The 144,179-nt window shown below is 45.9% G+C and overlaps 3 protein-coding genes, 1 long non-coding RNA gene and 3 pseudogenes across 7 annotated transcripts; 4 read left to right on the top strand and 3 right to left on the bottom strand.

Moving 5' to 3' along the window:
• The first annotated feature begins 15,170 nt into the window (after positions 1 to 15,170).
• On the top strand, positions 15,171 to 22,021 carry LOC136477352 (serine/threonine-protein kinase CTR1-like). Of its 4 annotated transcripts, none has more exons than XR_010763990.1 (17): positions 15,171 to 15,888; positions 15,990 to 16,288; positions 16,357 to 16,504; positions 16,880 to 16,983; positions 17,424 to 17,632; positions 17,713 to 17,863; positions 17,943 to 18,058; positions 18,315 to 18,355; positions 18,625 to 18,693; positions 19,017 to 19,117; positions 19,220 to 19,322; positions 19,805 to 19,903; positions 20,217 to 20,285; positions 20,379 to 20,510; positions 20,632 to 20,726; positions 20,819 to 20,978; positions 21,714 to 22,021. XR_010763990.1 is itself a non-coding variant. In XM_066475475.1 (16 exons), exons 1-16 carry the CDS (start codon positions 15,295 to 15,297, stop codon positions 20,913 to 20,915), a joined length of 2,427 nt encoding a protein of 808 aa, XP_066331572.1. In that variant the 5' UTR covers positions 15,171 to 15,294; the 3' UTR covers positions 20,916 to 22,021. The 4 variants fall into 4 exon arrangements, 1 of the variants encoding a protein (XP_066331572.1); XR_010763991.1 differs by having other exon boundaries at positions 21,062 to 22,021; XM_066475475.1 differs by having other exon boundaries at positions 20,819 to 22,021.
• A 30,532-nt stretch (positions 22,022 to 52,553) lies between these two features.
• LOC136477350 (uncharacterized) lies at positions 52,554 to 55,587 on the bottom strand (annotated as a pseudogene).
• Positions 55,469 to 56,665, top strand: LOC136477351 (uncharacterized). The gene is made up of 4 exons (XR_010763989.1): positions 55,469 to 55,607; positions 55,765 to 55,978; positions 56,067 to 56,228; positions 56,325 to 56,665. It is a non-coding gene; the product is annotated as an uncharacterized lncRNA (long non-coding RNA).
• A 9,284-nt stretch (positions 56,666 to 65,949) lies between these two features.
• LOC136477348 (heat stress transcription factor A-3-like) lies at positions 65,950 to 69,307 on the top strand. Its single transcript, XM_066475474.1, has 2 exons — positions 65,950 to 66,603; positions 67,926 to 69,307. The coding sequence occupies exons 1-2, from the start codon at positions 66,202 to 66,204 to the stop codon at positions 69,039 to 69,041; spliced, it is 1,518 nt and encodes a 505-aa protein (XP_066331571.1). The 5' UTR covers positions 65,950 to 66,201; the 3' UTR covers positions 69,042 to 69,307.
• Positions 69,308 to 88,212: 18,905 nt separating this feature from the next.
• LOC136473667 (protein ALP1-like) lies at positions 88,213 to 91,115 on the bottom strand (annotated as a pseudogene).
• A 1,415-nt stretch (positions 91,116 to 92,530) lies between these two features.
• Positions 92,531 to 93,756, top strand: LOC136473666 (uncharacterized). Its single transcript, XM_066471316.1, has 2 exons — positions 92,531 to 93,164; positions 93,262 to 93,756. Exons 1-2 carry the CDS (start codon positions 92,654 to 92,656, stop codon positions 93,453 to 93,455), a joined length of 705 nt encoding a protein of 234 aa, XP_066327413.1. The 5' UTR covers positions 92,531 to 92,653; the 3' UTR covers positions 93,456 to 93,756.
• Positions 93,757 to 93,977: 221 nt separating this feature from the next.
• Positions 93,978 to 102,602, bottom strand: LOC136473665 (DNA repair protein RAD5A-like; annotated as a pseudogene).
• Between the last annotated feature and the right edge of the window lie 41,577 nt (positions 102,603 to 144,179).

Raw genomic sequence — 144,179 nt, 5'->3', positions numbered from 1 at the left:
TTCCTGTATTGTTTCTCGTAGCCTATGGGTGGATAAAGGGTATCTGTAGAGGCGTTGGGCTAGGTGTTTTTGTTGATGCCGGTGTTGCCACGGCTAGACCCTGCCACGATGCACCCCGCCACGGCGCATGGCCACGTCTTCGTGCTACACCATTTTTTATGTTTGATACCTCGATCGGTTGTGCTTTGCACATAGAGTGTTATGGTTTTGATGGTTGGTGTCGGGGAGGTCCGTGCTCGCTGGTGTTTGGCTAGAGATGCCGCGGCCTTTATTAGTTTTGGCCAAGGACCATGAAAAATAGGAATTCGAGTAAGGGCAGGGTGCTAGATGCAAATCCATGACTTAGTTAAATAGTGTTTGAGTTAGCTTCGCAAATAGGAAAGAGAACGGGGGCTCTTTAGCAAAAGAGCCAGCTCATGCGCGGGCTCTATCGTGGGCCGCGTCCGCGCACCGTGTGCGTGGGCCGCGTCGGTGGCTCGTGTTTGCACGCGCTGCGTGAGCGTGGGCCGAGCTGCGATGGGTCGTGCCAGGCTGTTTTGCTTTTTCTTTTCTAATGAATTAGTTCATGCTTTTCTAAATTAAGTTGTGAACTGATCTTTGATAATTAGTATAAAATTATGTAAGTATCCAAAAATCGTAAAGTAAATTTTGTTAGTCTCCTAAATTCATGCTCTAGCTATTACTATATTTAACTCGTACAGTTTTGTGGTGTCCTTAAGGTTACTTTATTTATTGTAATATGCTTGTCGTTATTAGGATTATTTAGAGGAAGAATTTTCGTGATGAAATGGTAGAAGTGCTAGCTTTGAAAATTTTACAGCAGACTCATAACATTATTAGGCACTCACTGTAATTTTTGTAGCCCTAGAGTAGGTTGTTAAATAGAGTAGCTAGTACTCCTTGTTTTATCGTATATAGAGTAAATTGATATTAAGAATAAGAATGCCTTTAGTTGCTAAGTTAATGTATGAAATGTCTCATACCTATTTAGTGGAAATGATAAGTAATGTAGCATCTTAGTCGGTAGAGCTAGTTTAGTAGCTTGACAGATGTATTTTTATTTTAAGAGTTGCTGTTGTCGTATTACTAAGTGTTGCATCATCATTTCATGCATGTAGATAACGAGTTGGTAGAGTTCGTTCCTATGGGCAAATAAGAGTTCGAGGAGATCATTGAGGAGTACGAGGAGGAGATTCTCATATAGGAGGGAGCCCTGGAGCTATTCGTTGCTGACTCTGTTGACACACCGCTTGCCCAAGGCAAGCCCTAGTGCATAACCCTTATTTTGAATGATCACTTGATATATATGATGTGCATTTAAGTTACAGGCATTTTATAGAAACTACATGCATAAATATATCTACCTATGAGTCCTACTAGTATAGGTCAAGTAGCTGCTATGCTCAGGATGTCGGTAGCATGAGTAACCTGTCATTACTCACAATAGGTGATTATTCTCACTCATGATAAAATGGTGGAAAGAAAAAAGGAGACTAGGCAAGGATATGGTTTGGGTATTGGTGGGTGTAAGAGGTTGTGTCTTACGGCCAACGAGGCATAGCTTGGTTACACTTGTTCCCTGTCTGTGTCGATTAAGGACCGGCCGTTGCAATGGACACTAGGCAAGTCACAGACTTATTATCCCGAGCACATACTTGGATATAAGTGCAGGGAAGACTTGTTGCTCTCTTATCGTGGGTTCTAGCTCTTTCTGGACAAATTGCTTGGAGGCAGGGATGGTGGAGGTCTAAGCATCGCACGGAGTCCAGGACTTAGGAGCGGGGGCTTAGAGTCCAAGTTTGGACGAGGACCTAGACCCTATGATAGGAGAGTGATGGATTGGTCTAGCTTGTGCCTAGGGTACAAGCGTGGCGTGTGTTTTGGGGTACCTAGCTGGGCACATTGATTCACGAATCGCTGGGCAATTCAGTACAGCTTGTCTAAACTCTAGCACCATAGTAAGAACTAAAAGATGAAAGGAGAAGAAATGGAACTGTTGCTCAACCCTTGTTTGAAAGTAGAGCAGGTGCTTACATAGAATGGCTAGATAATGAATTAATCATGATTACTAATAATAACATAAATAAGGATTCACTATTAGTATTGCTTTCTGCAAAAAAGAAACAAACAAACCATAAAGCTTATCATATTCCTTGGAGTCAGAAAATTATTCCCACTAGTCGGATAAGTCATGCGAGTACATTGTGTACTCAGGGTTTATTTACCCCTGCTACAGGTACTGCTTGAGACGTAGCCGTTGTGTGAAGGATTCTTCTGGTGGGCACAGACGGATCCTTGCTTATTATCGATAGATATTTACTTGATGTTTATTTTCATTTCGCTATCTAATATTCCACACTCTGACTTTGGTAATGTAATAATACAATTTTTAAGAACTCTGGATGGATGAAGTTTGTAACTCATTCTCATTATTGGATCCTTGGGGGGAAATGTGGATCTTTCAGGCTCTCCCTTGGGGTGTGCCCAACGGAACCCACTCGATGTAGCATGCTCTCGGGGTGCTTAGTGTTAGTGGAAGACAAGCGCCTCTGTAAGTACGTTATTTTGGGTGGTTCTACCACAGGACTGTTCGTCGGTCACTTCTACTCAATGCTCACTTCGTCGCTAACCAGTTGGTTAGGCTGCTTGGTGCTCTATTCTTCACCAACCAACTGGTCGGATTGTCCATCGCTTCATCGTTAGCTACGCTGGGGTCTCACCAGCTACGCTGGGGACTCCTCGGTGTTCGGGTTCTTCATGCAAGAGTTACCAGCTAAGCTGAGGACTCCCTTGGTGGTTGAATCTCGCTATGTTCCATCGGTGTGCTATCAAGCTGCTCCATGTTGTTTGGATCTGGGTGCTGATCTTGGGCAGCATGTTTGAGGTCTTGATACGCGCATGTCAGATGATGTCAACAATCTCTCAAACTTCTTTTCTTTGACCCCTACTATAAGATTCATTCTTTATCTTCCAGCAAGCGTGGGGACTAAGTGGCTACACTTCACTTAGCGGTGAATGTAGTGCTTATTTCTTGATTTACCCTCCTTATTGACGGAGTCTAAGTGGCTACACTTCTCCTAAGTGGAAGAATTTTCAAATTTCATCTTGAGCCCCTTACATCCTTCTAGCAAGCCTTACTTGGCTAAGTCCGAGGTCTCCTAGCCAGTTAAACTGGTCGACATCAACTTTCATCGCCTAGGTCACCAGTTAAACTGGTCGACATCAACTTTCACCGCCCAGGTCACCAATTAAGCTGGTCGGCTTCAACTTCCACTACTCGGATCACCAGTTAAACTGGTCGACTTTACGTCAAACTGCTCGAACTTATTCAAGACAGCGTTGCTCAAAGGATACAAGGCACTCAGAGACTAGTTGTGGGGGGTATGGCCCCCGATATCTATAAGACAAGACATGGGCCGCACCATCAGAGGTGGACCAACCTATAAGATCATGGCCTATGATGCTCAGCTCTGGTCGGCGTGCACCGTAAGGCAATTAGAAGAATCTTGAAGATAGAGAAGGATCTGTTCGGATATGATAGATGTCTTATTCCTTGTAAATACTTAACATATAACCGAATCGATCTAGATCTAACCGTCTTGTAACCCTAACCCCTAGACTATAAGGCGGGCAGGGACCCCCTTGAAATCATCTCAAATTCAATACAATACAACAAAGACATAGGACGCAGGGTATTACATCGATAAGACGACCCAAACCTGTCTAAATCGCCGTCTCTACGCCTTGTGTCACTATCCGGTTCCTATCACGCGCACCTCCACCGATCAATCTACCTTCGTGGAATATCCCTCGGAGGACTACCGAGCATCTTTTATCGACAATAGGTCATTTAATGCTCCATCTTGCGCCCTGTGTCGCTTATGCTAAAATTTGGTTTATGCTGATGCTTATGCTGAAATATTGTGAGAGAAAACACTATTTCATAGCTAAAAAGTAGCTCAAGCCAACAGGGCATTGTAAAGGAGGCGTGCCACACATTTTTTATTTTTTTACAAACATTTGCTGGCTTGTGCGGTGGTGTGAGGGGGAACCGGTGAAGGGATAAGGCTGTTGTGGGCGCTGACCGAGCCTACACCTATGCTTGGGACCCGTGTCAATAGGCCAGCGACACACAATGTTACCATCTCAGAACGACACACATTAAGGGACAGAGGGAGTAAGTGTTTACATATGCCAAACAGGGATGTCTTTTTCAGTTTTTTTTTGAAGAAATAGGTTTTTCCTGAATTACATAGTACAACACAAACGTTAACAACACGCGTACTCACCCCCTATGAGCACCTTCGAAGGACTGAGCGGGTAGATCTTGAGTTGTCGATGGAGATGTCGCCTACCACTAAAAACATAGCGCCATTAAATCCTAGAAGAAATCTTAGAAAATGCGAACACCTGTGCAAGTCAAGAACTTGTACCTCGGTGGGCAGGTTCGACCATAAAGAACCTAACCAGTTGGTGTGGCTTATCAAAGTAAATTGATTAAACTCATTATAAAAAGCAAATAAAAAAGGCATACGATGCAGGCACACTGAATTACCATAAACTTCTTCGAGAAACTAGGAACTCAGACAAAGCTTCCTCGATGGTTGACAGAAATACAAATATCATTCAACAAAAAAGAATAATTAGTTAAAAATATAAGCATCTAAATTCTTTTCAAAAATATTGATAGACACAGAAATATTGTTCTACAAAAAAGAATAATTAGCTAAAAATATAGGCATCTACTAACAACGATGTGGCGCGTCCGGACGCTAGCCCCCATCCGAGCATCAACTGCTAAGCCTAGCTCGCCTTTTCTAAAAAAAACTGCCCCGCATGCAACTCTGCGCTTGCACCTTCGCCCCCGCATGCTACATGCAACTGTTGCGCCTGCACACCCGCCCTGCATGCTGGTGCACCTACGCATGCAGTTGTGCGCCTCATGCCTGCTGATGTCCGCCTCGTGCCTCCTGATGCGCATGCAGGTGGGGACCCCACGCCCGCTTTGTTTACCGCTCATGTGGCGACTGTTGCGCCTACGAGGACCGTCTCCGCATGCGCCCACTTCCTGCGCCGGCTAATGTTGCAACATGAAGCACTTCTGCAACATAGTCTAAAACATGTGAAATATTTGCAACATACGTTTACAACATATGCAACATCCAGATAAAACACTTGCATCATATGTCCGAAACATATGAAACATTTTGAATAGATGCTTGCAACATATGTATATAGCCACTGAAACATATACAACATCTAAATAAAAAGACTTGTAACATACGTTTAAAACAGACAAAACATTTGAAATATATACTTGCAACATACTGTATAGCCATTGCAATATATGCAACATCTAGATGAAACATATATAACATCCAGATGAACACACACGCAACATCCAGATGAAACATATGAAACATATGTCTAAACGCATGAAACATATGATTGCAATATGTGCTCATCTACTTGCTGCACGAGGCGCGAGGCGCGGGATGTACGTGGCGCGAGGCGGGTCCAATGCGACCATGCGAGGCACGAGGTGCAGGGCCGCACAGCGTGAAGCGGGAGGCACAAGGACGTGTGGCGTGAGGCGGATCTGGTGCGACCGTGCAAGGCGCAAGGTGCAAGGGCGTACGGCATGAGGCAGGAGCCACAGGGGAAAGGCGGGGTATCCAGGGACTATGTCCCACAGCATGGCGCGAGGTGGGTGCGTCCCGTGCTGACAGACGTCCAGATTGCATTAACGAACTAATAATAAACATATATAGTATAATGACTTTGGTGGGCAATCTAGTCAACTGAATTACGCTCTAATCATAGAGAGACGAAAACAAACAATGATCGGACTGTTGTGGTATATATTAGCACTGCCAGTTTTTTTTTTTTTTTTTTTGAGAGAGAAAGCACTGCCAGTACTTTATCTTTTTTTAATTATTTTTTGGAGTAACGGGTGCACTTTATTTTTTGACAAACCAAGTAGTAGAACTTTATTGATCAAGAACTGTTACACTATTTGATAGAAGTTCAACGATAAAGCCAGGGGATCATCGTCCCAAATATAATAATTTTTTGAAATTATAGCCCGCCTCGCCGGTTCACGAGCCACTTGGTGCACTTTGTTATACATGTTGACATCTCTTGGAGATACCTTTCGGCAAAGCCTGAAGAGGAGATACCTTTCTGCGGCAGGATCCTCTCTCTAGATCTGTTCAATGTCAACGGTGTTAAATGCTAACCACGTCTCCGCAGAGGTTTTTGACTTGCTTTATATCAACCTTTTTCATCAGTTCGTTACTTCGATATCAAGATGGTTGGAAGCTCGGAAGTACGGAGCTTCTTCACATGATAGACTAGAGCGATGCTTTTCTTCATTATTGTAGAATCTTTTTAAAAACTACGAGTAGAAAGCCAGAGAAAAATCACACAATCACTAGGGAGCGCTTACTATTGCATTTTTCTCGTAGTATAGTCATCCCACTCTACCTTCCAAATTATATATCATCATTTTGACTGTATTCTAAGTCATAGTTATATAAATTTGACTAAGTTACTAGAAAATATATTAACATCTATAAGTTTAAAGAAAATGTTCTATCAAAATATCGAAATATATCTTATGGAGAGTTTAATAAAATTAGTTTGATGTTCTGATGTTGGTGCAATTTTTTTTATAAACTTATGTCATGTTTGGATGACTAAATAAGTTTAAAAGAACTCAGTTTATCCAAATAGCCCAAGTCTAGCATATAGACATTTTGAACTATTCAATCACCCCCTTATAAAAAAAAATTCATAGTCGGTTCCCTCCAACTATTAGGGCTTATATAAAAAGGTTAGCTGATCCAAACGAGACTCTAGTCAAAGAAAAAAATATAACTTAGTACAAATGCAAATTGAGCTATTAATTTGAAACTGAGAAAAGCTCCTTCCATATTGTTTTGTAAGGCTTATTAGTATTTTTCATTTATGCTCTAACATAGGGTGTTGCAGCAGTGCCAAGGCAAGACCATTAAGAGTTGTTTATAAATAAGATAATAACCCTCATGCACAAGAAAATCGCAGCTCTCTCAGGCATCCTGGAACTGTTTGAGCACTGTTTCATCGTGGATTTAATTAATACCTTCATGCACAAGAAAATCGCAGCTCTATTGACGAGGACATTACTTCTTCATCAAAGCCAAGTAAAGGAGGAGGATCAGTATGGGCGTCTAATTCATCTTTCTTATGTTGGAGGTCCAGTCCAACTGAAGTTGGAGCTCATCTCGGATTTCAGGACCAGTCTGCCTTAAACTGATCACCCAGGACGTATTCGGACTCCGTTTTCGATGATCCACATACGGTTGGAAAGCTAATTTGATAAGGAAGCCAACCCAATTGGTCTCACGTCAAAATTCCTTCGGAATCAACAGGAATCATCAAAAAAAGTCAGTATCCAAAATCTATCAAGGTGCTGCGACACCGTCTTTTGGTCCGTTGGACCGTGTATCGTGTTTGGGCCCATTAGGGGGCGCGTCCAGGGGGTGACGCCCAAGACTCTATAAATACCAGCCGTCGCTCTCCTTAGGGTTTGGGTTTTGTTTAATTCTTGATTTCCTCGTGAAACAGACGTCGTTTTGCTGCAACTGTCGCCGCCAAGGCCGCTTGCTGTGAACCAGGGCCCCAGTTCTTGATCTTGTTCGCCTGTGACGATTAGTCCTTTCGAATAAAGACTTGAACTCCTTCTCGTTATTATAAGCCTCATATTTATTTGCAATTTTAGGTTGCGTTCATCTCGTTCTTGCTTGTGTTCTCGATTCGCTTGCAGGAAAGCCTTCTCGGCGAGGTCAATCGCGTTCGCGTGGTTGATAACCAACGGAGCAGTGGTGTAACGGTTGAGGAGGTTTGAATCAGTCTTGGTTCGAAGCCTAGATCGTAAACGTCGAGTCTCCACCAATCGACGCTATCATACCTTTTGAAAGATCGGGCCTAGTCTACATCAAATGGTATCTGAAACCTTGTTGCCCGTTAGGTATAACTTTATTTTCCTCTTTAGATTTATTATTGTTTTTGCATTACCTATAGTCCATAAAAAGCCAAAAAATATATATACATCATCACATATTCCCTGTCCTATAGCCTCATTGTGCCATGCAATTTCGTCTCTGTTTCGCGTTGTTGAGTTTGTACTCTAGGTCAAGTTCTTGTTGCTGGTTTTAGATCGTTTTTTAGTCCAGTTTGTGTTTTCCCTTTTGTTTTTTATCATAATCCGTGAGCATCTCCAAGTCTTGTTGAGTTTCTTTTGTATTCATCAAACCCTAGTCCACGCCATCTTATTTATTACACTTGTCTTCACTGTTTCCATCAAATCTTTGCTGCCGTGACCAATTTTGTGCGTATTGTTTCCGTTTTGTTCTCTAATTCGAAGTCCGTTTTTAAAATTGGTCTAGTTTTCGCATACGAACTCGGATTTCGACGTTCCATATATCAAAATTGATCAGAAAAAAAAATTCGGATCCGTCCATCACCTACTTTGTCGGGGTCAGAGATTTTTATTTTGGTCAAAAAGTGGTCATAAGATCATCTTTTCGTGGTCACAAGGTCTTTGTCGATTTCGAGCACGTCTTCTGAAATTTTCACAGGCCACGACTTTCACTTGTTTAAGCTCATATTTTTTGTGGTTACTTCTTTTGTGCTCCTAAGTGAAGAAAAAATATCAAAAAAATAAAAAGAAAAAGTCAAAGAATCCCAAAAAACAACGACAACCCAAAAATAAAGAAAAAAGAGAGGGGTAAAAGTGGAACAATATCTAGAGGAGCACGTAGAGAGCGCCATTTGAGATGTGTTTGCGTGTGCTGATTTCTACCTTGTTCCTAATCATATTCCTGCTGTTCACATCACTTGATACATCTGGTACTTAGAACGTGAGTAGGCCAGCAACTAAGACAAGTACTTGGGATACTTATTCAGCTTTGCTATTCGGTTGCGAATATTATTTTTCCTTGCTACTATATTGTGCTTGTCCAAGCTCCACTTTCTTCTAACCAAGTACAGGTTCGCCTTGCAACTGTTACACTCAAGCTACAACGGTATCACAGTCACCGACCGATTGCACCACCTGTTGCTTTGGTAAGAACACTTATAAGACCGTGGTAAGACGCTTGAGAATTGAGTGCCTTATTTTTCCTTGTCCACAACCTAAGTAGTTGGTAGGGATAATACTATTTGTGTTGTCTTTTCCTTTCTACTAACCATGTCAGGAAAAGTCGGAGGCAGCGGCCAAGGAAACGAGGACGCACCTATAGATTTCAATGACTGTGTTTCTAAGAATGAGCTTCGTGCTGTTCTTGATGACAAGTTCAATGAGATCCTTCAACAAATCACCAATTTGGCCAAGAGGATTGAAGATGTTGAACAACGACATCCTGAACCATGTCCTGAAGAAGAAGATGATGATCTCTCTAAGGAGGATGATGGCGACGCGAAGGCTGAAGCCGAAGCTCAACGACGTGCTGAGGATGCACGTAACCGTAATCGGTTGAACTTTAACCGACGCGGTATGGGAGGTAACAATCAAGGTAATAATGATCCTTTCTCTAAAACCAAGTTTAAGATACCTCATTTTTCTGGTTCTGCTGATCCTAAAGCATATTTAGATTGGGAGATGGCTGTAGATCAAAAATTTAGCTCCCATCAAGTACCTGAAGAATATAGAGTTAGACTTGCTACTAGTGAGTTTACTAGTTTTGCTCTTTTCTGGTGGAATGATATTTGCAATAATGCTAATGCTAATGCTAATGCTCAAATACCTCAAACCTGGACTGTACTTAAACGACGAATGAAATTGAGATTTGTTCCTCCATACTATCAGCGTGATCTGCGATAAAAACTACAATGTTTAAATCAAGGTAGTAAAACTGTTGAGGAATATTATCAGGAGCTTTTAATTGGTCTAGCATGTAGTAACATACAAGAGGGTGATATAGATAAGTGTTCTAGATTTTTTGGAGGTTTGCGTCGTGAAATACAGGATGTTCTTGACTATAAAGAATGGACTAGATTTTCTCAATTATATCATTATGCTATTAAAGTTGAAAGGGAAGTACAGGGACGACAACCTAGGCGATCCACGACTCCATCCATGACTCCATCCATTCCTTCACGTCCAACCGAGGTGAGTAAATTTTCTAATGTGCAGACACCACCAGCGCATGTAAAGAAGAGTTCTTCTATCACACCTCCTTCAAGTGGATCTACTACACCTTCCTCTAACAGCTCTTCTAAAGTTGTGTGCCACCGCTGCAAGGGCATGGGACATATTTCTAAAGAATGCCCCAGCAAACGCGCATATATTGCTACTGATGATGGTGGGTATACTAGTGCTAGTGATGAAGAGAATGAATTTGCACTTGCAACTGATCTTTATGCAGATAAATTTGCGGATAGTACTAAAGATCCTGATGAGGTAATTGATAGTATGGCATGCACTGCAGACTACAAATCAATCCTTGTTCAGCGTGTTTTGAGTACATAAGTTGAGCCAGTAGACAAGCTACAACGCCATAATTTATTTCAAATATTCCTCATTGTCAATAATTTTCGTGTTCGTGCTATAATTGATGGAGGGAGCAGCAATAACTTGGTAAGTTCTGAGCTTGTCAAGACTCTTGGTTTATCTACACATGCTCTTACACATTCATACCATGTTCAGTGGTTCAATAATAGTGTAAGGCAAAGGTAACACAATCTATTCGTGTGCATTTTTCTATTGGGTCATACCATGATTATGCTGATTTTGATGTCGTGCCTATGCAAGCTTGTTCACTTTTATTAGGCCGCCCTTGGAAATATGATAATAATGTTGTACATCATGGTAGACAAAATAGATATACTTTTATGTTTAAAGGAAAGACCATTGTTTTACTTCCTTTAACACCTGCTGAAATTGTGCAATATGAAAAGGAACTTGCTGAAAAGAAAAAAAAAGCCTTGATAAAGACTCTAGCAAACCATTAAATGAACCTTCAAGTAACATGAAAGAAGTTTTATTTGCTCTAAAATTTGTTCTTGCTATTCATGATGAACCATGTTATGCTCTACCTTGTACATCGCCTATATGTCCACTTGGTCCTACTCCTAGTGCTATGCCTCTTGTTGGTACTAACCTTTTGCAGGAGAAGGAGGATGAATTCCCAATAGAAAAGCCACCATGGCAGCCGCCTTTGCGAAGGATGGGGCGCCAAGATGAATGTCTTCTTTCGGAGCCATCGTTGCTGTCATCCAATAGAGGAGACAATCTACTTCAGTCGAGGACGACTTCAATTCAAGAAAGGAAGGATGATGAGGACATCACTTCTTCATCATACAAGCTAAGGAGAGGAGGAGGACCAGCATGGGCGTCCAATTCATCTTTCTCATGTTGGAGGCCCAGTCCAACTGAAGTTGGAGCCCATCTCGGGTTCCAGGACCAGTCTGCCTTAAACTGGTCACCTAGGACGCATCCGGACTCCGTTTTCGATGATCCACATATGGTTGGAAAGCTAATTTGATAAGGAAGCCAACCCAATTGGTTTCACATCAAAATCCCTTCAGAATCAATGGGAATCGTCGAAACAAGTCAGCATCTAGAATCTATCAGGGTGCTGCGACATCGTCTTTTGGTCCGTTGGACCGTGTATCGTGTTTGGGCCCATTAGGGGGCGCGTCCAGGGGGGTGATGCCCAAGACTCTATAAATACCAGCCGTCGCTCTTCTTAGGGTTTAGATTTTGTTTAGTTCTTGATTTTCTCATGAAACAGACGTCGTTTTGCTGCAACTGTCGCCACCAAGGCCGCTTGCTGTGAACCAGGGCCCTAGTTCTTGATCTTGTTCGCCTATGGCGATTAGTCCTTTCGAATAAAGACTTGAACTCCTTCTCGTCATTATAAGCCTCATATTTATTTGTAATTTTAGATTGCGTTCATCTCGTTCTTGCTTATGTTCCCGATTCGCTTGCAGGAAAGCCTTCTCGGTGAGGTCAATCGCGTTCGCGTGGTTGATAACCAACGGAGCAGTGGTGTAACAGTTGAGGGGGTCTGAATCAGTCTTGGTTCGAAGCCTAGATCGTGAACGTCGAGTCTCTACCAATCGATGCTATCATACCTTTCGGAAGATCGGGCCTAGTCTACATCATTTCTCAGGCATCCTGGAACTGTGTTGAGCACTATTTCATCGTGGAATTAATGGACACCGGCCACACCAACCTCAGCACGACATCACGCACGCAGTTGACTTTTAAAAAACAAAAAATAACCGGCCCTACCCTCCTCCCATCAAATCAAATTAATAATAAAAAAAAGAAAAAAAGTCATGTGCTTCACGGCTTCGGTAGAAGTTGCAACATGTGACTGTCTCCAACGACGAGAACCTAAACACAATACATATTCTCTTGTTTGGGTCATGCACAGAAAAAAGAGTCCGCACTCAAAATTTAGCTTCTCCAACGGACAACGTAAATCAGCCCTCCGCGAAACAGTTGTGCGGGCCTTCACGGCCCTCGAATCTCTCTCTCTCCACCTCCTCGGCTCCTCCCCCGCTTGCAAACAAAATCCCCCTAAATCCCTCCACCTCGCCCATCCCATCCCTCGATCCCATCTCCACCCGCCATGGCGACGGTCACGCAGGGGTGCTACTGCGGCTGCTGCAGGCGATGCACACGGAGGAGCGCGTGGTGGGGGAGCACCGCTCGTCGGTGCTGCAGGTGACGGCCGTGTTGCCGGCGCTGATAGCCTCCACCTCCGACTCCCCGCTCCTCACCGCGCCGCTCTCCAACGGCGTCCTCCTCAACCTCTCCGACGGCCTCCACTGCACCTACGTCCAGGTCCCGCCCGTCGACGCGTAGCTGGCCGCGGCCCGCCCGCAGCTCGTGGGCCACCTCGTCCACCTCAACCGCCTCCGCTTTGCGCGCCCCGTACCGTGCGTGGTCAGACTCCGCACCGTCTCGTCCTCCCGCCCCCTCCCCTGCGTCGGCAAGCCCGAGCCGCTCGTCGAGCGCCCCGCGGCTATGTCATTCAGCCTGCCGCGTCCGCCGCCGACGCCACGCCGCCCCTCATGTCCTCCTCCTCCAACCCCTCCGCCGCTCCCGACGCCAGCGAGACCACCGCCGTCAAGCGGACCGTCCTGGGTCCGAAGAACGCCGTCGCTGACCCCGCGCCGCAGCAGCCCGTCAAGCGTCGGTTCTCGTCCCCGGCGCCGCCGTCCAAGCAGCGAGATCCGTCGCCCGCCGCCAAGCCCGCGGTCTCGAGCGCTTTCCTCTTCCTTCCCCTCCCGCGAAACAGTTGTGCGGGCGCGGCAGAGATATGGGTTGAGGAGAGAGAATGACGCTTATTTGCGTTCCCTCTCCACGCCGACGCAAATAGGGTCTCTACTTTGCGTACTCCGTTGGACCGTGCTTTTTCCACCCAAACCGACGTGAACGACGCATATTTAGGTTTGGGTGTCGTAATAGCTAATATGTTAGAGACACTCTGAGATCAACCAAATTCTTGAAGGAGCTTTTCTGATACCCTACACTCCAAACTCTGAAGAAATATTTTCTGAATACTTTTATACATAGAAGGCTTTGAATTCAGACTGTAAAATGGTCTCAGCATATTGTAAACCGGGCGCCCCCTGCGACTATAGCACACTGTGCATCCAAAATTTATAAATTCCATCCCTGTGCAAACAGTGTTCATCCGAATTTAATTTTTTTTCAATTACTGCGCAAACAATGTTTAACCAAATTTTAAATATTTTTTGTTTACTGTGCAAATACTGTCCAGCCGAGTTTTAAAACATTTTTCCCTGTTCATCGCGGGCGCGGCGGCAGCGCGCCCCGTCGTGCTAGCATATACTACTCATGCATGGATCTTGGGATGGTGAGTCTAGGCCATCACCAATCAAGCATGGGCAACGGTCAATGGAACACGGTATCTGGTGGACAATTAATCAATCATGATGTGATTTTGTATCTGGATTGAACATTTGAACTCTGCACGTATAATAAAGAATATGGAGAGATTAGCTTCTTATTTAGAGACACTGGATTTTGTCAAGTAGTAGGAAGAAAAAGGAACAAAGAAACGTTATTTGCGTGTGACGATGTGAGAAAAGAAGGAAGCATTTCTCAGTCGTGCCCTTCTTACGAAGGAAATATACACTTGGGCCTGTGCCATTGTTCGTATCATGCTTTGTTGGGCTGACATATGCCAAAGCTAACTAATGTGCTTGAGGTCATTTCGGCCTAGTCCAGGATTAGAATCTGTCCAAATAAGTTCTACCGTTGACGAAACCCAAAAACTTCTCTGAAAACCCTAATTTGATCCACGTGCAATTCCTACATAATTATTGTGAAATTCCTGCCTTCCAATGTAACACCTTTATCACCCATTTTAATTCTTTTCTTAGTCAATCAAACAATCTAAAATTCGATCAAGTAAAGTAATGTTAATATCTATGACATTAATGAATTGTTTGATAATATGAATATTAATAACTATTTTTGTTAATTTAGACAAATTTAAGAAAGCTGGTATGGTATGTTAGAACTGTAGTATTATTTGACAAGTGGCAGAGCCGCAGAGCGCGGGTTCTCATCGGAACGAGTGGCGAGAGCGATGGATGCACCTGACGGTCCTTTGATGATGGGCAACTGGGCACTCCCACTTGCCCATCCCCCTCGGTCTCGGTCTCTGTCTCGTGCCGTGTCTAGCTGCCGCAACGCGCTTGCCCCGGGACCCGAGTGCGGAGTGCCGCTTCCCTTCTCTTTCCTTTCGACGTGCTCCGAGAATCCCAAGCACGCCGCCCGCGGCCGCCGCGTGCCCTGTGCTGTGCGTCCATCCACGAGTCAGCGTCCGCGTCGGCGTGTCCCTCTCCCTCACATGCGGATGCGGTGGCGGCGGCCAAGGGCAAACTACTAGTAGGCCTTGTTTAGATTGAGAAAAATTTCAACCCGATGAATAGTAGCACTTTCGTCTTATTTGGTAAATATTGTCCAATCGTGGACCAACTAAGTTCAAAAGATTCATCTCGTGATTTCCAACTAAACTGTGCAATTAGTTTTTTTTTACCTACATTTAATGCTCCATACAAGTGGCTAAAAATTGATGTGATGAAGAGAGAGTGAAAAAACTTGGAATTTTGGGGTAATCTAAACAAGGCCGTAGAGTAGTTGCACGCAAAAAGCGCCCGCACGCCACGAGCGATCGACAGATCGGCCGATGCGGAGGAGCTAGCAGCCGCCCGCCGCGAGCTCAACCTGCACCAGCGCCGCACGCCACGGGCGGGGGACGCCAGATGATGAAGGATGCGAAGTGGCCGCACGCGGCGGCGAGCGTCGGTGGGAGGCGAGGGCCCCCCGCCTCATCATCCGCCGCGGGGCCGTCGTACACTCTCCTCGCGTCCTCCCCGCCCACCAGCGCCAGCAACGACGGCTGCTCGCCGCACTACCCTCCCGCGCTCGCGTCCGACGACGACGGGCCCTCCTCGTTCGACGCGTCCGTTGCTGCCGCGAAGCTTCCGTTCGAGCAGCAGCCGCACAGGAACAGCCCCCAACTCGGTGTCGCGGACTGGCTGCGGCTGCAGCGGCAGTCCAGCGGGAGCAGCGTCGGGGGCGACGACGGCGAGGTATCCTCCACCGTCTCCTCCACCCTCGCCAACGCCGTGGAGTACAGGGACAAGGGCGACGCGGACCGCCCGCCGAGCAGCAGCAGCAAGAGCTGGGTGCAGCAGGCGGAGGAGGCCTACCATCTCCAGCTCGCCCTCGCGCTCCGCCTCTGCTCCGAGGCCTCCTCCGCCGCGGACCCCAACTTCCTCGACTCCTCCTCCACCGCCGCCGCCGACCACCTCCAGCACATTGCATCGCCTCAATCCCTCTCCCACCGCTTCTGGGTCTGCACATTTCTCTCCCTCTCTTACAGTTACGGTTACTACCGCTGCCTGAAATGTGGCCAATGTCTGAGTTCTCCGAGTGACCACCGCGTTGTTCGCAGGTCAACGGCAGCCTGTCCTACTCCGACAAGGTCCCGGATGGCTTTTATCTCATCCAGGGGATGGATCCCTTCATATGGACGCTCTGCAACGACGTGCACGACGGCGGCCGCGTCCCCTCCATTGAGTCTCTCAAGGCTGTCAATCCCACCGATTCTGCCATCGAGGTGGTCATCGTAGATAAAGTGGCGGACTATGACCTGCGGCAGCTGATAAGCATGGCCATTGACGTTTCTCGGAACCGCGCCGACTCCAAGGAGATCGCCACTCGACTCGCTGCCGTTGTGTCCACAAAGATGGGGTGAGTTACAACTGCATTTCTCATTTGGTGTACTTGCTGTCTATCTTACGTGCACATTTCCGTCGAAGGGGATCAGTAGCAGCTACTGAGGAACACGAGTTGGGTCTCCGGTGGAGAGACTCTGTCGGGTTCCTGAAGATTAGCTCAGGGTCTGTTGTACTTCCCATCGGAAAGCTATCAATTGGCTTTTGCTGCCACCGAGCATTACTGTTCAAGGTGATCTTGCTTCTTGCTCGTACATTGTGTACTTAGCAGATGCTGACATGTCACTCCAGTCACAATATTTTATGACATAATATTGGAACGTAGTATTTGTCTTCTTTTCTATGATGTAGTTGCAAGTATCTTTGCTAAGATTCTAAGCTGGCCTTGTGTCTTATGTGGCATTCTCGTTCTCTCTGAAATTAAAGCTCATATCATGAATAATTTTCTAGTGTTAATCCAATCATATTGATCTTTTATTAGGAGAAAAGCTGCTCCACCTTGAAGTATCATATATGATTCACTATTTTATTTATCATCACCCTATTCTTGTCGATTCCATTTTCTTGCATTGATCCTGCCTGCTTTCGTTGCGAGCAAAACAAAAAGACCCTGGCGGACTCCATCAATCTGCCCTGTCGCGTTGTGAAGGGATGCAAGTACTGCAAAGCTGGTGCTGCCACTTCTTGCTTGGTGCGATTTGGTCATGACAGGTTGTATCCTTTCAAATGAGCTTTACTCTTAGTACTATTTCGAACTATAACAAAGATGAGAATAACAGAATACTTAAGTGAAAGTTATGGTACTCTTATTTAGTGCACTTGGTGAAAGTTCTCAAGTATATCTGAAAATCTTGAAAATGAAAGATCTAATTGACATGCATAATGCATTTCCCAGATAACTGATTTTGCAGTGATACATATGCATGAAGCTGGTCCTGCTGATATCACACTCTTTTCTCAACTGTTTAAAACTTTGGAGGATAAGATGAATACAAAAAATATAGCAGTCATTCTAGAAAAGAAATTTAAATGGACATTCTAATTTTAACATATTTTAACTAGATTTTATTTTGTTCATGTTGCAGCTGTCAATTTTGGCAGATGTAGACGGTGCTTAATCAGTTATTGATTTTATTTTTTTCCTGATACAGGGAATATCTAATTGATTTAATTGGGAACCCAGGATTCTTATCTGAACCTGACTCCCTCTTGAATGGACTATCATCCATCTCGGTTTCTTCACCATTGCGCCCACCAAAACATGACTCAGCTGACATTTCTGATAATTTCAAGTTGTTGGCCAAGCAATATTTCCTAGATTGTCAGTCGTTAAATCTCATGTTCAGTGATCCAGCAGCTGGTATCTCTCTGCACGCTGAACAGTATAAGATTCAGGATCTCTTGGAAATGTCATCTGATATATACATTGAATAATTTTAGGAACGGTTATCGACTTAGATGAGCCTATGGGATCCAATCTAGGTCCAAACTCATCACATGCAACAAACAGTGATTGTCAAGCTACCTTTACTCATCTTAAGGATGGTACTCAACGCGGTAGTCAAGATGGGAGTTTTATAATGCAGAGGAGGTACTCAGATAAGATTCTATCTAAAAAGTAAGGTTGATCTTTCAATATCCAAAGTTGATTTTATTAAAAACATTTCCAGTTCCCCAGAGGATACTCAATCTGGATTAAGTGATCCCTTTAGCGATATGTCCCTTGAGATAGAAGACTTGATTATCCCATGGAGTGAGCTTGTTCTGAAAGAGAAAATTGGTGCAGGTGTGTTTCCTCCTGAATTCTGTACTTACCAGTTGTATTTAGGTTTTTATTCTCCATTGTTACAGTATAACAACATGCACTTTTCTATTGCATTATGTCTACCCTTTTAGCCAAAGTTTAATTGTTTACCTGAATCGAGGTTTTCAGGTCCTGTAGACCTGCTAGGGCATGTCTTGAAAATTAGAACAATTACAAAGTCATCTTTTGAAAATTTAAATGTTTTGTCTATTTTTATACTAATGAGGAAAAGTTCCAGGTTCTTTTGGTACTGTGCACCGTGCAGATTGGAATGGTTCGGTATGTTTTTTTGTCACTTATCACAAGTATATTTTTGCAGTTCAGGATAATGGATATTCTCTATATCTCGGTAGAGACATAAACACTTTATTTTAATATGGGACATTTTAATTATGTTGGTTACAAAACAAGGTATTCAGCTGCTTATATTAGTCAGCATTTTAGAATAAACATCAGTGGCCTGAATTTACCACAATCCATCTATTGCTTACAATAGTAGTCTGACGAGGATGGAAGGGTTCAATTAACGGGGCTATTCTTTAACCCAGGATGTCGCAGTAAAGATTCTAATGGAGCAGGACTTCCACCCAGAGCGTCTCAAAGAATTTTTGAGAGAGGTATAACTACGAGATAGCATTTTGTGCACATATCAGTCACATAGTTCCTGCTGAACTTTTTCTCATGGTATCTTTGCAGCTTAAGAAACAGTGTTCTGAATATGTCCTAGTATAAATGGATTATGCAATGTAATAATGTACCCTACATATGACTAGATGCTTATTCAGATTAAATTTTGTGTCCATAGAAATCAATGTCCAGAGGATTCTTCAAATATTGAATACTTACGCTGTTGCGCCTCATTGAAGAACTATAAATATGCATTGCTGTAGCATTTTGATGTTCATTTGTCATTTACTGTGTTGAGGCTTCTCCTTTGTAGGTTGCAATTATGAGAAGTTTGCGACATCCGAACATTGTTCTTCTTATGGGCGCTGTCACTCAGCCACCTAACCTTTCAATTGTGACTGAATACCTGTCAAGGTGTGTCTTTACTTTCTGATTACTTTTTCAAATATACTATCTGTACGCCCCTAGAGCTAGTCCAAGGTTCCAGGACTCAACCTGTTTATTTCCTATGTGCAGAGGTAGCCTGTACAGACTTCTACACAGGCATGGTGCAAGGGAAAATCTGGATGAGCGGGAAAATCTGGATGAGCGGCGCCGCTTGAGTATGGCTTTCGACGTGGTAAAAAACTTGTTTAAATAACGCTTACTGAAACTGCGGAGTATAGTGGAGATGTGGGTTTCTAGTGAACGACATGTTTGCAGGCCCAACATGTTTGATTAGATTTTCATAAGCATGAAGCTATCAATTTTGGGTTTTATGTGCATCTGAAGTCCTTGAGTAATGATCAAAACGAAAGATGGTTTAGAATGCAACAAAAAAGATCATACACGAAACCTGAAATATATTAGCACTGAAGAGCATGGCTACGTACTATAAGCTGTAGGTGACCATTGAGGGTCATGGAAGGGTACACTACACTGCTACAGTACTGCTGTTGTGCAGCAGTGTGTTGCTGCCATTGCTATCGGGGCTATGGCACCACTATAGTAGGCTGTTCGGAAGGATAAATACTTTCTTCAATAAAGTTGACATTGACCTTTCAGTTGAAATTGAAGCAATCGTCGTTTAATACTCTATTGTTTGTGATCTTCTATGTACAGGCAAAAGGGATGAATTATCTTCATAAGCGTAATCCTCCAATAGTCCACCGGGATCTAAAGTCACCAAACCTGTTGGTTGACAAAAAGTACACTGTGAAAGTATGAAATTTCTGATTTTGCTTTTACTTTCATTAGGAAAAGAACTTGCCTTCAGTGACTTAATGATCGCAGTAATAAAATTTATAACTTTATGATTCATCATTTATATTTTTGTAATGTTCTTGTTACAAGCTATAGTTGTTATGTTTATTATGATTAGGTCTCATCACAAAAGAAAAAAAAAACGGATAAAGTGCAGTGTATTTTGATGACCCTTAGAATGTTCCCTTTCTAATATAATCATTTGCTACCTGTGTAACGTCATGTCTTCTCTTCTAACTACCTTAACTGAAGTACCCCTTCTATTCTGCAGGTCTGTGACTTTGGTCTCTCCAGATTGAAGGCAAACACATTTCTGTCTTCCAAGACTGCAGCAGGGACTGTAAGTTGTATTGTTTTATTGTTCTGTTTAGTATATTTTGTTTTGTTATGAAATCTATGTGGCTTAAGTGTTATTCTGTGTCATGTTATCTAGCCTGAGTGGATGGCGCCAGAAGTTCTTCGTGAGGAGCCCTCAAATGAGAAGTCTGATGTTTACAGCTTCGGTGTTATTCTATGGGAGATTATGACATTGCAGAAGCCATGGAGTAATTTAAATCCAGCTCAGGTTTGCGTCTTATGCTTTATGCATCACAGTATCACACTGACGTTTTCTAGCTTCAGATATACCTCATTGAGCAAATCCTTGAGTTCTATCTTTTTTGTTAAAAAAACAACGTTACTTGCAGGTCGTAGCAGCTGTTGGTTTCATGGGACGAAGGCTTGAGATCCCAAGCAGTGTTGATCCGAAAGTGGCGGCAGTAATTGAGTCCTGCTGGGTCAGGTATCTAATACTTAACATACCTGCTATTATGCATCTTCTCATTACTCAACTATCAAAGTTGTTTCGATGGACCATTTTATTTGTGTTCTCAGAGAACCCTGGAGACGACCCTCTTTTGTTAGTATCATGGAATCCCTGAAACCTCTCATCAAGACATTACCACCCAATCAACTCCTGGAAGAAAATTAGTTACACTTCGCAAAAACTTCGACATCCAGTAGACACGAGCTTCTGACATCTGAGTCAGCAAAGGTGATTAGCTCAGTATTTATTAAGCATAGAGGTTCCAGTTATTCTTTATATTATAGTTACATTTGAGTATCAAATTTATTCAGATTATAGATCCTACAGACTACCGCATTTGTCATATTCATCAAGAAAGCGGATTTCATGACATGATACTATATTGTAGTGTACTCCCTCCGTCCCAAAATAATGCATATCTCGCTTTTCCAGATCAAACGTTTTTTAAGTTTGACTAGCTATATAGAGTTGTATCAATATTTGTATCTTCAAATAGGCTTGCTATGAAAGGATATTCCATGATAAATGTAATGATGCTTATTACACATCGTAAACATCAGTACTTTTGTGTATATATTTGGTTAAGCTTAAAAAAGTTTGACTCTTCGAGAAATGAGATATGTACATTTATTTTGGGGCTGAGGGAGTACATAGAAAAAGGAACAAGCTCCGAATAAATTCTATCACTACAGGCTTAACATGATCTTCAGGATTGAGCGTAGCTTCATTTCCTATCCCCGTAATTTCTTATGAAATCTTTGAAATCTTCTTTTTTTGAGAACTCCTTATGGGATATTAATATGGCACAAGGGAGTTTTATTATGTATATCATGTTATTATTTGCTTCCTATGGTGGACGTTTGCTGCGACTTTGGAATAATTTATACTTATTGACGTATGTAGAGATTGGGATGTTTTCTTGTTCCATAATTTGATAAGTTCAACCTTTGCTTTGGATCGCAGATCTTCAAACACCCAAAAGAGAGGTTACCTTTGATTAGTGGCTTAGGGTATATGGATGTAGTCATGTTATGGGCTGTACGTGCAACTAGTAGTTGTACCAAAAAGGTTAAATTGGGAGAAATGTTTACTTATATACTTCAGCACACGCATATAGCATGTTTCAATGATGATTTATGAGGATCCAGTGGTGGAGCTAGGATTCTCAAGTTGGGTATTCCCAACATATAAAAGGTGTATAGGTAATAATCTCCAAGATTGATGGTCACAGTGTCCGTTGCTTTGCACACCTCTAGCTATCTTGTTGACAATTTGCTACCACGCCTGTTGAATATTCTTCTTTGTTTTTCAAACCTTTAAAATCATTAAAAAGACACCATTTCACACATTTGAAACTAAATTGCTTGTGCAATAAATTTAGAGAAAGTGAATTTGGATGAGGATAAATTGCTTGTGTAATAAATTTAGATAAAGTAAATTTGGATGAGGATTTTCCTTATTGGTGGTGCATGCAATCTGTCTGTTTTGACGTGGTGTTGCCACCTTGCCGTAGGGCATTGCCAACGTTCTCTCCAGCCACAAATGATATCCTGCCTCCACCTCCATCCTAGCTATTATGCTACTTTGCTACCTCCTTCGCTATCCTTCACCCCACCCAGCTAGGGATGTGAGTGGACTAGCCCGTGAATGCACATATAGTTTTAATTGTTGCTTATGGCAACCCATAAAATTAAGCCTATATGCGGGTTTGGGAATTGGGAATTAGCCTACTTGATGTCGTGTGTCACCATCCCTCCTAACTAGCATCCTCTGCTGCTTTGAGCCTTCGACAAGCTCACCGATAACCCCTCTACGGTCAGGCGGCCACCGGCCATATGGAAGCCCCAAGCCCTAACACTTTGCTTCGACGCTGGTTCTTTCTTTTTTTTTTTTTGAGGGAAACCGGAGCTTCATTAATCTCTGACAGGATTACAATCTCAGTTTATGATATCCATGAGACCAGGTGGGATTATAGGCCACTCCGCCACCTGAGAATCACGGGATACCAATCGAGCACAAGCATGTGCTAACATATTACAATTTCTACTAATGAATCGAAAACTAAAATCTTCAAAGCTCCGGCTAATATCCTCCATTTGTGTAAGGAGGCCTGAAATCTCGGACCGCTGGTGTGATCGGTTCTCCCATAAACCAGAGAGCACTTGGCAATCGGTCTCCAGGATCAGACGTCGCACACCCCTGTCTCGAGCTAGGATCATTCCGTCGCAGCACGCCAAGGCTTCGGCAGTCAGCGCATTCAGGCGGTATCCATACCATTTAGCTGTGCCACCACACGCGAAGAATCGCACCGGATGCCGCCGACCGATCGCCATCATAGAAGGCTGCATCAACATTGCATTTTACCCAGAACTTTGGGTTACTTGTAGATCTCCTTTCTTTCTCCGGATGAATAAGCTGCCAGAGATCGAAAGCGGTGTCGATAGCCCACTGTGCTGCTACTCTCACTGGTCGCGGCTCCTCGCCATGCCGCCTGCTGTTCCGCGCCATCCATAGCGCCCACATTCCACATAAGATCACCGCTGCATCTTTCGGTGGGACACAGCCTGGATCAACCAAATCACGAGCCCAGGTAAGCGGGTGCAGAGGCGGGATCTTGACACCAGACATGATCTTCGTCTGGTTCCAGAAAAACTTTGCCACCGTGCACTCGAGTAGGACGTGCTTCACCGACTCCTTGTCATCTCCACAGACATCACAGTTAGCAATGGGCTCTATGTGTCTGCGATTCAGGGCACCCTTGGCCGGGAGCAAGTCATTTGCCACCGGCCACCAGAAGACGCGAACTTTTGGCGGCACACATAATTTCCAAATTCGGGACCAAGTGATGTCTCCTGAAGAAGAAGCTTGAACTGCTTCCTGTTGCTGCCCCTGCTCGTCGAACAGGCAACGGTATGCCTTACCGAACAGAGTACAGGCCATGTCTTTCTAGTTCCCATCCATGCCCAAGTATCATCACCTATACCTCTCACCGGCAAGCTTCAGTATCAATATGTAGAAATTCCCTCACCTCTTGCTTGCAAGCATCATCACAATTAGCACTGAAGTAGACTGCTGATTTGTCTCTGTTTACCAGCTATATATATTCAGAATGTCTTGCAATCGTTGAGCCCCTCTCTGGGAGGCTTCCGAGAAAACAATGCAGTCGTCTGCAAACAGAAGATGTGAGACCCATGGAGCATCCCCTGGACAGGTGCGCCGGTCCAACCGCCCTCAGCAGGCATGAGAGACCTTCAGAGCACAGTAGAAAGAGATAGCATCCCCTTGTCGAATCCCTCTTGACGGCTTGAACGGAGTTGACAAATTCCCATTCACCCGTACTGAGAATGATACCGAGGTGACGCATCTCATGACAGTATGCACAAAACTCTCTGCAAAGCCCAATTTCAGCATCATTCCTTGGAGGTAATTCCACTCTACTCGATCATAGGCCTTCGCCATGTCGAGCTTGACTGCACATGCCCCCAGATTCCACTTCTTTCGCTTGAGATAGTGAGTGCATTCATAAGCTACAAGTACGTTGTCCGTGATTAGGCGGCCTGGCACAAACGCACTCTGCTCTGCAGAAATAACTTCATCTAAAAACACTCGCAGCCTGTTGGCGAGCACCTTAGAACACAGCTTATAAATCACATTGCATAGAGAGATCGGTCGAAAATTCTTGAGGTCCTGTGGATGTTTTACCTTTGGGATCAACACAAGCGTTTGTCTGGTTGATGGTCTCCGGTAGCTGACCACCATTTAGGAAATTCAGAACTGCTCTAGTCACACTCGGACCCACCGTCTCCCAGTGTGTTTGATAGAAGCCGGCTGTAAACCCGTCAAGCCCCGGGGCCTTATGAGCGCCCATCATAGATAGAGCCCGCTCCACCTCCTGTTCTGAGAACGGACTCTCCAACGATTCATTCATCGCCTCAGTCACACGCTGCGGCACATGTGCCAGTATCTCATCCGGCTCCAAGACCGGTTGGGCTGTGAACAGGTCCCCGTAGAAATCCGTAGCCATGGTCTCCAGCTCGGCCTGCCCAGTCATGGACTCATGGCCCGCTCCTTCGCTTTCGCTTGGAAAAATTTGGTGTTCATGTCACCTTCTTTCAGCCAAGTCGTGCGCGCCCGTTGCTTCTCCATTATTTCCTCCCTTGCTAGAAGTTCAGAAATACGAGTCATAATTTGTCTTTCCCGCCTAGACGGTCCAGAGTAAATGGAAAAACTCCTCTCAGTCTTCAGCTCGCGGCGTAGCTTGCTCAACTCCTGCCTGACCGAGCCAAAAACTGAGTGATCCCACTCCTGAAAAGCCGATCGCATCCTTCCCAACGAGTCTTGCAGTGCATCTAAATCCTGGACGTGGTTTGCAGCCCCCCCAGGTATCTTTAACCAGCTGTAGGTAAGAAGGTTCCCTCCTCCACATGTTCTCATATTTGAAGCTCCTCCTTCTGCCTCTACCCCGCTTGGATCGGTTGCATTCAATCACTAAGCAACAATGGTCAGACTCTGTTGTTTGCTCGTGACAAAACTTGATTTGCTTGAACAGATCCGCGAAAGTTGCATTAGCGAAAGCTCTGTCAAGTCTAACTTTGATGTTGTGGATTCATTCTTGACGGTTATCCCAGGTGTACGGCAACCCGGAGAAACCCAAGTCAAAGAAACCACACGCGGACACAGCATCACGGAAGCCATCCATCTGTCTTTCCGGCCGCTACACAACCCCCCCCCCCCCCCCCCCCCCCCCCCCCGCCCAAACTGCTCGCTAGTTTCTAGCATCTCATTGAAGTCCCCGGCACAGAGCCAAGGAGCATTGCTCTGGACACTCAGAAACTGCATGAGTTCCCAACTTCGATACTGGTTTTCTTTCCTGGCTTCACCATAAAAACCAGTAAAACGCCACTGATCCGCACCAGAGACTGGATCCACCACCATCACGTCTATATGAAGCTTGTCGTACGTCTGCAGCTTCACACAGACCTCATTGGACCATAGTAGGGCGAGACCCCCACCACAGCCATAGGTTCCAACCCCCACACCATTTGGGAAACCCAAGCTACTCCGCAGACCTTGCACATCGTTGGAGAAGCGTCGAGTCTCCGAGAGAAAAACCACCACCGGGCGATATAGCTGTACCAAGCTACGCACTTCTTGAACTGCCTCGGGCCGCCCCAAGCCCCGGCAGTTCAAACTTAGTAGTTTCATTGTGCCCGGCGGGGACTGCCGCCCGCAGTCGATAGTGCATGTGTATGAGATCTCGATCTCTTTTGCTTCTTTGGCAATGCCTCCGAAGCAGTTGCTACCACCTCTCCACCAGTTTTATCCAGTTGATTCACTCTCTCTGACACCAGCCCCGCTGGAACAAGGGTTGACGTATCGATCGATGATTGAGGTCCGGGGTCAAGGATGAGCTACCTCCAGAACCTTTTGCTTTCCTCTTCCGCAGCACAATTTGAAAGTCATCTTTCTTGCTCGGGAATAATGGACGGCTCGCGTCCGCCACCTTTCGGGTATCACTATCCAACTTAGAGCCCTGGTTCTTCAGAGGTGAAAGAACCTCCTCTTCTTCCTCTCTTCCGTCGTTGTTGGCAGTCCTTAACTCACGTTTTTTACCGCCAACTATCACATAAAATGAACCAATATGGACACCAAACTTAAAATTAGAGCTGATAACTAATCAATTCCACAAGTTTTGGTGATTGTTCATTTGCAGGAGCACATGTCGGGATTACATAGAAAAAGAGCCTAAAGTATATAAGAAATGCAACATTATAGACATCCGAAATGAGCCCAACAGGAGATAGCCCACTTACCAGTAGAATCAGGGCCCGAAGGAATGGAGAACAAGGCCAAATTCCAACCAAACCACCTTAACTTCGCAGAACACCACCATGGGCCAAGTCCAGAAGGTCATAAAAGACAACCCAACAAACATGGGCTGATTCAGAGCAGACCAGGGGGTGCAGCCGCACCCCAATCTGTCCCGTTTGGCCCCAACTTTGGTCAGTTGAAAGATACCGCCTTGCTCAACGTCAGTGTCAAGGTGCTCGCCAGGTTCAATGTACCTAAATGACGGTTTGAGGTCGGTTTTGCTCCTTCCATATGGGGATCAAGCACTTTTGCAAGGAACCCCCTCCTCTCCACCTATAAATGGACGCCTCTGCCCTCCTCATTCAACAACAACACACCAAGGGAAAGAGCACCACACTTGAGCATCACTCCAAGGCTCAGGCCATAGCTAGTAGAGTTCAGCATTTTGGGAGAGATGTGAGGGAAGAGTACGGGGAAGTGCCAGACTTGTCGGTGTCTCCCCGAGCTTGTACCTCGACGAACACTTGTGCCTCAATGGAGTATGCGCTAAGTGAGTGTTTGTGGTTCTTATGGCATTAAGTCTTCTGAATAGTTAAGATTTATTCTTACTTGTTTGTGGGTTCGTCGTCCGTTCTCGTAACGGATGCTCTACTAGAGGGCTCTGATAAAGACGGATAACCCTACGCACGCTACAGTAGTAGTCAATAGCATAGACGTGGTGTCTAGGCTGGTGGCTACCTTCGTTTGCCTCGTACCCCATGGTTGAAGGGTAGGCGGCAGGTGGTGACAGCCCAGTCCATCCCTTGTAATCTGCCACATTCGGGTACGACGTAGAGCCGTAGGCCGGTATCGCTTGGCAAACCAGGTGTACACCAGTGCCCGAAGTAAACAAGGAGGAGTAAAGTTTACCAGTCCTTAGACCCAAAAGCCATAGGAATCCTTCTCTACCCTTTCCAACTTTACCCTTGTGTTGTCCTTGGATGAATTAGCTAGAAGAAGTACCTCTGTTTTCTATGGAAAATACGATACCCTGAATACTTCCGGGTGAAAGTTACAACGATAATTCGGTGCGCTTGTGGAATCTTTCTGTTCACGTTAAGAAATACCAACAAGCTTTCGGGCGCCATTGCCAAGGAATGGTTGCTATTTTCTTCGAACCTAGTTCACCCTCGTATCTGTATCCTTTCTTTTTATAAAAACAAAAATATTTTCTTTTTACCTTTTTCACCATGAAGCAAACTCCAACTCCAAACCGTCCCACTTCAAAGGGGGAGTTCCATGAGCCACCACTTTCTCCAAAACCAAACCGTTCATCTAGCTATGAACTTCACCCTGGCTTAATAGCCATGGTTCGGGCACTACTCTTCTTAGGTTACAAAAATGAAAACCCCTGCCATCACCTGCAAGACTTTGAGGAAATGTGTTTGTGCCTGAGCATCTCGGGCATGACACAAGAAACTTTAAGGTTGAAATTGTTTCCCTTCACTCTCACGGGAAAGGCGAAGCAATGGTACACGTTTGTCGTAGAAAGTACGAATGGGGACTAGGATGAACTTAAAGACAAGTTTTGTCTTGCATTTTTCCCCATGTCCCATATCGACTCTCTACCAAGGGCGGTTGCGGAGCACTGTTCCTGCAGGTGGACAGGGTACGGTCCCTGGCATCGTGGTTTGACTTGTGCGCCTTACCTCGCTTTCTCTGTTTGTTTCCTGGTCCCTTTCCAGCGGGCGTCCCCGGTCGGTTGGTCCCAGTCGGCTCTGGTTGCGCCAGTCAGAGAAGAGCAGTGAGCAAGGTCTTTACATACCCAAGTCGAAGATGTGGGGTTGGAGTCGGAAGTAGTGCTTTGGCCAGACCTTCCGGTCGGAGAGACATCCGGAGGCGGCTGGAGACCGAAGTGAGTGCTCCGGTCAGAGAGGTGAGTCAGAGTCGGAAAGCGGGCACCGTTCCTCCTCGGCCAGGACTTCCGATTGGTGATTGGATCGCCCTTCTGGCCCGTCGTTCCGATACTTGGGCCGGCCCATGAGTTGCGCGTTGTCAGCTTGGGCCGAGCCTTTGTTTGGGAAGCCGGTCTACGAGGGACCCCGGGTTTATGAACCCGACAGGAGCCCCTGAGCCCCCGGGCGATTCAGGCAGAATCGTCTGGCGTTTTTTCCTTGACGGCGGGTGCGCGCGAGCGCACCCGCGGGTGAAGCCCCCGAGCGGTTCGGGCAGAACTGTTTGGAGGGTTTTTTTCATGTCACCAGCGGGGGAGGTTCTTGTTTCATCAACGGGTGTGCGTGAGCGCACCCACGGGTGTAGCCCCTGAGCCCTCGGGCGGTTCGGGTGGAACTGTCTAGGGGGTGTTTGTTTATCGGGCGTGTGTGCATGTTTTTCAGTTTTGAGACGGATTTGTCAACCAAGGCATTGTTGTGCAGCCGAGGCGGTTAGTTTCGTTAGTTTAGGGATTAGTTGAGACGGAGCTCGCTGATCCTAGCGTCGGTGCGCGCCGTGGGATCGAGCAAGGCAGTTAGTCAAGGGATCAGACGAGACGAAGCTCGCTAATCCTAGCGTCGGTGCGCGCCGTGGGATAAGGCGAGGCAGTTAGTCAAGGGATTGGACGAAACGGAGCTTGCTGATCCTGGCGTTGGTGCGCGCCGTGGGATTGGGTGAGTCAGAGTCGTGGATCCTGGTGGGGCGAGTTTGGGGTCACAGACCCAGGCATTTTGGTGTGCAGTCGAAGCATAGCCGGATGGGATAAGATCAGGGTCGTAGACCCAGGTAGTTTTGGAGCACAGTCAAAGCGTAGTCGGATGGGGCGAGATCGGGGTCACAGACCCAGGTAGTTTTGGAGCGTAGTCGAAGCGTAGCCGGATGGGGCGAGATCGGGGTCGTAGACCCAGGTAGTTTTGGAGCGCAGTCGAAGCATAGCCAGATGGGCGAGATCGGGGTCGCAGACCTAGGTGTTTGGAGCGCAGTCGGAAGGGGTGAGTTCGGGGTCACAGACCCGGGCTTTTTGTGTCTTGAGCCCTCGAGCCTTGTTGGGCCTTAGCAGGGGTCGGTGTGAGTTGTGTGCGTTACCCCGTCCTCGGTTCCTCACAACCGAAGGGGCTGAGTTTTGTCGCTTGTCCCGATCGCTCGGGCTCGAGTGACGCGCTCGGTGAGTTTGCTAACGGGTATGATCGAGTGGAATTCAGGCCCGTCGTTCATGACGGGGTTGGCATAGCCCTCTTGTGACATTCCATTGCTCCTTTACCTACAACCCGACAGATGCCTGGGTTGTTCTGGAGACCGACCCGGGTGGCCTAACGGCCTCCCCTTGATGGGGATTCTGTGGGCTTGGCAAGAGGTTTAGGATCAAATGAGAAGGTTGAGATGACCCTATTTGCTAGACTAGGCGAGGGCTGCATGGGGCTCATCTATGTTTTTCTCCCCTGGCTTTGTTGTTGCTCATGTCTAATGAGGCAACTGCCGCTTCGTAACGCAACACGGAGTGTTGTGATGCATTTCGCTGCATGTGCGATGCTTAGTTCTCGAGCCCCCAGGCGGTTCAGGGCCCGAATCGTCCGAAAGGCACGGGCATATGGAATGAATGCGCATATGGATGTATGAAATGATTATAAAGAAATAGAGGGGGTTGGAAGTGTTTACCTTGATGACTTGAGTGATGAGGTTTGGAGAGCTTCAGTCGGAAACGTCCGACTGGGACCCGTGCTCGTTGTTCGTGACGGAGTCGGCATGGCCTACATGGGGCGTCCCTTCGCTTCCTACCTGTCTCTTGGTGTGTTTTTCTAAGCCGTTTGATTGACTTAGGAAGCCCGATGATCTCTCCCGGTGGAGATCCCATTTTGGGTTTTTCCAAGTCCCGCCTAGGGATATGGAGAGCTGCCTACATGTGGTGATGCTTCGGTTTTCATGCCTAGTCGTGCGATAGTGGTGGGCCATACCCAGGCCATGTTTCATCTTACCAGGCGACGTTCTGTCTGACCCGGCGTCGTTCCATCGGCGAGCGTGCATCCCATCGGTCAGGATGTGTCCCATTATTTCCCATCTGCATTGAATGGGGGAAGGGGGAGAGTTTTTTGCTCTTATTTTTTGCCCCTCTTCAGCTGCCATGTTCCTTCCTTAAATAGGGGGAGGGAGAGGGCTCTCCGTCGTAGTCTTTTGCCTATTCTTCAACTATTGTCTCTCCTCCTTCTTCCTCACCGAGGGTGTCTGTATGTCGTGGTGGTTCCTAAGTGAGAGAGGGGGTGAGTGAGGGGGAGGACTTACAGATTCTTTTGTGAATCTGGAGCGCGATGTCAAGCTAGAGGCTGCCTAGGGCGGTGCTGGCCGTTTTTGCCTGAGAAGGGGTGGCTTCCGCCGAAGGGGGAGGCGTGCTGGATTCATCTACGAGGCCTTCTTTAGGATGGAGCCGTGTGTGGACTTTCTTTGGTGGATCTTCACCGGGCAAGCCTTGTCGGAGGGGGAGTCGCTCAGGATCGTGCCGATGGAGGGTTTCGCGCCTACAGCTGCTCGGGTTGGCCAGTTAATAAAGTTTGATGAGATCTCTTCCAGCCATGGTGGCCATACCCTGGTGGCCGCATCCCTGCCCAGGAGCTGTCTCAACTACATGAGAAGGTTAGGAGCCCCATGCTCTTCTGCTGAGCATCTATGGGTGTGATGCCCTTGAGGTACCCATTCCGCTCGCCGAAGTCGAGGGAACGGAATAGGGCAGGTCCCTTGAGGTACCCATTGCGCTCACCGAAGTCGAGGAAGCAAAACCGGGCAGGTCCATTGAGGTACCTGTTGCGCTCATCGAAGTCGAAGGAGCAGAACCGAGCAGGCCCCCAGCGGTGGTGGTCATGTCCGGTGGTGTTCAGGCGATGTCGTCAAGCGACCGTAATAGTATTTGGAGTAGAAAATGTTATAGTTGAGTTCGTGGGTGAGTCCCTGTGTAAATAGTTTTTTGTATTAATGAATACATCAGTACCATTTTTTGATAGGATCACTATCTGTTCCTTGTTTTTATCCTAGCATATCTTGTGTTTTTTGTCCTTCCTTTTTTGTACCTGCCCGTTAGTTCCGTAGGCTACAACTTTTTTAAGAGCCTGGGCATGGCCCGCGGGGCTCGGCTGCTCGTAACCATAGGTCGTGGTAGAGTGTGTTTGGTTAGGAGTAAGAACAAAAGTTACTTAGGGTAATCAAAGGAAAAGGAATGTGCTCCCGTTCGGGGATGAAGTTGTTTACGATGTGACAGTAAAAAGGAGAGTAAAAATGAGAGGTAGTATTCAGTATTGTACCCTTATGGAGCCCCCGAGCGACCCGGGCTGAAAGTGTTCGGGCTGGGGTGCTTTACAGGGGCAAGTGTTGACTAAAAAGTGGTTAGACCAAATTTAGGGGAAAACGACGTAGTTGTTCAATGTTTCAAGTGTTGGTGAGAACATTGCCATTGTTGTCCTCCAGTCGGTAGGTGCCCAGTCGGATTACTTCAGTCACCATATAGGGCCCTTCCCATGGTGGAGAGAGCTTGTGTTTTTCCTTCGTTGATTGGGTCCTCTAGAGTACGAGATCGCCGACTTCGAGTATCCTCCCTCTGATCTTCCTTTCATGGTACCTGTGGAGGGTTTGTTGGTAGTGAGCGGAGTGGATGACGGTCGTCTTGCAGGTGTCTTCAAGCAGGTCGACTTTGTCTTGTTGAGCCTCCACAGCTCGGTCATGGTCGAAAGCCTTCACTCTTGGGGCGCCGTGGTCAAGGTCGAAGGGCAGCACTGCCTCAGCTCCATAGGCCATGAAGAAGGGTGTGAACCCTATGTATTGGTTTAGGGTCGTTCTTAGGCTCTAGAGGATCATTGGGACCTCTGCAACCCATCGCCCACCGTACTTGTTGAGTCGGTTGAAGATGTGTGACTTAAGTCCTTGGAGGACCATGCCATTGGCACGTTCGACCTGACCGTTAGTTCGTGGATGTCCGACCAAGGCCCAGTCGATCCTAATGCCATATCCATCACTGAAGTCTAGGAACTTCTTTCCGATAAAGTTAGTCCCGTGGTCAGTGATGATACAGTTGGGAACACCGAGCCGGTAGATGATGTCGAGGAAGAATTTGACTACCTCCTCCGATCAGATGTTGGTAATGGGCTTGGCCTCTATCCACTTGGTGAACTTGTCGACTGCTACGAGTTGGTGAGTGAAGCCGCCTAGGCCCTTTTTGAGGGCCCCCACCATGTCGAGGCCCCAGACCACAAATGGCCAGGTGATGGGGATGGTTTGGAGCTCCTGTGCCGGCAAATGGGTTTGCCAAGCGTAGAACTGGCATCCTTCACACCTGCGGACGACCTCCTCTGCATCTCATAGTGTGGTGGCCTAATAAAAACCTTGGCGAAAGGCTTTTCCGACCAGCGACCTTGGGGCCGCATGATGTTCGCAAATCCTAGCATCGACCTCGAGGAGGAGCTGCTTTCCCTGGTTGGTGGGGACGCACTTCATGAGTACTCCTGATGGACTCCATTTGTAGAGCTCGTCACCGAGCGCGACGAAGGTCTTGGTGCATCGACCGATCCGTCAGGCTTTAGTCCTTTCAAGAGGGAGAACCTCCTCGAGGAGGTAGGCGAGTAGCGGCGCTCACCAGTCAGTTTGATCAAGTGCTAATACAGCTATGCTTGTGGGTGATGTTGTCATGGAGGTACTGGGATCGGAGCCCTCGAGCGTCGGCTTGGCATTAGAGTCGAAGCCCCCGGGTGCTGGCTTGGCATCAGGGTCAGAGCCCCCAAGCGTTGGCTAGGCATCGGGGTGTGTTTGGATTAGACCTTCCAGGATGCAGGCAGACGGCTCGTGGACGTCGTTGATGAAGACCCCGCTTGGGGATGGATCCCTCCTGGTAGCCAATTTTGCAAGAAAATCAATGGCATCATTGTCCCTTCAAGGGACGTGATGTAGCTCGATCCCTTAGAATTTGTCCTCAAGCTTGCGTACCTCTTGGCAGTATGCTACCATGAGGGGGCTTTTGCAAGAGGACTCCTTCATGACCTGATCAATGACTAGCTCCAAGTCACCATGAACGTAGAGTCACGTAGCACCAAGCTCTATGGTGATGCATAGTCCGTTGATGAGGGCCTCATACTCCATGGCGTTGTTTGAGGCTAAAAAGTGGAGGTGGATGGCGTAGTGGAGCCTACTCTCGTTCGGGTAGATCAGAACCACTCCAACCCCCGAGCTAGGCACTATTACGGACCCATCGAAGTACATTGTCCAGTACTCATGGGTGACGTCCAAGGTCGGTAGCTGTACCTCTATCCATTTGACGATGAAATCCGTGGGAGCCTGAGATTTAATGGCGGTACGGGGGATGTACCTCATGTCATGGCCCATGAGTTCGAGTGCCCACTTAGAGATCCATCTCACGGCATCTTGGTTGCGGATGATGTCCCCGAGTGGGTATAAAGTGACGACCGCGACTTTGTGGTCGGTGAAGTAGTCCAGGAGCTTCCGGGTCACCATCAGCACGGCGTATAGGAGTTTCTGCACCTAGGGGTACCGGACCTTGGGGTCGGTGAGTACTTCGCCGATGAAGTATACAGGCCACTAGACCTTAAGTTGGTGTCTCGGCTCCTCCCTTTCGACGACCAGCGCGACGCTTACCACATGGTTGCTGGCCGCGATGTAGAGGAGAAGGGTTTCTCCTCGTTCGGGAGCGACGAGGATCGGGGTTGACGTCAGGGACGCATTGAGGCTCTCCAGGGCCTGCTAGGCTTCCTTAGTCCAGAGGAAAGAGTTCGTCTTTTTGAGGAGCTTGTAGAGTGGCATCCCCTATTCGTCGAGCCGAGAGATGAATCGACTCAGGGCAGCCAGACAACCGGTGAGCCTTTGCACACCCTTGAAGTTACGTATGGGACCCATGTTGGAGATGGTCGTGATTTTTTTGGGGTTGGTCTCGATGCCATGCTCGGACACAATGTATCCTAGCAGCTTCCCATTTGGAACCCCAAAACACATTTTTCAAGATTCAGCCTGATGTTGAACCTTCAGAGGTTTGTGAATGTTGTGGCCAAGTTTATGATCAGGTCATAGGCTTGAGTAGTTTTGACCACTATGTCATCAACATAGACGGCGATTGTTGGTTTTGGCCACTCGGTTTGGTCAGGCTAATCGAGCGGGTCGATTTGGTCGGCGAAGCATTGCTGCATGCACCTTTGGTAGGTGGCACCAGCGTTCTTCAAGCCGAATGGCATGGTTACATAGCAGTATGAACCATACGGGGTGATGAACGAGGTTGCGAGCTGATTAGATTCTTTCATCGTGATCTAGTGATAGCCTGAGTAGGCATCCAGAAAGGAGAGGATCTCGCAACCCGAGGTGGAGTTGACTATCTAGTCTATGCGCGGCAAAGGAAAGTGATCCTTTGAACATTCTCCACTTCCTGGTCTTCTTTTTAACAAGAACGGAATTGGCAAGCTAGTCGAAGTGGAATACCTCTCTGATGAATCTAGCTACCAGGAGTTTGGCGATCTCTTTGCCTATGGCCCTGCGCCTCTCATCATCGAAGCAACACAGGCACTGCTTGGTGGGCTTCGAGCTTGGGATGAGGCACAGTGCGTGCTCGACAACCCCCCATGGTATGTCCAGCATGTCAGAAGGCTGTCATGCGAAGATGTCACAGCTGTCACGCAGGAAGTCGATGAGCTCACATTCCTATTTGGCCAGGATCTGGATCTCGATCCAAACAGTCTTGGTTGGGTCGATGGGGTCGATTCCCACTGCCTTGGTTTCCTCGTGCAGTTGGAAGGCCATCGAGAAGGTTGGTTTGTTGCAGTCTGGGACTACCGAGATCGATGATTCCCCAAGCCACGGGAGCTCGGACAAGTTGATGACCATAGTGGAGAGCTCATAGTGCTCGTGGTCGCACATGAAGGCGTGCGAGAAGGCACTGCTCACGGTGATGACAGCGTTCGGTCTTGGCATCTTTAGCTTGAGGTAGGTGTAGTTGGGGATTGCCATGAATTTGGTGTAGCATGGCTGTCCTAAGATGGCGTGGTGGGATCCTAGAAAGTCCACCACTTCGAAGGTGAGAACCTCTGAGCGGAAGTTGGCTCAGCTGTCGAACGTGACGGGCAGGTCGATCTGCCCGAGCGGGTATGTCTGTGCTCCCAGGATCACTCCGTGGAAGGGAGAGCCTGCCAGTTGGAGCTCTGATTGGGGGATGTGCATGGCGTCGAGGGTGTCGACATAGAGGATGTTGAGGCTGCTGCCTCCATCCATCAGCACCTTGGTGAGGCACTTCTTGCGGACGATGGGGTCGACGATGAGCGGGTAGCGTCCTGGTCTCATGACGTGGGAGGGATGGTCCCTCTAATCAAAGGTGATTAGAGATTCCGACCAACTGAGGATGGAGGGGATGGCTGTCTCGGTGGTGCATGCCTCCCTATAGCATACCTTGTGCTGGCACTTGGACCAGATGGCGTCAGATCTACCAAAGATCATGATGCATTCATCGGCGTTGGGGAAACCATCTCTGTCCTTGCCCGTCGTGCCTCCTTTCTTGGTTGCTGCCTCTTTGTCGTCCCCTTCTTTCAGCCCGCTGGCATGTCGTACGAAACATTTGAGGAGCTCGCAGTGCTTGTAGGGGTGTTTGACGGGGTAGGCATGGTTGGTGCATGGGCTATCCATGAGTTTGTTGAAGTGGTCAGGCAGGCCCTGTTGGGGCTGCTTGCCCATGCAGTCAGTTGTGGCAACCAATGCGGTGTTGTCCGATCGGTGCCGGTCCTTTTTGTTCTTCTTTCCCCTCTGTGTGGAGGGGCCCTCGCCTTGGTCCGTGCGCTTGGCCTTGCCTTTGTCCTGGCCTCCGTTGAAGACCGCTCCAACCACTTCCTTGCCGGAGGCATGGTTAGTGCCAACGTCGAGCAGGTCGCGGGTGGTACAAGGCTTCAAGCATCCAAGCTTGTGGATTAGGGACTCGTAGGTCGTCCCAGAGAGGAACGCGCTAATGATGTCCACATCGATGACATTAGGGAGAGAGTTGCATCATTGAGAGAACCTATGGATGTAGTCCTACAGGGACTCACTGGGCTCTTGCTGGTAGCTCTTAAGGTCCCAGGAGTTCCTAGGGTGGACATACGTCCCCTGGAAATTCCCGACAAAGACCCTCTTGAGGTCTGCCCAGTCGTGGATGCTGTCGTGTGGGAGGAATTCAAGCCATGCTCAAACATGTTCCCCCACATAGATGGGGAGATACTGAATGATGAAATAGTCATCATCCACCCCTCCAGATTGGTAGGTGAGCCAGAAATCTTTGAGCCAAATACCGAGGTTTGTCTCCTTGGTGTACTTGGCGATGTTGGTGGGCGTTCGGAAGCACTGTGGGAACAGCGCTCTCTGGATATGCCAGTCAAACGCCTGCGGCCCTAGACCCTTAGGGCTAGGACTCTAGTTGTTCGGTCGATGATCGTACCTGGGGTGCGTTTCACCGCTCCCCTCGATGGTTGGGCCAAGATCCGTGTCACCTGCTCTTGCCGTCGCTCGGTGGACATCATCATCGTGCCAGGCCCGATGCCGGTTACTGACGATGCTGTGAGCATCCTGGTGTGGACCGGGCCGCTCGTGTACCAGCAGTCGGTGTGGGGCAGGCACCAGGTCGGACCGTGGCGTAGCTGCCCCCCCCCTGAGCTGCACTCGGTGGATGTAGCGGGGAGCGAATGGAGCGATTCGTCTAGCGCGTCCCCGTTCCCCCGGTGGGGAGAGAGAGGGCGCGTGTCGGAATCACGATGCGGAGCTTTCCATCTGTTGAACAACAGCGGGTTCTACTAGAACCCAGAGGTTCTAGTAGACTACCCGCTCCTAGGGGTCGACGGGCTTGGGAACACCGCATAGAAGCATTGCTGCAGCAGCGATGTTCTGGCCAGCCCGAGCGAACTATGGGAGATTATTTCCCTCGTTCATGATGTCGTGTTGGACCTGGCGGGCGCGACCCCGGGCGCCACCCGCTGGGTCATGCACATGGGGCGTAGCGTGCTGTACCGAGCGCACCGACGCAGGTGTCGGCTAGTTCTACCGCCGTTGTCGTAATTCCTCGGCGTGCGCTTGCGCAGACGCGAGGGCCCCCGTGCACGGGTTCGGAGGGGGTGTGAGTCTACATAATTTCCACAACCACCAATGGCTGTCCCAGAGCGTCCACCATAGCGCACTTCTGGGATGGACGGTGGCGAGGTGTCATGTTGCCGATGCTGGAGCTGTCGCTCTCACCCTCGTCATCCAAGAGTTCGTGGAAGGTGGCGGAGGCATAGCTCGCCATTCCCATGAATTCAGATGTGAGGGGGATGGCTCCGGCATCCTTCGGAGCCCCCGAGCATACGCGTTCGCAGGGGATGCAAGGCAATAGGAGAACCGATAGTACAATGTTCGTGGCATGGGCAACACGGTCCCTTCGGATGATCGGTGGGAGATAGTAAATAAAGAGTAAATAACAATATGCATATTACTTATAGTGGGGTTTGAGCAGAGATTTTGCTCGGAATGAAGCGTGAATGCCGCGTTGTTGAAGTCATGCGTCCCGAAGTTGATGGAGGGTGCCCCTCTGATGGGTGCCAGAACGTGAGCCTCCTCACGGAGGTGTAGTACACCGAACCGGTCGGCGATGAAGTCCAGGCTTCCGAAGAGGAAGGCCTGGGATGGCTCAAAGACGAGTGGAACCCACATCCCAATAGGTGAGTGTGCGGGAAACTCTAGTGAGCCGAAGTGAATCGTATCGCCCGAGCCCACCACGACAAGGGTGGCGGAAAAGTGGGCCATCCGATGACCAAAAAAGTGTTGAACGTACAGCATCTTCCCCACGGACGGCGCCAATTGTCGGTGTAGAAAGTGACCAATACGTAAATATTTATAGTTTTGCCGTATGTTGTGATCGGAGGTGGCCTAGCACTCAATGACAGAGGGTTTATACTGGTTTAGGCAACATGCCCTGTGTCTAGTTTGAGTTGATCGATGACTTTATTCTTGAGCCTAGGTGCTTGAAGTTTGCAGTGGGGTTACAAACGAGAAGGAGAAAGATGTGGGGCACAAGAGGTCCGGTCAGTTCCGGTCGGAAGGGCCAAGAGTGACAGGAGCTTGGCTATGAGCTAAGTGCTCAAGCGTGTGCTTGAGGTCCGAACCTGGCGGTCCTGTGGTTGTGAACTAGTGAACTTGATCAATTTAGTGAAAATGGAATGACTTGTTTAAGCTTGAATCAACTGGGGTTAACCGACTCTATTGGGAGAGAGCGCATCCCCTTTTATAGATGAAGGGGATAGCCTTACAAGTGAGAGGGAGAGAGTTCATATGTTTCTACGTCCAGTTTGAGTCAGTCGGCGCTCGCCATACTGTTGATTCTTGGAGGTATGCAAGGGGTTTTACCATGTTCCCGGTATGGTAAAAGCCAGCGCCCACAACACTGTCAATGCCCAGAGGCATGTGGGGGGCCTTACCGTATGGGAGTTTTAATGGCGCCCACAATACTATATGGAAAATGTCGGCGCCTACAACACTATTTATGTCAGGGCGGTTATGAAGCACTGTTCCTATAGGCAGTGTTTTCCTAAACGCTAAACGGTAAACAGTCGGTCACATACCGTTTAGCCATTATTCGGGCAAAACATCCCATTAAACAGGCTAAATGGCCAATTAAATGGGGGTAAACGAGTGATTAAACGAAAATGGCGCACCACTATGTAGCGTTTACACGGTGTGTAAACGAGCTAAACGACCATTTAGGTGAACAGTGCCTATAGGTGGACAGGGTACGGTCCCTGGCATCGTGGTTTGACTTGTGTGCCTTACCTCACTTTCTCCGTTTGTTTCCTGGTCCTTTCCGAGCGGGCGTCCCCAGTCGGTTGGTCCCAGTCGGCTCTGGTTGTGCCGGTCAGAGAAGAGTAGTGAGCAGGGTCTTTGCATACCCCAGTCGAAGACATGGGGTTAGAGTCAGAAGTAGTGCTTTGGCCAGGCCTTTCGGTCAGAGAGACATCCAGAGGCGGTTGGAGACCGAAGTGAGCGCTCTGGCCAAAGAGGTGGGTCAAAGTCAAAAAGCAGGCACCGTTCCTCCTCGGCCAGGCCTTCCGGTTGGTGATTGGATCACCCTTCTGGCCCGTCGTTCCGATACTTGGGCTAGCCCATGAGTTGCGCATTGTCAGCTTGGGCCGAGCCTTTGTTTGGGAAGCCGGTCTGCGAGGGACCCCGGGTTTATGAACCCAACACAATGTACTCGCAAGACTTATCCGACTAGTGGGAATAGTTTCCTGACTCCAAGGGGTATGATAGGCAATCTGGGTTTGCTATTTTCTTTTTGTTTGCGAAAAGCATTACTAGAAGTACATCCTTAAGATCAAGTTTAATTAGCAGTCATGATTACTTCATTAGCTAACCATTCTAGGTAAGGACATGTTCTACTTTCAAGCAATGGTTGAGCAATCAGAACCAATTTACCATCTTTCATATTCTAGTTCTTACTACGGTGCTAGACCATAGCCAAGTCATACCATCTCATGGAAATGGCGAATCGTGAACCAATGTATCCTAGCTTGGGCTCCAACCCATTCCACTCCCTATTTATACCCCAGGCACAAACAAGACCAACCCATTCCACTCCTGTCATGGGGTCTAGGTCTCCGTCCAAACTTGGACTCCAAGCCCCCACACTTGAGACCTAGTCTCGATATGGTGCTTAGACCTCCACCTTTCCCCGCCTCCAATCAGTCGGTCCAAAAAGAGCCAGAACCCACGACAAGAGCGTAATGAGCCTGTCCACTCCCATAAGCAAGTATGTGCTTAGGATAATAAGTCTATGACCAGACTACCATCCATAGCAATGGACGGTCCTCAATCAACACGGACAGGGAAAACAGTGTAACCAAGCTAAACTCCATGGCCGTAGGACACAACTCATCACACCCACCATAACCCATACCATATCCCTATCCGGTCTCCATTTTCCTTTCATCATTTTTATCATGAGAGTAATTATAATAATCACCTATTATGAGTAACGGCAGGTTACTCACGTTATCGAAAACCTAAGCATAGTAGCTACTCGAACCTGTACTAGTAGGACTCATAGGACAATTATATCTATGCAGGTGGTTTTCATAAGATTCTTGTAACATAAATACACATAACATATATATATACAGTGATTATAAAAAAATAAGGGGTTATGCACCGGAGCTTGCCTTGGGCCAGCGCGGTGTCAACTGAATCAGTCGATGGCGGCTCTAGGACCTCCTCCTGTATGAGAATCTCCTCCTCATACTCCTCGATGATATCCTCGAACTCATGCTCGCCAGTGGTCATGATCTCCGCCGACTCGTTCTCTATATGCATGCGATGACGATGATGCAACTATTTAGTATTTAGGCAACAATAATTCTTAAAATAAGAACACATATGCCATACTAACATGCTAGCTCTAATGACTAAGATATTAAGCTAACCATCAGGTCTATCAAATCAAGTGTCAAGCTCATCCTAACAACTGCTTAATTTCATAAGTCAATATTATTCTCTTATTCATATTAAGGTTTAATGGATATTTAACTACCCTAATAAATTGTCTATCTTAGGGCTACAAAAATTACAGTAAGCACATAATAATACAATGAAGCTACTATGAAAATGTCAGGATTAAAGCTATCACCAATTTACCACAAAAATTCCTATAATAATTACCCTAATAATATTAAACACTTTCAAATGATTTAATAGCCCTTAGTACCAACACAGATATGTATGACTAACTATACCAACGGATAGACAATAATTTTAGGAGCCTAACAAAATTAGTTTCACAATTTTTGGACACCTATACGATTTTATATTAATTATACAAATCTAGCTCAGAAATTGAAATAGAAAGCTATTACTAATTCCTTAAGAAAAAGAAAAATGAATTCGACCGTGTGGCCTACAAATGCGTGGCCCGCGTGGACGTGGCCCACGCGCGAGGTGGCCCATGACGGGGGAGCCCACGCATGATGGCGCTTTTGCAGAAACGTCCCGCGTTATTCGATATTAACGCGACCGCTTTGCACACTATTCCTATAGACAACGCTTATGCAAGGAAGCCCTCGCATTAACCTGTCTTCGCAACGGAATGGTCCCCAACGTCCCTGCGCTCGCTGACGCAACATTGACTAGAACTGAGCAGCTATACCTCCCAATTAGGGACCCCAATGGTGTATCTAAAGGGACGTGCTCACCTACGGGCAACCGCACAACGATGGATAGCGATTAGGAGACCAGAGACGAACTACAGTGGCTCCTCCATGTCGGCGGACAAACCATGGTGATGATGGTGGTGTTCTAGTGAACTAGGACAGCTACCAGCTTAACCAGCTAGCGTGCGAGCAATAGGGGCTCATCGTGGACCTGGCTGAAGTGATGGTTGTAGTAGAGGATGGCAGAGGAGGGCTGGCCATGTGCGATCGAGCAGCACGGCGGCGCACCATGGCAGACGCGACCATGTCAGTAGCGTTGGGGTAGTGGTAGAGGTATGGCTAAGAAGCACAGGGGGACGTAGAGGTGGAAGCAAAGCTAGTGGTGCACTTGGATTGGGTTGGGGTGGACAGATGGAGGACTGCCCACAACAATGGCTGAGCTCGGCCTTATCGGCATGGCGTTGGGGAAAAACTCCAAATTAGAGCTTGGTCATGCTCCCTTGAAGGCTAGGTGGGGTCGGGTGGCTAAGGGGGTTAATGGAGGAGCTAGGGTGCGACGAATCAGGCGATGGTGACCTTTCCCTGATGGGTTTAATGAACGACATCGCATTGGGTAAAAACGACAAGGAGGGAAGGGAGGTCAGCCTGCACTCGGCGCGACGTAGTTCAAGATGAAGGCTGCTAGGGGTATGGCTGTCGTAGCGGCTTGGGCACACATAGGAACACCATGGCTACGAGCATGGCCACGAGGCTGGGCAGCGAGTGTTCCATGTGCGCGCGTGACCTTGGCAACACCAACAGATAGGACTAGGCAGCGACGCAGAGCTACAGGGGCGCGGACGCAATGGCGAGGCAACAATGGTGGCAGCCAGGACAAGCCCACGCGTGTGCAGGCAAGGAGGACAACAGCACGAGGCGAGAAGGGCGGCAGCGGTGGCAGCAACGCAACTGTGAGGTGGGGCAGCCGTGTGACGGCCAGCAGCTGCATGGCAATGATAGCGGCCTGCTAGGGCTGGCCACGGCCAACCCACGGCCAGACAGGCCGACTAGGCTTAGCACCACATCACGCGGGACGCGGCCAGCCACGCGACGCTGAGCAGCCACGCAAGGTGACCGTGCGCATAGGCTAGGCATACGACGTGCATTAATTTTAAAGCACGTCTAAAAACTAACCTAACACAGTTGAAGCTAAACTACCTCAACCATGCTAAAGAGGGTAAATCAGTCTGCCATAAGGAGCAAAAACACAGCATTGACCTTTAGCTAGATTTTCCAAATTTAATTCACTAACATTGCATTGTCACACTATTTTCAGACTTAAGAATTTGCTAAGTCTTGGGTTGAATTTGATTTCAAGTTCCATTTCTAATCTATTTGAAATACTAGCTAGCAATATTATTTTTCTAAGACAAGAGTTGCATTGTCCTCTACAAAATTTATGCTTCAAACTTCATTTAGGGTCACATACATGTTCTATAATATTTTTGCTCAATAAAAATTAGTTTCCAACCCTACTTGATATACATGAGCTATTGAATCAACTTTTATTTAACATTTTTATTAGTCATTTTAGGTTAAAAATTGATCTACACATTTTATCACATGCTTTATCACCTAAACATGATGATCATGACATGGTTTAGTGGTTGTTTAGGGTGTAAGACCGAGGGTGTTACACTCACTCGAACCCAAGCCATGTCCCTCTGGCCATCCAAACATTGTTCTCAATGATGGTCAAGATTCAACGTTGATCATACACGATATGTTTTTCGAGAACGATAACTTATGTGCCATGGACATGTTGCTTAGTACCTGGTGCTTCCGCGAAGACCATAGCCTCCTCCTTATCCTTGTTCACAAACTTTTTAGGAGGATGGTTGTGGATGCCTACATTTATCACAAATATTGTAAATCCCGTTGTAGCACTATAGTACTAACCTTGCAGCTTGAACGAAGATGCTAAATGTTTGGTGGTGGAGGTGGGAACTACACCACCATTGATAGCTACAAGATAAAGTTCCCACGATCGAGCTTGAGACCATAAATCAAGCACTACCAGAAGATACCCCGGATTATCATAATAAAAAACCATTCTTGTCCACAAAGCAAGAACATGTTTTCAAGTTAGTATGCACCTTCGGGTATTCTTGGTTGCTAACCCTTTCAAGTTGAGACTAAGAAGAACACGGTGCATATGATGCTAAAGAACATGGGAGTTGTATCAACCATACATGTCGATGTCCTTTGGTGATGGAACACACTTAAAGGGATTCTTTGGTGATGAAACACACTTAAAGGGAGACCTCCGACATTGCACACTTGACTTTTACACAAAAGTCCAAGTGTGGGGGAGGGTGGTGAAAATCTCATTACAAAGTTCCATCCACACCAAAGGCCATCCTAGGTTAAAAAGAAAAAAATGATGACAGCTCTACCTTGCTATATAAAAAATAATCATTATAAAAAAATGATGATGAAAAAAGAGAGAAAAATATATGAAAAAGAAAAGAGAGAGAAAATATATAGAAAAAAAGAGAAGAAAAAAAGGGAAGGAGCCACAAGACGGGTGCTCCTCTTCTAGACCTTTGTTGCGACCACCAAGGCCTATGGCCTATACACACTATTTGTGTGTGTGGCCATGCCTTGCTGCTCGCCTCAGTTGGACCATATGCGACCATGCCACCGCTGTAGCTGTCCCAAAGCTTCATCCTTGTAGGTTGCTAGAAAATACACTCAAATATATAAAGGTAAATAAGAATTCACCAAACTCTTTTACTCATACTTGTCTCCATGAGATCATACAAATGCATGCCTCTCTTGTTTATGTCATATGCTCCAGTTTGGATGCATCTAGTTAGTACATCCATAGGTCTTTTAAAATTAAGCATGGTGCTTAGGTTAAAAAGACCTTCTTTAATCAAAATTTGGCATGGTGTTGAAATTTGATTAATGAACTTTGAGAATTTATTTTCATAAATGATGGAAGTAATCTAATTATGGAGATAAGTCAAGGCTAGAATTACACTACATCTTTACCTTAGCCTTGCTTGAGTAATAAAAATAATAATAATAAATAATTATTATTATTATTATTACACTACATGTAATTATGGAGATAAGTCAAGCCTGGTGAACAAACAAATAATAAAAATAATAATATAAAAATAAACACAATAAATAAATAGATAATAATAATATAAATAATTAAATAATAATAACAACAATAATGATAATAATAAGATTTAGGCTCCCTGGTGTTCAAACCGGTAGAGCCCTTGTTGTTCCAGTTTTGCTTTTTTGTTGAATAAAAGCAGGTACAAGAATAAGTGTAGGGGAGATCTCTCAAGCATAACAACCACATACTCGAGATCTCCCCCCCCCAACATGTTGCACAAACATCAATAATCCAACATGTAGAAGGACAGGACAAAAAGTTTCAGAGAGGATTGGCTAGACCTCTGGTTTAGCCAAACCACTTTTGACTCCTTTAGCTCCTTCCTCTTCAATGATGGTTTATGCAAACTCGACCCTCATCTCTCAAGAGTTTTGAAGTTTTAAATTGAACAAATTTAAAAATATAAGACAATAACGCTTCATCTCCATGCTATCCTTGAATTAAGTTTGCATACTTTTTATTCCTTGCTAATATTCCTATAACTTGTGAACAACTATCATAGGACCCCATGTTATCTAAGTAATTGGAATATGTGAATAGTAGTATGAAAATGAACCTTGCTCTCTCATGTGAAGAACTTGGGATTTATTTTACAAAAGCAAAATTTAAATAGCAAGCTCCTCAATGATGTTTAAATTCCTACCAAAGCCATATCTAGTGTTTAGAACTTAAAACCTCCAAAAATTTATGCTACTTATTCTTGCATTGAGTTTTGTCAAGTCTTGTTGACCCTTGTTGAGAAAATTATCATGCCCCCAAGATCAAGATCATGTACACCCACATACATAAGCTATTCCTACACTGGGAATACGCTAAAACATGCATCCATTCACCCAAAACTCTGCTCTTACACTAGGAGTAGACAAAAATATTTATTAGGAAAATACTCCATGTTTTACAAGATAGTGATCTCTCTCAATATGTGGTTTAAGAGACATGGGCTATGTAAAAGTATAAAAAAGAAGAAGAAAAAGGGACACATGAAGGTCCCAAGGTATTGAAAAAAAAGATGAGCACATGAAGGCTCATAAAAATGAAATGATAGCCATGTCTCAAAATAAAAAGCTAGAGAAAGATCACTCATACAAAAGGAGTATTGTATAGATTTAGAAATTTTTATCCACACACTTACACTTCTTGATTTAAGGGTATGACATCTTTCTCCTTGGATCCGAGCTTTGACTTAACAAAATATGCAGGGTAAGTATGCCTTCATATCTTTCCCTACCCAAAGATCCATATAAGCTTTCTAGAAGTAGGAAAGAAAGAAGGCAACACTATGATATGCCTTGGTGAGGAATCAAACACAACATTGAGCAATCCGAGAGAATCATTTGAGGAGCTAAGCTATGTTTACATTTTTTTAAATCAAATGAAAAACCCAAGTTCCTGAACTGATTGATGCAATGGGATTTGAATCCATGCTATTCCATTATTCAATTACTCAAGATAATGTGGTAGACACTTCAAAGTTCACACAAATGCAGGTGAAGCTTGAAAAAATTTGCATGCAAATGTCATATCAAGGAGATGACCCATCTTAGTCCTAAACTTTACTCGAGGACGAGCAAAGGGCTAAGTGTGGGGGAGTTGTTGGCGGTCCTTAACTCACATTTTTTACCGCCAACTAGCACATAAAATGAACCAATATGGACACCAAACTTAGAATTAGGGCTGATAACTAATCAATTCCACAAGTTTTGGTGATTGTTCATTGGCAGGACATGTCGGGATTACATAGAAAAAGAGCCTAAAGTATATAAGAAATGCAATATTATAGTCATCCGACATGAGCCCAAGGGGAGGTATCCCACTTACCAGCAAAATCAGGGCCCGAAGGAATGGAGAACAAGGCCAAATTCCAACCAAACCACCTTATCTTCGCAGAACACCACCATGGGCCAAGTCTAGAAGGTCATAAGAGATAGCCCAACAAAGATGGGCTGATTTCGAGTAGACTAGGGTGCGGCCGCACCCCCAATCTGGCCCGTTTGGCCCTAGCTTTGGTCGGTTCAAAGATATCGCATTGCTCAACATCGGTGTCAAGGTGCTCGCCAGGTTCAATGTACCTAAATGATGGTTTGAGGTTAGTTTTGGTCCTTCCATATGGGGATCAAGCACTTTTCCAAGGAACCCCCTCCTCTCTACCTATAAAAGGACGCCTCTCCCCTCCTCATTCAACAACAACACACCAAGGGAAAGAGCACCACACTTGAGCATCACTCTAAGGCTTAGGCCATAGCTAGTAGAGTTGAGCATTTTGGGAGAGATGTGAGGGAAGAGTACGGGGAAGTGCTAGACTTGTCGGTGTCTCCCCGAGCTTATACCTCGATGAACACTTGTGCCTCAATGGAGTATCCGCTAAGTGAGTGTTCGTGCTTCTTATGGCATTAAGTCTTCTAAATAGTTAAGCTTTATTCTTACTTGTTTGTGGGTTTATCGTTCGTTCTCGTAACGGATGCTCTAGTAGAGGGCCCTGATAAAGACAAATAATCCTACGCACGCTAGAGTAGTAGTCAATAGGATAGATGTGGTGTCTAGGCTGGAGGCTACCTTCGTTTGCCTCGTGCCCCACGGTTGAGGGGTAGGCGATAGGTGGTGACAACCATGTTCGTCCCTTGTAATCCCCCATGTTCGGGTACGACGTAGAGCCGTAGGCCGGTATCGCTTGGTAGACTAGGTGTACGCCGGTGCCCGAAGTAAGCAAGTAGGAGTAAAGTTTACCTGTACTTAGACCCAAAAGCTATAGGAATCCTTCACTACCCTTTCCAACTTTACCCTTATGTTGTCCTTGGATGAATTAGCTAGAAGAAGTATCTCCGTTCCCTGTGAAAAATATGATACCCTGAATACTTTCAGGTGAAAGCTACAACGGTAATTCCGTGCGCTTGCAGAATCTTTCTGTTCACGTTAAGAAATACCAACAGTCATCATGGACATGATTCTTCGAGCACAGGTCATCAGATCTTGACACTGAACCCTTTGACTTCTTCAAACCAGTTGAGGAGCCAATACCATAAGATTCCGCAGCAGCTTCATGGAAGCTTTGCGTGTTCTTCTTCCTTACCTCCTATGCCCTAAGCCTAATGTCATAGGGTAGTTTACCCAAAGCATTACGGACCACTGGCTTGTCACATTCTAGCTCCGAGTGGCCCATGATGCCACAAGATAAGCAATGGAACGACAATTTTTCATACAACAAATCAAACCATTCAGGGTCTGCATCTTTTTTGTCTTCAAAAGCACACCTCTTCTCAGAGGTTTTGCCACCTCAATCGCCACTCGGGCGCATAGGTAGGGGCCGCTAGCTTTGCCATCTTTATCCACATCCATCTTCTTCACCACGCCAACTAGGCCCATGGCACATTCGCCACGATGCCGGTTCATCCAACCTAGTGGAAGGTTCAAGATTCGCACCCAGATATCCATCCGATCAAACCTGATCTCCGAAGGCTTGAGGTTTTCATCATAGGTTTGTAGCAGTAGGGCGAGCCATCCCACCATCCATGGCGAGCCGCCTAACACACGTTCCATGTCCTGCTCAAACATGAATTCCATAACAAAAAGGTTCTCCTCCTTCTCACCAATGGATCTGATCTTCAATCCATAGGGATTCCCCAAGCCGGCTTCATCGCGTAGAAAATTGTGGTGGCGTGCACAGTTGCCGACGAGAGGACCTTGCCGACCAGCGCCCACTCCACCCCAAGGGGGCCTTCATCATCGCTGAATTCCGTGACATCCTCCTCTTCTGCTGTCCGGTTGAGGTTCTAAAGGAGATCGGCAACATGCGCATCCGAAGCAACCGGTGATCCACTCCCGATCGTAGCCATGGCTTTTGATCAGAGGAAAAAGGGGATGTGCAGCGTACAGATTGTATGCTCACACACCAAACCAATCTCACTCTAGGGTTCCTAAGCGGCGCTACCCCTAGCGGGAAATTTGTGTTCAACGGCGTCGGAACGGCTAACTATCGATATGCGGTGGCCGCCACCGACGAGAGTCGATGGGTGGGGCGTGGGCGTCGTGACCAGAGTGGTCGTCGGTGTTGCTGATCTAGGGCACTGGTGGTGGTGGCCTAGACCGAGAGTGGGATCACGATCGCCTCCTGTATCGCCTACGCGGGGGCTCCATAATTTTCAGGCATCGTGACCCCTTCAGGGTCGGGTGATCGCTGGCCATAGAAATCCCTAACACTTTGCTGCACTTATTACATTTTTATTTGTTGTAATAAATGTAAAAATATGGATATCGAAAACAAAATGATGGTATTGTTGAGTACATCTTAGACATAGACCATTGTGGTTCATATATATATATAGAACTACTATCCTGTAGCTGGCTACAAAATAACTTATTCTGTAGCCACTTTGAGTTACGATAATTACTATGTTAATTTATGAGATTATAGTAACTCCTTACTAAGTGGTTTACTACAACGTTATGGTAAATATCCCCGTGTGTTATAGTAACCCAACTATAGTAAATATATATTGACATTATCGTAAATTAATATATAAAATTATGGTAAATGGAGGTGGCTACAGAATAACTTATTTTGTAGCTGGCTACTGAACCTATATATATATATATATATATATATATATATATATATATATATATATTATCTTATTCATTGTCTAATACATGATCGCAAAATTTCATACATAAGTGCAAAATACTAAGATTAATAGCAGACTAGATGTGTGTTGTTCCCATAAGTGCCTCTTCTATAGATGTAGATGTGGATGTAAGTGATATAGATGTTCTCGGTTCACCAACTGGGTGCTTATATGCCCTGCATTGATGAAAGTCTTTTTTTACGAGGATGATGGAAGTCTTTGAAAGAACCGTGATGCTTAAGAGGGTAGGGGTGAATTAGGATTTCTATAAAGTACAAGTAAACTTGGTCTCTAACCCTACTTATCAAAACCTACGTAAGATCTCTACCTAGATGTGTACTAAGGTTCTGCTAAGTATTATTATCTTTATCACAAAAGAGTTATGTGACCTAGGTTCCAATCCTATTAATTAGCCTAGCAAGCTAAACTAAAAAGGTAAGCACACAACCTAGGCACATAGCTTAATGATGATGATGATGATTTTTTTCGAGGTATTGAGAATCTCACGCTTCCGCGTAATCCCCATTGGAGCCTCATGGAAGGATGCCCACACGAGGGTCAAACTCCTTGTTGGATAACTCCGTGGATAGCCCCCGGTCCTTCCCCACGTGCAAGTGGGTCTACGTGATGGCTTTCTCCCAAACCATCTTCACTATCATGTTTTTGGCCAAAACGTTGTCACACGTTCCCTTGTGTACATGCTCGGCGGCCACTCCACACGTTGGAGGATCTTGAAAGACTATAAGACCCTAGTGTACAAGCAATGGTACATGCAAGCACCGGATGGCAAGAGGTGTACAAACCTCACTAGACACGAAGCCTAAGCCTAGAGCAAAGTGTCAATTATAGTATCTAACTAGCCTAAGCACTAAGCACTAACTCTAATTACCTAATATTTTCATGAGCACATATGGTGGCAAGAGCAATAAAGATGAGCATCAACTCCCTTGATATGTTCCTCAGCTCATGCACCTCCCAAATGGCTAGCCAAAAAGGCCCAAGTACAAAATTAATCGTTGGTGGTATGCAACACTTTCCGCATATTCACTGGAAAGCTTTGGTGCCTACCATCGGAAAATTCTAGTGGTGCCACGTGGACTAGTTAGAAATTAACCATTGGATTTCCTATCGACTGTTGCACCTTTCCCCGGGTGCCACCAGACCTTTTTTTATGACCGCTTGAAGCGGCACTACTTTCTTCGGTGCTGACCTTCTTTGGTGCCACGTGGAAAGCTCCGGTGGGGAGTGAGTTTCTGTAGAAATAAAGATCGCCCGTTGACGCATTCTCCAGTGTTTTATGCACCAGAGCACTAGACCTTTTCGATGTCTGTCTTCAGACTGTCTGTTGCCTGTGCATCTATCCTTTTCTCCTATGCTTCTACTCAAGGACCATCGGACTTATCCGATGCACACTGTTGGTGCTCAATTAGCTCTATTTCTTCAGGCCTTGTTCTTCATAATGTCTTGGACTTTTCGCAAGTCTTATATGATTTTCTAGCAGCTCTATGGTCTTCCTTGAGGTGGGGGTCACTTGATCTTCACGTTGCCTAAGTCCAATCCATTGTTGCATCCAAATGAACTAAAACCTTGTATACTAGTAAATCACATTAGTCCATTTTATCATGGTGTCAATCAACCACCAAAATAAACTATGCGAGATGCTTGATTCCATTTTCCTTACGGTCTTCACATGCTGGCAAATGGTGGCCTTTTGGACGCCAATGACACTGGCTTGGGCATAAACTTGACATTCCTGAGCCCTCCAATGCCTTAATGGATTTGTTTTGTGGGCATGTTGGAGCCTGGAACAACCCTTTATTTATAGGGATAGGCTGGCACCTAGACGTCTGGACGGATGCCCGCGTCCGCTGCATTTGGCCGCACCTGCACATATGCATGCTTCTGTGCCTGCCCACCCGCTCGCGCCCACGCCACTCTGTTTCCTACGCCTGTGTTTCACGTGCCCACATGGGGGCCCGCACCGTCAGACCGCACACGGGGACTGCTCGCAACCCCTCCGCTTCCCATGCGCATGCCACGGGATAGTTTGCGCCTGCTCGGCGGCGCCTCAGCAGCTGTAGCAGGCGGCTATGGCGGTGGGCCCCATTCCAACCTGTGCAACACTAGATCTACTTTTTCAACATCCGAAACACTTGCAACATACGTTCGTAACAACTGAAACACTTGCAACATTCATTGAAACACTTGCAGAACACCTGAAAAATGCTTGAAAGCCATTGTAAACATATGCAACATCTAGATAAAACACTTGCAACATACATATTAAACACATGGAAACATATGCTTGCAACATGCATGTATATGCAACATCTAGATCTACTTTTGCAACACCAGATGAAACACTTGAAACATACATCTAAAACATACCTATAAAATACCTGAAACACTTAAAATATACGCTTGCAACATGAAACATACACTTGCAACATGCGTATATAGCCATTGCATATGCAATATCTAGATAAAACACTTAAAACATATATCTGAAACACATGAAACACAGCATCACCAGCGGCCACGGCAGGAAGCTCGGGTCGGTGGTGGCGCGGCCCCCTATCATGGTCTCTTTGGCTAGCGGCGACCTTTTCCTGATGGCGCCGCCGTGCTGGGGTGGGGCACGGCCGGTGACGTTGCGTGGCACGACGTAGGATGGGGGGGGGCGCGGCTGGGATGGCCGCGGCGGCGAGGCAAAGTGGGGTGGGCGGACGGCCTTACGGCGCGGTGAACCCGCAACGGCACGAGGCAGAGTGGGGAATATTTTTTTTTTTGAGAGAGAGAGAGAGAGAGAGAGAGAGAGAGAGAGAGATGGGGGAGATGTACTCCCTCCGTCCCATGAAAAAACGCAATTCTGGAGTTTAAATTTTTTCTCACAAAAAACGCTAAAGTAGCCTACCAGCCTACTACACCAGGGAGGGGACCCACACAGACTGCTGCCAGCTTACTGCACGCACCAGACTTCTCATCATTAAATAAAAAAAAGAAAAATTCATACCAAACACACTTTCACTCTCCTCCACTCGTTTCGGCAGGAGGCCACCAGCAGCAGCCGCATGCCCGCATCCTCCACTACCGCACAAGCACTGCACCGGAAAAAAAGAAAGAAAGAAATCAACCGCACCTTTCCTCATCCTCACGCGCAGGCGCCCTCTCCTCATCCACTCCTTTCCTCTGCTGCATCGCATCCTCCGCCCAAGCCTCCCCCACCGGCCCTGTTCAGTCTCTATCCGGAGCTCCCAACCCTTCCCATATCGAGTCCCATCTCTCCAGATCTGGTTCCCTCGTTCCTCTTCTAGTCTTCCTGTTACAGCTCTCGTCCTCGTTCCGGCATGTCTGGTGGCGGCAGGTGCCCGAGGCATCACCGGTGGAACCGCCGCCGATGGAGGCGCCGCCGGCATGAGGGTGGCGCGCGACGATGATGATGGTGTGGAGTGTGTGCTCGACTCCGAGGATGAAGACTCTGGCATGGAGGTCGACGCGGACGGCGTAGGGGTGGCCGCCGAAGGTGCCGCGACCGCGAACGGGGCGGATCTGTCCATGGAGAGGCCCCCGGTGTCCGGTGCCGGGGCTGCCGGCGAGGATCTACCCCTCGGCCCTCCGGTGGTGGCCCCAGACGACGCTTCCGGGATGGACCTGGCCCCAGAAGTGGCTGCACGTTTGAAGGAGGTGCTTGCTAACATGGATCCCATCTACTATGAGGTCTTCATCAGCATGTATAAGATTTTGGTACCTATTTTCTTCCGTCTCCAGTTTATATGGCTTTATTTGTGTCATATAATGCTTATGATAAATGCTCTTAATGTGGGAATGCTTTTGTTCTGGGATTATGGACTCCTATATAAGATTTAGGTTAGCCGTGACATATCTTGTTATTTAGGTGTGGGATAGTATGTTGAACTGCTGTACAGGTTACTACTTGTGATACTGAACTGTGGTTTAGGTGTCGGATGTCATGAACTGATGTGTAATGGTACCTGTCGTAAGACTTATCCTAGCTATTGAATTTGTTGTTCTTATAAATCTGTACGACATTCTTTGGTTATGTCTAGTTTGATGCCCTTTTTGCAATCATTTAACAGTATAATGTCATGCCCAATTTAGTTTCTGCGTATCACTAGTACAACCTATTATGTGTACGAGGGCTGATGCTACTGTTGCGTGTTGTTCCTGTGCGTGCAGCGAACAATGCAGAGCGAAAAAAGCCGATGCTGCTTCTCCTTAAGCTGCAACGAACACTCACTTTGTATCTCTGTATGCAAACTATACCGAACTTGTCAATATGATTAATATTGGGATAACCATCATAGTCAATAGTAGCGGCGAACACTCACTTTGTATCTCTGTATGCAAACTATACCGAACTTGTCAATATGATTAATATTGGGATAACCATCATAGTCAATAGTAGCGACTAGCGACACACCATACAAAGTTACAACTTCATTTAATTAGAGCAGTACCAAATGGTCATGACTTTATATTACATGACTAGCAAAATGCTCATGACTTTATATTACATCAGCAGCTACATACTCATTGCTTATATTACAGCATCACCAAAATACTCGTGAGGAATATACGGGTCCGCATGTTCATGATTGTGTCCCAAGGATGCGACCACATCCTCATATAGCTGTCGGTCACAACTAAGGGTTTTAGGGAGTATGCTTAGCGCCTCCAGCCTGTCTTTGTCCATGTGTGGAATTTTGTATCTGTTTCCTCCTCCATCTTTCATGACCTCAATCATACACCCTTGTAGTGTTAGGAACACCCTATTTAAAGTATTTGGATCATAGTTATCAAACTCATTTTTGACATTCTAAATAAGGTCATCCAAGTTCCTAGAGATCCTTTCATAGGTCAAGGACTGAAGAGAAGCAAAGAATCCTAGGTCTAGTACATTCAAATCTGGAGAATTTGCAGGTTGGTTGACGAGTCGTATGTCCAGCCCTGTATGTGCTACAGCCCTAGCAAATTCTTCATCATCTTCTGGAACATGTGAAGGGGCATTGTCTTGCTGAATGTATATGGTTTGTCCTCTAAGTTCTCGTGGCCACCGTCGAACAATAGCTTTTAGAACTTTACCAATCAGGTACGACCGCATAGTTGCTCGATCTACCTTAATAGGCTTGGTGACTTCGGTCCCTCTCCCCCTATTACGGCTTCTTCTTTTTGCTTGTTCCTAGAGTCAATGAAAAGAGAATTAAGGATCAAAAGTGTTAGCACAAACTAATGTAAGAAAGTGAAACAAGTTGGTGTTGTACCTTTCTAACAAATGGCCACAATCCTATCTTCCCATCAAAGATGCAATTACCTGCATCATCGTATATAGGTCTTCCTAATGCCGACAAGAACATAACTTTGCCAATACGATTCTTATTTTGCACGGTCCTATGTGGGTCGTCCTCTCCTGGAAGCATATAATACTTCGTGTACTTTGAAGTGGTGTTGAACCACTTCTCGTCCATGTGGATGATGTTTTGCATTGCCCTGAACTTGGGTTCATGTGGTAGTGTCCGAGGATCTAACATGGAAAGACACCATTGGAGCCTGTCTCTTTTGTTTTGTTCCGTCAATAGAGGCTTTAGTGTGCTAGAGTAACGTCGTAGTAGCCCTTTCTTGAACCACCTATGCAGAGTGCTCTTTTTGACACCAATGGCTTCCGCTAGAGATCGAATAGTGCTTCTTCTATGCAACGGAACACTGAGAACCTCAGATAGGTCTATTTGCAACTTTTTGCGGCCACTTCTCTTAGGCTTCCTTGATCTAACATCAACTGGAATTCCTTGGGCACGACATTGTTTTGCTCGCTGCCAAATGCGCTGCACTTTATACCTGCTCACCTGGAACATTTGTGCTACTATAGTTGTAGCTTTCCTTTTTAGTCTTCCACGATCACTTCTCTCAAGCAATGCTGCATAGATTTGTTGTCGTTCAGTTTCTGTCAAATTTCTGGACTGATGTGCATTGTTTTCATTTGCATGGTGATCTTCGTCGACATCCGAGCCCTCCAACTCCTCTTCATCGAAGACTATGTCCACAGCATGAGCGTAAACACCATAGTCATGCATGTCTTCCATCATGCCTACAAAAGAATTAAATGGTGAGTTTTGGAGCAATTGGTGCAGATTTGTAAGTGTTATTTTTTTTAGAATTGTGGTTCAACATGAGTGTAAGAATCTGGGTCTACAATATTTTTTATATGGTAGACAGACATTAACTAGTTGAAAAATCTTTTGTCGAATGGACTATAACTGCAGGCCTTTTCATCCATTAAAAAGGAAAAGGGTAGCTGGTCGTTAGTTTACCGTGCATCTGCTGCTGCAGATCAGAAGGTGCAAAGTTTAGATCAAATTGATGTGGTGGACCGTCAAAGTTGAGACATGCAGCCTGTGGATGCTCTTCCTCTACTCCAATTACTGCAATGACATGAGGCACAATATTTAGTTCAAGTTTGATTTTAGTTGGAAATAGGTAATTCGAACTGAGCTTGGTCTTACTGCTGTCTAGATGCAATGAAGAGAAAAAGAATCACCTTTATGATGTTCTTGTTCTCCCTCAGAACCAGCAACATTGAGATCAATGACATGCAAACCAAGGTGTTCATTGTGATCAAGATGTACGGGCTGACCTTGGAGATGGGCTTCGTCTTCATAAAGTTGATCTTCCTGGAGATGAGTGATTTCATCTTCTTGCTCATACACAGGGTTTTCATTGAGATCAGGTAAGAGGTGTCCATGTTGATCTTGGAGATGGGCTTCATCTTCATAAAGTTGATCTTGCTGGAGACTCATGATTTCATCTTCTTGCTCATACGCAGGCTGTTCATTGAGATCAAGTAGGACCTCTCCATGAGGATCTGAAAGAGTGTTTAGATCTATGGGCATGGCTGATGATGGAAATGGCTTCCAGGCTGATGGAGTGGATGGTCTCGTGTGTCCTGCAGTTATATGAGGGAAGGAGGGGTGTGGCACAGGCGGGAAACCCCCTGGCGCGGTGGTTCAAATTTTGCATTCGTTGCCGCAAACTGTGGGCAAGCTTTCTGTAATGACGTGTAATGGACGTGTCTCTAGAGTGTTCTCTGATTACACGTGTAATACCGGCTGCAATTGCTACTGCTAGACTCTGATTACAAACAAGTCAAATCAGTTCATAGGGGTATTTTGGTAATTTTGTATGCTGCATTGGTATATGTGTCCAGTCCTCTGATTGCATTTTTTTGTGGGACGGAGGGAGTAGGTGAGCAGGCAGACCTATTGGGCTAGTAGCGTACAAGCTCGGGAAGGCAGCATGTGGACGGACACAACATCTTTTTTTATTTATATTGCGCTGCGCGCAGGGCCGAATCCTAGATAGATTAGGATTGTGTTGATCTTAACAAGACTAATCAAATTGGATTATATGACCTCACAAGCGGACCGAACTTGTGTCCGAAGCTGATCTCGGGATTAGCTAAAATCACTTTCGGACATGAATGACACAAAACGAAGCATTGTGTAAGATTGTAGGATCATCAAATCCCATAAGGATTTCAAGTTTCTTAAGCCACAGTAACATTTTTGGCAGGAAGTCTCGTCTTTCCTTTTTGGATCGAAAGACTGATGCACACCTGAGCTCCACAATTCCTGATCAGCAGGGAAGCAGTCCACGTGGATTAGCTGCGATTCTCCATGGATCAGGTAGGGCCTTCGTTGGATACGTTGGAGCCATCTACATACGTGGCTCAATTTGGGATACACGACTCGAATTAGACAATAGGCGTTCCATGGGCCCAACCGCCCAGGCCGAGTTTAAAATGCAGATGCGACCCAAAAGCGCTGCAAAATACCATTCGAATTCTCCTCCCTTTTCTTTTCCTTTTGTCAGAACAGGGTAAGGGGTTAGTTACCAAATAAATAAAAATAAAAAGCAACGGGTACGGTTCAATCGTGCGATCACGCCACTATGTTTTTTTTAGCAAATCACGCCACTATGTTGTGCAACTTGCAAATTATGTCACCTCTAGAGCATTCTCGGTTTGTTTAGATCAGATATGGTCTAGGTCATCTCAAACCCTTCGTCTTCGGCCACTTGTTCCCTGATGAGAAATATTCAAAATTACACTTGTCACGAAAAGAAAATCTATGGGTGGCCAATAAGATTCATGGAAATTATTTGTCCTAAAATAAGTGCACATCTCCTTTATCGAGGAGTCAAACTTTTTAAAGTTTGACCAAATATATACACAAAAGCATCATTACATTGATCATGGAATATATACTTTCATAATAAAATTATTAAATATATAAATATCGATACTATTTTCTATATAAAACCTAAAAGAGTTTGACTCTTTGAAAAGCATTATGTATGTTTATTTTGGGACGAAGAGAGTATGCGGCTCATGCAGACTTCTCCAGTGTATCTCGAGAACTAGGCGAACCGCGTTACTAATACTCCAGAACATCCACAATCAGTCGAGAGAGATCGCCAGAGTATGCGCTGAGTAAACTACTTTGGGGGCAAATGGGATCTTCACCTACTTTTTTGCCATGAGAGATTTCCATGACTACTCTAGACTCTAGAACAAGGTAAATAAAATTGCACAAGAACAATCACAATCTCGTCTCGTAAGACAGATCAACAAAGTCCTAATGGTACCTCATATCAAAGAGGATCTTGGTCTATCCTTTCTTATGAGACTTCATACGTATCATTGCTAGACGCTAAACAAGAGACTATATTTGCCCTAAATTGCCCCAATCATCCTTATATAAAGTTGTTAAGATGTTGTACTATGTGCCTGTTTGGATCCCAATTGTATTATAGCAATCTGGATTATGGATAAAGATTATAATAATCTAGATTGTTGATTATTATAATCTAGACTATTTGGATCCATTATAGAGTAAAATGACTTGTAGTTTTAAAAAATCAGGTTGGATAGCTTATAGGACTATTATAATTTGGTGGTTGGATTATTATAATTTAACCCATAATCTGAGGTGTTAGGTTCACCTTTAAATTATATCTGATTACTAATCCAGTTGAGATATAATCATATAAAGGAAGTGTTCGACTGTAGAAAGAAGCAGCTGCTACCTTCTGTTGCTGCTGTTGTTGCCAATATAGTGATACAAGAGAGAGGAGAAAAACCACGGCTTGTGCCAGTATTGTGATATATTAGAGAGGAGAAAGCCACAACTGCAGCAGCAACTAATTCTTTCAATTCAGTAGCTAAACATCCGGACAAATCCTTAAGCATCGTACCTCTAGGTATGAAACATATAATAGAGCAAGGAGATGAAGGAAAATTCGATCCAGTGATTCTTTTCTTACCTTCTGTCCTTTACGTGATTTTTTAGTATTTTCGTGCCTAAAGGATTTTACTAAAACTAGTGTTGTCCACCACTAACACTAGATAGAGACAGGAGAGAAGGTGATCGTAACCAATAAACACAAAAATACTCCCTCATTTATACTTATATTTTCTGTTACAAATATTTATATTTTTCTATAAATTTGGTTAAATATACAAAATGTGACTTAAAAAATCTAACAAATATTATTCAGTAACGGAAGGACCCGGCGAAACTTACAAAAAATAGTGTTATCTGCCACTAGGTCTGTACATGCGTCATCGAGCTTGGTTGCCCCCACACCTTTTCTGTCGTCTTTCTGTGTATCCATCACCCATTATTGCCTTCTCCAAGGTTCATGATCAGTCATTAGTCTAGGTATTAGGCATCATCGCTCCCCGCACCCCCCCCCCCCCCCCCCCCTGTCGCTTTCACAGTTGATTCTTAGCCTTGATTCTGTTTACATTTCTAAATATACCTTTTGCTTGTGGCTAGTAATTTTTATCCCCAATGGTAAATCCAGAATAAAGGACGTTTGGTTTCTTCATTTGCCACTGTGTTGCCTTGCTAAGCGAGAATTCCAAGTAAGGTTGTGAGATTCTGTTGAGTGTGTGTCTTGGAGCTTGTGATGTCAACATTTAATCACACCAACAAAGCAAGGCGAGGCCAAGCAAGGTGCTGCTTGGACCAAACGCATTCAAAATCTTAGGTACAACGATCAGAATCATTGCCGGACTGTTTTACACTTTTAATGTCATCTTGCATATGCCTTAAAAAAAATGTTATCTGGCATTCCACGCACTACAATTGTTGTATTGCCACTTTTTACTAAATTGATTGAATGTAATGCTTCACATCTTGTGTTACGCTAAACGATAAACAGTCGGTCATCCTTCGTTCAGTGTTTAGACCGTTTAGACAATGTTTAAACGGAGTAAATGGTCTATATATGCTTTTGTATAGGTTATTATTCATATGAAAGTCAAATATGCTAAAATTATAGGTATTTACACATGTAAAAAGACAAGCATTCTACCAAATAGTTTTTTGAAGACAACTAAATCTCACTCCACCTCATATACTTGATGGCAAGTGGCAACTCAATGTCTGCATAATGCATAAGTTACACATGGGAAAAACCCGTTAGTCCAAGGTACATCGCTTAACTGCAAACATGAAGCACAAATTAAGCTATAGCTTACTAGTTACTAGCGTTGATAGCTCCTTCCGTTGAGTGCTCGCAGGTACATTAGATCTTTGGTTTCGCTCCTTCCAAAGTTTGCATGTCACAAGCAAGATGAGTGGCAGTGACCTAGAAAGAAACGCACTATTCCAGTGGGCGGGTTTATGACAAAATCACGAAAAGTATGTCTGTTATTAATGTCGGTTCCCATATGTGCAAGTGTGAGAAGCTCACGAGTGGACGCACGAGAAGGTACACGCTGATCTAAAATTTAAATTTACACAAGAGGGTGACGAATTGAAAAATATAGATAGTGCTTAACGAAACTCACAAAAACTAAAGTTTATCTTGATTTGGCGTTGCTAGAAATTGCACAAAGATAGGATAGGATGGGAGTGGAAAAAACAAAAAGGAGAATGAGATAAAAATAGCTTTAAGCCATATAGCCAACGGATTAGTTGATGATAGCTATATAATCTCTTCATCTCAAATTATAAGTCACACTAACTCTTTAGGAGAGTCAAAATATTTTAAGTTTGACCAAATCTATATAGTAAAATAATAATATTTATGAAACTAAATAAGTATCATTTGACTTTTTTCACTAATTATATTTTTATTGTATACCTGTTTTATGTAAAAAAAAGTCGATTGAATAAATAAATTATTAGCAAAATTATTTTTTACTAGAAATATCTAAATGTTACTATTATAAAGTTAGCTACTTATGTTATTTGCACATGACACCTTACTAGTTTGGTTTTAGAGGCTGTTTAGATGCATTAGCCACAGCAAAAGATTTGCTCTTAATCTTTTGCTGCTAAACTTTAACTATTCAAACTTTAGTTTAAGGTGTTTAGATTCATGGCAAATGTTTAGCACTGTTTTCATAAAAAGACTTATTTGTCCTCATTTAATGACTAATTTGGTTCATTAATTGTGATCCATGCACAGCCATGCATGCTGCATGGGGGGCTTCTTGCTGCTGCTCGCCGAGCTGCTGCTCGTCGGGTTACTGCAAGTCGATGTTGCACGTTCATTTTCAAACAATAAAAAATTACACTTTATTGTACAATTATTCAATAGGTGAAGTATACAATTCAAATATTCATGATCTATTTAACAAACCAATGGCTATTTGGTCACGGAAACCATTCATGTACGCAGATTCATCCCTTGGCGGCGGCTGACGAGTACGTGGTTGAGAGGTCGATGCCTCAGGTGGAACATAGTTCTCATCACGATCACAACGAACAAAGTCCCTATCCACTATTCCACTCGATGGAATGAAGTTATAGAGTGTCATGCATGCTACGATTATTTGGCTTTGCTTATGAGGTGCATAACTTGGCATATGCAACAAAATCCTCCACTTCATCATCAGAACTCTAAATGACCTCTCGATGACATTTCTAAGAGGTGAATATACGAAGTTGAAGATCTCTTTTTTACCTAGCGGCTCCGGGCCTTCTCGATACTTCAGAAGATGGTACTTCGTTTCCTTGTAGGACACAAGATAACCCCGATGGTTCGGGTACCCAGAGTCCACCAAGTAAAATTTTCCTACACAATGGAACCGTTTTGTAAGTTTGAACTAGTTGGACTAGAAGCTGCAATTGCAACATTGGAAGTTGTTTATCTGTTTCTGTATCCTAGAGTTCTCTCTACACATTGCAACCCAGTTACCATTGGTTTCCTTCTCTTAGCCTTGTTGCAGTATTTGTCATAGTGACCAGGAAACAAAAGCATACCGTCCAAGAAACCTTTGTCATCATCATCAACAAGAAGTCTGAAGAGTTCCTCGTTACTTGACTCATCTGGGTTGTTCCCATCCCTTGCTGAATAAGTAGATACATTACAAACATGGCAAAATCCAACACCAAGCATATTTTGCAGGGTTTGAGAATGTACCGGGCCTTGAGCGTTCGAAAATCTCTCTTCGATGTCGTCGTCTTCAGCAGCATCTTTTGGGTTGATGTTCAAGTTGTCTTCTGCAATAGCAATCGTCGTGGCTCCTCGACATCCACCATGGCTCCTTGAACCGGCAGGCACGCCGGAGGTAGATCCACACATGCCACGAATGCCTGAAAGGTCCTAATGGCTAGAGGGGGGTGAATAGACTATTAAAAATTTCTACAACAACACTTAACAAACCGGTTAGACAATTATGAGGCAAAGCGAGTGTTGCGCTAGCCTACTAAAAATGCAAGACACCTACCACAATTTTAGTTTATGTAGTTTCAATTCACATAATAACTATGTCACTACACTAAGTTAGTGTGCTCTCAAAGTCTAACTAAAGAGCCACACTAACCAAACTAACAAGCTCTCACTAGCTATACTAAAGAGCTTGACAACTAGTTTACAGTAATGTAAAGAGAGTGAGCAAGATGGTTATAACGCCATATCGAGGAAGGAGCCAATCAATCATAAGAATGAATACCAATAAAGACCAATCACCTCGGAATCAAATGATGACACAATGACTTTTTACTGAGGTTCACTTGCTTGCTGGCAAGCTAGTCCTTGTTGTGGCGATTCACTCACTTAGAGGTTCACGCGCTAATTGGCATCACACGCCAAACCCTCAATAGGGTGCCGCACAGCCAACACAGGATGAGGATCACACAAGCCACGAGCAATCCACTAGAGTACCTTTTAGCTCTCCGTCGGGAAAAAGCCAAAAACCCCTCACAATCACCACGATCGGAGCTGGAGATAATCACCAACCTCCGCTTGACTATCCTCGCTACTCTAAGCCATCTAGGTGGTGGCAACCACCAAGAGTAACAAGCGAATTCCACAGTAAAACACGAACACCAAGTGCCTCTAGATACAAACACTCAAGCAATGTACTTGGATTCACTCTCAATCTCACAAAGATGTTGAATCTACGATGGAGATGAGTGGGAGAGCTTTGGCTAAGCTCACAAGGTTGCTATGTTAATGCAAATGGCTAAGAGCATGAGCTAAAGCCAGCAATAGGGCTTAAATAGAAGCCCCCATGAAATAGAGCCATTGTACCCCTTTACTGGGCACTGCTCGGGGCGACCGGACGCACCTTGCTAGCGTCTGGTCAACGGATGGCTACCACGTCATCCCTCTCTTCAAATACTGAGCACCCGATCCCAACGGTCAAGTGATGATCAGACGCAGCACCATGCCACGACCGGACGTAGGACCCCAGTGTCTGGTCACTTCCAGTAAGGTTCCAGCTATGATCGAACACGTTAGTTTGATCATGACCGGACATAGGACCCCAGTGCCCGATCATTTCCAGTAGCCTCCACTCGTGACCGGACGCGTCCGATCATACCTGACTGGACTCACCCAGTGTCTGGACACTCACTGTCTCCTCTATGCACTGCCATGTCAGCAGGATAGGACCCACCTTGCCAGCGTCCAGTCACGAAGTGACCCAGCATCTAGTCGAAGACCAACGCCAGCATCTTCACTGCTTCCACTAACCGGACACGCCGGTCCAGTTGAGGCTAGCGTCCGGTCCACTCTGTGAAACCCTGTCTTTCCTATATAGGGCACCGGTGGCATCGTCGGACTGTCCGCACTCTACGAGCGGATACTCCACAGGTGAAGTTTCTAACCCTTACTCAAATGTGCCAACCACCAAGTGTATCACCTTGTGCACATGTGTTAGCATATTTTCACAAATGTTTTCAAGAGTGTTAGCACTCCACTAGATCCTAAATACATATGTAATGAGTTAGAGCATCTAGTGGCACTTTGATAACCGCATTTCAATATAGGTTTCACCCCTCTTAATAGTACGGCTATCAAATCTAAATGTGATCACAGTCGCTAAGTGTCTTGATCACTGAAACAAAATGGCTCCTACCATTTATACCTTTGTCTTGAGCCTTTTGTTTCTCTTTCTCCTTTTCCAAGTCCAAGCACTTGATCATCACCATGGCATCACCATCATCATGTCATGATATTCATTTGCTTCACCACTTGGAATGTGCTACCTATCTTATAATCACTTTAATAAACTAGGTTAGCACTTAAGGTTTCATCAATTCACCAAAACCAAACTAGAGCTTTCAACGTCGGCGTTCATAGGAGGCAAGGGAGGCCCATGGCCACCACCGGAGGATGACGACATGGCGCGACCGGCCATGGCGCCTCCTCCACCGCGACTGCGAGCCGCGCGTAAGCTGAGGGTTTGACTGCCGCTGCAGGCGAACGGGAGGGGACCCACGTTGTCGCCGATGCCTCCATCTTGTGCGCCGGAGCGAAGGAGGCCCTCATAGCCCGCCATTCCGGGCCACCCTTCGTCCTGGGAGTTAAGGTCAAGTGCCGCCATGCCTGTCCGGGGAGCATTGAGGCCGCTCGAGCCCGAAAACGCATATGCCGCGTCGGAGAACATGTCGAAGCCGCCGGCGGGGGAATACGGATCAGGCTACGACAGGAAGTCCCTGGTGCGGTCACTGTCACCATAGCTGTCGCCGATGTAGCCGTCCATCTGCGCCGTGCGGATCTAGATCTGGACGTGGGGAGGAGAAGCTGGAGCTAGGCGGCGGGGAGGAGGAGCTGGATCTGGGCGCTGGAGAGGAGCTGGATCTGGATGGCGATGGAGGGCGGAGCTAGAGTCGGTGTGGATGGAGAGAGGACGAGAGCGCCGGGCGGTGCTAGGGTTCGCGCGGAGGTAGAGAGTGAGAGTGGCGGGGGAGGTGGGGGAGGGGGAGGGCAGTGGAATGGATAGGGTATCGAGCGTGGGTGGGTGAGTGCGGGGGTACTGGGCGTCCGACTTGCGCCCCCAGGCGTTTTAGCCCAGTTTTGGGCCTCTTGGGTGGTAAATGGCAAAACTTTAGCCCTCCCTCTTTTGCTCCACCTGTTTAGGTCCACTTGTCCAAAATATGGGCTAAAAGTGCTGGACAAAAATTTTGCCAAAGAAGCCTCACTGAAGTAGAGGAAAATAATGTTAGATCCGCTCCCCTAGCCTTGTCGGCATGTTCGTCCACATGTTTTCAACTTTAAGTGAAATAGCTGCTTGCCGCCGTGACTCAGGCCATGTTTAGATTCCAAAAAATTTCACCCCAAAGTGTCACATCGAATCTTGCGGCACATGCATGGAGTACTAAATGTAGACGAAAAAAACTAATTGCACAGTTGGGTGAGAAATCACGAGACGAAACTTTCGAACATAATTAGTCCATAATTAGACACTAATTACCAAATATAAACGAAAGTGCTACAGTAGCCAAAACCAAAAAAAATTTGCCATCTAAGCCCTTGTTTAGTTGGACCCTAAAATCCAAAAAGTTGCTACAGTACCTGTCACATCGAATGTTTGCGGCCCGTGCATGGAGCATTAAATGTAGACGAAAAGAAAAACTAATTGCACAGTTTGGTGGAAAATTGCGAGACGAACGTTTTAAGCCTAATTAATTAATGTTTGGACACTATTTACCAAATAAAAACGAAGGTCCCTAAAATCCAAATTTCACCGACTAACCAAGGGCTAAACGCGCCCTCAGTGTTCCTGTTGCGTTCGTTGGCAGCGCCGGCTGTCGGCAGCCAGCCGTGGATGACCCCGTGATGACGCAAACCGACGACGGCCACTTTCACCGGCGGCAGGCAGCTTACACGCGGGCTCCACACCACCGCCTTCGCTGACACGCCCAGCGGCCACACCCTGACACGGCCCCCCACTGGACTCCACACGTCCCACCTGACCTGAGCTTCCCCAAAATATCCCGGCCTCTCTTCGACCCCAAGCAAACCCCCGCCGCCCGGCGCCCGCGTCCGCCTGCGCTGCGCTTTCCTTGCCCCAAGATATTTTCTGGCCGCTGTACCCTGTTCCCTGTAGTTCTGTAGCTGTAGCGCGTGCGCGCACCGCCTTGCCCTGCGGTCCGCAGCCGCGAGACCGCCTGGGCCCGCCGCCAAGTGGCCCGAATCCCCCGCGGGGCCTGCCGCGATCGCCCACCCCTCGCCTCTCAGGCACACATACATGGCCGTCTCTGAGCCAGTCTCCCGGCAGGGGCAGCCGGCAGTCCCCGGGGCTGTCCACGCGGAGCGCCCGCCGATGGCCAGCCACACTATGTCGGTTCCACCCGAAGCCTATAAATTCCTCGCCGCCCCGTCTCTCGCCGCCCATTTCCTCCGCCTCCTCCTCCTAATCCTCAACACCCGCGCACCCGCGCGCGTCGTATGCCACCATGGACCGCGCCCGCCCCACCGCCGCCGACGCTAATGACCCCGACGCGCCCTACGCCGCCGCGATGCTGCTGGAGCCCAAGCTCGAGGACGAGGACGTGTCGCTGCAGCAGCTGGCGTCCCCGCCGGGCCCCTTCGTGTACCTGGACCAGCTGATGCCGCCGGCGGCGGTGGCCGAGCCGCCGCGCCCGCTGGAGGCGCTGCTGCAGGGCCCGCAGCTGCCGCCCTTCCTGTCGAAGACGTACGACCTGGTGAGCGAGCCGGCGCTGGACGGTGTCATCTCCTGGGGCGCTGCCGGGAACAGCTTCGTCGTGTGGGACCCCTCCATCTTCGCGCGCGACGTGCTGCCGCACAACTTCAAGCACAACAATTTCTCCAGCTTCGTCAGGCAGCTCAACACCTATGTGCGTACACAACTCTTCGGTTCCTCTCTTTCTAGTTTCTTCCCCCCTCACAAATCCGTGGCTCTGTTGTTGGAATGCTCTGCTTCGGTCCATGCCCATGCCCCCCTGTTCTGTTATTGATCATCTTGGATGTGCTGCCTAAGTAAGATTCCTGCTGCCGTGTAGACTGCATATGGAGATATTGCTGCCGATTTGCTTCTCTTTTGGTTGTTGTTGGTGTTGTATCGTGTGAATCATGTATAAACTGCCCTGTAAATGGTGTGCGTACTCTGTTCTTGCTTTCTTTCTTGAGCCCACGACATGTAACACGTATCAAAACTGGCCGCACCAAAATATAAGTTGGATTCGGATTGAGACAATCCTGAGGAGTAGATCCTGTTATCGGCAAGGTTAATCGTTTCACGGGATGCGACGCTACGCAAGGTAAGCTTCACGATCCACATGTGCATACGCACCTCTGTTGCAATTCGATTCTTTTTCTTGGAGTGTACAGCAGTAGGGCTAGACTGCACATTCGTTTCCATTCCTCAGTCAAGTGCTGCAGAATGTTTTGTTGGTTGTTTGCTGCATTGTGTGGCTATGCATTTTCGGCTAAATACTCTGCCCCAGTCTTCACAGGTTTGGTATAGTGCTCGTCTACCTCTTACAGCTTACAGTTTCTCAATGTTGCTGTACTTTCTTGAAGCCAACACACTATTATTTTGGGAAGATTTCCTTTTCTACCAATGAAATGAGCACCGTCTCAAGCTTGTTCGTTCAAAAAAAAGTTTTTTTGGAAGATTAGCGCTTCATATATACTCCTGTGTTGAAAACAAGTAAAGTTCCTTTGTATTAGTATAGGACTGGATGACAAGGATACATAAAGAGTAAATAAGCATGTGCCCCAATTGCTTTGATACTCTGTCCTGTCTTCTTCATTGTTAGGCCTAGTACCTAGATCCTTAACTCCTCTAATGTCTATTTAGGGGTTTAATTGCCATGTGCTCCAATTATATTGAGTTTTTTTTTCCAGTCTTACTGGAACTCTGGAAGTTAGTTTCCTGATTGTCGATGATAAGGTTGGGAGATCGTAGTACTAATTCTTGATAGAAGTTTAGTTCTTGAGTAGTGATAACTAGAAGCTAGTTACTTGGTGAAGTTTTAGGTGGAGATGACATTATGAATGAAGCTTTTTGTCATATTACTGCATCAAATTGAATTCAGTGCATGTTTACACTCCTTTGAATAATTATGGTGTAGCTAATTCTTTTCTTTAAGAAACAAAGAATCTGTTTTGTTTTTCTGGTAGTTATAACTTTATTTACCTTGTTTGATCTACTCAGGGTTTCCGAAAGGTTCATGCTGACAGATGGGAGTTTGCTCACGAAGATTTCCTGCGAGATAGCAAGCATCTGTTGAAGAGGATTGTCAGGCACAGATCCTCCCCAACAAAACAAAGCAGCATTCAGCCTGGTTCTTCTTCTGGAGAATCCAGCCTGGACCCTGAGCTCCACACGCTGAGAAGAGAGAAGAATGCACTGCTTGAAGAAGTAGCAAGGTTGAAACAGGAACACCGCCAGACAATTGAGCACATGAGCACGCTGAATCACAGGCTGGAATCTGCAGAGGACCGGCAGAGGCAGATGGCCTCTTTCTTGGCCAAGCTCCTTCAGAACCCGAGCTTCGTGAGGCAGCTGAAGCTGCACAGGGAGAAGAAAGAGATTGACTCCACCAGGGTGAACAGAAAGTTTCTGAAGCATGTTCCTCATAGCATAGAGTCAGGTGAGTCCAGCTCACAGCATGCGGGAGAGAGTGGTTCACATTTCGCTGTGAGTTCTCCCATGGCTACAAGCGTGCACGATGACATCACAGAACTTCAGAATTTTCTCTTGGAAGACGATGACGTCAACTTTGGCATGGATTCAGAAAACATGGGGCTTGAAGACATCGAGGCACCAGAGGATATTGGAGAATTGATTCAGGGGTTCGACACACAAGAAGAACTTGAGCTCGGAAGTGGAGCTGAGCTACTCGAGATGCCTCCAGCTTCTGGTCCTCTGGGTCAAAATCCCACAATAGGCAGGTCCAAGGGAAAGAATGTGCTGTGTCCAGGATTGGACGCTACCTCTTCTGAAGCCGACTGCCTCAGTCCATTGTCTGACAACATGGGGTTGCTTTCAGGCACCATGCTAGGGGCAGCAGGCAGGATGATGGACGCTGATGATCAGCAAATGTGGGGCGTTGATGCTTCAGCAGACCTGCAAAGCTCTTGCAGTGGCACTAGTCAACAAGCTTTCAGTAGCCATGCTAGTGATCCCTATCTGATGGACATTGCCAACAATCCTGAGCGATTCTGGGAGCTTGATTTCCAGGCACTGGATGAGGCTGATCTTCAGCTGGACAAGTGTGCTATTGATGACCCTGCTCTTCAGCAGCAGCCAAGTATGAAGAAGCCGTAGATGAATTTCCGTGTGAGACAGACAATATGGTGATGCTTTATCCACTGTAAGTGCTACAATTAGCTTATGGACATTGCCATAGTTATGTTGATATTTGGGAGCGAGGCTGATGAGCTCCTAGATACGCCCACTATGGCACTTAGTAGTTGCAGCAGTAGTAGTATGTTTTTGTTTCCCATTCATTCACCCCTAGTGTTTTTTAATGGAAACTTCTATCCTATCAATTTGTTCAGAGCAGCTGTTAACTGCTCTGGCCGATTCTTTTTGGCCCATTTATTATTATTTTTTGTTTCTTTTACTTGCGATTTGTCTTGCAATGAGCAATGGAATTTAAAAAACCATTCTCAGAGAGCCAAGCAATTTGCAGATGTGCTGCTGATCCTTTTTGTAAATGTTTTTTATTATCTAATATATTAACCAGTAGAGGCCCAAACCCCTCCTGATCCTTTCAAAAAAAAATTGCAGATGTGCTGCTGAATGTCTCCTTTTTCTCCTCATTGGCTGTATTTCATCTTCGGAAATGAAATAGCTGAATTTTGTTTATCAGTGTGCTATCCTGTAGTCAGATATTTCTTAAATTTATGGTCCTCCTGCAGTGATCGTGAGGAAACCTTGCCAGGACGTCTTTGTCTAGATGAATATACAGGTAGTGCAATGCTGACCAAAATGATTATGAATATGCTGGTAATGAGCTGAATCTTTTGGTTGATCCAAGAACTCTGAACCGGTGTAGCCTCATGATCCTTTGCCGACTACGCTGAAACTGAAAGATGCCGACTACGCTGAAACTGAAAGATGCGCGACAGACTTTTTCCGAGTCCACCATTTTGTAGACTCCAACTCGAAGTGGTGATCAACCTCTGACGCAGTCTGGTGACAGTAGGCCATCGAAGCAGGGTGATCACAAGTTTCAGTTTTTTTGCCCAGGAGTTAGTTGGTACCGAAACTCTCGTGCCTAATTTGTTTACGTGCTCATGTTGCCATGATTTCCTTCCACCATCTTAGGCCCTATTTAGATCCCACCCAAAAACTAAAAATTTTCAAGATTCTTTGTCACATCAAATCTTGCGGCACATGCATAGAGCATTAAATATAGGTAAAAAGAATAACTAATTGCACAGTTTGCTTGTAATTGGCGAGACGAATCTTTTAAGCTTAAATAGTCCATAATTAAACAATTTTTGCCAAAGTGCTATAGTAGCCCAAAGCCAAAAATTTTCGGAACTAAACGCGCCCTTAGCAGGAGTTCAACATCTGGAACAATTTAATCATGTTAATGATTGCTCGTACAAATATCTTTTCTTGCAATAAAATGTCACACCAAGTCCTCTATCTCTTTTCTCAAATAGTACAACCCTTAAAACAAGCCGTAGCACTCAAACCAAGGCTACTACAATTTCTCTCTCTTTTCTCGGATATACTCTATGTATTATTTATATTTGACACTAAATGATTAAAAACTATAATACTAATAGTTAATATAAATTATCCCAATTCAAATATAACAATTTCAATTTAAAAAAAATAAATGAAATGTTAAATATAACAATTCAAACTTTAGACTTTAGGCTCAGTTTTCATCCATGAATTATCAAAGTATGTTTTAGTCCTCAAACTTTCCTTTTCAATTTAATTTGGTCCCTCGTAATACATGGAATGTCGCACCATCGTGCCTGATCAGCTTCAACACCACGTGCAAGTGGAGATAAAAAAATAATAGTATTCAGATTAAAAAACATTTGGACAATCAAAAACTCTTCAGCGGGCATTAATAATTCTAATATGTTGTTTTAAATGTTACCTTATAATGGTATCATTTTTATATATCCAACTACGTTGCTTTAGTACTGTTTACTACCTTGAGAACACATTGATGAATTAGAACAACATTATATCAATAATTTTTCCTTAACTATTTCTAGCATGAGGCTCAACTAATAACCAATTGCGAATAAAAATAATATTTATATCCATAGGCTAAGAAATAGCATTTAGTTATTGAAATGAAAAAAAATACAATTGAACACTAGGATCCGAACAATTGGGTCATTCATATTCAAGGATATTCATATCTATATTTATATTCGTTTTACGGACATAAACATCGAAAGTGCGCTATTTGATTCGATAGCTGGGGATGAAGCCAAGGACACTGGTACCTAATGATGACCCGTTTCAGCTGATCAAGTGCAATATCAATGAGTTCCACATAGGACAAGAGACGAAGTTGAGCTGAAAAGAAAAGTTTAAAGACTGAAATGCAACTTTGTATAGTTCATGGATAAAATTGAGCCCAAAATATAGTTTTGGGACTAAAACAGTCACTTTGAAAGTTCTACGATGAAGTTGAGTCCAAAAGAAAATTTTAAATACTAGAATGGCCATTTTGAAAATAAAAATAAGTCTAGAACAATAGTTCGAGAGACCAAGATGACTATTATACTTGGGAAAGTGGGATGGGCCTTTGTCAGGCCTAGGACAGGGTTGGGTATTTTTATGCGCATCTACATGTTGTGTTTCTAGATCGGCCGAAAATAATGTGTGCCACACTGAAATTATGTTTTTAAAAAAAAATAGTGAAATGATGTTAGCTGTTTGTAAGATGTGACAAACTGGAATTTCTCGTGACGTGGAAGAAAGATAAATGGAAGGCAGAAAGAAGTCATTTAGTAATTAATAAATAGTCTATGACATATGGGCCATATGCTTTTAAAGACAGTATCGGTCCTTCATAGATATCGTATGTTAGGCCCCGTTTAGTTTCACCCAAAAGCCAAAAATTTTTGCATAGTATCCATCGCATCGAATCTTGCGGCACATGCATGGAGTACTAAATGTAGACGAAAAAAAAACTAATTGTACAGTTGGGTGAGAAATCGTGAGACGAAACTTTCAAACCTAATTAGTCTATAATTAGACACTAATTACCAAATACAAACGAAAGTGCTACAGTATCCAAAACCCAAAAATTTTTGGATCTAAACGGGGCCTTACTTGTGGCTTAATTTTCCGCGTAATCACTAGGTGCCACATAGGCTATCTATCTGCAGACAACTTACGAAGAGTAAGAGCAACTCTAAGAGACCCCGTTCGGCTTGCTGAATCTTGGCTGAACAATACTATTTTGACTGAAATGTTGTGAGAGAAAAATACTGTTCCGACTGAAAAAAGAAGCCGAACAAACCGGATATGGGGTAAGCCGAACGGGGCTATGTATATTTGTCTTGAAGCCAAAATTTAGTTTTTTTAACAAAAACAAGCCTCCAACAGCCAATCTTCCAAAATATGAAGCCATCTATGTAACACCTTAGTGTTAAGCATTGTATTTGGCAGCTGCATTTCATGAGCACAAGCATCATCCAAGCATTCATGAGCTTGAGCATATGGAATTTCATCTTATTCTTACATATTATCACATGTGATGTTGATTATATAGACGCATATGCTTGTGATAATGTGTGACCAATGCAAGAGATGGTTGTGAGGTCACAAAAATACTTTATACACATCTAGGATGGTAAATGGAACAATGTTTGTATTCATGACATGGGTCAATTTTGCTTCCAAGTGTTGGTTTACTTTGAAATGCCTCTTACATGATGCTAGTTTGACCAAAGTTGAACAGTAGTTTAGAGTGTTTGCATGACAGTGCACCATTAATAAAAGTTATAGTCCATGACATAGGGAACAAACTTTATTTAAGGGTCATGAGCCAATTCAGTGCCTAGCATGGTCAAATAGAGTCGACAAGTAGCAATGAAATGTTGTTTTCAAACTTAGAAATTTTGCTAAGGCTGGTTTTCAGTTTCAAAGTAGCCCTACTTTGGAGCATTGTAGCTTGAAAACCATTGTGAATTAGGCAAAACTCCTTTAAGTAATCTTGTAGTACTCATGTAGCTCTACAACTTTTACTAATACAGTTTTCAAAAACTCGCCACGGATTAGGAGGTAATTAGGCGCAAAGTCGGTCCATCAGTCCGCCTGAATCGGCCCGTCGCCACGACATGGTGGCCGACTGTGGCCAGGCCACGCATGTCGCGTGGTGGCCGTACGCTAGCGCTAGCCCACCCTACCGCGCCATAAAGGCGAGCACTCGGACGCCCTCGCTCTCACGCGTTCATTCACTCTCTCGCCCTCTCCATCTCACTCGCGTGCGGCTCTAGAGTAGAGCAAAGCGCAGCGCCGCTGCCACTGCATCGTCTTCGACCAAGCGTGTCACCACCGCCTCACCGTCACCCAGTCCACCTCGCACGTAGCTCCGCCATGAGCAGCTCCACCCTCCCAAGCAGCTAGTGCCACTAGACGAGCACCGGTAAGGCCACATTGTCGTGCTGTCGTCGCTGCCATGGCCACGGTGCGCCGCCAAGCACAAGCTCGCCCGTGGCCAGCTACAACCTGTGCATCTCCGCTCTCTCTCTCCCTCATCTGGTCTTCGCTATAGGTCCTCGAAGCTAGAGCCACCGTCTATTTAACTACTACTGCCTCGTTGGTGATGAAACACACATCCGTACCATGCGCACCCACCATGGCCATAAGCATGAGCTCGCCATGGCCAACCCCAACCGATCACACTTAGTTCCCTCTGGTGCCCGTTACTGAGTCACCTTGAGCTCTAGATCCATAGCCTATGATGCAGGCAGGTCACCGATAGCCCCCTCGTCGGAACGACAAGCGCCGCCGCCTAGCTCTGCGCACACGGCCGAACCTCACCGTCGCTCCGCCGTGGCTTAGACCCAACATGAGAGCTCTGCTAGAGTCCGTCGAAGCCGTAGCCATCCTTACTTGGTTGTGTCATTGCCGAAGATGGTGAGTCCACCACCACGCGCTGTAGTCGAGCCTCCATGCTCATCGGCGAGATAGCTCCGGTGAACCACTGAGCCAACCATGGGCACCGATCGACACGGGATGTTGAGTAGGTCACGATGGTGAAGACGCTACCATCGACGAGCTCTGGTCGGTCAGCGTCGTCCTCTGCTCCTGTGTCGTTGACGGGTGGGACTCGTTGACCTACGGGCTCCCACTTTCAGTCGTAGTGGGTGCACCGGACCGGGTGCACCTAGCAGCTGAGCTCGGTTTGAAATTGATTTTCTTTATTTATTTTCACATATTTGAATGCAAACTTTAAAAATTTATATCTTGAGTTAGGAGTGTCCAATTTAGATTATTCCAATTTTGTTGGATTCATCATGAAGTGTACTATTTGATAAAAATATAAAACCTACTGTTTTGGATATTTTTCTTGGGGAATTAAATTGGGCTAGATAAGTGCTTTTAAATTTGTTTCCATCTTGTAAAATGCACATCTTGAGCTAGGGAAGTGTAAAAATTGTGATTCTAATTTTGCTGGTCTTGTGTTGGCATGCTCTAGCGAGAAAAAATACTAAACCTACAGTAGACATAATTAGAATATGGTCTTCCTATTTAATCTTAAATAATTGATAGTTTCTAGTAAAAATAAATGGGGTAAAAATATATAACATATGATTATGCAGATTTTTACATAGTGTTCTTATGCTAGGATGAAAGTAAGAAAAATATAAAATCTATTGGTTGACACTTTTCACTAGGCTAAACTATTTTTGCTAAAATAAGTATTTGCAACTTGTCATTTTTATAGAGATGGTTATACTTATCAAATTTGTATGAAATTTGTACAATAGACTTTTGGGGTAATATATAAGCTACTATAATTTTATCATAATTTATTGAGCATTGGAAATATTTATCCTTTAAATCACCTTATTATATAAGGAAATTAATAAATGAATATAAATAGATTAGTTAGGCTTAACCATGAGGTTTTCTGTGGTGCTTGTGATGCATATGATCTGTTGATGTTATTAGTTGGGCTTATAAGTAATTGGTTATAGGCAGCTAGTTAACTATTGCTTTATAATTCAACTAAATGGCTGCATGAGAAGTTTTTGTTGTGTTGACAAATTCATGATGATGGTGACCTTTTCTATGAAACTTGTTAATAATAAAGTTGTAGATAACTTACTCATATTGTTTGTCCTAAAATTTTATGGTCATAAGCCTAATGGTTTAAGAGTTATAGCTGTTAGAAGTCTGCTATCAGATTTGCTTGTCCTCTGGATAGATCTGAAAGATTGAATTGTTTGACCTAGATATATACTGAATCACCTTAATATGATTAAAAGAAAGTTGTAGCCAATTTCATAATCTTTCCATAAAGTCCACAACCATATTATTTGGATGTGTATAACTTCAGTTGTGGTCAAAACAAGTGGCTGCTGTCTTATAGCCCAGACAATGCTTAAATAGATGTTTGTTTAATTAATAGAGAGGAGTTATGCACCTACTCAGTAAAAGAAGTTAATCTTGTTATCACTCTAATACCTTGATGTTAAGAACACTCATGATTATGTATTTCATCATATCATATCATATCATATCATATCATCCATGTCAGTACCTATGCATCCATGATATCTTATTCGTGCTCATGCATATAAGATCGCCCGAAAGGAGTAACCCTACTAGAATTCAAAGAAGAGGCGGAGGACAATCAAGGGACACCCCAAACCATAGTTCCTAAAGGAGAGGAGCCATCTACTAACGAACTTCTAGAGTGCCCTGACCACCGACCCACTTTGTTCCTGAAAGGCAAGCCCCGGAGCATTCTAAGCCTCCTATGTTTTATAAAATATCACTTGAGTCCTTTATATTTGATGCATTAGGTTATAAGAGTTGATTTGGAAACACTTGATGCATAGAACTATCTTATCCAGAAATATACACCTAAAACCCTGTGTTGGTCCAGGATCGAATATATGCTTAGCCATGCTTAGACCGGTAGAAGTCGGGTGATTTCCTGTCACCTACGAGATATAGGTGGATACCGGAGCACGGTTGACTATATTTGCTATCGTGAAAAATAACCATGGGATGTTATCTAAGTGGAGACCGGGCAGGATCTTATATGCACATGGTGTGGGTTGGCTATGTTGATCCCATATGTGTTGATTAAGGACTGTACCGTTGTTGGCGCTTCTATCGAGATTGAACGTATGCCTCTCACTTAGCTGGCCGGATAACTCAGGTCGGGCCTCATTCTATTAGAGTGTGCACTCTAGATGGTAGTAAGGATGTATGGAGAGCCAGATGTGAGCCCAAGGGTAGGCCGGGCCTAAACGTCCTAGCAGCTGGTTGTCCCTAGTTGTGCGACGCTGATCGAACCCGTAAAATGTGGAGCTGAGTTGTACCAAAGGTGACCCGACGTGACCCTGACGGGAGAAGTGTGGGTTTATGTTAGGAATAACTGCCTAGCTGGTTGCAACCAATTCGAATCGTCGTCTCTCCCGGATTGTGAGAAACTCGACTAGTCCTAGCATTGTAGTAACCAGATTATGGAATTTGATGGTTATATTAGACATGGAAATGCTATACCGGCTATGGTTATTGTTGTGATGCTACATAATGATATATCACATGTTGGCATAGGTTAGTTGCTAATCTAGAGATGAATAGCTATAACTGACTTGATGACTGAATTATAAAATGTATAGCTGAATTAGTGGCTTTTATACAAAATGTTGTCAAGCTAGCTTTACTTATAAAGCCTTGCATGATCCTTGGAGTCACTTTTTTTGGTTTATGATGGGTAAGTCTAGCTGAGTACCTTCTTGTACTCAGGGTTTATTTCCCACTTGTTGTAGATAATACAGTCTATCATGGATATTGTAAGAACTGCTTCTGTCCCATCGTGGACGAGGAGTAGGCCTCGGGCAAGGCGCTTCTCATTAACTCCTCTATGATGCTTTTGTGGGTTGTGATCGTAAACTGGTTTAGTATTTGAACGATAGTATGAGATGTTTGTTCAAACTATATTTGATTCTGCTACTACTTTATTTGAACTTGGTTTGTAATAACTTTAATTATACTCCGATTTATGGTGAGGTATTTGTGAACTTTTTATAATATGTGGCACGCATGTTGAATCATGTACGATCTTGGTTGTATGTTGGCGATGAATCGAGACCCTTCGTGGTACTCGATGGACTACTGGGTTTATATGGGCTCAAGTATGATAGTGTGACCGCTTGTGGGCTGCCATTTGTACTTGTGCTCTTATAAATTAGACGGTTCTGTCACAATCTATCTTGTGAATCCGGTATCCAAAGATAGCCTTCCGCGGCGGCTCGCTATTTCTCTTCCCCGCGTGAAATTCTGCTCTCCCTTCCCGCACCACGGGAGAATTGTTTCCCTTGTGCTGCAGCACGATGCCATCTCCATACTGAAAGCTCTAGTTTGGTTTTGGTGAATTGATAAAATCCTAAGTGCTAACCTATTTTATTAAGTGATCATGACATAGGTAGCACATTCCAAGTGGTGAAGCAAATGAAGATCATGACATGATGATGGTGATGCCATGGTGATGATCAAGTGCTTGGACTTGAAAAGAAGAAAGAGAAAAACAAAAGGCTCAAGGCAAAGGTATAAATGGTAGGAGCTATTTTGTTTTGGTGATCAAGACACTTAGAGAGTGTGATCACATTTAGGTTTGATAGCCATACTATTAAGAGGGGTGAAACTCGTATCGAAATGCGATTATCAAAGTGTCACTAGATGCTCTAACTCATTGCATATGCATTTAGGATCTAGTGGAGTGCTAACACCCTTGAAAATGTTTGTGAAAATATGCTAACACATGTGAACAAGGTGATACACTTGGTGGTTGACACATTTGAGCAAGGGTTAGGAACTTCACCGGCGCCCTAGATAGAAAAGACAGAGATCACTGTAAGTGACTGGACGCTGGTCTCGGTTGGACCGGTGCATCCGGTCAGTGGCAGCAGAGGGCGTGCGTTTCGGTCACATGACCGGACGCTGGGTCGCTCAGTGACCGGATGCTGGAGGTAGGGTCTGGTCCTGTTGTCGGGCAGCGCACAAAGGCAAGGGTCTCTGACCGAACACTGGCAGGGTCCGGTCGTGCATGACCGGACGCGTCCGGTGGGCAAAATACGTTTCTAGAACCTTACTAGAAATGATCGGATGCTGGTGGCTCAGCGTCCGGTCAGTTATAGCGCAGCGTCCGGTCAACTCAAGTGACCGTTGAGATCAGGACACGTGGCTGTCGTCGGGCGACCGGACGCTGAGGTCCAGCGTTCGGTCAACATGATCGGAGCATCCGGTCAGCCCGTGTTGTGCCCAGTAAAGGGGTACAACGACTCTATTTCATGGGGGCTTCTATTTAAGCCCCATGGTCAGTTCAAGCTCACTCTCTTGGCCATTTACATTGACATAGCAACCTTGTGAGCTTAGCCAAAGCCCTCCCACTCATCTCTATCATTGATTCATAATCTTTGTGAGATTGGGAGAGAATCCAAGTACATTACTTGAGTGATTGCATCTAGAGGCACTTGGTGTTCGTGTTTCACTACGGGATTTGCTTGTTACTCTTGGTGGTTGCCGCCACCTAGATGGCTTGGAGCAGCGAGGATCGTCGAGCGGAGGTTGGTGATTGTCTTAGGCTCCGATTGTGGTGATTGTGAGGGGTTCTTGACCTTTCCCCGGTGGAGAGCTAAAAGGTACTCTAGTGGATTGCTCGTGGCTTGTGTGATCCTCATCTTGTGTTGGTTGTGTGGCACCCTATTGAGGGTTTGGCATGTGAAGCCAATTAACGCGTGAACCTCCAAGTGAGTGAATCACCACAACGAGGACTAGCTTGTCGGCAAGCAAGTGAACCTCGGTAAAAATCATTGTGTTCATCATTAATTTCGAGGTGATTGGTCTTTATTGTTATTCATCCTTGTGATTGATTGGTTCCTTCATCTACACGATGGTATAACATTCTTGATCACCCTCTTTACATTACCGCAAACTAGGTGTCAAGCTCTTTAGTGTAGCTAGTTATGAGAGCTTGCTTGCTTGGTTGGTGTGGCTCTTTAGTTAGCCTTTAAGAGCACACTAACAAAGGGTAGTGTCATAGCTGTTGTGTGAATAGATACTATCTAAACTAGAATTGTGGTAGGTGGCTTGCATTTTGAGTAGGCTAGCGCAACACTTGCTTCACCTCATAATTGTCTAACCATTTTGTTAAGTGTTGTTGTAGAAATTTTTATTAGGCTATTCACCCCCCCTCTAGCCATTAGGACCTTTCAAGTGGTATCAGAGCCGAGGTCACCGTGATTTGAGGCTTAACAACCTTCGATGTAAAAATGGCTTAAATCAACAACACCAAGAAGCCACCCTAATTTAATGGATCAAATTATCCATATTGGAAGTCAAAGATGACCACACATATCAAGTCAATCAATAGAAGAGTGTGGAAGGTGATAGAAACCAAAATTGAGATTGAAGATCCAGAGAATTCCACCACGGCCAAAGAAGTGCTTCTCCAAAACAATGACATTGCTCTAAGTGCTATTCATGATGCAATTGATGAAAGAACATTTGAGCAAATCAAGAATATTGAGATGGCTCATGGGGTATGGAAGAAGTTGGAAGAATCATTTGAGGGCACTCAAGCCGTGAAGGATGCAAAGGCATACATCTTCAAAGAGAAGTTTGCAAGCTTCAAGTGCTTGTCAATGATCTTAAAGCACTTGGTGAAGAGGTGAAGGACAAGGACTTCTCACATAAGTTCTTGAGATGTTTGCCTTCAAGATTTGGTACATTGGTCACCATTCTAGTGAGAAGCGGTTTGGACACCATGACACCAAACCAAGTATTGGAGGATATAATGACTGATGATACATATAGAGATGATGATGAGAAGGAAGAAAAGAAGGAGAAGAAAGATGAGAAGAAGGATGACAAGAAGAAGAGCATGGCATTCAAAGCCACATCATCCAAGGGCAAAGCTAAGCAAGAAACATCAAGTAAAGATGATGATTCATGGGATGATGATGATGATGAGAAGATGGCTCTCTTTGTCAAGAGATTTGGCAAGTTCATGGTGAAGAAGGGCTATCATGCTAGGAGAAAGAAGTCTTCATCCAAGAACAAAGAAGAGTCAAAAAGATGCTTCAAGTGTTGCTAGTAGAGAGCTTGAACTTCAATTTGCTATCCATGGCTCAATTGTGTGATCTTGGATTCAAATGCATATTTGGGGTAGATGATGTAGAGATCATAAGTATAGATGGCTCTAACTTGATCTTCAAAGGTTTTCGATATGAGAATCTATACTTGGTTGATTTCAATGATAATGAAGCTAGTTTATCTACATGCTTGTTCACTAAGTCTAGCATGGGTTGGTTATGGCATAGAAGGCTTGGTCATGTTGGAATGAAACAATTGAATAGATTAGTTAAGCATGACTTAGTTAAAGGCTTGAAAGATGTTGTGTTTGAAAAGGATAAGCTTTGTAGCTCTTGTCAAGCCGGCAAACAAGTTGGAAACACCCATCCTAAGAAAAGCATGATGAGCACTAGTAAAGCATTTGAGTTATTGTACATGGATTTGTTTGGGCCAACACAATACACTAGTATTGGTAGAAACAAATATGGCTTTGTGATAGTAGATGACTACACTAGATACGCATGGGTATTCTTTCTAGTGGACAAAAGTGATGTATTTGCAATATTCAAATCATTTGTCAAGGGCATTCACAATGAGTTTGAAACAACCATCAACAGAGTTAGAAGTTACAATGGTAGTGAGTTCAAGAACACTAAAATTGATGAGTTATGTGATGAATTTAGAATTAGACATCAATTTTCGGCCAAGTACACTCCACAATCAAATGGCCTTGTTGAGAGAAAGAATAGAACACTCATTGATATGGCAAGGTCTATGCTTAGCGAGTATAATGTGAGTCAATCCTTTTGGGCTAAAGCTATCAACACGGCTTGCTATTGTAGCAATCGCCTCTATTGTCACCCATTGAAAGAGAAGACACCATATGAGCTCTTGGATGATAGAAAGCCCAACATTATATATTTTTGGGTCTTTGGTTGCAAATGCTATATCTTGAAGAAAGGCACTAGATTGGGCAAGTTTGATAAGAAATGTGATGAAGGATTCCTACTTGGTTATTCCACTACAAGCAAAGCATATAGAGTTTGGAATTTGGATAGTGGTACTCTTGAGGAAGTTCATGATGTTGAATTTGATGAAACCAAGGGTTCACAAGTAGAGAATGATAACCTAGAAGATGTTAGAGGCATTCAACTTTCAAATGCCATGAAGAACATGGATATTGGTGAATTAAGGCCTAGGCAAGTGAATGATGATGAAGATGATCAAGTGCAAGTGCTCTCTAACTCAAATGTGCAAGATGATACAAATCAAGTTAGTGCAAGTGGATCTCATGATAATGAACAAGATCAAGTAGCTAGTACATCATCTCAATCCAATGATCAAGCAAGTGCAAGCAATCAAGTTCTAATCCTCCAACCAACCAATGTTGCAAGGGATTATCCATTGGACACTATCATTAGTGATATTTCAAGAGGTGTGCAAACTAGATCAAGGTTGGCTTCATTTTGTGAGCATTTCTCATTTATGTCATCCATTGAACCAAAGAAGATAGATGAAGCATTGAAGGATGTTGATTGGGTAAATGCTATGAATGAAGAATTGAATAACTTCACAAGAAATCAAGTATGGGAGTTGGTAGAAAGACCAAAGGGACATAATGTGATTGGAACCAATATGGGATAGTAGTAAGGAACAAAGCAAGATTGGTAGCACAAGGCTATACACAAGTTGAAGGTCTTAACTTTGGAGAAACATATGCCCCGGTTGCTAGATTGGAAGCAATTAGAATCTTGCTAGCCTATGCTTGTACCCACAACATCAAGCTCTATCAAATGGATGTTAAGAGTATATTTCTAAATGGCTACATCAATGAAGAAGTATATGTTGAGCAACCTCCCAGTTTTGAAGATGACAAGAAGCCCAATCATATATACAAGTTGAAGAAGGCTTTGTATGAATTGAAACAAGCACCTAGAGCATGGTATGAGAGATTGAGGGATTTCCTACTCTCTAAAGGGTTCACAATAGGCAAGGTTGACACCACTCTTTTCATCAAGAAGATTGGAAAAGACTTGTTTGTGTTGCAAATCTATATTGATGACATCATATTTAGATCAACCAATCAAGATTTTTGTGATGAGTTTGGAAAGATGATGGCTAATGAGTTTGAGATGTCCATGATTGGAGAGTTAAGTTACTTTCTTGGTCTTCAAATCAAGCAATTGAAGAATGGTACATTTGTGAGTCAAGGCAAGTATATCAAGGACATGATCAAGAAGTTTGGCATGAGTGATAGCAAAGCTATTAGTACACCAATGGGAAGAAATGGCAACTTGGATAGTGATGCAAGTGGAAATATGGTGGATCAAAAATTGTATCGGTCTATGATTGGAAGCCTACTCTATGTGACTGCATCAAGGTCGGATGTCATGTTTAGTGTATGCAGTTGCAAGATTTCAAGCCTCACCAAGAGAAAGTCATTTGAAGGCTACAAAGAGAATATTGAAGTACTTGAAGCATACACCAAATGTTGGTTTGTGGTATCCTAAAGGAGCAAAGTTTGAGCTAGTTGGTTACTTCAACTCGGATTATGCGGGATGCAAGGTTGAAAGGAAGAGCACCTCGGGCACATGCCAATTGTTGGGAAGATCACTTGTCTCATGGTCATCAAAGAAGCAAAATAGTATTGCATTATCAACCGCCGAAGCCGAATACATATCCACCGATAGTTGTTGTGCACAAATACTTTGGATGAATTGGAATCAAGCTCAAGGAAGTGCCATTACTATGTGACAATGAGAGTGCAATCAAGTTAACAAACAATCCGGTTCAACATGCAAGAACAAAGCACATTGATGTTTGTCACCATTTCATAAGAGATCACCAACAAAAAGGGGACATTTGTATTGAGAGTATAGGCACCGAAGATCAACTTGCTGATATATTCACCAAGCCATTGGATAAGAAAAGGTTTTGCAAGCTAAGGAATGAGTTGAACATATTGGATTTCTCAAATATGTGTTGATGCACCCCCCCACTCATATGACATGCCTCTCCTTCGAGCAATCCAAGGTAAAAGATGATTGGCATGACATACATCCTTGCTAAGGACATGTTTAGTGCATCTAGTCATCTCTCCATTCTATTAGGCTCATTCATGAAAATCAAATGATTTTGATGTTTATATGGTATCACTATTGCTTCTATGCTTGACTTAATCTAGTGATAGCATATGACATGTTTATGGGCTTGTAAACCTAGTGTTTAATCTAGAAAATGAACTCTAAGTGTTTAACTCAACATGGTACAAGATAACCCTTATTTGGAGGTGTGAAGAAGCTTGTCCTTAGATCAAACCGAGTTAAATATCTTTGGCAAATGATCTAGATTAGACTAAATTTGGAAAAATGATCCTCACCCCATTCATTGACATTGATAATATCTACCTATCTATATTTTGAACCTTTGTGGTCATTGATGACAAAGGGGGAGAAAAACAAAGATATTAGTACATGGGGAGAAAAACAAAGATATTCGTGTACTAAGATAGTGAAAAGACAACAAAGGAGGAGAATTTGACATAAAGGGAGAAATATGACAAAGGAAAGGGATCAATTAAAATTTTGAGCACACAAGTAGGGGGAGCAAGCTCATGAACTTGAATGGTGCATTTGGATGTGCATTTCATATGTTTGCTTGCATGGCATAAGTTTTAAATTCAAAATATCCATGCTTGTGTGATATATGCTAGTTGTAAGATTGAATGATGAAATGAAATCACTATATAACTTTCTTTTCCAAGTAAGTTTTTACAAGTGGTATCTTTTCAAAGTATGTTTCCTAGTGGTATCGAGCTAACCATGGTGCTAAGGATGGTATAATGGTGCACTCTGATTGGTATCACGCTTCAAAGGTCCATCTTTTACACCTTAGCATCATTTGGTAGACATTGTCTCCTATATTTCCTATCTAAGCATATATGCAAGCTACAATCCAAACTCTTAGCACATATGTAGGGGGAGCAATTGCTACCATATGGGGTTCATGAAACTTGTCCATATCCTTTTACACATGGTAAATATGCTTGGGCAAGCAACATGGATTCAATTGAATTTTAATTCGTATCTTTGTGAAAAGGTTGTCATCAATTACCAAAAAGGGAGAGATTGAAAGTTCTAGTTTGGTTTTGGTGAATTGATAAAACCCTAAGTGCTAACCTATTTGATCAAGTGATCATGACATAGGTAGCACATTCCAAGTGGTGAAGCAAATGAAGATCATGACATGATGATGGTGATGCCATGGTGATGATCAAGTGCTTGGACTTGAAAAGAAGAAAGAGAAAAACAAAAGGCTCAAGGCAAAGGTATAAATGTTAGGAGCTATTTTTGTTTTGGTGATCAAGACACTTAGAGAGCGTGATTACATTTAGGTTTGATAGCCGTACTATTAAAAGGGGTGAAACTCGTATCGAAATGCAGTTATCAAAGTGCCACTAGATGCTCTAACTCATTGCATATGCATTTAGGATCTAGTAGAGTGCTAACACCCATGAAAATGTTTGTGAAAATATGCTAACACATGTGCACAAGGTGATACACTTGGTGGTTGGCACATTTGAGCAAGGGTTAGGAACTTCACCGGTGGAGTGTCCGCTCGTAGAGTGCGGACAGTCCGATGGTGCCACCGGCGCCCTAGACAGAAAAGACAGAGGTCACTGTAAGTGACCGGACGCTGGTCTCGGTTGGATCGGTGCATCCGGTCAGTGGCAGCAGAGGGTGTGTGTTTTGGTCTCATGACCGGACGCTGGAGGCAGGGTCCGGTCCTGTTGTTGGGCAGCGCACAAAGGCTAGGGTCTCTGACCAGACGCTGGCAGGGTCCAGTCGTGCATGACCGGACGCGTCCGGTGGGCAAAATGCGTTTCTAGAACCTTACTAGAAATGACCTGACGCTGGTGGCTCAACGGCCGGTCAGTTATAGTGCAGCGTCCGGTCAATTCAAGTGACCGTTGAGATCGGGACACATGGCTATCATCGGGCGACCGGACGATGAGGTCCAGCGTCCGGTCAACATGACCGGAGCGTCCGGTCAGCCCGTGTTGTGCCCAGTGAAGGGGTACAATGACTCTATTTCATAGGGGCTTCTATTTAAGCCCCATGGCCAGTTCAAGCTCACTCTCTTGGCAATTTACATTGACATAGCAACCTTGTGAGCTTAGCCAAAGCCCTCCCACTCATCTCCGTCATTGATTCATCATCTTTGTGAGATTGGGAGAGAATCCAGTGCATTGCTTGAGTGATTGCATCTAGAGGCACTTGGTGTTCGTGTTTCATTGCGGGATTTGCTTGTTACTCTTGGTGGTTGCCGCCACCTAGATGGCTTGGAGCAGCGAGGATCGTCGAGCGGAGGTTGGTGATTGTCTCTGGCTCCGATCGTGGTGATTGTGAGGGGTTCTTGACCTTTCCCCGGCGGAGAGCCAAAAGGTACTCTAGTGGATTGCTCGTGGCTTATGTGATCCTCATCTTGTGTTGGTTGTGCGGCACCCTATTGAGGGTTTGGCGTGTGAAGCCAATTAGCACGTGAACCTCCAAGTGAGTGAATCGCCACAACGAGGACTAGCTTGTCGGCAAGCAAGTGAACCTCGGTAAAAAATCATTGTGTTCATCATTGATTCCAAGGTGATTGGTCTTCATTGTTATTCATCCTTGTGATTGATTGGTTCCTTCATCTACACGGCGGTATAACCTTCTTGATCACTCTCTTTACATTACCGCAAACTAGTTATCAAGCTCTTTAGTGTAGCTAGTTGTGAAAGCTTGCTTGGTTGGTTGGTATGGCTCTTTAGTTAGCCTTTGAGAGCACACTAACATAGGGTAGTGTCATAGCTATTGTGTGAATAGATACTATCTAAACTAGAATTATGGTAGGTGGCTTGCATTTTGAATAGGCTAGCACAACACTTGCTTCGCCTCATAATTGTCTAACCATTTTATTAAGTGTTGTTGTAGAAATTTTTATTAGGCTATTCACCCTCATCTAGCCATTAGGACCTTTCATGTACCCTCCCTCATCTGCGCAGCTATCTTCGGACGACCCTTCACCTCCGTCCCCCATCCGTGCGCCTCCGGACGGGCCTTCTCCCTCGGACGGCCGCTGCCCGGTCTACACACCTCCGGACAGTCCTTCTCCATCGGCGAGGCTCCCTCAGTTGACCCTCCCTGTACACGCCATCGCCTCAGCCAGGTACCACATCCTTGCCCTTGTGCTCGTCGGTGTGCCTAGTCTCGGACACTCATTCCTAGCACGAGTGGCTGGCAGCCGCCCTTTCTCCGGCCCTTGCATGTCTCTAATCTACATGTGTTTCCTCAGAATGTCGCATCCATCTGATGGGGCTCTGCCCGCTGTGCACTAGGAAGACCCCAATTTTGCTTCTATGTACTCGTTCCCTATGTTCTCGATGGCTGGGGCGTGGAAGCAATCAGAGTCATCGTCGTTGGCTTGGTTGGAAAATGCGGGGGTCCTAGGCAGCGGCGGCGAATTATTCCTCCCAATGTCGTGGCCACTGCATCGGCCTCCTTCCCCAACATGAGCTCTAGTGAGTTGGACAGACCTATATGCAATTTTAAGTTTCTGTGTTGCGATATATGGTTTTTGAAGAATGCATGACCCGTGTTCGGAATGTGTTTGGTGTTGCCACTGAAAGGAAAGTGTTTAGATTTAAATCAATGACATGTTAGACAAAATCATAGAATTGCTTCCAACTACTACTGTACTTGGGACAAAATAGTCATGCACAAGGTTGTTTCAATCATATTCAGAAATCTAAAATGAGCTACATGTGTCCTGAAGGCATTCAACAATTTAAGTGATCTTCTCTTGCCTCTGCAACTATATTTCTGGAAGTCATTTCTGCATGGCTAATTGCAAGTTAATTTGGGACTTAGGTATTTTGATTAGTTGTTGCACAGCTAGGCAATGTTCTGAAGAGAGTATATGCAGAACAAGAGCCTTGATAGCTCTAAAAATTGCAGTGAGCTTACTTGACAAAGTTCAGTCATGGACACTCGATAGAGAAAGCAAGCATGTAGTTCTTCTGAAGTCCTCAACTTTATATGTCCATGGGAGTCCTATCTCGCAAGGGTGAAAGCATGTATTTTGAAACAGTTGATTGTCTGGCACGCTTCAGTTTTTTCTAATTGCTAAAATCATAATTCAGGTAATGATCTTATATGTTCACAGGTGGCATCGATTCGGAAAGATCTTTCACTGACATGATTACAGGAGGTTGCACTCATGTTGCTTTGTCTGATAATGTCGCGCATACTAATGAAACACCGGCATGTTAGGAGGCTCCGGAAGTGTGAAAGGGCAGAAAAGGAGCAAAAATTTCACCAAAAACGAGGACTTAATGTTGGTCTCAGCATGGCTAAATGTGAGTTTGGATCCGGTGCATGGAGCTGATCAACCACGTTCGACATATTGGAAAAGAATATATGATTATTTTCATTCCAACAAAATATTCGCTTCCGATCGAACGCAAAACTTCCTAATGAGTCATTGGTCCGGTATACTGCATGATGTGAACATCTTTGTTGGTTGTGTTTCAAAGGTAGAGGGTAGAAATCAAAGTGGCTTGTCTATCAATGATAAGGTTTGATAACATACCTTGCCCTTCCAATTGTATATTATGTCTGTCTACCTCATGCATTCTCGGTGTTATTTGCAGCAAGCAAACGCATTGACCATGTTCATGGAAGAAGACAAGATGCACCGAAATTTCCCGTACATCCATTGCTGGAAAAAATGAAAGACCAAGCCAAGTGGATCAATAGGAACAACCCGAGTGGAACTCATAAACCAGCACCCAAAAAGCAAAAAACCACTGCGAAATCAAGTTCTGCACAACTAGTTGGCAGTAGTAATGTTGATGATAGTCAGCCCGCAGTGCCTACGCTGGACATGCCTTTAGGGAAGAAGAAGGAAAAAGATTTCCAGAATAGTGTGACTAATGTTCTTGCATTGTCCATTGTTATCTAAACTGATATTTGTCTTTGATATGTACTCTGTAAAGGAGCAGTTTCCATTGAACTATTAAAAGACAGATCAAGTAAATTGAGTGGCGTCCTCGTCTCAAAATCAGATTTGTTACAATATTTATTACATCAGATAAATAAGATAGGTCCTCAAACTAATACAAAATGCCTAGATATTGTAATAGTAAATGGAATCATTCAACAATATAATTTGTATATAAATCTGGAAAATTATGCCATAAGTGTTTGATAAGGTCAGCTTGAAGTTTCCTTGTCCTTGATCTTCTTGTAATTCTGAATAAATTCATCAAACTCAGGTATATCATCGTGTGATATAGTCATCTTTTCTCCCACATCATCATATCTAAAATCTTTTTCATCAACTCCTTCATCTTCAACAATCATGTTGTGCATAATGATACAAGCTATCATGATAAGTTGAAGCGTATTTTCATCCCACAAACGAGCTGGCCCATGAACGATGGCAAAGCGGGAATGTAGAACTCCAAATGATCATTGAACATCCTTCCGACAAGCTTCTTGTGCTCTTGCAAAATACTTGTCAGTGCAGAAAGTGACCAACACATAAATATTTATAGTTTTGTTGTACGTTGTGATCAGATGTGGCCTATCACTCAATAACACAGAATTTATACTGGTTCAGGTAACGTGCCATATGTCCAGTTTGAGTCAGTCGGTGACTTTATTCCTGAGCCCAGGTGCTCAAAGTTTGCTGTGAGGTTACAAACGGAAGGGAGAAAGATGGAGGGTGCAAGAGGTTCGGTCGAACTTTGGTCTGAAGGGCCGAGAGTGACGGGAGCTCCGCTATGTGCTAAGTGTTCGAGCGTGCGCTCTGTGTAGCTTTAGAGTGTCTAAAGCTATAGAGGGTGAATCGATGTAAGTGAACTGAGGGATCTCTCTATTCGGAGAGAGCGCAACCCCTTTTATAGATGAAGGGGACGGCCTTACAAGCGAGAGAGAGAGTACGCATGCTACTAAGCCTTGTTGCCCACGCCGTTGGGTACAACATGATGATAGGCGCCCATGACACTGTTGTTGTCAGACGCATGTGGGAGGTTTTACCGTATTCACCATGTATGGTAGATGACGGTGCCCACAACACTGTTGATGTCCAGAGGCATGTGGAGGGAGCCTTACCGCGTTTGTTTGGTATGGGAGTTGATGGTGCCCACAACACTATAGGGCAAATGTCGACGCCCACAACACTACTTGGGTTCTATTATGCCTGGAAGGTTGCAGGGCACCCTTCTGCCATGTCCTATCGGCTACTGTTCTATAGGTGTGCATGGTACGGTCCTTGGTATCGCGGTCGACTTTAGTTTCCTACCTTGCTCTGTCCGTTTCCTGGTCCTCACCGAGCGGGCGTCCCTGGTCGGTTGGTTCTAGTCGGCTCTGACCGCGCCAGTTGGGGAAGAGCTGTAAGCAGGGGTTCGGTGCATCCTCGGTCGAAGACGTGGGTCAGAGTTGGAGGCGATGTTTGGCCAGGCCTTCTGATCGGAGAGGCGGTCCAGAGTTGAAAGTGGGCGTTGTTCCTCCTTGGCTAGGCCTTCCGGTCAGAGATTGGATCGCCCTTCTGGCCTGTTGTTTAGGTATTTGGGCCGACCCAACAGCCCAAGAGTTGCACGTCGTTCGCAGCATTAACTGCTGGGCCGATCCTTTGCTGGAAAGCCAGTCCATGAGGGACCCCGAGTTTATGAACCCGACAATACTTCTTCTTATTACTCTGAGGCTCGGGTAGGGTCTTCACGAATGTGGCCCACGATGGATATATACCATCTGCTAGATAATAACCTATTGTATAATCATTTTCGTTAATGGTATAATTTACATGTGGCCCTAGACCTTCAGCAAGCGTTGCAAATATAGGAGATCTTTGATGAACATTTATATCATTGTGTGAACCTGGCATCCCAAAGAATGCATGCCAAATCCAGAGATCTTTAGAAGCAACAGCTTCTAGTATAATTGTAGGCTCCTTTTTATGTCCCATATACATACCTTGCCATGCAATAGGACAATTCTTCTAGCTCCGGTGCATACAATCAATGGAACCAAGCATGCCAGTAAAACCTCTACTCTCACCAATTGCAAGTAATCTAGCAGTATCATGCTCATTAGGCAACCTCAAGTATTTAGGTCCAAATACTTGAACAACAATTGTGACAAACTTTCTAAGACTTTCTAGAGCAGTACTCTCCCCAATACGGATGTAGTCATCCATAGCATCAGCTGCTACTCCATAAGCTAACATCCAAAATGCCGCTACCACCTTCTGCAAACAAGATAGTCCTAGGGTTTCGGCTGCATTCCTTTTCTGCATGAAATAGTCATCATACTCTTCAACAACATTCATTATACGTACAAATACATGACGCCGCATTCAAAACATGTGGCACCCGATATAAAATTAGCCACAATTGAATGCATGCGCTAAACATAATTGAACAAAATATGAGAAAATTAACCTACGCCTAAAATAGCTCGGCCCATACGTAGGATTATCTGAGAAATAATCTCCATACAGTATGATGTGCCCCGACTGCCTATCACGATTCAAAACATGATGTCCCTCTACGAAACCACGATGGCATGCTGAATTTGCAATGTCTGACACTACATGTGCTGCCGCAATATAAAGTTCATCGTCGTCATCCGAAGACGACGACGACGACGAATCCATCATTTCATTCAATACATTTTCCAAATCCATTATAGACCTTTGATTAGGAGAATCCCAGAAATTTGTTCGAGCACCTACACAAGGATTGAAAAATAAGATGTCTGGTAATTATTTCCCATGCAATGTTACAACATCAATCTGCTCATCGGATAATGTGACCTAAATAAATATTTCAAGCAAGAATTAACACCATAACACCATGCATAAACATCGTACATCTCAAGGTCGTCAGTGTTTGCATCTATGTTCTAACGAAATATAAGAAACTAATTTAGTGTTAGAAAACTTAACAGAACAGGGCAACGTATGATAGAACAGATGGCCGGAAACTCTGATCTCGTGCGGAGGTAGCAGTCCGTCGTCGCCAGAATCAGCATCTCGTGGTGCAGTCTGAAGTTGAAACCTGGAACGCCGGTGTGAAGTCGAAACCGGGAGGCCGCAGAGTTCTATATTCTCGCGGGAGAGATGCGGTCCACGGAGTCCTATTCTCGCGAGGGAGAAGCAGTCCGCAGGATTCAATTGTTACCACAAAACTAGGATCGGTTGAGATTTGGATGACAAGTATGTTGACGTGGCTTGTTTTCAAATATAGAAGAGCCAAAATAGCTAGGCTGTTGTAGAGTCCTCCTTTTTTATGACTTTTTTATTTTACATAATGGCTAAAACAAGCAATTTGACTAGCTATTTTTACATAAACTCCTGGAGTTGCTCTAATAGTTGAGTACTCACTCCGTCCCAGAAGGAGAAAGAATGCAATTCTACGACACTGTCGTGTTTTAGTGCCTTAAGTTTGAATAATAATACATAAAAAATATCAATGTTTATGATACCAAATAAATATTATTAGATTAATTATAAAATGTATTTTCATAATAAATTAATTTGAATCCATAAATATGAATATCATTTATTAGAAATTTAGTTAAATATGAACTACCTTACGTGGCACGTAACTCATAGTTACATTCTTATCGGAACGATGGTACTATTGTGTATATGTCACTTGTCACATACTGCATCCGTCCATAGCCATAGCCTCCTATTTTCCGGTAATGCCGCCGCTGTAGGGGGTGTTTTCGGATGTTAATTAGGAGGACTAAACATGAGTTAATTATAAAACTAATTATACAGATGAAGACTAATTTATGAGACGAATTTATTAAGCCTAATTAACCCATCATTAGCACATATTTACTGTAGCACCACGTTGTCAAATCATGGACTAATTAGGCTTAAAAAATTCGTCCCGTAAATTAATCGCAATCTGTGTAATTAGTTATTTTTTTAGTCTATATTTAATACTTCATGTACGTGTCAAAATGGTACAGGGACTAAAATTCGGTAAAAGTAACCAAACAGGCCCGTAGTCAGCGCTCATCAGCAGATGCCGCCCCCAGACGCGAGCTCAAGCCTCAGCAGACGGACGGACGGCGCCAAACGCGTCATGTGGCAGTCCTATAGAAGAAGAGGCTAGAAGTCATGGCTCATGGGAGACGGGCCCCGCGTCTTGTTGCCACAATCCGAGCCCTACAACAAGCACGATCTTCCTTCCCGCGGGGTTTCAAATAATCCGGTTCGTTGGCCCTGATAGCACGCCGACGAGACAGCGACCTAGTTTACATGTGTCAAGCGAGGGAGCAAGCAGTGCCGCGCCAGACTTATGCCGTGTCGGACTACGGAGCAAGCAGCCACCTGAATCAGCGACGCCGGCGCCGCACGCCTCACACGTGGCACCGCACGAGTCGAAGGCTCTCCTGTCCAGCGAAGAATCTAAAACCAATCAGCCGCCAGTGACGCCTAATGCCCGGGCCCTGCTTTACTTGTGTGTATATGAGCTCGCTCCGGCGATCTGTCCGCCTTCCTCCTCTTGTCCAGCGAGGTGAAGCTTGGAAAACCGGCCGTGAGCTGCCCTGTTGTTTGCCCAAAGATCAAACATGCCCCCTCTTGCGCCGCCGCCAGCTGATCACAAGGCCTGGCCGGGGCAGAGACACGCAGAGAAGAGCCAAAAGGCCGCGGGGGCGCCGGCGCCGCGCGAGGCGCTCGTGCAGCGGAGGGCGTCGTTCCACGGGCGCGGCACGCCCGAGCATCAGCAGCAGCAGCGAGACCACCTGCTGAGACAGAGGCCCCGGACACACCCGGACCTGCTGGCCGGCGTCAGGGAGCCGGGCTTCCGGCGGGCGGGCGTCCACGGCGGCGACGCTACCACCGCCGCCGCCGCTGTCGCTGTCCCGTGGGGCAGGAGGGCGGCGCCGAGCAAGGCGCTGGTGACCGTCGCCGTGCAGCGGAGCATGTGGCCGCTGCACGTGATGGCGGGCGCCGAGTGGCGCGTCGCGGACCTGGTCGCCGCCGCGGTGGAGCTCTACATCAGGGAAGGACGGCGCCCGCTGCTGCCGTCCGCCGACCCCTCCGCGTTCGGCCTCCATTACTCCCAGTTCAGCTTGGAAAGTACGTCACGCTGACGCCTGTCCCTCTGCTGCGCTCCTCGTGCCCGTGCTATAGCTACTCCCGCCATTGACATGATGGTTGTTTTGCAAACAAACAGGCTTGGACCCGGCGGAGAAGCTCATGGAGCTAGGGAGCAGGAGCTTCTTCCTCTGCCCCAGGGCTACTGCGGCAGTTGCGGCTCCCTCTACGCGCCCAGCAACTGAAGCCGGCAAGGCCACGCCCACCTCTGCCGACAGGCCAAACATGCTACCTCCATGGCTCGGCTTCATGCACTTCTGGCCATTGTTGTAGCTTGCTTGGTATTGGTAGTCTTAGTCTCTTAGATCGCCGGCGGCACTTGTTTCACCATCTCCTTCCCTAGATTCATAGATAGATTATACATACATTTGTACTTGGCCACCTTGCCAAAACTTGATCGAGCAGGTAGCTCAGTAGCTGTCTTCGTATTCCTGCAAATGTTTAGTTTATTTTTTATTTTTTAAAGCAACGGCAGAAGCTCTGTCTTTCGATTAAAGTAAAAAGAGGAGTTTATGTACAAGCAAGGGAAGAGGGAAAATGTTTAGTTTTATCTCTTTTTCCAAAATCCAAACAGGTATTTCAATTTTAAGATGATGCATTCGATTTATCCCAGTCGGCCAAGTTGGGATAGCCTTTTTCACCTGTATTGGCGTTGCAAACCAAGTGGGACAATGATTGAGGTTGTGTAGATTATCTTCGTAGGAGCACACGTCATCTTCCAAGTTTCTTTCGGTTGCTGTCTGTCTCACTCAGTGAAGCGTCTTGGACTGTTGGCAGCCATTATATATGCACAGTTTAGAAAAGAAACTTTTCTTCTGCCGATTGCTGACTCAAATTTTGTTCATGATATACAAATCATGCGTACAACAACAAGCTAAACGCCCGAAGATGGAAGATATTTGGGCGGTGCAATTTCCTACCCTCGTTTTATCTTCCAACTTCTGGCTTTGAGAAAAAAAAGAACACCGGCCATCTTGTTTTAGCTACGGATGCAATGTGCAAGCATGCCGGCCATCAGATGCTCAATAGCCCTTTTGTCGTCTCAAGAGAAAAGCATCTTCAGTTCCTCTATACGTGCAGTGCGGACTTCTTGGTCAGTCAAAGCTCCAGAAATCATTCGCTGCTTTCGAGCCTGCACGGCCTCCATGCGTTCTTCGACAGTGCCCTGGACAGCCATATCTTATCATATCATATCATGATCAATACAGAAAGATAACAGGAGAATCAGGGCATCAGAATGTCAAAGAGTCTACCTCGTATATTCTGATAATAGCCCCATAAAAATATGGATTACGGCGAGATTTGATGGGAAAAAGATACCTTCACAATGAATCTTCTGATAGAAACAGTCTTCGTTTGACCAATTCGGTGGATGCGCATGACAGCTTGCTCTTCCACAGCAGGATTCCACCAAGGGTCCTTAAGCAAACATCTCATAAGACACAAACAAGTGGAAGATAGCTAAAAGATAATTGTTAGCATAAAAAAGATGTTAACAGTACTATGTATTACTGTTACACTAATACATAACACGGATGCAGCTGCACCACCATGCTACAAATATGCAGCAAAGGCATGTACTTGGTTCAATGTATGCATGGCATTGCCACCACCCCAGCACATTGCCATATAGTATGTTGCTCAGCATTGATAAACCAAAAAATGAATGAATGGATCAATGAATTCCATCTTTAGTTAACTCTGGTAATATCAAATATTAACAGTAAAGATTCAAGGATGTTACGTTCAAAAAAATAATTCAAGGATGTGAGACAGGCAAAAAAGGGGGCACAATATCAAAGATATTATAACTTAAACACACAAGTTTTTTTGTTTGGAAACGTTGCAAAGTTCAATGGGGCATACCATGACAAATGCATTAGAAGCAGCAGTAAGATTGATTCCAACACCACCAGCCTTCAGAGACATAAGCAGAACCTGCATAGGTCAAGTGCAATGAAGATCCTAACATTTCCAACACATCATATCACGCAAAAATGATAACACTAATCTAGAATGGAGTCTTGGTCCAAGAAACAGAAAAAATACCAAAATGCCTTTGTCCTCTGAGAACTCCTTGATAACTTTCTCCCTTTGCTGAAGATTCAATGTCCCATCCAGCCTAGCAAATGAGAAATTATTCCTGCCATGCAAAAACTCAGAAATTAGTTGGTAAGATCAGCTTCGTCCAAACAATGAAGGAAGAAGACCTGACAAAAAAAAGTAAACATGTAAACCAGAAAGTCTAGTATCGTGGGTGCAGGAGGTTCTTGGCAGAAATGATATGTATTTTAGATCTTACAGGTGGCAGCATGAAAAAAAAAACATAATATGCAAGTGATTCAAATAAACTGAACACTACTTACCTAGAAAGTGGAATTTGCAACAGATCTAAAAATGCAGTCCACTGGCTAAACACCATACTCTTGGCACCTGAACTGCGAAGAACCTCCAACTCCTGCAGGAGAGCAGATATCTTGGAAGGTTCAACCCAATTTTTTTCAACGTCAATTTGAAAGCGGTTATCAGTAGGAGCAGTTATAAGGTCCTGCTTGCTCATTGACTTTCTGCAATAATATAATCAAAGTGAAGGACATGACAAGTTGACATGGAAGAATTCTTTAAGAAAACTTAATGTACCAGAGAGACAGAAGAAGATTGAAACATAAAATACCTACAGACAGGGCAAAGGCCTGCTGTTGCACTCCGCCAACTAGATAAGAGACACTCTCGGCATAAACGGTGAGCACAGGGAGTTAATACTGCATCCTCAAAGGCTTCCAGGCAAATAGGGCACTCCCCCTCACCCTTTTGCAATTTTTGGACAACCTCTTCGATATAAGCTCTAGAGGGAATGCAAGAAGAATCGCCATTAACAGCACCATTACCACCACGCAGAAAACGCTTTGCAAGCTTGTTAAGGTCTGCAAACTCTTGTGTATCCCCACGACTGGCAACCAAAAAGCTCCATCATCAATAGGTAATTGACAACAAAATACAAGAAATATCGATGTTCAATTTTTAAAAGCTATTGCTATTCGTGTAAGATATGAGCCCAAATTTCAAGTACCATAACAGGCTACTATTATGCATAGCACTGCATGGAAACAAACCTCATAACAAGGAATGGATGATCACAGCATTGTCTTAGGCGTAAAAGTAACTCCAAAATTGAAGCATAGTTGTGCAGAACCCTTCCTTGCTCAACAAATTGATCAAATTTTACCTATAACCAACATGAGGCAATTAATTTGTTTCACTGAAAGAACATGCTTATCGGTAGAAGCACATTACCTTAGATCTTCGAAATAGAGCTTCATAGAAATCCTTCTCGGACTCAGATAAAACACAGTATTTTACTTCAATATTTGCAGGGGGTAAATTAAGGATTGGCCTGCACGAAAGCATGCATGTAAGTTATGTGCCAACAAAACGATATGAAAAGGAGAGTGGTTTAATAGAGTGCAGGCTTTTCAAATAAAATGTACACAGCCTTGTTGTATTCCTTCTGAGCAATTTAATAAAGCATATCTACCCCACAAAAAAGAGGGGAAAAAGACAAAATGCATCATAACCAAAGTTGAACATACCTGCCCTCCTTGTCTGTGCTGTTTTTAGTCCTTCTCAGCATAATTGGCTTCAAAATGGACTGCAATAGCTTTAAGCCCCTTTCATTATGGTTTCTGTACAAGTTTATTCCACCTAAACAGAAGGTGAAAAATAAAAGTTATAGATACAATAGTAATATTCAATTACATTGCACAAGGAATACAGTCAGCATAACAAATTAACATTCTTGATACGAACAAAATAGAAGGGTAAATTTCATCAGTGGTCCTTGAACTTGTCCTGTGTTCGCATCCAAGTCCCGGTACTCTCAAAATGAGTTTTTGGACCTCTAAACTTGCTAACTGTACCACATGAGGTCCAAATCATCGGAACTTGATTAAACCGCATGTGTGGCATGTTGACTGTGCAATGGCATGCCCCTTCAGTGGTCCTTAAACTTGTCCCGCATTCTCATCTAGGCCCCGGTAATCTCAATATGCACTTTTGGCACCCTAAACTCGCTAATAGTATCACATGAATCCAATTCTTGTATTAAACTGTCCATGTGTCATGTTGACTATGCGATAATGCAATGACGTGGCCATGACATGTCCCATGTGAGGTCGACGTGTCACTCTTGTCTCCTTTATTATCCTCTCTTCCCACAGACAATGGCTCCTGGCCACACTGAGATTTGGCATTGTTGAGGTATGCCTGTACCAGTGATGATGGCCTCGATGTCGCTACTCCTTCATAGTATGCCTGGTCAGCTCGCTGAAGGGAAGAAGGCTAGATAAAGAGGATAGGGGTGATGGAGTTGACAGTGTGCACCAGATGTGAGCCATATAATCGTAAGATCAGCATGCCACCAAGCGTTTAACACAAGTTCTAAAGACTTCTTCATGTGGTATATAATTAGCTTTAGGGTGGAAAAATGTATTTTGACAGCACCGGGACCTAAATAAGAATGCCGAACAAGTTCATGGACTGCTAATGAAATTTTCTCATCAGCATCGTCGCACAGTAAAAAAAAACTCAACCCCTGGGGTAAGGCCTCCCCCAAGGCATTGGAGGAAAGGTAGAAGATTCTCGAAGATTCTCTTCCGTAGGGTCAAGAAAAGGTCACGAACCCTGGCTATTCAGGACATGCCACTAACGGCGAGGACACACCTGACGGTCACATATCACGCCGGAAACGTTAGTGGACCACGTATTTCACTGAAAAGAGCATAAGGAGTGGCCTTTTTTGGTGAGAACAGGGAGTTGAACTCCCAACCTGCAGGTTGCACTTCTGCTTCCCTGCGCTAGGCACACATACTCGCATTGTCGCACAGTCAGCATGCCATGTGGGCAGCTGAACACAAACTTTGAAGATTTGGACCTCATGTTGTGCAATTAGAAAGCTTAGGATGTCAAAAATGCATTTTTGAGAGTACTGGGACCTGGATGAGAACGCTAACAAGTTCAAGGATCGCTGATGAAATTTACTCAAAATTATCAAGATTGGCGGAACAAAAGCGAATTGTATTTTTGATAGTTTTCATTTTCAAGAAAAACAACAGTGCGGTTTGCATCTTGCAGCAATATCATCCTTGTAACTAACAGAAAAGTTTGTCAAGCCTCATCAAACAGAAGATTTGGGTGCAGCCACTACGAAATAGTGTCAGAGGGAGGGGGTGGCTGGCAGGGGCCTTGACTGCCCCCATGTTTAGTACATTCCTGTTACAACACTGAAATCTAACACGTAATGCAGTAAGAAAATTCTTAATTGGATCCTCTTTATGATTTATCTCTTTCTGTTTGGCACCCTTAATATAATTGTTCTAATTCTCTGCCACTGCTATGAAACAAATTAATCATCTACACAGCCTAAAATGCTCTCGTATCTGTACAATAAACAGAAAATGGTAAATAATGTAACAAACCATTATGAATTTCAAAAGTCCAATTATTGTTTTTTTCTCGAACACGAGTCCAATTAATTTAGAGCTGTCAAGTTCAACAAGAACAGTCAATGAACAGCAACAAAAAACACACTTACATAGCCCAGTTCCTCCATGGTTCAACTTTCAAAAACCAGAAAAGGCTGTACAAATCCTCCAAGTTGTTCTGTCAGTAAAGTAAACTTCATAAATTTGAATGCATAAGCACCTAGTATGCAAATACATGCGTGAAAATAAGAGTAAAATGTCTGATCCATTATCCTGCATTACAGATAAATATGATATGTTCAGGAAGTTCTAACAAAGACCGATAGATCTACACATATTCTCACCTGAATTGGTGTACCAGTGAGACACCAGCGCCGATCTGCAGTCAAAGCAGCCGCAGCTAGGGATATCAAACTTTTAGAAGATTTTATCATGTGTGCTTCGTCAAGCACAAATCTGAACCAATGTACAGAGTACAAAGCCCCATTTTCCGTTGAACCCTACCCAAGCAGATATCAAAAGTTCAGTCAAGAATAAGTTTGCATAATTCAAACTGAATATTAATAGCAATAGCCCCAGTAAGTTCCTCATCATTGCATGCACACTTTGGTCAACGTGGCTATCTTCTTTATGCATGTATGAACCAAATTTAAGCAAGACATATTTTACCAATAAGATTGCATAAGTATGACATTGAAGGATCCAATGCAGAAACATGGTGGGAAGGACGAAAGACAAGCAAATAGGTAATGCATTATATGTATTATTTTGATAAAAAAATGGACAAAGTAAAAGGTAGATGATGTCAAATCAAGTGGCTGTAGTGGTAAAAGTATGCAAATGACAAGTCAATTGCATGGTCTGGTGCTATCTAGGTTATCTTAACCAACGAAAATGTATACAAAAGCTTGAGCATAATAAGAGTAAATTGGAAGAGCTATGAGATCTCAGAGCTTACATCCATTGAAAATTCTGATGACACAACACCATATGTAGTCAGGACAATATCACTCTGACCAATGATGCTGGCGACTTTTGGCCTGTTTTGTCCATAGTGAACATATATATTCACAGTGCCTGGCTTAGTATGAGCTTCAATTTCCGCCTGTTATTCATAATATCAACTCTAGTGTTCAGAAAAATAGTTGCAGGAAACGGCAAATCAAAATTATGTTGACCTCTTATCTTTTACTTCTCTGCAGCAAATGAGCACACATATAATGTAGCATAGGCAATGGTGTGGTGGTGCCACAATTAGAACTATACCTTCCACTGACTAATTAGTGTCATTGGACAGATAATTAGATTGCTTCCTCCAATAAGTGGGGCCTTAGGTTTCTTGTGTTTGCTAAAAGAGAAAGGGCTAGCAAGCTTCTTCACAGCATCATGCGGTTCATCCAACCCACTAGCTTCTCTAGGGATCTGAGCAGCATTCTGAGTTGTGATGCACCCTTTGCTAGAATCAGAAAGAAGAAGAGCTATCGTCATAATAGTCTTCCCCAGTCCCATTGCATCTGCCAGAATCTTACATGGCGTTCGGCTGGTAGGGTCTCGGCTCGTTTCTGCTTGTTTCAGCTTATTCTCTCTCACAGAATACTATTCAACCATCCAAAACCAGCCAAAACCTGACCAGCCGAACGGCCTACTCAGTCAGTTAATAGAATTGATCGCAAATTTCAACCAGAAACAATAGCCATCAATAAAAATGCTAAACATAAAGAAGTACAATATTAAGAATATCCTTACCCCTCCTCTAGAAAGTTGTAATGTACTAGGAAATTCAGTTGTAGCATCGCCTGAAAACATGTTCAAGCACAAAACTAGCTCCCTCCTGAAATAAATGCAATAAAATGAGAAATGTAATGTTCAACTATTTGCTACAATGGTTATTAAAAGCAGCTAATACAACACATACATACTTGTCCTCAAGTTTGTATGCTTCCCAACAAGGGTGAAGGGTTGTGGCGGCATCCTGGGAAGAACTACCTTTCTCAAGCTGCAGCATCCAATGAAGTGCCTGCTTTTGATAAGAGCGTAGATCACACAGCAGAGAATCGGGGGGGGGGGGGGGGGGGGGGGGGGGGGGGCTTTCCTACAAAATATAAATTCAGAGCACACTGAGGTCAGGATAATATCAACTGGTTGCTGCAACTCTGCACAGCAATGTGCTGTTGAATTACCTCTAGTGCAGAGCTGTCTGAGATCCCAATTATATCATCCAAATCTGAATCTGAAACAGTTTCTTCACCGTGATCGTCTTCATTTCCATCAGAAGACAACCTCAATCTCTCGGATGTCAACTCTGTGGCAGCCGCTCCTATACTGCTCTGTTCAGGCAGATAAAACATAAAAGGCCAATATTGTGTAATGAATGAAGTACTAAACTATTGCCTTTGTTTCAATTGGTCGCTTCCTGGAATAAAGATCTTCTGGAGTAAAAGCGGCCTGTTTTGAATTTATGCCGAACCAAAAAAAAAAAAAATCAGACCATACTAAAATGCTGATTCCAGAGAAAGAGCAATACACATAACTTAAATGGACTTGTTTCTTTTAATGTCATTTTATACCTTTATTCACATTCTAAAATCATATGATGTACGCTGTTGGGGTAAGATATATCAACGGTCTTCATATTTCTTATTTTTTTTATTTCAGTATTCATCAATGACTGTTTGGAAAATATTTATCAGCGATGATTTCAGGATACCAAAGAGCTCCTAATTGCAATTGTACAAATTTTGGCAATGCATATTATTTACACATTCACCTATACCAAGAGCTTTGAATTGATGGACTTTTGCAGTGCATTTGCACTATAAACGAACAGGAGATGATAAGAGCACACAGCTCACCTTTATAGAAGGAGCAAGCCCTATCAATTTGAAAAGTGCAGGTAGGGGGTGAAATGTGGAGTCATCTGGAGCAACCCGAGCTGCCTTAGGCGCCGATTGCTTTTGATCATGAAACATTGAGCTGCTGATATATATACTACAAAGTACAAGACCTCAGTGAAGGTGGTGTAGTCAAGCAACAAAGATGTTAAATTGCATATAAGCTGGACTTAGTTTCAGTCACGGTTCATATACCTCACTGACAAGAGGACAGTGTCCATAATGGTAAGCACCTCGGGAGCTGATTTGCACGAGCCCTTGACTTTTAACTTGTTCTCCTTGAGAAGGGGAAGGAGGCACCTTGCCCACTCATTGGGGATGCGACCCACCTAAACAGCAATAACTGTTCATACAATGGCCTGATGCAGTGTCGAGAATTGGGGTGGGCAGCAGTGATGAAGTAATGTACCTCCCCGTGACTCGGGGTGGAGAAGCGCATGATCTCGGAGGAGCAGGAAGCTAGGGCGGGACGGCCCGGACGGCTCTTGCCCACGGCGGCTGTGGCGTTGGGGAAGGTGAAAGTGACCGGGTCCCCTGAGGCAATTCGCCTGCCCTTGCAGGTGGACAGCCCCGCCATCTCGGCGCTCCCCACCAGCCACCAGTGCACCCCGCCGCCACCGTTGGTTGTGGGTGTGGCGGGCTTAGGTTTCTCTGCCGTGGGCATGGGCCGGGTAGGGGCTTTGCTTGGTGGGGTTGAGTCGACGAGGGCTTTGTCGGGTTTCCCCGGCGGAGGGGAGGGCGAGGGAGAGGGAGATGGCGACGGCGTCGGCGGGAGAGGTAGCGCAGTCGAGGAGGATGTTAATGGCCTTGGTGGGATCGTCGCCGGCCATGTGGAGAGCACGGATGATGTCCATCTCTGGCGTGCCCTCGCCGAGCACCGCGCGCACCATGGCCACCTGCTCCTCCCGCTCCTTCCCCATCTTCCCCGCGAGACGGCGGCGGCGGCTCTGCTCGCACCCGGCCCGCGAAATTTTCTGCCTCGCGCCGCCGACTATTAGATTTCGCGGGAAGCTGGAGGGCTGGACCGATTTGCCCTCGCCACACTCCTTCGGTCCTTTGTCTTGTCCCTGGCCCATGGGGACCGGCCGACTGGGGACTGGGGTTGTCGAGCAGCAGCAGATCACCATAGTGCTGTGAACCTGTGAGCCTGGTTTCTCCACAAGAACCAATTTTCCGAAGGAAAAAGTTCTCCTGATCTTCAAGTATTGCTATAATCTGATTTATCTCTTCAGACTAGGAAACAAAATGGGTCTGTTCACTTGTCTGAATTCTGGAGGAATCTGGATGATTTGGAGGAATGCTGGATGAATTTGCGAGAGAAAAACACTGTTTCGGATGAAAAAATAAACAGATCAAACCGGGTTTAAGGGCACATAAACGGGGCCAATATTTTAACTCCTTTAATTATTGAAACCAATTGTTTTTCTTGGTGGTTTTCAAGATGATTTGGTCCGATGAGACGCTACATCAGCCACAGAGAGGCAAATGGAACTATGCTGATAATTCAAGGGTCGGCTAGACTTTACCAAAAAAGTAGAAATAAATCTTCAACAAACTATCTAACTACTTTTTGAAAATATGGGATTTAAAATCCCAAGATCTGTTTTGTTTTTAGAAAATTCATAGAAAACTTATTTTAGCTCAAAAAAATGTGAAACAGGTTTCATTTTTTCCTTAAAAAACATGTTTTATATACTGGTGCATAGATTAGAATTTACTTAGATCTTATATGGTACTCCCTCCGTTCTAAATTATAGGTCACTTTGATTTTTTTTGAGCATCCACTTTACAATACATCTAAATGTAATAATATGTGTACATACATAGCAAAATAGATAAATAAAAAAATCAAAACGACTTATAGTTTAGAACAGAGGAAGTATCAATTGATGTTTATTTACTAGTATATGATCACGCTACGTAGAGGTTCAAATGTCCATGTGACCTTGACAACAACACGTGTCATATAACCGCCTTATATTTGATCCTAATTACTATATGCACATGTGACAACTTGGTCCACAATATGAGCCCTTGTTTAGTTCGCGAAAAGTTTTTCTAAAAAGTGATACAGTACCTGTCACATCGAATCTTGCGGTACGTGCATAGAGTATTAAATGTAGACGAAAATAAAAACTAATTGCACAGTTTGGTTGGAAATTGCGAGACGAATGTTTTGAGCCTAATTAGTCCATGATTGAACACTAATTACCAAATAAAAACGAAAGTGCTACAGTAGCCAAATTTTTAACTTTTCGCGAACTAAACACGGGCTGAATATGGTTGCAACCTTTTTCTGGTCTGGGCAGGGAATGAATAATCCAACTACTTGATTGGTGCTGACTTGTACAGGTCCTACTAGCTAATCTCCATATCGCAAATAAACGCCATTTTATTTCACAAAATGTTTTTTGTTTCTTGTGTTAGAAACATGCATTGAACTATGTTAGATGAGATTTAAAATAGTCAGCACAAAATTGACATGTGGTAATGATGAGGAAATAAGTTAGCGGAATATGAATATTGCGAACTGATTTTGTTCCTTGTAATTGAACCTGTGACCCAGGCACCCTCGCCGAGGTAATAAACAACTCTACGAGGAGGGGTAGGGATCCCTAATCAACAAACCATAGGGATACCCAATAAAAAATAGTTGTGATAACCTACTCGTAACTGGCCTGAGCATATGGTGCACAATTGATATAAACATCATATACTGGACGTAAGGCACCCTTCCTTGAACCCGTCTAGGTACGTGTTCCTGTGCTTTCCTCCGATTTAATGCGTATGATACATTGTCGGTGTTTTGAGTAAACACCAACGAATAAATTTGTATATTACGCATCTGGTCCAGATGGTGTGCTAAGAAGACACAAGGTTTATACTGGTTCGGACAGAATATCCCTACGTCCAGTTCTTAGCTGCTGCTTGTATTACTTAACACTGAAAGTTCGTAGTAGAGGTTTACAAACTGACGATAGAGGGATTGGTCCCAAATCTCTGGTGATGTGTTGTTCGTGATGAGGTGCGGTGAACCGGTGCTATGTGATGCACTTGTTTAATGTCCCCTAGTGGGATGCCCTGCTTTCTCTTTTATAGCATAAGGAAAAGCATGGGTTACAGCCGAAGGGAAGAGAGAAAGAGAGAGAAAACAGGCTCCCGGAGGTGTGTCGTTCTCCTCTTCGCTGGGTCCCAGTGACCCTATAGATCGTGGTAGCAGCGGCGTCGTATCAGAGTCCTGTTGGCCGTTGAAGCATACGTGCGGGCGTCATGCATCATTCTTGTCTTCCATCCCATCCGAGCAGACGGAATGGTCAAAGGGTCCCTGATAAAGGCCATGCGGGGGGCTAGTGGTATAGTGCCAGTCAACTGACACCGGTCGATTGACGTTGGACGGTGGTCAGGTAGGGAGTTGGCAGCACAGTGCTGCCCTGTTGACGGGGTGGGCGACGTGAGTCTCCTAGCATGGCTTGATGCAACCGCCAGTCGCATCAGGTCACGTCCGAGACGTGCTCCCGGGCGTGCGCCTCCATGTTGTAGTGGTTGAAGCAGTTCGGGTCCTACCCCGAGGCCACTGCTTTTGTTCGGTAGCAAATCCGACTCCCAGGGAACGGGCAAAGGCAGAAATCTCGCCCTAGGGGCCGGGTGAGACGGAATTCGACCCTTGGGGGTCAGACGAGGCGGAGCCCTTCTTGTGGGACCGGACAAGTCAGAACCCACGCCTTAGGGTTGGACGAGGTGGAAACCTCGTCCTCGAAGTTGGACGAGGCATGGCCCGGCCCTTGGGGGTCAAACGAGGTGAAAGCCTTGTCCTTGGAGTTGGAGCCCATGCCTTGGGGTCGGACGAGGCGGAAACCTCGTCCTCAGAGTTGGACGAGGCGTGGCCCGGCCCCTAGGGTCAGACGAGGTGGAAACTTCATCCTCAGATTTAGACGAGGCCCCGCCCGGCCCGTGGGGTTGGACGAGGCGAAAACCTCATCCTCAGAGTTGGACGTGGCCATATGTTGGTGTTTCGAATAAACACCAACTAGTAAATTTATATTTGTTGCGCGTAGGGCCCGGATGGTGTACTAAAGGACACAAAGTTTATACTGGTTCGGGCAGAATATCCCTACGTCTAGTTTGTTGCTTCTCGTGTTATTAACACTAAAAAGGTTTATAGTAGGGGGTACAAATGGTCGAGAGAGGGACAGGTTCTAAGTCTCTGATGGAAAGGTCGAAAGGATGTTAAGAGCTCGGTTGCTGCTTGGCTGTGTGTTGTGTGTGGAATCGATCCCTCCCATTAGTGGGGTGTCCTGATGAGGACATCGCCAAGATGGAGTCGAGGATGACTCCAATTCGAGAAGGGGAGGATGATGAGGACATCACCATGCTGGACACACCGACGCCATGGTCTTCCCCAAGTTGCAATTCGTTCCCAATTCAGCTGCCACGTCGCCCTCTGATTCAGCAGACACGTCGTCACTGTTTCGGTCATAACTTTCTCATACGACATCGAAACGGGCCGTTCTTGGATGCGTTGGAAAGGGGACGACGACGCCGTTGTTTTGGATCTGGTCCCAGCTCCAGAAGATCCGTGGATCATTCTGTGTGACCACGGCAAGGTGCTACGTCACCTATTTGGGCCAACTTGGCCATGTATCGTGTCGGGCCTTAAGCCTAAGTTGTGGGCGCCCAACCCCTGGCCATCCCCAACCCTAGGTCGAGTCTTAGACTATAAACACAGCCGTCGCCGCTGCTACACAATTGGGGTTTTGTTTAGAGTTTAGTTTTCCATCGAGAAACTGAATCGTTTATTGTAACTGTGGTGACAAATCCTTTTACAGTGACCCAGGGCCCCCATTCTTGATCTCCTCCACTATGTCGATTAGTCCTTTAGAACCGAGTTCTAGAACCCTCTATTGATATTCGCGTCATTCATATTTGCAATATCAGATTGCGTGTTTTACCTTCTTGCTTGTGCTCTTCGATTCGCTTGTAGGAAAAGCCTTCTTGGCGAGGTCAATCAAGTTGTGCTTGGTTAATAACCAACGGAGCAGTGGTGTAACGGTTGCAGGGTTCGAATCGCGTCTGATTTGAAGCCGGATCGCCAACATCGAGATCTCCACAAATCGAACTTACCGACTACCTCTCGGAAGATTGGGCATGTACTCATCAATTGGTATCAGATATTTCAGGTTTACCGCGAGGTATAATCTTGTTTGCCTTAGATTCGTATTTGTTCATTACCTAGAGTCTACAAAAAGCCCAAAAATATTTCAATTTCCGCTGTCCTATCGCCCTTTGTGCCTTTGCAATTTCGTTTCAGATTCGTGCTGTTGAGTTTGTGTCCGTGGTCGAGTCTTGTTGCTGGTTTAGGATTGTGTTCGTGGTCGTAGTTCAATCGCCCGTTGCTGTGATTTTTGTTTTCTGCCGCTATCCCATCCACCGTTCCCAAACAACAAGTCGAAGCCACCACATTACTCGACTTGCCCCGCTAGCCGCCTTGTGTCACTTCTCGCTGCCGCGCAAACCCTAGACAGGTTGCCAGCCGCTCTTATTTTGCCTGCATCGCAGCCCTCCTTACATCATCAGGCGAATACCTACTGCTGTTAGTCATAGTGACAATCCTGTGATCGGTGTTAGAGTTTCGGGACGCTTTGCCCTAACTGCCGCCACCGTGTTGTGCCTCCCGAAAAACATACCTTGAGATACCTTTGGTAAAACAGGCATAACTTTTCGCTCGTTTATCCAAAAAATCTAAATTTTTTTCAGCAGCTTCTTGACACCATTTGGAGCCGACCCAAACTCGGCTTCGCCCTGTTTGGTTTCATCAGAATTGCCAAAAAAATTCGGGAAAATATAGAAAAAAAAATTGTCAAAGTTTTTGCACGTTTTTCAGAGAACGTGCTGAATTTCTGTAGACCACATCCCACCTCAGTTGTAGGTGCCAATTTTTGTGGTTGCATCTTTTGTTATCCTTGTTCAGAGAAAAGTATATAAAAAATAGTGAAAAAAGTAAAAAAGTTCATTTCCTATTAGTGCCTTTTGGAAAAAAAGGAGAAATCCGGGCTGCTTGTTCCGTGAGTTCTTTCGATCGTCCTTTGTTTTCACCTTGTTGCGCTACGTCTCGTTACGTCTTAGCCAGCACCTGTGATTTGTACTTTGGATCCGGATTGAACAATCATTAATCTGCATTCGTTAATTGCTAATCCTTGCTGTCATATTGTGTGCTTACCCATAGCTCCACATATTCTTCTGTCAGCACAGGTTCATCTTGCAACTGTTACCCACGCTCCACAACAGATTGCTTCGCTACTTTGGTTTTGCTCCTGTTTGGCGTTGGTAAGAATACAGGCAAGACGGTGGTAAGCCGCTTGTGATTTTGCATTCCACTTTCACCACCATCACCACCACCACCACTTGTTTCCTTTTAGTTGATAGGGACAATACTTTAGTGTTGTCTTTTTCTATCTTCTAACCATGACAGGAACTTCGACGGACTTCAATGAGTGCGTGTCCAAGGGCGAGCTTACAACGTTCATGACTGAACAACGCAATCTTATGACCGAGCTGACGCGTAATGTGAATAATCTGGTCACCCGCATTGAACAGCTTGAGCAACGCCCTCCACCTTATTGTGCTGATGATGAAGATGCGGATGCTGACGGTGCTGCCCGTCGCCGCATCAACTTCAATCGTGGTGGTATGGAAGGTAATAATCATGGTAATAATGATCCTTTTGCTAAAATTAAATTTAGTCTACCTCCTTTTGCTGGTAATGTTGATCCAGAGGCATATTTAGATTGGGAGCTTGCTGTTCAACAAAAATTTGATTCTCATAATGTTCCCGCTGAGCATAGAGTTAGACTTGCTACTAGTGAGTTTACTAATTTTGCTTTGTTCTGGTGGAGTGATCTTTGCAATGCCAATAATGCTGCTGCTGTGCCTCAAACTTGGAATGTTTTAAAGCAACGTATGAAATCTCGTTTTGTTCCTCCTTATTACCAATGTGATTTACGTTTGAAACTACAAACTTTAAAACAATGTGATAAAGGAGTAGAAGCATACTATCAAGAATTGCTTATTGGTTTAGCACGTTGTGGTATAAACGAAGATGATAATGATGCTAGTGCTAGATTTTTTGGTGGTTTAAACCATGATATACAAAACATACTTGATTACAAAGAATGGCGTAATTTTTTCTAATTGTATCATCTTGCTATTAAGGCAGAACGAGAAGTACAGGGACGCAAACAACACAAGCCTTTCAGGTCTAACAATGGGAGGAATTTTCAGCAGCATTCCGAGCCGAAGACGCCCAAGCTTCCTGTTGCACCACAGCCATCTACACCTCCATTTTCTTCCGGGGTAAGTAAATTGTCTAATGTGCAGTTTCCACAGCTGAAGAAAGGTGGAACTCCGGGTGCTTCTACTAGCTCCTCCTCGTCCAGCTCTAAAATCATTTGCCACCGATGCAAAGGCATGGGACATGTCATGAAGGAGTGCCCCAGTCGTCGTGCTTTCATTGCTACCGAGGATGGATATGTAAGTGCTAGTGATGTTGAAGATGATTTAGCCCTTGCTGCTAACATTGATACAGATCCCACCGAGGGCGATCAAGACAAGGAGGCCATCACCATTGACTCCGTGGCTGCTGCCGTGGACTACCCTAGCCTTCTTGTGCAGCGTGTGTTGAGTACACATGTGGGACATGAAGAAGAGATGAAGATCCAATGCCACAATTTGTTCCACATGTATCTCATTGTGCAGGGTTGTCGTGTTCTCACTATCATTGATAGCGGGAGTTGCAACAACTTGGTGAGTTCAGATTTGGTTGACAAGCTTGGCTTGACCACACGACAACATTCGTATCCATATAAACTTCAATGGTTCAATAATAGTGGTAAGACTAAGGTAACTAAATCAGCACGCATTAGCTTTTTTACAGGCTCTTATCATGATACTGCTGATTTTGATGTTGTCCCTATGCAAGCTTGTTCCATTTTGTTAGGTCGACCATGGGAATTTGATAATGATGCTTTACACCATGGTAGAACTAATACATACACTATCATACATAAGGACAAGAAAATTACATTGCTGCCTTTGTCTCCTACGGATATTATTAAACATGCTAATGAGATTAAAAATAAACCTCCAACAGACATTGCTAAAAATAATGGGATTAAGTTAAAAGGAGATGCTTTTCTTGCTACAACTTCTGCTACTGCTGAGTTATGTGATAATCCTGATGCACCATGTTATACTATGTTTTGTCAACCTTTTATGTCTGGTGCATTGCCTGCTGTCACTAACCTTTTGTAGGAGTTCGCTGATGATGGGATGGAGTCGAGGACAACTCCAATTCTAGAAGGAGGGGATGAGGAGGACATCGCCAAGATGGAGTCGAGGATGACTCCAATTCGAGAAGGGGAGGATGATGAGGACATCACCATGCTGGACACACCGACGCCATGGTCTTCCCCAAGTTGCAATTCGTTCCCAATTCAGCTGCCACGTCACCCTCTGATTCAGCAGACACGTCGTCACTGTTTCGGTCATAACTTTCTCATACGACATCAAAACGGACCGTTCTTGGATGCATTGGAAAGGGGACAACGATGCCGTTGTTTTGGATCTGGTCCCAGCTCCAGAAGATCCGTGGATCATTCTGTGTGACCACGGCAAGGTGCTGCGTCACCTATTTGGGCCAACTTGGCCATGTATCGTGTTGGGCCTTAAGCCTAAGTTGTGGGCGCCCAACCCCTAGCCGTCCCCAACCCTAGGTCGAGTCTTAGACTATAAACACAGCCATCGCCGCTGCTACACAATTGGGTTTTTGTTTAGAGTTTAGTTTTCCATCGAGAAACTGAATCGTTCATTGTAACTATGGTGACAAATCCTTTTACAGTGACCCAGGGCCCCCGTTCTTGATCTCCTCCACTGTGTCGATTAGTCCTTTGGAACCGAGTTCTAGAACCCTCTATTGATATTCGCGTCATTCATATTTGCAATATCAGATTGCGTGTTTTACCTTCTTGCTTGTGCTCTTCGATTCGCTTGCAGGAAAAGCCTTCTTGGCGAGGTCAATCAAGTTGTGCTTGGTTGATAACCAACGGAGCAGTGGTGTAACGGTTGTAGGGTTCGAATCGCGTCTGATTTGAAGCCGAATCGCCAACGTCGAGATCTCCACAAATTGAACTTACCGACTACCTCTCGGAAGATCGGGCCTGTACTCATCATGTCCTGCCCTCCCTTTTATAGACAAGGGGGAGCAGGGATTATAGATGGGAGAAAGAGGAAAAAACAGAGGTAGAGAAGGTCCTTCGAAGGTGTTGGGTCTTCCTTTTCCCTTGAGCCTACCCTGCTGACATGGCAGACGGTGCCAAGGATAGCACGTTCATCGATCCTAATAGGGCCGTGCTCTAGCTTTGTTCAGCAAGTGATCACATCCCATCCTACTCCAGTGAATGGTGCGGCGTGCCAGGGTGTCGAGCCGTGACCCAACGGGGAGCAGACGGGGAAGTGACCATGCGTTCCATTACTATAGATGATGTGAGTTCCCTCCTAGATTATAGTGGTTGTTGTAGGCTTATGTCGGGGTCCACGTCCGAGGGCTGATGGTGGAGCCCACAACATTGTAAGGCAAAAGTTGATGCCTACAACACTGTTCGGGCTCTGTCATGCCTAAAAGGGCTTAAAGCACTTGTCCCGTCATATCCTGACGGTACCTTCCCGTAAGCGTGCAGGGTATGGTCCTTGGTACTGCAGTTGACCTGAGTGTCCTGTCTTACCCTGTGCTCGTCATTTATGAAGGAGCAGGGTGTAGATGCCCAGGACATCGAGCAAAGTGGTGCCTGCCCTCGGACGTCAGGTGGGGCAGAGCTTGCCCTCGAACGTTGGGCAAGGCGGAGCCAGCCCCAGGACATCGGGCAAAGCAGAGCCTTCCCCTAGACATCGGGCGAGGCGGAGCTAGCCTCGGGACATCGAGCGAAGCAGAGCATGCCCCCGGACGTTGGGTGAGGTAGAGCTAGCCCTCAGCCGTCAGGTGAGGTGGAGCCAGTCCTCGGATGACGGACGAGGTGGAGCCTGCCCTCAGATGTTAGGCAAGGCAGAGCTAGCCCCCAGACGTCAAGCAAGGCAGAGCTAGCCCTCAGCCATCGGGCGCGGCGGAGTTTGGCCTCAGACGTCGGATGAGGCGGAGTCAGCCCCGAGACGTCGGGCGAAGCGGAGCCTGTCTCAGGACATCGGGAGAGGCGAAGCTAGCCCTCAGCCGTCGAGCAAGGCAGAGATAGTCCTTGGACATCGAGCGAGGTGGATCATGCCCTTGGTCGTCGGGCAAGGCGAAGTCTAGCCCTCGAGGGTCGGGCGAGGTGCAGCCAACCCTTAGGGGTCGGGCGAGGCACAGCCAATCTTCGATCGTATGGCCGAGAAGTGTAGATACACTCTTGTCTATTCAGAAGCATCAACATTTGATGGTTATTAGTTCCACCTCTTTGGGTAGCCCAGTATTCGGTCCCAGATAGTAGCCCCCGGGCGATTCTATTAGAATCGTCCAGGGGTGGTTTGACTTGCCAGAGGGTGCGCATAAGCACACCCAACAGGTGTAGCCCCTGAGCCCCTAGGTGATTCGGATAGAATCACTCGAGGGGTATTTTGATTCGCCAGATGGTACGCGCGAGCGCACCCATCGGGGATCGCCCCTGAGCCCCCGGGTGATTCAGATAGAATCGCCCAGGGCGTATTTCAATTCGCCAGAGATCCCCTAAGCCCCTGGGTGATTTGGATAGAATCGCCCGAGGGGTAATTTAGACCCTTCGCGGGTATGGCTATGAGATTTAGTGTTTTGGCAACTGGATAGTTTTAAAGGGAACCCTGGTATCCCGTTCATGGGGATTCATCTAGGGTCAGCCCGGTTGAGATTTGATCTGGATCGAGACTCCCTTGAGGCTCGTGCGCTTGAGTTTTGGCCGCTCACGGGCCCATCCCTCGTTGGGACGGCCGTCAAAACTATTGGGCCAGCCCTTGAATTCCTAGGCCTAGGCGGGCCAGAGAAATGCTTTTTGACCCGTATTCCCTCTGTGGGAAAAGAGTCCTGGTCTACCTAGGAAGGCAAAACGTCCGACGCGACTTTGGTGGGAAAGGATAGGGATTGCAGGCGCACATCCCGCGACGTGATGTGGTGGTGTATCGTGGTAGGCATGGAGATCTAGGCGGACGGTTGCCCTTCTCGCATTTGTCACCCCTATAAAACCAAGGGGTTCGTCCCTTGGGTTCCATACTTTGCCTCCTCTCCTTTGCATCTACAACCTCCGTCGCCAATCACCTGAGCCTCCCACACCCATATCGCAGCCATCGTTAAGCTCGCATCCAACCACCCCATCGTCTAATGGAGCAGTGGTGTAGATCCAATGTCACCCTCTAGCACCTAGAGGGCCTCGTTCATCGTGGCCTTCTTTGCGTGTGGGCTACCACCAAGGAGTGGCGGCTGCCAGGCAATGAAGATGCGTCGTCATCGCCCGAAGGCTATGTTGTGTCCTTCGCTCACTTTCACAAGTGGGGATTCACCACCCTCCGCCCACAAGTTCCTTCGGGGGCTGCTGAATTACTACAAGGTGGAGCTACAACATCTTACTCCCAATGGGGTCTAGCACATTGTGGCGTTCGTCACCCTGTGTGAGGGGTTCTTAGGGATTAGTCCCCACTTCGACCTATGGTAGCATCACTTCGCCATCACCCTCTTGAAGAAGTGGGAGAAGAAGCGAGAGCTGAGCGTACCGATGGGATGCACCAGCATCTCGCTCCGCAACAACTAGGTCAACGAGTACCCGTCGATGCATCTGTCGACCTCCAACAAGGGGTGGCATTCGCATTGGTTCTACGTCAAGAACGACGTAGCCGCCCCCTTGCCAGCGTTCACCGGATGCCTCATTGAAGAGGTCCTAGAATCGTAGAGGATGTGGGGGTCCCGGATAAAGACAAGAAGAAAATCTAGGACCATCTCACTGCCCCTCCAAATTCTGAAGGAGAGGGGCATGAAGGGGTCAGGGATCATCGACACCTACCATATGCGGAGGGTGGCGCCGCTGATGAGTCGCACGCTTCTCCTATACCTAATGGTGCCTAGAGTGTCCCTCAATGGGACAGCGCTTGCCGATGAAGCGCTCTCCCCCTCCGAAGTGGCGCAGCGCATCAAGGAGGTGATGGAGCCTTCAAAGGACGACGCCGGTGTCATTCTTGATTTCGTGTATCCAGTGCTAGGGCACCCTCCAATGTGTCTAGAACCAAGGTACATCGACTTCGTAAGTTCTCTTTCCCCATGCCTCCTTTTTACTTGAATTCCTGACCCCTTGATGCTAACCTTAGGATAGCAGGACCAGTCAAAGAGACTCATCTTCATGGATAGCTTGGCTCTGCTACCAAAGGACCCACTCATGGCGGCAGTGAATCGCACCACGACTGAGTGGGTGAAGAAGACAAAGGAGTTCAAGAGGAAGAAGAAGCAACAGAAACAACAGGCACAGGAGCAAGAGGAGATAGACAGCGATGACAACGATGATGAGGAAGATGATGAGGTAGTCACAGACACCGAGTGTGGTGACCTAGGAGGTGAGGACGCGTGGACAGGTACCCACTCATCAATGTAGAGACCCTTCCCATTCCACGCGGGACAAAGTGCGTCCATGGGGCCGGTGGAGATGGCTAAACCATCGGCCTGCCCCAAGAAATAGCAGGAGCTGGCGGGTCTGCCACCGCACCCGAGGTGCTAGTGTAGGGGGGTGACCCTACCACCGCACCTCAAGAGCCAACAGGGGTGGGTGGATCTACCACCGTGCCTGAGGCATTGGTGGAGGGCGGTGGCTCCGCTGCCATGCCCCCGTATGCAAGGGAGGCGAGCCCCTCTGCCTAGGAGCAGGGGGCAGGCTCAAAATGGTCCTGCCTTGACGAGGCGAAGCAGAGACTAGGGGGTTTGTCCCCCAAATGGCCCCGCCCAACAGCGCTGGTGTAAGCCACCAGTTCATCTGTTTTTCTCTGTTTTCGTCATGACTCATGCTTTTTGTGTTCTTGAATTGTCTTGAGGCGGCGCGGTTCTTTGGTGGTGGCGCCCAAGAAGAGCGTCGAGGCTGAAGGAGCACCCCCGGGGGTCACCGAGTAAATGGCGGTGGAGGCGATTCTGCTGCCTATGTTGGAGCGGATGGAGCTACCACTCATGCTTGTGGCACCGTCTGTGGTGGGCATAGTGCCACAAGTCAAGGCCCCAATGTCATAGGTGGAGGTGGCCATGACCATGACAAGCGAAGCGCAGACGAATGTAGCCGTGACTGTGCCCGAGGGAGCGACGCGATACGTGCCACCGGCAGCCTAGACGACGGCGCCTGAGGCAATCCAGATGAAGGGGGATATGGCTAGAGGGTCCTCGGGCATCATGGCAGTGGTGGAGAGGACTAGCGGGGGGTCACCCTTGGCCCTAATGTTGGGGGCAGTCATTCACCCGTGCAGGGTGAGTCGCTGCTCTAGTGGATGGATCCTCAAGACCCAACATCGATTCTCTTCTTGCTCGATGATGCTACCGAGAGCATAGAGTGGGAGTCTCAACGGAGGGATCTTGACTATGGTGGATGTCCTAAACTAGGCCAGGCACGTCCTGCATGATGTCATTGTTCCTACTAGCTGGGTATCTGCTTAATCTCCCCTCTCGCTTTCTTCTTTCTTCATGTATTTTTGTGTTTTTGACATTGATCTTCTTCTCAGTCCCTTATCGCTCGTAGCCGGGAGAAATCCTGGTTCCTCCACGAGCAGAAGGTGGAATGGGACCGCCTCACCAAGGAGGCCCGGTAGCACGGAGATGTGAGTGCCCAGCTCACTGCCGCACAACAGCGGGTGGCCGAGCTGACTCCCTTGGCCAAGGAGGTGGCCGGTCTCTGACAGCAGGAGGTCGAGGCGCATCAGGATGTGGAGGAGGCCCATATGATGTTGCAGGATCTGTCAGCAAGGGCACGACAGGACAAGGAGGAAGCCACTAGATTGCGAAAGGAGCAGGATGATCTACTCTAGTGGGATGCCAAGGGCCGCTAGTGGGCCCTCAACCTCCTGGCCATGGTGGAGATGGAGCGAGAGCTCAAGTTAGGTGTGGAGGAGAGGTCTGTGGCCCTGCAGTAGAGGGCGAGCCTAGACGCCGAGATGATAGCTCGACTACGTAAGGAGCGAGACGAGCTACGCTAGATTGTAGAGAGACTTCGCTTGGAGCGCGACCGAACCGTCTAGGAGCGCGACAAGGCGCGTTGGGAGGTCAACTCCCTTTGAGCTGATCTTGGAATCATGGTACCTCAAAGGCTAGATGCCGAGAGTGTTTCTGTCAGGCTTGCCACGGAGCTGACCAACACGCGGGGGATCCTTCAAGCAAAGAGCGATGAGCATGATCTCCTACGCACCGCCATCAGGGTGGTCTTCAATGACCTAGGGGTGGCAAAACCAGAGGGAACCAGCTCCCTTGCGTCCTCTACCATGGACATCACGATGTGGGTGCGCTAGTTTGAGGAGGACATTTTTTGTGCCAGGGTCACCCAAGCCTTTGTTGTTGCTCGGTCTCATTATGTGGAGAGCATTGACTTGGAGACAATGAGCACCGGCTTCGCGCCTGGCTACGAAGCCTCCGAGCTAAATGAGATCAAGACAGAAGTGACTCCTATTGCGCAGAACCTAGCGAACAGGATCAAAGACAGGGTGCTCCCCTAGAGGGGATAGTTAGTCGAATGGGTTTGATTTGACATTATCTTTAATCTATGGACAAGTGTCAGCACTTTTTATATCTTTAAGATAGATTCGTAATTTTGTTTCGTTCGAACAAATTCATAATTTCGTTTGAACTTGCTTTCTTCCCTTTTTGCATTCGAAAGAAGGTGCTCATGCGATTCGATCCTTCTGTTCGTTAAGACCGTAGGGCCCGAGTTGTATAAGAGGGAAATTTCGATTATGCTGGTGAGCAAAGTCACCATAGCCGTCGGGGCATGGGTTTTTCGAAGTCTTACCAGGCACGCTCGGTTATTTGTTCCCGCCAACCTTGCCTCTAATCTTAACATGAGGAAGAGGTCCGATGCAGTGACTGTTTTGAAAAAAGGAGGTATTTTTACCTTTATCAGCCCATGAGTAAGATCCGACCCCTTATGGTCGCTGGAGCCAGATGTTACTAGAGACCGAAGCGAGGGTAGCGAACTTATTCTTGTATTCACGTGTACCCCTTACTTAGGATTTTAGCTATCGTTCTATGACTGTGCGTTTGGTCTCAATGCAAGTTTGGACTTTCCTGAGCCCCTGTGCATGGCGGGGATTCAGTCAAGGGTCGGCTCGTTTTGTGACTGTCGCCCTATCCTATGGTTTTCGCAACTGGAGGGGTTGAGGCAACGTCACTTGCCTCGATGGCTCTAGTGACGCACTTGATGAGCTCGCTAACAGGGATGTTCGAATGGAATCCAGTCCCGTCGCTCGTGATAGGGTCGACAAAGCCCCTCGGGTGGCATTCCGTTGCTCCTTAACCTGCCTTCCAACAGATTCCCTCTCAATGGGGATTATATGGGCTCGGCTAGAGGCTAGATTGAACTAGAAGGTTGAGATGACCCTATCCGCCTCTATGCGGGTTGGGCGAAGGCCGCTGAGGCTCATCTACATTTTCTCCCCTGGCTCTTGTTCAACGCGAGGCGACCTCGGGTCCTTCATGGGCCAACCTTCGAACCTTGGTCTCTCGATCTAGGATCAGACGGCTCGAACCCTCAGGCCCCTTAGGGTCTGATAGGGGTCGGCCACATTTCACGCATCACCCCATCCTTGATTTCCGCAACCAGAGGGGCTGAGCTAATGACACTTGCCTCGATGGCTTGAGTGTCGTGCTCAATGAGCTCACTAACGGGCATGTTCGTGTGGAATCCGGGACCGTCATCCACTAACGGGGTCGGTAGAGCCCTCATGTGGCATTCCACTACTTCTTAACCTGCCTCCCAACAGATGCTCGAGCCGTTCGATAGGCTTAGGTGGCCCATTGGCCTCTTCTCGATGGAGATTCTATGGGTTTGGCTCAAGGTTAGAATCGAACAAGAAAGGTTGAGATGTCCATGTCCGCTTCTGAGCGGGGTTGGGCAACGCCGCTGGGGCACATCTCAGTTTTTCTCCCCTGGCTCTGTTTGACATGAGGCAGCCTCGAGCCCTTCGTGGGCTAGCCTTCAAACCTCAATTAGTTGACGCTCATATCGAATGAGGCGACTATCGCTTCTTGACGTGATGTGAAGCATTGAGATGCGGCAATTGCATATTCAATGCTTGAATATATGGAATGAATGTACAATATAATGGAAACGAAAGTGAGAGTCGATGATGTCACCTTGGAGGCATGAGTGACTAGAAGTTCTTACCAGACATGTTCGTGTGGGGTTCGGGTCCGACATTTGCGATAGGGTCGGGGTAACCTACACGAGCATCGTAATTTTTCATTTCTGTCTCTCGGTGGCGATCCGAGCCGATCGATTGACTTAGGTGGCCAGATAGCTTCTCCTTGAAGGAGATTCCACAGGCAGACCCCTTCAAACCCTTCTTGAGAAGGCAAATGCTAAAGCTCAGGGTGCGGGGAACTGTGAATTTGATTATGCTGGTAAACAAAAACATCGTAGCCACTGGGGCGTAGGGTCTAGCAGTTCGTCCAGTATTGCTCAATGTTTTACACCCACACACCGTGCCTTTGGTTTTTAAATGTAAGGAAGGGTCGGGTGAAGAGAATGTCTAAACAAGTAGTGTCAGGTTCATAAACCTAGGGTCCCTTGGGGGCTAGCTTCCACGCCAAGGCTCGGCCCAAGAGGACGGCCTTTTTAGGACCGGCCCAAGAGTAAAAATTCAACAGACCAGAGCACTCGGTTCAGGCCCTAGCCGCCTTCGGCCCATCTTTCCGACCAGAGCACTAGCTCAGGCTCAGGCCAACTCTGAACGGCCTCTCCGATCGGAGCGCTAGCGTCAGGCCCTGGCCGCCTTAGCACGGCCTCCACCCAGAAAGCTTGACCCGAGGACTGCCTCCACCTCCGACCCCGTGTCTCCAAATAGGGTTCATAGAAAACCCTGCCCATCACTATTCTCCAACTGGCGCACCAGTACCGACTGGGGCCATCCGACCGGGGACGCCCGCTCGGAAAGAACCAAAAGGCATACTAAGGAAGGCAAGACGGGGCTTGCAAGTCAAACCATGGCACCAGGGACCATACCCTACAGAACAGTGCTTTACAACCGCCCTGCCACAAACAGTATTGTAGGCGCCAACATTTACCTCTACAGTACTATAGGCGCCGGTCAAAACACCTGTACGGTAAGACCCCCCATGTGCCTCTGGGCATCAATAGTATTGTCGGCGCCAGAATTCACCGTACCAGGTGAACGTGGTAAAGCCATGCCTCCAGTCGGCAAGACAACATTTTTGCAGGTACCGACGTCCTCCAGTCTTGAAGAAAGCAACTCAAACTCCCACATGTACCTGACATTCTGCAGTGACATCAACAGTATTGTGGGCGCCCACCATTATCCCATCCCCATCGGCGTGGGCAACAAGGCTTAGAAACATCCGTACTCACTCTCCCTCTCACTTGTAAAGCCATCCCCTTCTTCTATAAAAGGGGATGTGCTCCCTCCAAACACAGATAGTTAACCAAAGTCGACTTCTTCAAGTTTAGGTTCATTAGATCGATAGCTCGCAACCCCTCAAGCACACGCTAGGACACTTCGTTCATAGCATAGCTCCTATCAATCTCGGACCTTTCGACCGGATCGACTGGACACCCTGTCTCTCTCTCTCGTTTGTAACCCCACTATAGACTTCAAGCACCTAGGCTCAGGAATAAAGTCACTGACTGACCCACACTGGACATAGGGCATGTTGCCTAAACCAGTATAAATCTTGTGTCACTGAGTGCTAGGCCACCTCCGATCACAATGTGCAGTAAAACTATAAATATTTACTAGTTGGTCACTTTCTGTACCGACAGTTGGCGCCGTCCGTGGAGAAGACGCTGTACGTTCAACATTTTTTTGGTAATCGGATGGCCCATTTCTCTGCCACCCCCGCCGTGGTGGGCTCAGGCGATATGATTCACTTCGGCTCAATGGAATTTCCTGCACTCTAGCCCACCGGGATGCGGGTTCCACCTTTCTTCGAGCCTTCCCAGGCCTTCCGCTTCGAAAGCCTAGACTTCACCACCGACCGGCTCGGCGTACTCCTCCTCTGCGAGGAGACTCGTGACCCAGTACCCATCGAAGGGATGTCCTCCATCGACTCTGGGATGCGTGACTCCAACGGCTCGGCATCTGCGCTTCATTCCGAGCAAACTCTCTGCTCAAACCCCGCTGTGAGTAATATACATGCTGTTATTTACTTACTACGTTCTATCTTCCGCCGAATACTCGGTGGGTTACCATTGTCCCCATCGTAGCCGCCATACGGCCGGTCCCCCTATGGCCTCGTGTCTCCCACGGATGCGTACACCCAGGGGCTCTAGCGAATGCCGGTGCCGCCCCCTCTCACGTCTGAACTCATGGGGATGGCGGACTACGGTTCCAGCTGTCTCGACTTCATGGACGACGACGTCAGGAGTGATGACTCTAGCATCGGCGACGTGGCACCAAGCCATCATCCGTCTCGTGAGTGCGCTATGATGGACACTCTAGAACGACCGCCAGGGGTAACAGAGTCTGCACGGACTCATGCCCCTCCGAGCCCTCATGCGGAGACCCCCGAGCTCACACGCGAGCATGGGGAGGATCTACAACGACAGTGGCCGCATTGGCCACCAACTGCACCAGCGTGCTCGGTGCACCACGCTGTGCCCCACGTGCATAGACCGGCGAACGGTGCCCGGGGTCGCACCTGTCTGGTCCTGCGCAGCTTGTCCAAGCCGAATGACCCTCGCAAATAGGCAATCCACCGGAACCTCCGGGCACTGGTGGAGACCGCCGCCATTCAACAAGCGGACAACTCCGTATCGTGACACCGACTTGCGACCTCGCTCCCGATCAGAGGAACAGAGATGTCGCAGATGGGGCACTATGCCCTATCACCATCACAACCACCAAGTGTGGCATAGGAACATCGTCTTGACATGGTGACCGCTCTGTGCCGACTGCCCATCTACGCACGCCTCAGACCGAACCAAGGCACACGCGGCGTCGATCGGAGTCTGAGCCCTGACAGCTCGGGGCCACCGACCTTCGCCCAACACCTCCAGCAAGCGCCCTTCCCATCGAGCTTCAACAGAGGCCACAACAAAGGAAAGGCCAAGCGCTAGGATCAAGACAAGGGCCCCTCCACTCAGAGGGGAAAAAAGAATAGAAAGAATCGCCGCCAACCGGCCAACTCCGCGTTGGTCGCCATGACTGATCATGCGGGCACGCCACCCCAGCCGGGCCCCTCCGGCCACTTCCACGAGCTCATGGAGAGTCCATGCACCAACCATGACTACCCTGTGAACCACCTCTACAAGGACTGCCTGCTCCTCAAGCGCCTGCTGAGGTAGGCTGGCATGCCAAGAAAAAGAAGAAGGGGGCACAGCGGACAAGGATCCAGACGACTGAAGTGATCTGACTGGATGCCTACCGACTTAAGGATAATGACAACGATGCTCTCACCAAGCACCTTGGAACAGCTAGGTCATTTTCTTTTCCCTTAAGTTTCAGTCTTACCATTATTTACTTAACGTATGCTCCTGTAAGAGCACCTTGACCCGAACATTTTTTAGCTCAGGGTGCTCGGGGGCTCCACTAGGAGGCACTACTACCTCTCTGTTTTGTTTACTATTGTATGGAGAAATTCCTTCCTACCCTAACAAAGGGGTAGTTCATTCTTTTAATTTACCTTACGTAGCTTTGCTTTAAAAATTCCGACTGATCACACCCTGCTCTTTCCTACGGTTACGAATAGCTGAGCCTCGTGGGCCACGCCCCGGGCTCTCAAGGTCACAATCTACAGAAAAAACGGGCAGGTATGAGAAAGAAAGAACTAAAAAACAAAATTATGCTAAGGGAAAAACTAAGGAACGAAGGGGAACAAGCTTCCTCGAACAGAGTGACTCCATCGCAGAAAACAAAATACCATTATAACTGTTAAGCACACGAACGTTTTATATGAGGGCTTCCCCCACAAACTTAAAACTATCTACTTCCACTAAACCACTATTATTTTTACATGCTACTAGGCCGGCCCGGTGACATCCGACGCTGGTGCAACCGACAAAGGCGTGAGCTGCTCACTTCTCGACGCCACGACATCTGGCTCGGCCAAGACCGGGGCGACATTCACCTCTGACCTAGGCTCCTCTCCATGCGCGCTTTTGGCCAGGTCTTCATGGCGGACTGTAACACCGCGGGTGTTTAAATATTAAAAACATGACATGTCATCATATGCATTGCAAGGCATTTGGTCAAATTGCAAACTTTGATATGCATTCACTAAAACAAGTTTACATTTGTGTTATGAGTGTTGAATTGAATTGTTTGAATCATGTCAAAATTTGGTTTGGATTTGAATTTTCCAGAAAACCCTGATTTTCAGTATTTAAACCCTACCATGAAAATCCATTTCAAAATCTAAGCATATTTTGGGGTTGAGCCCAAAAGCACAAGTGTAGAGCTTGACAAGTTATACAAAGTTTATTTTTGGAGTTTTTCAAGTTGTTTAGAAAAATTTGGAGTAATTCAAAAAGGCGTAATTCGTTAAATATCCCCTATTTGAATTTAAAAGATTATTTCAAAATCTAAACTGAATTAGGGGTTGGTTATAAAAGCAAAGTTGTAGAACTTTTGATTTTGAACAACTTTTGTTTTTGGAGATTTTTGAGTTGTTATGAAAATTTGAGAGTAATTTGTGAATTTTGGCGAATGGCAAACTTGTAAATACTGTGAACAGTGTTCACCGCCGTAGCTACACCACCGGTGACCTTCGGTTCGCTTCCAGGCGCGCATGTGGACGTCCTCGGCTTCGCGCTGGCGCGGAGAAGTCTCCTGCGTGGCTTCCTTGTGCTTCTGAGCTGCTCTATTTAGCCCTGGTCGTCGCCGTTTGCCCCCGCTCCTTTCCTCTGTTTCCACCGCCGCCGTTGCCATAGCTCCGTTGAGCTTTTGCCGTCGAACCAGCACCCACGCCATCGTAGCAAAGCATGTCCTAGCTCTGCTAGTTCCTTGCGCGTCTAGCAAACTAGTCCTGGTGGCTTGTCTTCACCGAAAACTCGTGGTGCGCGCTCTTCTTCCTCGCGGCCGGCAGCGTCCCTGTCGCGAGTGCTTCGCCATGGCCAGCGTGTTATAGTGATCCTCTGCCCCTGCTGATTCTTGTTTCAGCTCCGCCATGATGCTGTAGTACTCCATGACCCATTGATTTCTCATTTTGACCACCACAGCTCCTGGAACATCGCCACCGACGACGTTCTGCTCCGCCGTGCCTGCTCGGAACGTCGCCCGGTCTCTTCGTTGCTCCTCTGACCCTGCTCGTTGCTCAGTCGTGTTCGGGGTGAGGTGCTGAACCCTTCTATGCTAAGCATTTAACCTCTACCATGCTTGCGTCATTGGCGTAGCGTAGCCGTGCCGTTGTGCCCGCCATGGCCAGGGCTAAATAGAGCATGTTAGTACCCTCGCCATCGATGTTGGTCTCACCGGCGGCGAGAATTCACCGGTCAGCACACGTGCCGCCGTGGTCAACGTCGGAGGTTAGGGATGACAGGTGGGGTCGGGTTGTCAGCGACTCAGCGTTCAAATGGATTTTTCTATTTTCAGATTTGAATAAATAGTGTCTGTTTTTGTTATTTTTGTGTAGATTTATTTAGAGCTCCAAAAATTATGAAAATTTTTGTGTGACTTCTATGTGATGTATAGTATTTAATAAAAATATGAAATAATGTTTTTATGTACATTTTGAATGTGATAAAAATTACTCAATTTATTAATAAATGGATTTCCATGATTTTTCTAGGCTTATTTAATTGTCCAAAAATTATGAAATTTTGTTTTGCCACTTACTTGTTATATAATGAACATTTACAAAAATTTTGACCTCAATTAGAATAAGTTGATTTATTTCATAATTTTGAATTAAATAATTAATTCATAAAAGCCAATTGTAACCTTTAATGAATTAGGTTTTTGTTTGAATTTTTGATTGAGTGATGTCCTTGGGTCATTAGTTGATAATGATCCTTGTCAATTGATTTGGGTGTTGCAAAAAAGGTTTGATTAGTTTGACTTGCCACTGTACCGCGAAGGAAAGTTGTATTCAAAGTGTTAATTTTTGCATCCATCATCGAGCATCATGTTTCGTATTCCGCATCATGTTAAACATGGCATTGTTACTACGTGTAGTGAACGAAGGTGAACACGTGGTAGTTAATCAAGTTGTGGAAGAGGTTAATCCGTCTGTTGAGGTCGGATCGAATACTTGTGAAACGTCACAGGAACCAGACTTTTCCATCAACGAAGGCAAGCCCCGGATGCATACAACCCTACCTTGTATTTTACAAATTGATTTCGCTTTTGCTTCTTTTTACTACATTAAGTGGTTAGGAGTCAAGTACAAGTCAAATCGGTACATTACCAACTTTGTTATTCCATAATTACCATATTACCAGTTTTAAATTCGTATATGCCTAGTTGCGCTTAGCTATGCGTAGAACGATGGAAGTCAGGTGATTACCAGTCACCTGCAAACTTTAAACGGAATTTGATTAACTTATGTTATCATGTGATATGGGAATATGGAGTAATAAATCTAGACCGGGCGGACTCGGTGAGTGTGAGCCACAAGACATGGAAGTCTTGTGAGCGGGTTCTTTCCGCCCGTGTCGATTAAGGCACGTCCGTTGTTGAATTGCATGAGGTGAGAATTTGTAGTACTAACCACATACTCCGGTAAGCCTTAACTTGGTGATTCTAGTACGAGAATGGCTACTCGCGCACTAGGAGTGGAGAGATGGCGGGAATAGCGTGTACCCACGTGGCCATGGGCTGGATTGGTGGAGTACTGTGTTCTCGGGTGGCGCGGACCCGTTCTTGTTTTAGAGGATTTGAGTGCAGGTTGGTATATGTAGGTCGGGGACCTGCATATGTCATGTGGTCTGGAATTCGCAGCTGGGTTTAATCGGTTCGAATCGTCATTGCTCCTCGGTTATGGAGACTCAACTCACTGTTCATCATCGTAGTATTAATAACTAGAACTTGAGAAAGGTTTGCGAAAGAGATGGATATGAAGTTCATGATCTCATTACGGATCATGGCAGATTCATATGTGGTACTTATAAAGTTTTACCTTTGAATTAAAGAATTTTGTTAAAGAGCTTTTACGCAAAAGAACTTTGATTATTGTTAAAGCCATACCTTGAATCCTATGAGCTGGTATTCCTGAGTTCTATCAGTTTTATTTCGGTTAAGTCTTGTTGAGTACTTTTGTACTCAGGGTTCGTTGACCCCTTGTTGCAGGTGAGCCTCATGAGCAGATCTGTTTTGGATTGTGCTGCATGACAGTTGTTCATTGTGATGACGACGAGAAGTAAATGTGTGGCCCTTAGGCAGGGCAGTTCCATTGTGTGTTTTGTATTATATTATAATGCCACTCCACTATTTCATTTTGTAATAAACATCGAACCTAGTTGTGAGGTTTGAAACTACTATTTTGTAAATTATGTTATTGTAAGACTTCCGCTGTTTTTACTCTGGTATTGATATTTGAATAAATGTTGTAATACTGCAATGACTCTATAACGTGGTCCTGCTCGGAAATCATGGATGATTCGGGGTTCCCCGAGGACACCCGATAGTCTTCTTAAGTTACCGGAAACATATGCACAGATGTCAAGGGTCATCGGACAGTGACAGGTGCATGTGGGTCCTATAATTTAGGAGGTTCTACCACAGAATGGTATCGGAGCGCTATCGTTACAAGGTTTTTGTTGTATTGTTTTACAAAAACTTCAAAATGATTTGGGATGATTAAATTTAACTTGATAGTTTGGTCCAAATTGCTTCTGACTTATCTTATTTCTTTCTCACCATTTCGTATTTAATTAAAAAGGTTTTGTGTGGTGGAGTAGTAATCTTACTATGCCCTATATAAAAAAATAAATGTGTTTATGTGCATTATAAACTTTGATGTTTTTGTTCGTAAGAACGATTCATGCATCATTATTAATTCACTCGTTACTTCCTTCACCTCTTAGTCTGGAGTTGAGTAGTGAGACTAGTTTGAGTAATGTAATCCATCATAACTGCTCTTTAGACTTTGATCAAATGGTCTTAATTGGATTAAATTGGCTTCCTACAGTATGGCTCGTGCCAAGATGACGCCCTGTAAGTCCACTAGACCCAAAGGAGTTCCTCGTCACCAACTTGCCCTTAGGAATGATGGTGCTAGCAGTAGCAGCTCTTGGCCTGATCCCCAGGCAGAGATACAGAGGATTTCTGTAGAGTTAGCACAAGCTACTAGAGATAGGGCTTTGGATGCTATACAGGTAGGAGAATTACAGGATCAATTAAGGTGTCTCACCACCGCACATAGGAACTGTGAAAGCATGTTAGTTCGTACGGTGGAGGGACGAAATGAGGCTTGGCATAGGGAAAATGTAGCTAGAGCTAGAACTCATGAGCTAGAATTCTATGTAGAAGATTTAGAAGAACATAATACTTATCTGCATGAGGAAGTTCATAGGCTTAGCAATCTACTAAATCCGAATCATGAGCCTCAAGCTGATGCCATGGACCCTGGTGTCGTCCTTGCCGATGATAATGAATCGGAAGAAGAAGAAGAAGAAGATCCTAAGGAATTAGTAATGATCAGTGAAAGTGATGATGAAGGAGGTAATAATTCCAGAATGGATACCGAGCCTGAAGTTTGAAGTAATCATGGAAAAGAGTAGAGTTGTATAATAGTTAGTTATAGTTAAGCTATGCATCTTTGTTTTGGTACTTATAGGTTCTGGTGTTTATATTAGTAAACCCTATGTAATGTGTCTGGAGTAAGCTTTTGTGCAATTCAATAAAGGCTTGTGAATAAAGTTTGGTTTGTTATGAGCAGATGCGTCGTACACGGGGTTCGTATGTTCCTAGAACTTCACAAGATGAGGATGGTATTCCAGATCCGCCACCAGTTCCAACAAATCTAGCTGATGCTATAACCACACTTGTCAATGTGACGGCTAAAAATTCCCGTTTGCTTCATGAGATCGCTCTAAGTAATCAGAATTAGATGCAAGGAAACCATGGTCATCACCATAACAGACAGGAGGCTACATATGTTAATTTTACAGACACAAGACCACCAGTGTTCACCAAGGCAGATGAACCATTGGAGGCTGATGACTGGCTTCAAACCATGGAGCAAAAATTTGACCTTATTCCATGCACGGAATATTAGAAACCTGCATTTGCCGCCCAGCAACTTAGAGGAGCAGCAAGTGCTTGGTGGGCGAACTTAGTGGCTATGCAACCAGCTGGCATTCCAATAACTTGGGCTAAGTTCCGTACTGCCTTCAAAGCCCATTATATCCCTGAAGGAGTGATGGCAATGAAGTTAGATGAATTCCTTGCTTTGAAGCAAGGAGATCAAACCGTGATGCAGTATGTGGGAAGATTTAATCACCTGTCACAATATGCATCAGAACATGTCAATACTGATGCAAAGAAGAAGAGGTGGTTTATGAGAGGTTTGAATACCAAGCTGCAAACAATGATGACAACTTGCACCAATGTCACTTACCATGAGGCCGTAAATATTGCAATTGCTTCAGAGTCAAAGTATCGGCAGCATAAGGAGCTCAAAAAGAAAAAGAGTATGCCATCCGGATCTTTTGGGGGAAATCAGAAGAGGCAGAGGGTGATTTATCATCCAGTACATCATCATCATCCTCCTTACCGTCTGCCACAGTTTTAAGCCGGGCAACAGTCAAATGTCCGTCCTGCTATAACCTATCCGAACTCACAGTCAACCAATGCTCCTGGTGGCAATGCTCCAATGTCCTAGGGTCATAACTATCCGTGTTACAATTGTGGAAGGACTGGTCATTTCTCTAGGGAATATCCATATCCTAGGTAGGCTAATCAAAATTATCAGAAGGCCCCTGCCAATCAACAATAGGGTCAGGCACCAAACAAGAACCCCAATCAGAATGCTTAGAAGGGCAAAGATGAGAGGAAGATAGGACGGGTGTTCTATATTCAAGCTGAAGAAATTCTAGAAGGGGAGCCAGTGATGATGGGTATGTTTCCTGTTGCCAATCACCCTGCAGTTATACTTTTTGATTCTGGCGCATCGCATTCATTCATCAATAGAACATTTGTCGTGAAGCATGAAATTTCAATTAGGGCAACAAAGGAAAGTTTCTTTATACAGTCGCTCGGGGGACGTCTGTGTACTAAGGAAATGGTATACCAGGTATTCGTAAACCTGGGTGGGCATATTTTTCCCACTACCATGATTATCCTTAAGGATCAGGATATAGATGTAATCTTGGGAATGAATTGGATGTATCAGCATAAGGCTGTTATAGATGCATTGAATAGGACATTAAGGGTAAGTTTGCCTGATAGTACTTCTCAACTTCTCATCCAACTTCCAACCCTAAGAAGATCAGTGGGCAAGATTTGTGCAACTGCTGTCAAAGAGATTAGAGATATTCTAGTAGTGTGTGAATTTCCGGACGTATTTCCTAAAGATTTACCCGGTCTACCACCTGATAGGGATGTACAGTTTAACATAGAGCTGCAACCTAGAATAGCTCTGATTTCTCGGAGAGCTTATAGGATGCCACCTAAGGAATTGGCCGAGTTGAAGACTCAGTTACAAGAATTAATTGAGAAAGGGTTTATCCAACCTAGTTCCTCATCTTGGGGATGTCCGGCAATTTTTGTGAAAAAGAAAGATGAGACCCTGAGGTTATGTGTTGACTACCGTCCGTTGAATGAAGTGACCATCAAGAATAAGTATCCATTACCTCGGATAGATTTGCTTTTTGATCAATTGGCCAGAGCCAAAGTTTTCTCCAAGATAGATTTGAGATCAGGATATCACCAAATCAAGATAAAGCCTGAAGATATTCCCAAAACGGCATTTACCACAAGATATGGATTATATGAATACTTGGTAATGTCTTTTGGTTTGATAAATGCTCCTGCTCATTTCATGTATCTGATGAACTCAGTATTTATGCCTGAGCTAGACAAGTTTGTAGTGGTGTTTATTGATGACATTCTAGTATATTCCAAGAATAAGAAAAAACATGCGGAACATCTCAGAATTGTTCTGGCCCGCTTGAGAGAACATCAACTATATGCCAAGTTCAGCAAGTGTGATTTTTGGCTTAAGGAAGTGCAATTTCTTGGACATGTCTTATCAGCCGAAGGAGTTGTAGTTGATCCCAGCAAAGTAAAGGATGTGCTTGATTGGAAACCGCCAACCACCGTTCATCAAGTTCGGAGTTTTCTGGGATTGGCGGGATATTACCGTCGGTTTATTCCAGATTTCTCTAAAGTATCAAAGTCCATAATGGAACTATTGAAAAATCAAGTCAAGTTTGTCTGGTCATTTGATTGTGAAGAGGCTTTCCAGACCTTGAAGAGACTGTTGACTACTGCACCAGTATTAGCCCAATCTAATATTGAGAAACCATTTGATGTGTATTGTGATGTTTCAGGTATTGGTATTGGATGTGTGTTAATGCAAGAAGGCCGAGTCATTGCCTATGCGTCCAGGCAACTTAAGCAACATGAAGAACACTATCCGACTCATGATCTGGAGTTAGCAGCTATGGTTCATGCTCTAAAGAATTGGCGGCATTACCTGCTTGGTAATACGTGCCATATGTATACAGACCACAAGAGCTTAAAGTATATCTTTACTCAGTCAGAATTGAATATGCGACAAAGAAGATGGTTAGAACTGATTAAGGATTATGATTTGGAAGTACATTATCACCCGGGTAAAGCAAATGTGGTTGCAGATGCCCTCAGTCGCAAAAGTTATTGCAATTGTCTGATAGTGAGAACAATGGGTTTGAATTTATGTCAAGAAATGGAGAAGTTGAATGTAGAAGTAATTCAACAAGGAAGTTTGAACAACATAATTGTTGAAGCCACTATTTGAGATCAAGTTATTGCTGCTCAGAAGGAAAACAAGGGTATAGCCCATATCAAGGAAAGGGTCAGGAATGGAAAAGAAGAATGTTTTAGCATAGATGATGAAGGTGTGCTATGGTTCAAAGATTGTCTGGTGGTACCAAAAGTTCCTAAGTTGCGGCAGTCAATTCTAGATGAGGCACATGCTACTAGGTTATCTATCCATCCGGGAAGCAACAAGATGTATCATGACTTGAAGCAAAGATACTGGTGGACTAAAATGAAAATAGAGATTTCTAGGCATATAGCAAAGTGTGATACCTGTCAAAAGGTGAAAGCTATACATTTAAGGTCTGCTGGTGAATTACAACCATTACCTATTCCATCTTGGAAGTGGGAGGACATAAGTATGGATTTTATTGTTGGTCTACCCAAGACATCAAAGGGATTTGACTCAGTATGGGTTATTGTAGATCGACTCACTAAGTCAGCACATTTTCTTCCTGTCAAGACAATATATCTTATGATCCAATATGCCAAGATGTACTTAGCAAGAATCATGAGCTTACATGGAATACCAAAGACCATAGTGTCAGATAGGGGTACACAGTTTGTCTCTAGTTTTTGGAAACACTTACATGCTTCGTTAGGTACCAAACTTCTGTATAGTATAGCTTATCATCTGCAGACTGATGGACAGACTAAAAGAGTCAATCAAGTACTTGAAGATATGTTAAGATGTTGTGTCCTTAACTATTGCAATAAGTGGGATGAGTGCTTACCTTTGGCCGAGTTCTCATACAACAATAGTTATCAGGAAAGCAATAGAATGGCTCCATTTGAAGCACTCTATGGTCATAGATGCAGAACATCGTTGAGTTGGTCTGAGCCTGGAGAAAGAAGATTCTTTGGAGTTGACCTTGTGAAAGAAACAGAAGACAAGGTTAGGCAAATATAGAGTAATTTGAAAATAGCTCAGTCCCGCCAAAAGAGTTATGCGGATAGAAGACGAAGACCATTGGTATTTAACAAAGGAGATTTTGTATATCTGAAAGTATCACCAATGAAGGGAGTTAACCGTTTTGGTGTTAAAGGAAAGTTGGCACCCCGATACATTGGACCGTATCAAATTTTGGAGAGGTATGGAAAAGTGGCATATCGCTTGAAATTACCAGAACATCTCGCAGCTATGCATGATGTGTTCCATGTTTCTCAATTGAAGAAGTGTCTCTGAGTGCCTGAATAGAATATTAAAGTTGAAGGAGTGGAACTAGAACCAGATTTAACTTATTCCGAATATCCTATCCGAGTGTTAGATCAGAAAGATCGTGTTACTTGAAGACGGACAATCAAGTTTTATAAAATACATTGGAATCAACATTCAGAAGAGGATGCTACTTGGGAATCAGAAGATTACTTGTTAGAAAAGTTTCCAGAGTTTCTAGCGTCAATATAAAATAGAATAATGTTAGTTGAGCTCGGTTGTTACAAGTTGTGTTTTGTAAAGGAACCTCAGCTATTTTATGGACAAGTTTTGGATGTTTTTGGACTGACACATTTCCTTTTCCATTACTTACTCTATGGCTTTGAATCTCAGGGCGAGATTTCTTTTAGGGGAAAGGATTGTAACACCCCGGGTGTTTAAATATTAAAAACATGACATGTCATCATATGCATTGCAAGGCATTTGGTAAAATTGCAAACTTTGATATGCATTGACTAAAACAAGTTTACATTTGTGTTATGAGTGTTGAATTGAATTGTTTGAATCATGTCAAAATTTGGTTTGGATTTGAATTTTCCAGAAAACCCTGATTTTCAGTATTTAAACCCTACCCTGAAAATCCATTTCAAAATCTAAGCATATTTTGGGGTTGAGCCCAAAAGCAAAAGTGTAGAGCTTGACAAGTTATACAAAGTTTATTTTTGGAGTTTTTCAAGTTGTTTAGAAAAAATTGGAGTAATTCAAAAAGGCGTAATTCGTTAAATATCCCCTATTTGAATTTAAAAGATCATTTCAAAATCTAGACTGAATTAGGGGTTGGTTATAAAAGCAAAGTTGTAGAACTTTTGATTTTGAACAACTTTTGTTTTTCGAGATTTTTGAGTTGTTATTAAAATTTGAGAGTAATTTATGAATTTTGGTGAATGGCAAACTTGTAAATACTGTAAACAGTGTTCACCGCCGTAGCTACACCGCCGGTGACCTTCGGTTCGCTTCCAGGCGCGCGCGTGGACGTCCTCGGCTTCGCGCTGGCATGGAGAAGTCTCCTGCGTGGCTTCCTTGTGCTTCTGAGCTGCTCTATTTAGCCCTAGCCGTCGCCGTTTGCCCCCGCTCCTTTCCTCTGTTTCCACCGACGCCGTTGCCATAGCTCCGTTGAGCTTTTGCCGTCGAACCAGCGCCCATGCCATCGCAGCAAAGCATGTACTAGCTCCGCTAGTTCCTTGCGCGTCTAGAACACTAGTCCTGGTGGCTTGTCTTCATCGGAAACTCACGGTGCGCGCTCTTCTTCCTCGCGGCCGGCAGCATCCCCGTCGCGAGTGCTTCACCGTGGCCAGCGTGTTACGGTGATGCTCTGCCCCTGCTGAGTTTGGTTTCAGCTTTGCCACGTTGCTGTAGTACTCCATGACCCATTGATTTCTCATTTTGACCACCACAGCTCCCGGAACATCGCCACCGACAACGATCTGCTCCGCCGTGCCTGCTCGGAACGTCGCTCGGTCTCTTCGTTGCTCCTCTGACCCTGCTCGTTGCTTAGTCGTGTTCGGGGTGAGGTGCTGAACCCTTCTATGCTAAGCGTTTAACCTCTACCGTGCTTGCATCGTTGGCGTAGCGTAGCCGCGCCGTTGTGCCCGCCATGGCCGGCGTAGTGCTCGGTCCAGGCAGTAATCGGTCATGTTTGTGCCACATATCGATGCGCCATGATGTAGTGATCATGTTAGTACCCTCGCCGTCGCTGTTGGTCTCACCGGCGGCGAGAATTCGCCGATCAGCACGCGTGCCACCGTGGTCAACGTCGGAGGTTAGGGATGACAGGTGGGGTCGGGTTGTCAGCGACTCAGCGTTCAAATGGATTTTTCTATTTTCATATTTGAATGAATAGTGTCTATTTTTGTTATTTTTGTGTAGATTTATTTAGAGCTCCAAAAATTATGAAAATTTTTGTGTGACTTCTCTGTGATGTATAGTATTTAAGAAAAATATTAAATAATGTTTTTCAGTAATTTTTGAATGTGATAAAAATTACTCAATTTATTAATAAATGGATTTCCATGATTTTTCTAGGCTTATTTAATTGTCCAAAAATTATGAAATTTGTTTTTCCACTTACTTGTTATGTAATGAACATTTACAAAAATTTTGAGCTCAATTAGAATAAGTTGATTTATTTCATAATTTTGAATTAAATAATTAATTCATAAAAGCCAATTGTAACCTTTAATGAATTAGGTTTTTGTTTGAATTTTTGATTGAGTGATGTCCTTGGGTCATTAGTTGATAATGATCCTTGGCAATTGATTTGGGTGTTGTGAAAAAGGTTTGATTAGTTTGACTTGCCACTGTACCGCGAAGGAAAGTTGTATTCAAAGTGTTAATTTTTGCATCCATCATCGAGCATCATGTTTCGTATTCCGCATCATGTTAAACATGGCATTGTTACTACATGTAGTGAATGAAGGTGAACACATGGTAGTTAATCAAGTTGTGGAAGAGGTTAATCCGTCTGTTGAGGTCGGATCGAATACTTATGAAACGTCGTAGGAACCAGACTTTTCCGTCAACGAAGGCAAGCCCCGGATGCATACAACCCTATCTTGTATTTTACAAATTGATTTCGCTTTGCTTCTTTTTACTGCATTAAGTGATTAGGAGTCAAGTACAAGTCAAATCGGTATATTACCAATCTTGTTATTCCATAATTACTATATTACCAGTTTTAAATTCGTATATGCCTAGTTGTGCTTAGCTATGCGTAGAACGATGGAAGTCAGGCGATTACCAGTCACCTACAAACTTTAAACGGAATTTGATTAACTTATGTTATCATGTGATATGGGAATGTGGAGTAATAAATCTAGACCGGGCGGACTCGGTGAGTGTGAGCCACAAGACATGGAAGTCTTGTGAGCGGGTTCTTTCCGCCCATGTCGATTAAGGCACGTCCATTGTTGAATTGCATGAGGTGAGAATTTATAGTACTAACCACGTACTTCGGTAAGCCTTAACTTGGCGATTCTAGTACAAGAATGGCTACTCGCGCACTAGGAGTGGAGAGATGGCGGGAATAGCGTGTACCCACGTGGCCATGGGCTAGATTGGTGGAGTACTGTGTTCTCGGGTGGCGTGGACCCGTTCTTGTTTTAGAGGATCTGAGTGTAGGTTGGTATATGTAGGTCAGGGACCTGTATATGTCATGTGGTCTGGAATTCGTAGCTGGGTTTAATCGGTTCGAATCGTCATTGCTCCTCGGTTATGGAGACTCAACTCACTGTTCATCATTGTAGTATTAATAACTGGAACTTGAGAAAGGTTTGCGAAAGAGATGGATATGAAGTTCATGATCTCATTATGGATCATGGCAGATTCATATGTGGTACTTATAAAGTTTTACCTTTGAATTAAAGAATTTTGTTAAAGAGCTTTTACGCAAAAGAACTTTGATTATTGTTAAAGCCATACCTTGAATCCCATGAGCTGGTATTCCTGAGTTCTATCAGTTCTATTTTGGTTAAGTCTTGTTGAGTACTTTTGTACTCAGGGTTCGTTGACCCCTTATTGCAGGTGAGCCTCATGAGCAGATCTGTTTTGGATTGTGCTGCATGACAGTTGTTCATTGTGATGACGACGAGAAGTAAATGTGTGGCCCTTAGGCAGGGCAGTTCCATTGTGTGTTTTGTATTATATTATAATGCCACTCCACTATTTCATTTTGTAATAAACATCGAACCTAGTTGTGAGGTTTGAAACTACTGTTTTGTAAATTATGTTATTGTAAGACTTCCACTGTTTTTACTCTGGTATTGATATTTGAATAAATGTTGTAATACTGCAATGACTCTGTAACATGGTCCTGCTCAAAAATCGTGGATGATTTAGGATTCCCCGAGGACACCTGAAAGTCTTCTTAAGTTACCGGAAACATATGCACAGATGTCAAGGGTCGTCGGACAGTGACAGGTGCATGTGGGCCCTATAATTTAGGAGGTTCTGCCACATGGACGTCCATCACCCACTCGACAGAGACTTGGTCTGCCACCAACCGCACATACAGCAGCAAGCTCTCCCCGATGGCCTGGATGTCCGCCATGCTCAAGCCTTCAGCATATCCGCTATAGATGGTGGTGAAGTCTAGGTGCGGATGATGCGTCCCCACTGTGGTCAGCATCCCCGATGCTCCGTAGAACAACCCAGACCTAATAAGACCCTAGACCTCCCCCAGGACCTCTGCCAGCTTCACAATAGGTGTGCTGGTGCTCAGCACCGACCCAAAGATCTCTGAGATAATGTGCTGGGCAACATTGTGGATCTAGTCAAGATCCCCCTCAAGAGCACGACGCTCCTCACGGGACTTGGCCAGCTCCTCCATACACCGACCAAGTGTCACCTTGGTCATCTCCAGGTCTCGCTCCAGCACCTCCACTTTTCTACCTAGCTTTGCGAGAAGAGCAACGAGCTCAGAAACAGGTTGAGGGAAAAGCCAACACAACAAAAAACAAAAAGGGTATGTACCGATGTGAGAAGCCTCAAGGGTAGAGAGATCCTCCGCTTGCTGAGCCACCTGCTCATGTAGCTGGGCCACCCGCTCATGCAGCCAGGCACTCGTGTCCTCTGTCTCCATCACTCGGACCTAGAGCATGAGCACCTCTCGATCCACCTCCGACCGGGCCCTCCACTCCACCTCTAGGGCCTTCTCTGCCGACTCCAGGGTGGCGCACTTTGGATCAAGGGCCGCCAAAGCCTCCTGAAGCGCCACCTCGGTGTTCCCTAGGGACGCCCGCAACTCCGCCTCAGTCTTCGCCTAGCGGGCCCTTGCCACCTCGAGCCCTTGCTCGGCCACAGTCGCCTGCTCCTCCGCACGCTGCCCCTCCACCCACACTGCGGCCGCCTCGGCCACCCGGTCCTAGGACTCACGGCAAGCGGACTCTGCCCGACGCTCGAGCTCGGCCATCCGAGCATACTTCAACTAGAGGAAGTGGGACTTGTGGGATGACGTCTTCCTTATCTCCTATGAGAGGTAAGCACGCTAAAAACAACCATCAAGGGATTTAAAGGGTAAAGGACAAGTACTAGAAACTCACCTCCACCGCAAGCTGCATGTCGCCCTCAACCAACTGCCAGGCAAATAGAGCCTGCTTCCGGGCGCTTTCAAGCTGCATGGTCAGCTTTGTGAGTTCTGATACTACGACGTGCCCTTGCCCCCCAAAGATGTCCCAGAGCTAACGCTCCCAGGAGTCTCGAAGGACAAACCACATGCTCGTTGGGTGCTTAGGGCAGGGCCACTCCAGGTCACCCTTTAGCACCTCGCTGGAGGGCCTAGCCTCCAACCGTACCACCACTAGGTCCCGTGACGACACCACTGGCCCGCCAGAGGTCCCAGCCACCAACTAGACCATCGCCAGGCCCCGTGACAGTGCCGACGGCTCTGCCATGACATCACCAGCGGGTTGCTGCAACAGCACCAATGGCTCCACCGTGACATCCGCCTTGTCATCAGATAGGATCTCCACCACCTCATTGGCCTAGGCCACCGCTAGGTGTCCCGACCCCGGCCCGGCCACGTCTTCCCCCGGTGCCTTCGGCTACGACATCAAGGGTGAGCCGCGCGGCCCTCCACCCGGCAAGGTAGGGAGCTCGGTATCCCTCGCCTCTTCCACCATAACCGGTGGAGGGGAAGCCACGAGAGTCACCTCCATCGCCATCGACACCGGGATCACCGCCAACACTGACGCCATAGCTACCGCCTCATCAATAGCCGAACCAGGGGGCACCATCCCCGGAATAGAAGGTCTTGCCGCCGTGACACGCTGCAGAACGGGCTTCTAGGTCTCCTGCATGGTAGTCAGGGCAATACTCATCCCCGGCATCCCTAGGCCACTAACGGAAGGTACGTGTCAGTCACACTCCAACAAAAAGCTCAACCAGCAAAAAACCAAAAGGAAACAGAAATAGACATAACGGGTGGCAAGCAGCACAACTCTGAAGGCCGACCACGACATCGATGGGCCTGCACATCAAGGACCACTCCCGGACCATGACCCATGCTCCTTTACTTTGGCAGGGGGCAAAGTTGTCCCTACCGGCTCCTGCCCGACCTGTGGGTCATCCCGACCCCCGGCTTAGGAATCCTCGACCGGAGCAAAGGGCGCAGTATCCTCTGACTGTGACTCATGCGGCACACGTGCTCTAGTCCGCCCCTCAGATCGCCCGGCATGCTCGACTATGCCTGCAGTAGGCAGGTCCTCCCCCTGTCACAAGTCATGCATCAGCACTAGTCTGAGCGACACGTGGGTGTTAGTCCACCCCTCAACAGACCTTCCGCCTTGCTCCGCCATGTCCACGATAGGTTGGGATGGGGCCGGCGACGTTGCCAAGGGGCGCAATGACTGCGTCCGCTTCAATGCTCGCTCACCGACGATGTCCACGCTCGCTGCGTGCTTCCTCAATGAGGGATCCGCCGCATGATATGTGGCCACTAGCTCATCACCAGCGGACGACGTCACGGTATCGCGATGCCCCGCCGAGGTCGCAATGACCCCCCCCCCGCTCTCCTCCTCGCCGGAGAAGACCATATCATCCAAATCTGTAGGATCGTCCGATGCAAGTTCTAACTTGACATCGCTCCTACGTTCCTTGGCCCTCGTGCGCTGGACGATCTCCTACTCCTCCTGCTTCCGCAGGATCTCCTTATTCTTTTTCTTCTTCCAAGCCTCGACCGCCTTCTTCTGAGCGGTCTACCGAGCCACGCCCTCTGATCCCTTGGGAAGGTGCGGTCAGGACTTATACCTCCCAAGACCCTATGGAATGAATGAACCAGATCAAAGAAATAGGAAAGAGCAAAGAAGAAGCATGAACAAAAACAAGGGAACGCACCAATGTGGACGCGATCGAGCCATTGAGCGGTATGGGTTTTCCCGCAACCATCTCCCTGGGCCTCAGCTGCAGCACTCGACCGACGTGACTCTAGACCTCATCATCTGGCAACTCCTCTGGCAATGCACTATTTAGGTCCGGCCGACCATCGTACTCCCACATCGGCTACGTCCTCTCCGCCAACGGCGCAATCCGGTGGCGGTAGAGGGTGTAGAACACCCGCACTCCGTCAAGGCCATGCCTCACGAGCTTTTAGAGCTCCTCTTCGATGGCCTCCACCTTATGCCTCTCCTTATGGCCGCAACCCCATGACCAGCTTTCCCGCTCCTCTGGCCTCCTGCCGGTAAACACCGGGAACGGCACAGCCTCTGGGTTCCTGATGTAGAACCACTCCCCATGCCACCCCCAGTTGGAACTACAAGGGGTGTATGCGGAGTATGAACCTCCTATGCTCGGCTTCCTCTGAAGGGTGAAACCCCCCCCCCCCATCGGTGTGACATCAACTGAGCTCCTCGCCGTTAAGGTCCTCCTAGAGAAGAACCGCCAGAAGAGATCCGTGTGTGGCTCCATCCCAAGGAAAGCCTCGCAAACGGTGACAAAACCGGCGATATGCAGCACCCCCATCGGATTGAGGTGTTGTAGCTCCAAATCCCACTCATTAAGGAGCCCGCGCAGAAACCAGTGCACGGGGTATCCCATCCCGCACTCATGAAAGGTAAGGAAGGACACCACCTCACCGGGACGAGGTTGCGGGAACTCCTCTCCCCTAGGGACCCTCCAGTGCACCACCTCCTCCAGCGATAGAAAACCCTTCTCGACGAAAGACTCCAGCGCCGACTTCCTCACGGTGGACGACCTCCAGTCCGACATCTTGCTCTGGCATGCAAAAAGGATCAGTGAGTTCTCCTCTTCTCCCTCGCTCTCTCTCCCTTCCTTTCCTAGAGACCTCTGTAGCTCTCAGGGATGCTCTCGATGAGGAGGAAAAAGAAAGGCGGTGGCAGCAGACGATGAACAGGCAAAAGAATGAGGCGGACACCCTCTCTCTTCTCCTACTTAAAGGAAGGGGAGTAGCGGTTTGGAAAGGACATGCCGATCGGGAAGGCAAAGCGGCAGGGCGAGAAACTCTCTCTCTCTCTTTCCATTTTAATGCAGATGGGATGCCCCCTAACCGATGGGACGTGCCCAGCGCGATGAAACGGCTCCTGATCAGGCGGGACGTGACTAGGACATGGCCCACCACTACCGCACGACCAACCACTACCGCATGTCAGGCACGAAAACCGAAGCACCACTACACATGGATGACTCCCCGTCTCCCTAGGCCAGACCTAGAGAGATCCAACAGCAAAATCTCCACCAGGAGAAATCAGCCGGCCTCCTGAATCGATCGATTCACTTAGGGTAAGCACCTAAGATATAGGTCCCGATCGGACGTTTCCGAACTGAAGCTATCTGAACCCCGTCTCTCAGGTCACCAAGGTGAGCATGTGTTCATTAAAACAAAACTGTTCACACAAGGGCTAACCCATGATTGACAAGCATAGGTCCCGGTCAGACGTCTCCAACTGGAGCTCTTCGAACCATGTCACTCCAGTCATCAAGGTCAGACCTGGAGAGATCCAACAGCGAGATCTCCCAAGAGAGATCAACCGGCCTCCTGAGTCGATCGATTCACTTAGGATAAGCACTGGGACATAGGTAGGAAGCGAAGGGACGCCCCATGTGGGCCACGCCGACTCCATCACGAATGATGAGATTGGGTCCCGGTCGGGCATTTCTGACTGAAGCTCTCTGAGCCCTGTCACTCAAAACTATCAAAGGTAAACACTGTAAAACCCTCTCTATTTCTTTATAATCATTTCATACATCCATATGCGCATTTCATACCATATGCCTGAACCCCCTAGACGGTTAGGGCATGAACCACCTAGGGGCTCGAGAACTAAACATCGCACATGCAGCGAAATGCATCAGAACATTCCGTGATTGCGTCATGAAGCGGTGGTTGCCTCATTCGATATGAGCAACCAAAACAGAGCCAGGGGAGAAAACCGCAGATGAGCCTTGTGCGGCCCTCGCCCAGTCTGGCAGACTAGGTCATCTCAACCTTCTCATTCGATCTTGAACCTCTTGCCAAGCCCACTGAATCTCCATCGAAGGAAGGCCGAAAGGCCAACCAGGTTGGTCTCCGGAACGACCTGGGCATCTATCGGGTTGTAGGTAAAGGAGTAGTGGAATGTCACAAGAGGGCTATGCCGACCCCGTCATGAACGACGGACCCGGATTCCACTCGATCACACCCGTTAACAACTCACCGAGCTAGTCTTTTGAGCCCGAGCGATCAGGACAGGAGATGAAACTCAGCCCCTCTGGTTGTGAGGAACCGAGGATGGGGTAAATGCACATAAACTCATGTTGACGCCTATGACGGCCCGACAGGGCTTGGGGGCTCAAGAAAAATGACAAGGACGGCAACCTCGAACTCGCTAGATCCATGACTATGACTTGCCCGGTCCCTGGCGTGCACCGACACCAGGACCCACGAGCACCGCCTCATCTGATCTTTAACTAAACTAACAACATCTTCATAATGGCTTCAGACGGCTTCACTACGCTCCAAATAAACCCTAGGACCACGACCCTGAACTCGCGTCGATAGGATCGTCGACATCCGGCTATGGCTCTTGGGACCGCGACTCCTAATCTCGCGTCAACAGGATCGGCGACATCCGGCTATGGCTCCTGGGACCGTGACTCCTAAACTCGCATAACGACTTCACTAACTAAAACTAAAACTCTCTTGATCCATGGCGTGCACCGACGCCTAGGTCTGCTTGTGATTCCACCTCGATCCTATCCACAGTGCGCACCGACGCCATGGTCCATTCATGACTCCGACTCACCTGATCCCACGGCATGCAATGACACCGTGGTTAAACAAAATTTTGTCTCAAAACTAAAAAAACATGCATACACACCTGTTGAGATGACACCCCCAGCCGGTTTGGTTCGAACCGCCTAGGGCTCGGGGGATACACCCACGGGTGCGCTCGCGCGCACCCACCGACAAAACAGAAAAAACATCCCCCATTGACAAACTCAGAAACACCCCCTAGCTAGTTTGGCATGAACCGCCCGGGGGCTCGGGGGCTACACCCGCGGGTGCGCTCGCACGCACCCGCCGGCAAGACAAAAATCCCCCAGACGATTCTGCCCGAATCGCCCGAGGGCTCGGGGGCTCCTGTCGGGTTCATAAACCCAGGGTCCCTTGGGGACCGGCTTCCACGCTAGGGCTCGGCCTAGGAGGATGGCCTTTTTTTTGGACCGGCCCAAGAGTCTAAATTCAATAGACGGGAGCACTCGCTTCATGTCTTGGCCGCCTTCAAGCCATCTTTCTGACTAGAGCACTAGCTTAAGCTCAGGCCAACTCCGAACAGCCTCTACGATCGGAGAGCTAGCGTCAGGCCCCGGCCGCCTTGGCATGGCCTCCACCCGAAAAGCTTGACCCGAGGACCGCCTTCGACTCCGACCCCGTGTCTTCGACCGGGGTTCATAGAAAACCCTACCCATCGCTATTCTCCGACTGGCGCACCAGTACCGACTGGGGCCATCCGACCGGAGACACCCACTCGGAAAGAACCAGAAGGCATACTAAGGAAGGCAAGATGGGGATCGCAAGTCAAACCACGGCACCAAGGACCATACCCTATGGAACAGTGCTTTACAACCGCCCTGCCACAAACAGTATTGTAGGCGCCAACATTTACCTCTACAGTATTGTAGGCGCTGGTCAAAACACCCATACGGTAAGACCCCCCATGTGCCTCTGGGCATCAACAGTATTATGGGCATCGGAATTCATTGTACCAGGTGAACGTGGTAAAGCCATGCCTCCAGTCGGCAAGACATCATTTTTGTAGGTACCGACGTCCTCCAGTCTTGAAGAAAGTAACTCAACCTCCCACATGTACCTAACATTTTGCAGTGACATCAATAGTATTGCGGGCGCCCACCATTATCCCATCCCCATCGGCGTGGGCAACAAGGCTTAGAAATGTCCGTACTCACTTCCCCTCTCACTTGTAAAGCCATCCCCTTCTTCTATAAAAGGGGATGTGCTCCCTCCAAACACAGACAGTTAACCAAAGTCGACTTCTTCAAGTTTAGGTTCATTAGATTGATAGCTCGCAACCCCTCAAGCACACGCTAGGACACTTTGTTCATAGCATAGCTCCTATTGATCTTAGCCCTTTCGACCAGACCGACTGGACACCCTGTCCCTCTCTCTCTCGTTTGTAACCCCACTACAGACTTCGAGCACCTGGGCTCGGGAATAAAGTCACCGACTGACCCACACTAGACGTAGGGCACATTGCCTAAACCAGTATAAATCCCATGTCATTGAGTGCTAGGCCACCTTCAATCACAACGTGCAGTAAAACTACAAATATTTACTAGTTGGTCACTTTCTGTACCGACAAGTAGACACTCTCGGTAGCCCCCGAACGATGTCCGCACCCCTGCCGTTGTTGGGGTCGGAGGCTCGGTAGTAAAATTGACACGCAAAGTAAGTAAACAAGGGTGCTTATCTTTTGGTGGCCATTCGTTCAGCGTTCGCCTAGGCCATCTAATCGACCTAGGAGGCCCATTGGGCTCCCCTTGGTGGAGGTTCCATCGTTGGGTCCTTCTAGGTCCTACCTAGGAAAGCAGAGAGTCGCTTACATGAGGGTGTGCCTTGTTTCTCATGCCCAGTATGTGGTAGTGGTGGGCCATGCCTAGGCCATGTCTGATTTGACTAAGCACCATTTCATTGGGCAGGGCGCGTCCTATCAGTCTAGACGTGTCACCTCGAATTTCCATCAGCATTGAATTCCTATCTATATTAAATAGGGGAAGGGAGAGGGGTTTTCATCCCAACCTTTCACCTTTCTACAACAACTGCGTCTCCTCAAATAAGGAGAGGGAGAGGGTTCTTGTCCCATTCCTCCTCCTATTCTTGAGCTGCTACCACTCCTCTTTTTTCCTTCTCACCGAGCGTGTTCGCATGTCGCGATGGTTCCTAAGTGAGAGAGGGTAATGCGAGGGATAGGAGAACTCATAGATCCGTTCATGAATGCAGAGCGTGATGTTGAGCTGGAGGTCATCCAACATAGATGAGATGATGCTGGCCACCTTTGTCGAGAAGGGGCCACTTCCACCGAAGGAGGAGGCGCACTGGATGGTGCTGAGCGTCGTCGGCTTTGTCGTCGTCCTCAAGGCCTTTGTTGGGATGGAGCCGTACGGAAACCGCTTTCAGTGAATCTTCTTCAGGCAAGTCTTGTCGGTGGGGAAGCCACCCAGGACTATGTTGATGGGGGGTTTCACCCTTGCATCTGCTCAGATCGGCCAGTTCATGAAGCTTGATGAGATGTCAGAGACATCCATCAGCCATGGCGTCCATTCTTCGGTGGGGAGCACCCCCGCCCCCGTCTAGGAGCCGTTGTCAGGGTTATGGCTGATCATGATGGCATAGTCCCTGGACACCCAGGTGAAGGCACCACAGTCACCGACGTGGTGCTCGATGTTGCAGACAATGACACCCTCAAGGATCCTATGGATCGATAGGACGTTGTCGATGGAGAGCGTGGCGCGATGACCGTAGTGGTATTTAGAGTAGAACTGGTTAGAAAATGTAATCGCTTTAAGTTGTGGGGGAGCCCCTGTGGGAATAGTTTTTTGTATTCATAAATACATCAGTCCCTTTTCATGATGAAATCATTTTGTAAGTGATGAATTTGTGAAAAAATGAACGAGTCCTCAAATTTTGTTACGGCAAACAGCTTTTCAGCTCTTCTCCCTCTTTTTGTAAAAGAGGTTTAGTGCCTTCCAACCCTTCCTGTGGTTAAGGTCACAAAAAGCTTGGAGTATGAGTGAGCCAATTCTGATCATGCTGGTAAGCAAGGAGTCTGTAGCCACTGGGGTGTGGGTTTCCCGTAGTCCTACCAGTTATACTCAAAGTTTGTTCCCAAAAACCTAGCCCTTAGGACTTACCATGAGAAAAGAGGGAAAACACAGAGAATGTTTGTAAGATAAACGTACTCATACCAGCCCCCGAGTGAGGTCCAACCCCTCGCACTTGCAGCGGTCAGATGTCACAAAAGAATGGGGATTTTGATGACAAAACTGAGAAGAGCAAGTATGCATTTATTTAGGGATAAAAATGACGTAGCTGCTCAATGTTCTAGGCGTTGGTGAAGACCTCACCGTCAATGGTTTTCATCTTATAGGCACCTAGCCAAAGTACTTCCATGATGACATATGGCCCCTCCCAAGGCGAGGAGAGCTTGTGGCGGTCCTTGTTGCTCTGTACGAGGCGGAGAACTAGGTCCTCGACGTTGAAGGCTCGGTCCCACACCCGTCGGCTATGGTACCATCGCAACACCTGCTGGTACTTGACTGAGTGGAGGAG

This window comes from Miscanthus floridulus, chromosome 8, assembly GCF_019320115.1.
Source record: "Miscanthus floridulus cultivar M001 chromosome 8, ASM1932011v1, whole genome shotgun sequence".
In the NCBI taxonomy this organism is placed as follows: Eukaryota; Viridiplantae; Streptophyta; class Magnoliopsida; order Poales; family Poaceae; genus Miscanthus; species Miscanthus floridulus.
Note: the sequence above shows the minus strand (reverse complement) of the source record. Positions and strands in the feature narration are given on the sequence as shown.

Coding starts and splice junctions, on each gene's coding strand:
- LOC136477352 (XM_066475475.1), top strand. CDS start 15,295: ATGATGAAGGATGCGAAGTGGCCGCACGCGGCGGCGAGCGTCGGTGGG. Junction 18,059..18,314: donor GAAAGAGAAAATTGGTGCAG/GTGTGTTTCCTC, acceptor GAAAAGTTCCAG/GTTCTTTTGGTACTGTGCAC. Junction 18,694..19,016: donor TCAAAGAATTTTTGAGAGAG/GTATAACTACGA, acceptor TCTCCTTTGTAG/GTTGCAATTATGAGAAGTTT.
- LOC136477348 (XM_066475474.1), top strand. CDS start 66,202: ATGGACCGCGCCCGCCCCACCGCCGCCGACGCTAATGACCCCGACGCG. Junction 66,604..67,925: donor TCAGGCAGCTCAACACCTAT/GTGCGTACACAA, acceptor TGATCTACTCAG/GGTTTCCGAAAGGTTCATGC.
- LOC136473666 (XM_066471316.1), top strand. CDS start 92,654: ATGCCCCCTCTTGCGCCGCCGCCAGCTGATCACAAGGCCTGGCCGGGG. Junction 93,165..93,261: donor CTCCCAGTTCAGCTTGGAAA/GTACGTCACGCT, acceptor GCAAACAAACAG/GCTTGGACCCGGCGGAGAAG.